This window comes from Monodelphis domestica, chromosome 5 (assembly GCF_027887165.1).
Source record: "Monodelphis domestica isolate mMonDom1 chromosome 5, mMonDom1.pri, whole genome shotgun sequence".
Classification (NCBI taxonomy): Eukaryota; Metazoa; Chordata; class Mammalia; order Didelphimorphia; family Didelphidae; genus Monodelphis; species Monodelphis domestica.
Window position 1 is genome coordinate 30371187 of NC_077231.1, and position 140904 is coordinate 30512090.

Below are 140904 nucleotides of genomic sequence, written 5' to 3' on the forward strand. Positions count from 1 at the left end.
TGTTTCTTAGAGCACAGTAACAGATGGTCACCGAGAGTGGGCAAACATTTATTTAAGCAAAAAGTGAAATGGAGATTGAGGAAAGAATACAGATCAGAGAAGATGATTGAATGTAAAATAGCAAATGAGCTCTTCCATTCTGGAGAAAGCTAAGATCTGAGTTCAGCCACTGGAGATGTCTGCTCTTGGCAATCTGCAGTAACAGCTACTAGGAGTCAAGAAGCATTTTCTTTTTTTGAGTGGGGGAGCCAGCTTTCCCCACTTATATGTGGCACCAGGGAAATCTTCTTTCCAGCACTCAAAGTTTGCCCCTGGTCTCCCATTTGCCACTTGAAGATCCTCTAGTGTCTCTCTGAAGTTTCTTTCTCAGTACATGAGTCAGAAACTCACAGGTCTCTCAGCCAATCAGGAATTTCATCCTATATTTTCATAGCATCAAAAGACTGTCCTTTGGGAAGCTGGCCAATTCTCTCTGCTAATAGAATTTTACATATGTGAGAGCTTAAATGTAAATGGAGAATTGGATAAATAAAGTGACTAAAATATCCATCTTAGCAGCAAAGTGGTACAGTGAATAGAGCACTGGGAAACAAATAGAGAACTGAGTCAAATTTATAAGAATACAAATAATTTCCCAATTGATAAATGGTCAAAGGACATGCATAGGCAATTCTCAGATGTCAAAATTAAAACTAGCCATAGTCATATGAAAAAAAATGCTCCAAATCACTATAGATTAGAGAAATCCAAACTAATATAACTCCAAGATACCACTTTATGCCTATCAAATTGGCTAATATGATCAAATAAGAAAATGATAAATGTTGAAGGAGATGTGCTACACTAGTACATTGTTGGTGGAACTGTGAACTAATTCAACCATTCTGGAGAGCAATCTAGAACCATGCCCAAAGGTCCACAAAACTATATATATGTACCCTTTGACCTAGTAGTACCACTCCTGGGTCTATATTCCAAAGAGATTGGAGATAGGGGAAATGAATGTACTTGCCAAAAAAAAAAATGTTTTTAGCAGCTCTCTTTGGAGAAGCAAAGAACTGGAAAACTGAGTGTCCATCAATTGGGGAATGGCTGAACTAGTTGTGGTTTATGGTTGTAATGGAATACTATTGTGCTATATAAGAAATGATGAACAAGATTGTTGATTGCCTGCACTCTTCTTCTGAGAATGTCTTATTTGTATCATTTGACTTCTTATCCACTGGGGAGTAGTTTTCTTTATTAATGTATTGAGAATAATTCTGTATGTATATTGGTTGTCAAACTTTTACCAGAGATTGCTACTGTAAAAATCTGTTCCCAATTCATGGTTTCTCTTCTAATTCTGGTTACATTAATTTTATTCATGCTTATTGAATTTTTTATAGTCAAAATTTTTCAGTTTAGTCTTCTGTGATCACCTCTGTCTCGTAACCTTTCCCTTGGCCACAGTTGTAAAACATATCTCTTTACTTACTCTTTTACTTGTTTTATGTGACATTTAATATTTATATCCTATGTCTTTTAGGGTGTATGTGACATATATTGGACATCTAATTTCTTCTAGACTGATGAACAGTTTTCATCAAATAGATTATCCTTTATCTGGTAGCTAGTGTCCCTGGGTTTACTAAACACTAGATTTCTTTCCTCTGGTTATTTTTGGATCTAGTCTATTCATTACTCAACTTTCCTATATCTTAACCAATGCCAAATAGTTCTGATGATTATAGTATTGTTGATATCTGATGCTTCTAGGCCCCCTTCATACCAACTTTTTTTTTCATTATTTCCATCAAAATAATGAACAAAGGTGTGTATGTGTGTGTGTGAATCACGTAACTATGTTAACTGGATCCACCACAAATTTGTTACATAACCCCAGCTGGGCATCACGGCTGCTAGACAATCCATTTATACCTCTCTAATTAACTCACTGCTCCACTCACTCACCATATTGGTTCTGCCAAACCTTTTGATTCCTCCCTTCTTCCACTCTCTCTTTGGAAAACCTTGCCTCATAGTTTCCTGAAAAAATCAAGGCCATTCACTAAGAGCTCCTTCTCTTCTCTCCCGCCTTATCTCATATCACCTAGATGCCCTCAACCACTATCTTCCTTCTTTACCCCTGTCTCACATGATAAGGTGACTCTTCTTGCCAAAGCCACGCACAATTGATCCCATTTCATCCCATCTTCTCTGGCAGATTGCCTCATATATCATTCTCATTCTCTCACTTATCTTTCATCTTTCTTTGTATACTGGCTGCTTCCCTATTGCCTATAAACATGCTCATGTATCCTCATCCTGAAAAAAAAATCTTACTTGTTCCATTCATCCCTGCCATCCTCCTATTTCTCTCCTCTCTTGTGGCTCTGCTCCTTAAGAAGGTCATCTACAATAGGTACCTCTTTTCATTCTCTTCTTAACTTTTAATAGTATAACTTCCCACCTTATGATTCAACTGAAACTGCTCTCTCCAAAGTTACCAATAATCTCTCTTTAAAAAAGTCAAGTTATTTTATTTTCATTTCCAAATTCTCTCCCTCCTTCAGGCTCTCCTATCTATCAGGAAGTCAGCCCCAACTGGCTATGGAAAAGAAAGAAAGGAGCTTCAGTTTTTACTCTGGATGCACCAGCTCTCTTCCTAAAAGTGGATAATATGTTTCATCATGAGTCCTTTGGAACTGTGGGTAGTCATTGTATTTATCAGAGTTCTAAGTCTTTCAGAGCTAACAGTGTTATAAAGATAATTGGTTTCATATAGATTGTTCTCCAGGTCCTGCTCTCTTCACTTTGTATCAATTCATACAAGTTGCCCAGGTTTCTCTGAAACTACGCCCTTCATATTTTCTTATAGCACAATACTATTGCATCACATTCGTATACCATAATTTACTCCAGGCAAAGTTGCTTAATTGATGGGCGTCCTCTAAGTTTCCAATTCTTTGCCACCACAAAAAGAACCGCTATAAATATTTTTGTCCATGTGGGTCCTTTTCTTCTTTGATCTCTTTGGGGTATAGATTTATTAGCAGTATTGCTGGGTCAAAGGTTATGTACAATTTAATAGTTTTTCAGATATAATTCCAAATTGCTTTCCATATGATCTGACCATTTAGCTATTGAGCAACCTTCCTCTTTCATGTCTCTCTGTGTAAAGATTTCTTTCCTCCCATCTCAAAGGAAAAGAGAAGCCTTTCATTCTTTTAAAATGGCAGTTCCAGGGGGCAACTGGGTAGCTCAATGTATTGAGAGCCAGGCCTAGAGATGGGAGGTCCTAGGTTCAAATTTGACCTCAGACACTTCCCAGCTGTGTGACCCTGGGCAAGTCACTTGACCCCCATTGCCTAGCCCTTCCCACTCTTCTGCCTTGGAGCCAATACACAGTATTGATTGTAAGATGGAAGGTAAGGGTTTAAAAAAAAAGAAAAAAAGAAAAATCAAGGAACTGCCATTTTGTTATTTTTTTTTAAACCCTTACCTTCTGTCTTGGAGTCAATACTGTGTATTGGCTCCAAGGCAGAAGAGTGGTAAGGGCTAGGTAATAGGGGTCAAGTGACTTGCCCAGGGTCACACAGCTGGGAAGTGTCTGAGACCAGATTTGAACCTAGGACCTCCCATCTCTAGGCCTGGCTCTCAATCCACTGAGCTACCCAGCTGCCCCCCTTGATTTTTCTTATGGACCCCTTTCATTCCTTTCTCCTATGAGACATTGTTTCATAAAATCAGCCTGTTCTCAGATTATACTTCAGTCTGTCCCTCTCTAATTATTTCCCCTGCCTATAGGTGTACACTGAGCTACATCTCACCTTAGCCTCTGCCCATAAACACATCAAAAAAAAATTTTGTTTGTATACTTCTCATTCATGCAATATGAAATTCCTCTCCTTCATTCCCTGGTCAAACTTCTCTAAGGAGTGAAATATACTTAGTTGTCTGTTTCCTCAATACCCAGCTACTCACACTGTACAATCTGCCTACAATATTTCTAAGACTGTTTTCTTAAAGGTTACCAATGAGCTCATTGTTAAACCCAATGACCTTCCCTCCAATATTACCTTCCCAAGCACCTCTTCAGTACTTGACACTCACTAGCTGCCTCTACGCTCCTTTCTCTTCCCTGGGCTGCCATCACACTTTACTGAGCCAAGTCTCTTCCTGTCTCTCTGGGCTTTCCAATGTCTCCTTTATCAGGTAATCTTCTTTTTTACCATCTCCCAAATGTAAATGTTCCCCTATGTCATAGGATTCTAGATTTAGGGTTGTGGTGGAGGGAAAGGACCCAAGTTTGAATCCTACCTATGGAAGGGATGATAGTTGAATGTGTTGCATCTCACTTATATCATGCATGAGGCAAGGGAAGCCCAGAGAGGTCAACTGATTTGTCCAAAGTCCCAGGGCCAGTTGATGACAGGGATAGACCTTCGAGAACATTATTCCTGAAGCTCAGCCCAGTGCCCTTTCTCTAGCACTATACTTAGCAAAGACCTACTCCCATGCCCTCTGAGAACCCGACACCACCCACAAAGAGCCCAACCCAAACTCTCTCGGAGGCCTAGCTAATTTGTACCCACTTCTGGGAAAACCAAATCTTCCCAATTTCCATTTTAGAGTTTTTATTTTATTTTTAATTTTTAAAATCACAAATGTTTTTTTAAATTGAAACAAAACAAGCACTTTGCTATATAAAGGGAAAAAATATTACACAAATGAAATCATAGATCTCCTATATATGTTTAACTTCTTTTTCTTTTTCTCCATGGTTACATGATTCATGTTATCTCCCTCTCGTCTTCCCTCCCCACTCCTGGAATTGTCATAACTTATTTTTCTTCATATGCACATAATAGATCTCATCCACTAGTGTTCCAATCCCTCCCCACCCTCCCTGCATCACAAGGTAGATCATTATGGAGGCCGACATATTCATATAAATGAAGTCTCTTCTGTTTTATCTTTCTGTTCACTTTCTGGAGGCAATTTCTCAGCTTATTCTTCTAGTATTAGTTCTAGGACTATGTAGAAGATTCTCCTGGCTGTACTCATTTCATTGTTCATTATCCTGTATAGTTCTTTTCAGGTTTTAAAAAAATCAGTTGTTTATTGCTTCTTATGGTGCAGTAGTATTTCATCACAACCATATACCGCAATTTGTTCAGCCATTCCCTAATTGATGGGCATCCCCTTGGTTTCCATTTCCTTGCCACCACAAAGAGAGCTGCTCTCAAGGTTTTGGAATCCGTGGGTTCTTTTCCTCTTTCCCTGCTCTCCTTGGGGCAAAGACCTGGCAATGGAAGGGTATATATGTATTCATATGTATAAGTATATATGCGGTTTTAGGACTCTCTGACTACAATTCCAAATTGCTCTCCAGAATGGTCGGGTCAATTTACAGCGCCACCATTTTATACATCTTATAAACAATGGAGTTGGATGAGAAACAAGATTTCCAAGGAGGAGGCTGGGGAAAGAGACCCACTGTTGGGACTCTCTAGATGGAGACTTTTTGCTTTTCCCCTCAGAAACAGTGAAGTCCACTATTTGGACATGCAATCAAAAATGTTTTTGTCCTATTCCCACTTTAAAACTGCTCAAAGGTTTTTCCTGTTGAAAACGTAGCCTATTTCCCCCAGTAAATATCCTTTACTGGAGTATGGATAAGACCTGGGTTCCCTTCAACCTGGTAAGTATTATAAGGATTGGATCAATGAGGGGGATGGATTTGGAAAAGAATACTTAATAGGGCTGGACAATGGGATATTTCCTTGATGGCGTCTGGATTTGATATGTTACATGGATAAAGGAGCAGTCTTGCCATCTACTCCTGGAACTTTTTGTTGCTGAAATATCGCTGGGAGGGGGCAGCTGGGTGGCTCAGTGGATTGAGAATCAAACCTAGAGATGGGAGGTCCTAGGTTCAAATCTGGCCTCAACCACTTCCCAGTTGTGTGACCCTGGGCAAGTCACTTGACCCCCATTGCCTAGCCCTTACCACTCTTCTGCCTTGGAACCAATACACAGTATTGATTTCAAGATGGAAAGTAAGGGTTTTTACAAAAAAAAAATATCGCTGGGTTTGGCATTATAAGGCATGTATTCATAAACTTGGGAAGTAGATAGCAAATCCAGAATTCAAGTAGTGGAAACTTTTTTCAAGTACCTTTTTTATTTGTATATTATCTTCATTTATGAAGATATACCTCTCCCTGCTTCACTATCTGGTGAGCCATCACTTATAATGCAGAATAAAACAGAACAAAGAGAGGGAGAGCTTTTCAGCAAAGTAACCAATGGCAGCAACTGAGTCTGACACTAAGTTGCACGTCCCAGTCTTCTCCCAGGGCTTACACACCTCTCTATAGTGAGAAAAGACGGATGTTCTTTCTCCCACCTCTTCTTGAGGACCATGAATTTATGACTCCCGATTCTCAAAGTCTGTGCCAGAAGAAGACAAGCTCTGTCAGATCTTGCCCATCTGAGAAGGGTCCCAGGACGTATCATGCTATAGCTAAGGTCATCGGATCATGCTGGCTAAAACAGGGGGAACTCCCCTCCAGGATGGGGTCTAAGGCAGCACGTGTTCAGACTACTACTAATCAGTGCAATTGGTAAGTTGCAATCTCATTGGTGGAAGGAACATCCATAACTGCAAAAGTACAGACCACTGATGCATAACTGATATAGGTCTGCACTAAATGCCATACAAGAGGATGATCCCCACCCTCAATGAACTTAGTTCTATCTGTCTCAGTGAAAGGAAGGCTTGTTAAAACTCACATGACAAATTGGCCAATATGACAAGAAAGTAATAAATGTTGGAGGGGATGTGGCAAAATTGGGACACTAATGCATTGCTGGTGGAGCTGTGAACTAATCCCATCTTTCTGGAGGGCAATTTGTAATTATGCCCAAAGGGCTATAAAATAACATATGACCTTTGATCCAGTAATACCACTACTAGGTCTGTATCTCAGAGAAATAAAAAAAAAAGGGGGAAAGGGGAGGGAGCAGCTGGATGGCTCAGTGGATTGAGAACCAGGCCTAGAGAGGGGAGGTCCTAGGTTCAAATCTGGCCTCAGACACATCCCAGCTGTGTGACCCTGGACAAGTCACTTGACCCCCATTACCTAGCCCTTACTACTCTTCTGCCTTGGAGCCAATACACAGTATTGACTCCAAGACGGAAGGTGAGGGTTTAATTAAAAAAGGGGGGGGGGGGGAGACCTGCTTGTACAAAAATGACTCCAAGACGGAAGGTGAGGGTTTAATAAAAAAAGGGGGGGGGAGACCTGCTTGTACAAAAATGACTCCAAGACGGAAGGTGAGGGTTTAATTAAAAAAGGGGTGGGGGGAGACCTGCTTGTACAAAAATATTTATAGCTGCTCCTTTTGTGGTGGCAAAGATTTGGAAATTGAGGGGATATCCGTCCATTGGAGAATGGCTGAGCAAAATGGGATATGTGATGGAGATGGAATACTCTTGTGTTGGTAAAGGAATGATGAACAGGATGATTTCAAAAAGAGTTGGAAAGACCTCCATGAATTGATGCAGTGAAATTAGCAGAACCAGGAAAACACAGTAACAGCAATATTGGAGGATGTCTAATGATCTTTGCTACTCTCAGCAATACAAAGATCCAGGTCAAATCTGAGGGATTTAGGACAAAGAATGCTATCTATCTCTAGAGGAAGAACTGTTGGAGTCTGTTGGATTTTGCACTTGTTTATTTGGGTTTATGAATTGGGGTTCGGGTTTTATAAGATTAATCATTTGCAAAAATGAACAATATGGAAATGTTTTGTGTGATAATACATGTATAACCCAAATCACATCGCCTATGAGCACTGGGAGGAGGAAGGGAGAGCAGGAGATAAGTTTCATCATATAACTTAAGAAAATTTATGTGGATATTTATTATACAGAATTGGTAAAAAAAATTTTTTTTGATATTACATGACAAGGGGCAGCTAGGTGGCTCAGTAGATAAAGAACCGGGTCTGAAGATGGGAAAGCCTGGGTTCAAATCTGACCCAAGACACTTCTAGCTGTGTGACCCTGGACAAGTCACTTAACCCCATTGCCTAGCCTTTCTGTCTTGGAACCAATAAATAGTACTGATTCTAAGGCAGAATCATGATGAGCCAAATAATCTCCTAAGTCATTGTGTGCATAAGGACCCTGTGTGATTCTTAAATTAGATGCTGCAAGACACTGTGGGTTGAGGGGGGCTGTGAAGGTGTCATGGAGGAGGTAATGAATGAAATGGGACCCAAAGGAGGGGTAAGATTTGGATATGGGAAGAGGATTGCCAGTGGGGAAAGGCAGCATGAGCAAAGACTGAGAGCTAGGGATCAGGGATGCTTGAGGGACTGGGAGAAAACCATCAAAGATTATTTTCCTATAAGAGCTTTCTGTACTAAGCAAAGTTGTGAGAGTGAGGAAGGAGCAGACCCTGGAGGATCTTGATTGCCAGACTGAGAAATTGGGATTTTACTCCACTGGTCTTGGGAAATAATTGAAGGAGGGGCTACATTTTCTAGGTGGTTTGGGCATAAAAATGAATGTAGCACAAAATACTAAAGTGAGAGTCTAAAAACCTAGATTTAGGGGAAGGTAGGTGGCTCAGTGGATGGAGATGGGAAATCCTGGGTTCAAATCTGGCCTCAGACACTTCCTGGGCAAGTCACTTAACCCCCATAACCTACCCCTTATGTAAAGATTAAAATTTAGGGGAGATGGGGAGACTGAGGCAGGTAGAAATTAGTTTCTCTCTGCAAGGAGTATTATATTTTTTTAGAGGTTTATTAAAGGTTAAAGATTAAAGAATATACAAGTAAGAAACATGTGCCTAGGCCAGAGGCCTAGACAAAATAACCTCACATCACGCAAGAGACCGCCTGCTCCAAAACGGAAGTCCAAAAAGAGCCAAGAGAGAGAGAGCCCTCAAAAGCCTTTGAATCAGCTTAAATACCTTCTCGATCTCGGCCCAGGTGAGATTACAAGGCATTCTGGGGAAGTGGAGCAAAGGCTCGTGGGGATTTTAGTCCTGTATTCGAGTCTATTTTTTACACTTATCACTCTCCTGTCTTGGTACCTCTACTCAGTATCAATTCAAGACAGAAGGTTGGGGGTTTTATTTTTTAAAAATAAACTAAAATAAAAACAAAAACCTAGGTTCAAAGTCTAGCTCTGTGGGATTACATTAAGAGCTGGTCTCAGTCTCTTTACCTTTCTGGGCACCTATTCCTGGCTGAACCTCTCTAAGTTCCTTTCCAGCTCCAACAGAGAGAGTTTTGAATGTAAGAAGATGGAACTGACAGAAGGAGGATTTGAGAAGCTGAGACATATGATGGATGGGGGACCCCTAAGGAAGGTAATGAGCAGTTCAAATGGGCAAACAGGGCTAAGAAAACCCAAGTGGAGGCTGGAGATTCAGGAGAAGTGGGATGCCAGTAATGTTTTGTTTTTTACAGGTAACAAGGTCCTCTTACTTACCCTGATAGACAAGAAGGAATCTTGGCCTATTATCTAGTGGGGAAAAAAATAAGGGCTCTTTGGTGGAGGAGACATTGGACTTAGGGCTCTTTGGGGGGCCTTCTATAAGAGTGGGGCAGTATAGAAAGTGTTCCTTGGAACCTCGGTCTAAGCCCAAAGTTCTTTAAAAAAAAAAGGAAAAAAATCTGTCCTTCTGTCTTAGAATTAATGCTAAGTATGGGTTCTAAGGCAGAAGAGTGGTAAAGGCTAGGCAATAGGAGTTAAATGACTTGCTCAGGGTCACATAGCTAGGACACGTCTGAGGTCAGATTTGAACCCAGGACCTCCCATCTCTGAGCCTGGCTCTCTCCACTGAGCTACCCAGCTGCCCCCTCATGTCACCTTTTAAAAAAATTAACTTGAGCTGGAGGGGATGTGGCAAAGTGGGACCATTAATTCATTGCTGGTGGAGTTGTGAATGGATCCAACCATTCTGGAGGGCAATTTGGAATTATGCCCAAAGGGCGATAAAAGACTGTCAGCTCTTTGATCTAGCCATAGCACTGCTGGGTTTGTACCCCAAAGAGATAATGGAGAAAAAGACTTGTACAAGAATATTCATAGCTGCGCTCTTTGTGGTGGCCAAAAATTGGAAAACGAGGGGATGCCCATCAATTGGGGAATGGCTGAGCAAATTGTGGTATATGTTGGTGATGGAATACTATTGGGCTAAAAGGAATAATAAAGTGGAGGAGTTCCATGGAGACTGGAACAACCTCCAGGAAGTGATGCAGAGCGAGAGGAGCAGAACCAGGAGAACATTGTACACAGAGACTGATACACTGTGGTACAATCCAATGTAATGGACTTCTCCATTAGTGGCAATGCAGTGATCCTGAACAACCCAGAGGGTTACAGGAGAAAAAACACTACCCACATCCAGAGGAAAAAAATTAACTTGATCCCTTAAAGCCTAAATGGCTTAAGAGGAGAAGTATGAAGCCCTCTCCTTCATCTCCTTACCAATCCATATTCAGTTCTACTGTTGTGGGGGGTGAAGAAGTGCACCCTTGGGTTTGGGAAGGATATCTTTCTGCAAGAATGCAAGACTCCGAAATTTAGCTTAAAAATAAAAAGAGAAATTTATTAATTTAGCAAGTAATGTTGAGAATGGCCAGGAGGATAGTACAGGTGGAACAGCAAGAGGGAAGACTGCTCCTTGGGAAGACAGGAAAGGCTGTCCCCCAGACGACATCAATTCTGGGGGTTTTATACTCTTTACAACAGATGCTGTGTCATGTGGACAGGACTCTAGAGTGGTAAACCCTCAGGCATTTGGTCAGGGGTTTGGTTATCTGACTGGGGTCTGCCTGGAGACATAGAGAATGACCCTCATAAAAGATTCTTTAGTTTTAGGGAATAGACAGATGTCTAAGATACAACCTGATAGAATTGAGATGTAGCCTGAAGGTGCATCTCTCTGACCATCTTAAATCTAAAGGAGGATCAAAGGAGGACAATCTTCTCAGGGTTTTATAGGAGTTATGAGATGTTTTGGGTTAGGAGTCCTGAGGATGTAAGGCAGCAAAGGAATTTCCCTGATTATAGTTTGCCTGAGTTTCTGGGGGTACAATGCCCATGTTACTAGGACTAACTTATTAGAAACATATCTGATTTTATTCTTCTGAGGCTCCAGATCAGCCTTTTGGGAAATTCTCTCCAGCCTCCTCTGCTACAGAAAGCTGGGTCAACTACTCTTTTGAAAGAATACGTTAGCTAACTAACATATCATACCACATAATTAAATATCTATCTACTTTATGCCTGGAACAAAGGCAGAGGTGCCTATCCTCAAGGAACTTACCTGCTAGTTGCTATCTCAGAGAGATAAGGCTGGTTTATTTGCTCAAATTTCTTCAGTACCTCATGATGCAAAACCCTTATCTGTTTTGTTCATTCCAAACTTCCTTTCTTTCTATAGTGCACTTTTTAAAAATTGAAATTAGAATGGGCAAATGAAAGCTAGTTGCTTCATGAGACAGCAAGAAACAATAAAACATAATCAAAAGAATGAGAAAAATAGAAGACAGTGTGAAATATCTCACTGGAAGAACAACTAACTTGAATAATAGATCAAAGAAAAATAATCTATTGGACTGCCTGAAAGCCATAATTGAAAAAAGAGCCTAGACAACATATTTCAAGAAATTTTCAAGGAAAACTAGCCTTATATCCTAGAAAAAGAGGATAAAATAGAAATGAAAAGACTCCACCAATCACCTCCTGAAAGAAAACCCATAATGAAAACTCCCAGGAATATTATAGCCAAATTCCAGCACTCTTAGGTCAAGGAGAATGTTGCAAACAGACAGAAAGAAACAATTCAGATATCAAGGGGTCACAGTCAAGATAGCACAAGATTGGTCAGAGGGTTTAGAATATGATATTCTTTTTTTTTTTTAACCTTTACCTTCCATCTTGGAGTCAATACTGTGTATTGGCTCCAAGGGCTGTAACCACTGTAAGGGCTAGGCAATGGGGGTCAAGTGACTTGCCCAGGGTCACACAGCTGGGAAGTGGCTGAGGCCAGATTTGAACCTAGGACCTCCTGTCTCTAGGCCTAGCTCTCAATCCACTGAGCTACTCAGCTGCCCCCAGAATATGATATTCTTGATGGCAAAAGAGCTCAGATTATAGCCAAATCATCTACCCAGAAAAATAGAGTATAACCCTTTAGGGGGAAAATTTGGATATACAGTAAAATAGAAGACTTTCAAGCATTCCTGATGAAAAGACTATAGTGCAAAAGAAAAATTTACTTTCAAATACAAGACTCAAGTGAAGCATGAAAAGGTAAACAATAAAGAGAAATCATAAGGGATTCAATTAGGTAAAACTGTTTACATTCCTACAAAGGAAGATGATACTAGGAAATATATCTTTATCAAGGCATTTAGAAGGAATGTACACAGACAGAGGGCATGGGTGTGAGTTGACTATGATGGGATGGTTTTAAAAAATAAAATTAGGGATGAGAAAGAAGGATGCACTGGGAGAAGAGGTAAGGTAGAGGTAGAACGGGGCAAATATCTCACATAGAAGAAGCATACAAGAAAGAGCTTTTACAGTGGAGGGGAAGATTGGGGGGGGTCGCAATGCTTGAACCTTACTCTTGTTGAAATTGGCTCAAAGTGGGAATAGCATACATACTCAGGTATAGAAATCTTTCTTGCTCTACAGGGAAATAGGAAGGGTAGATTGGGATAAGCAGAGGTTAGAAAATGACAAAAAATATAGAGGCATGAATAAGCTCTTCAACTGGGAATGAAATAGTATCAGAATTCAAACTAAGCAGAAGGGACCAATCTCACCCACAGAGATCTGCTCTAGCAGCTTCTAGGGCAGCATACTAAAAAAGCAAAGCTACTGACTTGGAGAAACTGGCTTCCCTTAAATGTCCACTACTCTCTTTACGTGTTTCTCTCTGCGTCTCTGAAACTACATGTCTCCAACAATCTCTGGAACCCACTGGAATTCCTTGTGCTGGGATGCAACATCAGGATGCACTCAGTATTATTCTCTGCCAATCTGGATGCACAGCTTCCTCCAAAAATGCAAAATATTCCAGGCTTGACTGTAAGTCCAGTGACAAAACATTTCTGCAAAAAACCCTGGGACCTGATATCACAAATGCACACCCCATTCACAGGAAGAATGCACACAGCTAGGGAAAACATGACAAGAGTCATTTGTTCTGGGAACACATGCAGAAGGTATATCCCATCTTGGGACATGCCTAGCATTTATGACCCTGTGAGAGAAGATATTGCATGGAGGAGGGTCAAAAAGCCAGGGAGAGGGGATGGAACAAGCAGAACACATTGGGCATATATTAGAACAAGGAAGAATATGACTTGACTGGACAAAGGCGTCCTCTCTTTAAGCAACCTCTGAGAAGGTGACCTTTTCCAGGCAGCTCCATTCACCACCACCCCCTGCCCCCATCCCTCTTGAGAAATTGCAACAGGGTGAGAGATGCTGGGGTTCCTGGAAGGTGCCTGAAGCCTGAGGCCTGGCACAATGCCCTATCCTGTGGTTATGACTGGCCCTGCCCCAGTTGTGGCTGGGTGTGGAGAAAGTCACTGGGTGGAGACTGGTTCCTGGAAGGTTGGGCCCCTAGGTTCCTACTGACTACTGGCCAACCTCTCTTCTCATACCCAGGAAGGTTATCGCTCCAACTCTCTTGTCTCATCCTCTACATCCCAGATGCTCTAAACATATAGGCTGGGTTCAACTCAATGGTCCCTTCCCTTGGGGATTTCTGGCTCCAGGGTTTCTACCTACCTCCTAGAACTGGAGTTGTCTCAGAAGCTTCTTGGGGGTATTCTAGGCTTTCTCATGTTGCTGTAGAGCCCTTCAGAAAGAAGTCAACAGAGCCTAGGATCAATAGTAAATAAAAATCTTAGCTATCATAAGCCAAGAACTTCAATATGGAAGTCCTCTGGTTGGGGACCAGTTGGCTTCTCCAAGACTTGAGATCCTAAAAGTTCCAGAATTGATGGCCTTTGACTTCCCTTAGGCTCAAAATGAAGAAGTGAGTTTCTAATTATCCCTACTCTCTTCAACTAGCTAAATAAGTAACCCCTGAGATCATTGTCTGTAGACTTGAAAACTTCCTGGACCCTAAATCCCAGCTTTCTCCTTGCAACACAAGTTGGGATTTGAACCAGAGTGCACCAGCCTGGGCCTCCTATCTTCTGAGTCTCAGGTTTCTCACTTCCAAAGTAAGAGGGCCCTAATGCTTCTCAGAGCCCCAGCTTCCCTTTCCATCAACCTCCCTCAGCCCCTGGGTAACCGCCCTGGCTCTGTGACTTCAGGATAAAGCCCCAGCCCTCCCCTTGTCCCTTGTGGCTGCCTCCCTTTTCCGTCTGTTGAGAGAGGAAGCCAGGGGGGTGTCAGGGCCTGCCCTGCAAGGCCACTGATAAAGGGGCAACCCATGCTCCCACCTCCTGGGGCCACTGTGGTCAGGAAGGCAGGCTGACTCCCTCCAGGGACACCATCCCCCGCCCCACACGCTGCCCCACACTCTGTCCCACACTCTACCCCACACTCTCCGCCCTTCTCGGGAAGCCAGTTGCATAACCAAGGGGGGGATTGGGCAACATTTCTTGTGGTCTGATGGCAGGGTGTGTGTGGTGGTAGCTGGAGAGTGACAGAAGTCATCTCTTAGGGAAAGGACAAAATAAGCTGAGAATAGCCCAAAGGGTCAACTATTAGGACCTAGAGTCTAGTTCTTTTTCTGTCACTAATCCACTGTGTGACCTCGGTCAAGTCATTTCTCTTTTTGACCTCAGGATCCTCTTCTAGATAATACAGGTAGAAAGGTGGCTAGATGACTCAGTGGATAAAGAGTTAGATCTCTGGTGATGGGAGATTCTAGGTTCAAATCTGACTGCAAACTCTTTCTAGCTGTGTGACCCTGGGCAAGTCACTTAACTATCATTACCTAGCCCTTACTGCTCTTCTACCTTGGAACTAATACTTGGGTGTTTCAGTTAAAAAATTTTTTTTTGCAAAAAGGAAATGGAGGTAGAGCTAGATGATCTCTCATTGTATGACTTTAGAGTAGTTTTACTGCCCTTTGCCCATTTTTCCTCAGGGCATCTTTGTCTCTTGGGTCTCCTCTGGGTTCCTTTGTCACCATTGTCACACATCTCCATTTCTTCAAATATTTATTAGGCATTCATTATGTGCAAGGGGCTTCAGGAGACCCAGGGTAAGCATGCAAAATCTTTCATTCAAAGATGAAAAAAAAAATCCCTGCTATCAAGAACTCTGCAGTCCAGGAGGGGTATGAGACATTTCCTCAGTCTCCTCAAATCCAGTCACCTCCTCCTTCACACCATCTCAGGGGCAGATGTAGGGTTCTCTCTCTATCCCCACATGGGACAGTCACACCTGGACCTCTACATAACCCATAAGTGTCCTTCAGGAGAACCTGGCATTCATCTATACAATCCCAGCCTCTTATATTCTACCTCTGCCCATTCCTTACTTCTCCTAAATCTATTTTCCATCTTCATTAACCTCCAAACCCACCACCCCTCGGGATTTTCTCAGGCTATCACCATTGCTCTGACCACTTCCTTTCCTTTCCAATGGGAAGGGCTTCAGTTATAATGAATCATGAAGATATTAAAGATGTATTCAAAATGAGCAAAGTGTTCATGGACCAGACTTATGGATATATTTCTAATATTTTACATGATTGATTTCTGAATCCTTCAATTGGGTGGGCCTTAAATTTTGGGGAACTTAAAAATCAAGTCTCTATTATTATCTGCAGTCTGGAAACTAGCAGACAATTTGTAAAGATCCTTTGTAATGTCAAAGACCTACACTTAACATCTAAATAGGCTGGGGACCAGTGGTCTCCAGGAGAAGCTTTGGTCAAAGTTGGCAAGGACTTTCTAATGAGCATCTTTCTTGGGTACTCACTATACTATTATGTTGATATCCATTTCTTGATTGTGTAATTGGTTATCGATATTATGTTAATACTTCTGTTGTTTAACTTGTTTGATTGACTTCTCAGAGTGCTAAAAGCTGATTCTCTTAGCTGGTCCTCCCACAGGTCAGGGGGAACTGACCCGGGCCTGTATCATTCATCTCTATCACTATTCTTTTGTTGTAGCAACATGGTATGCAAGATGATAATAGAAAGTTAATTAAACAAGCTGTTAGTAATTATTATGTGACACATCCAATTACCTGCTAGAAATCATGTATGTTGAAAAATGACTGTGTGCCAGAAAAGCATGTACTCACTGAACTATATAAAAACACAAACTCTGTGCCAGGGGGAACAGCCTTGTGACACCAGAGTATCAGGTTCTGAGCACTCACTGGGGCTGTCTCCCCAAGGCCTCATTATTTGCCCACGCCATCACACCTAGACAGAAAATGACCCTAGGCTTCCAAAATCCTGGCGCCAGGACAGTGCAGCTGGCTCAGTCTGCTCTCTTGGACTCTCTCTGACTCCTGAGCACTGACCTGCCGACACCAGGCACACTTCTCTCTCTGGTTCTGTGTCTCTGTTTCTTCTATACCTCACTTTCTCTAGTTCTTAATCTTAACCCATTACTTTCTAGCTTTCAGCTTCCCTCCTCAGGTGATTAAACCCACAGGAGAACTATATGTAGGAGCTGGACTATGGCTAGCCAAAGAACTCAATGCTGTCTTCTCCCAAATCCCTTGTCCCTTTGTCCTATCACTGCTCATCCTTTGCCAAATCTCAAGCCTACATCACTCACTCCATCTGCCTTCTCCCTTCCTATGTATACAATGTTGATCAGATCTGGAAGAAATCACCACCGTGCTGACTGGGTACACAGTAAATTCAGGTCATCCACTTTCCATTGGGCCCTCATTTTAGCTAGGCAATTCTTTCATTTCTACCTCTGAAGTGGGGCACTTCATGAAGTGAGTCCGGACACCCCAAAAATTCAATTATTGGAACCATTATTTATTGATTAATAAAGAATCTATCAGCTGGGACAGACTTCCCTAGTGGAAGCTGCAACAGACTGACATTACAGGATAGCTTATATAGGTTACAAGATACAAAGTTATTTCCTTTCATGTACAGGTTCTTATTTTATAAACAAACCTTATCACAAACACAGGTATGTGCGGTCAGTGATGAGTGGACAATCCTCAGGTTATTCCAGGGTTGTTTACTTTCACATGTACCTAATCACTTATCCCTAGTTAGCTGTATGTTACCTTGCATTCCATCCTGACCTCTTTGATATTCCTGAAGTTCCTTTTGATTCCTGACCTTCCTAATTCTCATCCTTAGGCTAATTAGAGTCTAGTTTGTAGCCTGCATAAGCTGCTTGACCTCCTGGGGGTGGTCTGTTTCCTAAAAAATGCAGGAAGGGATTGATCTGCTTTATCTACTTCAATTTTATTAACTTCTCTTATTGGGACTACTTCACCTCATTCCTTCCCCATCTACTCTAGCCAAAAGTTTTTTAAACTTCCTCTTCCTAAAGTCTCCCCCCAAGTCTCCCTTCTCCCTTTCTCTCAGCTGACAACTGAGATTTTTACTGTACTGAGAAAAGTGAGATTAGTAGAGAAGATCTCCCTCTTCTCCCTTTCTCTTAATACTGAACCTTCTTGCTATCACCCCCACCTTCCTCTTCCTTTCTCCTGGTCTGACAATGAGGTGGCCTTTCTCCTTGCCAAGACCAACCACTCTACCTGTATGTTAGCTCCCTTCCACTCTTCTCTTCTCCAGGATATTGCAACATTACTCATCCCCTCTTCTTCTACTCTTCAACCTCTAGCTATCCACTGGTTCCTTCTCTACTACCTTCAAATGTGCTGGTAAACACTTCCACTAGTCCCTGTTATTCTCTCAAGCTGTTGTCCTCTATTGTTGGTGGTGCTCAGTTGTGTCTGACTCTTGGTTGCCCCATGGATATTTGTCCATGGAGTTTTCTTGGCAAAGATACTGAGTAGTTTGCCACTTCCTTCTCCAGAACATCATTTTTTGGTCAGGGATCCAAGAGGCAAATAGAGGTTGTGACTTGTCCAGGGTCACACAGCTAGGAAGTATCCATGGATGGATTTGAACTCTGGTCCTTTGGGCTCCAGTGCTCTATCCAATGGGTCACTTAACTGTCCCATTTTCCCAAGTCCAAGAAAAAGCTAGTTATTACACTCAGTGTCTCCATTTCCTGTCTTCAGTCTTGTGATCTGGCTTCTGATATTATTCAACTGAAACTGCTCTCTCCAAAGTTACCAAGGATGATTCTTAGTTGCCAAATCTAATGGCTGTTCCTCAGTTGTCCTCCTTCTCAACTTCTCTGTAGAATTTTACCCTGCTGACCATTATCTCCTCCCAAATACACTCTTCTCCCTAGCCTTTTATGATACTGCTCCCTCCTGGTTTTCCTCTTCCTTGTCCTTCTCAATCTCCTTTGAATGGTTCGCCACCCATAACATGCCTCTTAACTATGGACTCTCCTCAAGGTCCTGTCCTAGGCCTCCTGCTCCTCTCTCCTGACATTGTTTTTCTTGATGAGGTCATCAGCTCCCATGGATTGACTCATTCTCTCTGTGCTAATGATTTCCAGATGTCTTTATGGAGCCCTAGTCTCTCCCCTGAGCTTCAGTCTAGCATCATGAATTGCTGATTGGATATTTCAAATTCCACGTCCTAGAAACCTCTCTAATCGAATGTCTACACCAGAAGTCCTCTTTCACTCCCGATCCTCTCCTCTTGCACACGGTCCTATTTCTGCCCCAAAGCACCGCCATTCTTCCAGTGTCCCAGCTGCATGAACATATTGTTCTTGGCTTCTCATTCTTCTTCACCCCATAGACCTAATCCAATGACAAATCTTGCCATTCTGCCTCCCCAACCTCTCTCGGGGCTGAACCCTTCTCTAAATTCATGCAGCTACCACCTTAGTTATCGACTCTCACTTAGATGACTAGCAGGCTTCCTCACTGCCCTCCCTGTCTCATGTCTCTCCCCACTTCAGGCTATCTTCTATGCCATTTTCCACAAGTGTAGATCTGGCCAGGTGCCTCCCTTACTCAGTCAACTCCAGTGGCTCCCCATTGACTGTAAATGAATGACAAATTCCTGTGTTTAACTTAAAAAAATGTTTTTAATCCTTATTCTCCATCTTAGAATCAATAGAGAATGCATAGGCATTGCTCCTAAGGCAGAAGAGTGGTAAGATCTGGGCAATGGAAGTTAAGTGACTTGCCCAAAGTGTCTGAGGTCACATTTGAACCCTGGACTTCCCATCTCTAAGTCTGGCTTTCTGTCCACTGTGCTACCCAGCTGCCCCCTCTCTAACCATATATCTATTACTCGACATTCTTTGTATTCTTTACATCCTAGCTCCAAGAATTCGATCCTCAAGTTTTTTTTCTGATCTAGTTGCCTCATTGTGTTTAACTTTGAAAGTCCATCACAACTTGGCTCTACATAACTCATCTTTCCAGTACCATTGGATACTATTTCCCCTCACACACCAGGAAATCCTAACAAACTGGCTTTTTCTCTGATCCTCACATTCAACTCTTCTCTGTGCCAGGAATATAGTCTTTCTCTTCTTTTAAGAAGCAGCTCAGGGGGTAGCTAGATGGCTCAGTGGATTGAAAGCCAGGCCTAGAGATAGGAGGTCCTGGGCTCAAATCTGGCCTCAGACACTTCCCAGCTGTGTGACCCTGGGCAAGTCACTTCACCCCCATTGCCTAACCCTTACAACTCTTCTGCCTTGGAACCAATTGGTTCCAAGACAGAAGGTAAGCGTTTTAAAAAAAGAAGCAGCTCAGTGAGGCATGTAGGTGATTCAGTAAATAGAGAGCCAGGCCTGGAGACAGGAGGTCCTGAGTTCAAATCTGATCTTAAACATTTCCTGTGTGACCCTGGGTAAGTCACTTGACCCCCTTTTGCCTAGACCTTACTTCTCTTCTGCTTTGGAACCAATCTATAGTATTGAATCTATGATGGAAGGTATGGGTTAAAAAAGATGCAGCTCAACTATCTGAGGCAGTCATGGTGGGGAATTAGAAAACCTGGTCTTATTTGGCATTTTAAGTCCATGACTTCTCTGGTAGGAGGTAGGGGGCCCGGTTCACCTTGAGTCTTTCAGGTTTGGGGTTTATCAAGCAATAACACTGTAAATAAACATACCCTGGAAACACACCCTTGAGAACTCTCATCATTGACTAACCATGACCCTGGAGGAACTCTGGGGAAGCATATGCTGCTCAGCTCCTGACAGAGAGGTGATGGACCCAAGGCAAAGGAAGAAACATCTGTTTGGGGACAGCAAATGGGGGGATTTATTTTGTTGGGTTACTTATTTTTTTATATCAAAATACAGGCATCCCTTCCACATCAGGGACATCCCATGGTCTGGAAAATCCACATAAAATTTTCTGGCCCTCTCTTCATACCTGAGAAGTCTGAATTTTTTTTCTTTAGGGGATGTTTACAGTGCCTTGCTGTAAAATCTGGGTGTAGGTCAGTGTTAAGATAGCTCTACGCTTTTAGCCTTTGTGTGTTGTTTGATGACTTTCAGTTCTTTTCACAAACTTTAAAAAAGAAATTGTGTATATTTGTGGTATTCAAAGATAAAATTGTTGATATTGTATAATATTATGCAGACATTTTATGCATTTCTGAGTTTCTAAAGTTTTTCTGTGTGGTCATTTGTGGCTTATGCAAAAAAAACTCAAATTTTCCATTTAATTTCTTATGCAGACTCAGCATATAGTGAACCTATGATGGTGAAAGTTGCGATGTGGAAGGGATATCTATACTTGAATAGATAGCTAAATGAATGAATAAATAGATGAATGAATGAATGAATGAATAATAAAGAGATAGATAGATGATAGATAGATAGACAGACAGACAAACAGATAGATAGATGGATAGATAGGTAGATAGAAAGATGGATAGATAGATAAATAGATAGATAGATGATAGATAGATAGACAGACAGACAAACAGATAGATAGGTAGATAGAAAGATGGATAGATAGATAAATAGATAGATAGATGATAGATAGGTAGATAGATAGAAAGATGGATGGATGGATGGAAAGATAGATAGACAGATAGATAGGTAGGTAGATAGATAGAAAGATGGATGGATGGATAGATAGATAAATAGATAGATAGATAGATGATAGATAGGTAGATAGATAGAAAGATGGATGAATAGATAGATAGATAGATAGGTAGGTAGGTAGATAGATAGAGAGATGATAGATAGGTAGATAGATAGATAAATGGATAGATGGATAGATAGAAAGATGGATGGATGGATGGATAGATAGAGAGATGTATGGATGGATAGATGTATGGATAGATAGATAGGCAGATAGATAGATTGATAGATAGAGATGATAGATAGATAGATAGATAGATAGATAGATAGATAGATAGATAGATAGATAGATAGATAGAAAGATGGATGGATGGATAGATAGATAGATAGATAGATGGATGGATGGATAAATAGAAAGATGGATGGATGGATAGAGAGATAGAGAGATGGATGGATGGATAGATAGAGAGATGATAGATAGATGGATGGATAGATAGATAGATAGAAAGATGGATGGATGGATGGATAGAGAGATAGATAGATGGATAGATAGATAGATACATAGATGATAGATAGGTAGATAGATAGATAGAAAGATGGATGGATGGATAGAGATAGATGGATGGATAGATAGATAGATAGATAGATAGATAGATAGATAGATAGATGATAGATAGGTAGATATATAGATAGATGAAAAGGTTGGGGATGTCTTCCAAGGTCCCTTCTAACCGCAGATATATGCTGCTATGATCCTAGCCCAATCTTGACATAACAGATGTATAAGTCACTGCTAGGTCTTTTACTGACAACTTTTTTAGCTTCACAAGATGTGCCAGTGTTTAAACCAACCTTCCAGGATCCAGAGTCATCTTCATGCTATCAGAGTAGCACTTTAGCAGAGGATAGAACGTTACAGAAATGTTATTATTCGAGCATCCATTCCCCTGATACCCTCCAAAGCCCAAATTATTTGAAAGTCCTTGGAAGGAGGGGGAAGAATAAACTTTTACTTAGTGTCTACTATGTATCCAGGCACTATGCTAAGGATCTTTTTTTTTACAAATATTATTTCATTTGATACTTACAACAACATTGTGAGGTAGGAGCTGTTAGTATTCCATTTGATAGTTGAGGAAACTGAAGCAAACAGAAGCGTGACTTGCCTAGGGTCACACAGCTACTAAGTGTTGGAGGCTGGATCTGAACTGGAATCATACAGACACCATTCAACCATTGATCTCTTTTTGGGAGAGACTTGAACCTGGGCTAAGTCAGATGAAATCTACAGGTCCCAGAATTCCATGGTCAGAGGCTTAGAGTCTTTCTCATCACTATCCCTAGGAGGTTGCAAGTTGAACTCTGATGACAGGACCACACCTTGAAAATGCTAAAAAAGGGCTTGCCTTTTACTGCTAGAAGAAAATTAGTCTGAGCGAGGGATGTCCCCACCCTGCCCAGGGTGGTGGACAAAGACCACTCGGCATCTGTCACAGAGCCCCCACTCCCTCTGGTACTGAATCCACTTATCACCTACATTCCTTGAGTGTAAGCACTTGTAAGGAATGTGTTATAACTTTTTATATATCAGTCTTGGGTTTCCAATTAGACTGGAACTCTCTAGATAGTAAAAATCCTTTTGGGTCTTTTTTAAAAGTATCTTTTGCTTTTACATCACTTAATCTCCAACTATAATTCTCTCTTCCTCCCCACTCAGAAAACCATCCTTTCAAACAAACAAAAAATTTTAAAAGAAAGAGAATAGGGCAACTAAGTGGCTCAGTGGATAGAGTCAGACCTAGAGATGGGAGGTTTTGGGTTCAAATATGACCTCTGACACTTTCCAGCTGTGTGACCCTGGGTAAGTCACTTTGCCCTCATTGCCTAGCCTTTACCACTCTTCTGTCTTGGAACCAATATACAGTACTGATTCTAAGATAGAAGGGAAGGGGGCTGGAAAAAAAAAGAAAGAAATACCCAACTGGGTATCAGCATACATATCTTTCCCAAGTCCTTCCAACACTGACTCTTCCCATTTTTTGTCATCTGCCATTTTACTGGGTGAAATCTCAGATTAATTTGGATTTGCATTTCTCTTGGGGACCCCTGCCTTATTCTCTCTCATTGTACGATCCAAATGGACCTACTTCTCCATCTTCCAACACCATGCCGTTGCTCAGGCTCTCCCCACAGGATATGCTAGGACAGGGCTGGAATGGTCTCCCTCCTCATCTCCACCTTGCCTGATCAATCACCCAGTCACTGGTGCTTCCTTCCCTCATGTCAAAAAATTTTTCTTTCTTTCTGTGGATTCAGACTAGATTTTTTGTGTTATTTATGCACACATTCTTCCCTTTCCCCCAGTGGAATGTACGCTCGTTTTTGTCACATAATATAGTGCCTGGAATATCTGTTATTTATATATAAATATACATAATTATAATTTTATTATATGACATATATTATTACATATAAAAATATAATTATATTTATAATACAGTATATAATAAATCATGTGCAATGGCACATACTAAAATATATAAATATAACAATGTACAATATGCTATATATTCTATAAAATATAATAAATAACATACAATATATCATATAAGCATATGATATATAATAAACAATACACATTATATGATACATATAATAGTATATAAGATATTATATAAAACAGATTATTTATGTATAAATATATAAATAATATTAATTTGTGTAATTATGTATTATATAAAATATATATTTATGTATACATATGTAAATGATAATATTTATTATTATTGAATTGTCTAACTGAATTACATGCCAGTGCATATACCCAACACGTCTACTCAATCAATCAATAGGTGACACAATACATTAAGTGCTGGGTCCGAAGTAAAGAAGACCTGAGTACAAATCCAGCCTCAGACATTAACTAAACTGTGGGTCTCTGGGCAAATCACTTAACCTCCGTTTCCTCAACTATAAAATGGGGATAAAAATAGTATCTCCCCCCAAGATGATGAGAGGCTCCAACAGGATAATATTATACAGCACTTAGTACTATAGAAAGGCTTAGGTTCTTCCTCCCTCCCTTCCTTCCTCCCTTCCTTCCTCCCTCCATCCCTCCCTCCCTCCCTCCCTCCATTCCTTCCTTCCTTCCTTCCTTCCTTCCTTCCTTCCTTCCTTCCTTCCTTCCTTCCTTCCTTCCTTCCTTCCTTCCTTCCTTCCTTCTTTCCTTCCTTCCTTCTTTCCTTCCTTCCTTTCTTCCTTCCTTTCTTCCTTCCTTCCTTCCTTCCTTCTTTCCTTCCTTCCTTTTTTCCAGAATCACTCGTGTTTTATCCAACAGCACTTCATGACTATAAAGTATGATTTTATATCATTTGAAACTTACAAAAGACTTGTAAAGAAAATAGTACAAGTATTATGGTACCAAAGGGAAAGAAATAACCATTTATAAAGCACCTACTATGTGCCAGGCAATATGCTAAGTGCTTTTACAAACATTGTCTCCCCTGATCCTCTCCCAACAACCTTAGGATGTAGGCATTATTGTCAGCGACATTTGCAATTGAGGAAACTGAGGCAGACAGAGTCTGGATGACTTGCCCAGGGTCACTCAATCAGTATAAGTCTGAAGCCAGATTTGAACTCAGGATGTCCTAACCCAGTGCTCTACAGATGAGACAACCGAGGCTAAGTTATTATATGGTGTGGGTTCCCTGAGAAGGAGGACTTTTGCTGTTTTTCCTTTTTTTATTGTTTTAACATTCTTCAAGGCCTGCCCAGGACCTGGCACAGAATAAGCATTTTCTGTCCACTGCGTTGAATGGATTCCCCAGAGCTGTGTAGCTAGGAAGCATCAGAGTTGGCCCTCTGTAGAGCCAGGCCACTGAACTACCCCTCGGTGCCCACTGGCCCATTGGAGCCATGATTCAGGCTTTCTGCAAGCCAGAGAGTCCCACTTCCCTCCATTGCCGCCATTTGCTTGGCGTTCTAATGGGGGGACTTCAGGGGGGGGACTCTGCCATGCCAGGCGAGGCCCTCAGCCTGGTATGCGCTTGGCAGCCCCAACAGGTGTGTGTGTGCCCTGGACGGGCACCCTTTGGGGATGCAGAGAGGCTGTGTGATGAAGGGATGCCCTGGCATTTGGCTCTTCCTTCTTTCATGCAAGAGGGAAGACCTGGGTCCAAATTGCATCTCTCTTACCTGTTCCCCGTGTGATCCTTACTTTATCTGCCCCTCATAAAAGGAGGGGTTTGGTCTAGGCTCTGGCGGCCTCCCCTTTCCCGCTCTTGAGCAAAGTCCATGATTCTATGACTGGACGGCCGTTTAGGCTGTGAATATTTGTTTTATTTTTGTTTGGTCATTTCAGCCATGTCTGACTCCCTTGGCTAAGATACTGGAGTGCTTTGCCATTCTGTTTACAGATGAAGAAACTGAGGCAAATAGGGTGAGTGACTTGCCCAGGGTCACCCAGCTAAGATACTGGAAGGGTTGGCCTTTTCCTTCTCCAGCTCATTTTACAGATGAGGAACAGAGGCATCCAGGGTTAAGTGACATGCTCAGGGTCACTCAGTGTCTGAGGCCAACTTGAACTCAAGCCCCGTGCTCTAGGCATTGCGCCACCTGGCTGCCCCTTATCCACAAGGCTATAATAAAGGAAAATGGGTCCAAGGACTGAACCTAATCAGGGCGTCTGAATGGAGTTCCTGGGATCTAGAGCTGGCAAGGGTCCAAGAAAGCTCCTCCCTTTGGTGCAGAAAGGGCCAGTGTAGGGCCTCGTCCCAGACCATCGGGAGGGCACATGTCTCCCCAATCCAAGCCCCATATTCTTTCCAGTAACGCAAAGCACCCAAGAGCAGCCTGGCTCCTGGCTCCTCTGGCTGCTGCCTGTTGGGAGAGGGACCACAGCTGTGGGGATGGGAGCCGGGGCAGAAAGTCCCTGCCTGGGACAAGAGAACGGAGGGGAGGAAGGCAAAGGCACCCCTTTAAGGCAGGTGACTCACCCTACACACACACACACAGGCACACACAGACATACACACACACACAGGCACACACAGACACACACACACACAGGCACACACACACACAGGCACAGGCACACACACACAGACACACACACACAGGCACACACAGACACACACATAGGCACACACAGACACACACACAGGCACACACAGACATACACACACACACAGGCACACACAGACACACACACAGGCACACACAGACACACACACAGACACAGACAGGCACACACAGACACACACACACAGTCACACACAGTCACACACACACACAGACACAGACAGGCACACACAGACACACACACACAGTCACACACAGGCACACACACACAGGCACACACAGACACAGACAGACACACACACACAGTCACACACAGTCACACACAGACAGGCACACACAGACACACACACACAGTCACACACAGGCACACACACACACAGGCACACACAGACACAGACACAGACAGACACACACACACACAGTCACACACAGTCACACACACAGACAGGCACACACAGACACACACACACAGTCACACACAGGCACACACAGACACACACACAGGCACACACAGACACACACACACACAGGCACACACACACACAGGCACACACACACACAGACAGACACACACACACACAGGCACACACAGACACATAGACACACAGACACAGACAGGCACACACAGACACACACACACAGTCACACACAGTCACACACACACACAGACACAGACAGGCACACACAGACACACACACACAGGCACACACAGACACAGACACAGACAGACACACACACACAGTCACACACAGTCACACACACACAGACAGGCACACACAGACACACACACACAGTCACACACAGGCACACACACACAGTCACACACAGGCACACACAGACACACACACAGGCACACACACACACAGGCACACACACACACAGACAGACACACACACACACAGGCACACACAGACACATAGACACACACACACACACACACTCGGGCCAAGAAAGAGGCCTTTGTCCCAGGCCATTGGAGGCAGGGGGAGGGGAGGAGGCACATCAAAGCCTGGAGGCGCCCGGGCGCCCCCTGCATGGCCCAGAGGGGCCCAGGTGCTCTGGCCCAGCAGGGCAGGCCGGTGGAGCCCGAGGCTGGACGGGTGGGCCCTTGGCATCTCCTCCTCCCCACTTCCATCACTCCCCCAAGAAGCAGGGAGGCCAGAGCCTGGCAGGCCACTTCAGGTGGGGCGCGTCCATGGCCAGAAGGGCAGAAATGGAGCCCCGCTGGCTGCCCACTAAAGGGGAGGGCAGGGAGGTGGAGTAGGAGGTGTGGGCAGAAACCACACAGGGCTCAAGTTTCCTCTGTCAGCCAGAAGGGGCAGGAGGAGAGGAGGGCCCAGGGAGAAGGGGGAGGCTGGGAGGAGGGACAGATCACCCACAGCTTGGGGGCTTTGGAGAGGACGCTCAGCTCCCTCGGGATCCTCTGGCTCAGCGCCCTGAGCCCTTGAACTCAGCTCCTGGCCATGCTGCGAGGAAGGGCTCTCCACCTGTCCTCCCAGTGACCCGGGGGGGTCGGCCCCTCCCTCTACTTCCCAGACCCAGGACCAAGAGAGACCGGGCTCCCCTCTCTGCCTGGACCCTGCCACAGGTAAGGGGGCTCTCGGGGGAAGCGGGCCACAGAGCATTCCAGCTTCCCAGAGATCACACACTTTCTCACTCCAAGCCCGGAGATCAGGCCTTTGGGAAGGCAATCTATGGAGGCTCCATGCCTGGAGACCCTCAGGAGGCAGCGTACACAAACGGAGGCTGTGACTCAAGAAATAGAAATGGGGATGGATTATTGGAGAGATTCTCCAAAAGCACTGGGAGAGGCCTGAGGGGAACGAGGGAGGGAGGAGTCATGGTGCCATCGCTGGAGAACGAGGGACCTCAGCATGGACCACCCATCCATCCATGCATCCATGCATCCATCCATCCATGCATCCATCCATCCATCCATCCATCCATCCATCCATCCATCCATGCATGGCCCCATCACTGCCCCCACCAAGGTACCAGATAGGTTAAATTGGTGCGTTATGGTGGCAGCAGAAATGGGTCCACCCGGGATGCCCGGGTTCCATGCCTCAGTTTATTCTCTGACCTTCTGAAAAGGCAGAGAAAGTAGATTCTGAATGAGAACAGAAGGAGGAAAAGAGAAAGAGGAAAGCTGTTCCTTCCAGATGGAGCCTGGCTTGGGGGAGGGAAGACTCAGGGGGGTCCTGCCGCACCCTTGTCCGTGGGATAGCATTCTCTCCACGTGCCCGGTGTTTCTTCATTTTAGCCAAGCTTTCTTGACCACCACCACCACCACCTCCAGGGAGAAGCTTACCTCTGTCTGTAGCCCGTAGGTGAGCTACAAAACAAAAACAAGAAGCCCTGAATTCAGGGATATTTGGGTTCAAGGGCAGAGCAGAAACCCTGGGAAGCAGGATTTGGGGGTTTTCCCTTCTTTTCCTCATCATCGCTAATTCTCAAGTCTTGATGTTCCCTGTCTAGAGGACTCTAACTCTGGGTTCCTTGTCTTCATGTGGGGCTCTGAGATCTTTCTGTAAATGCTTAGAGACCCCATCAAGAATGTCTAGAGCAAGGGGCATCGAGTGAGGTGGCTCAGGGGATTAAGAGCCAGGCCTAGAGATGGGAGGTCCTGGATTCAGATCTGGCTTTAGATATTTCCTAGCAAGGTGACCCTGGGCAAGTCACGTAACTCCCATTGCCTAGTCCTTACTGCTCTTCTGCCTTGGAACCAATACACAACATTGATCCTAAGAGAGAATCTGGTATGGGTTTTTAATTTGAAATTTTATTTAAAAACAAAAGTCCAGAGCAGAACTGAAAAGAGTGTAGGGGAAGGGGTAGCCTGCGAGGAAAGGCATTTCTGTTCTTGGATATTCCTCTATTCTTCTGGGTTTATTACATTTTCATTTGTGTGGGCTAAGAAAGAGATCATTCAATATGGAGGCCAGAGGATGGAGAAAATAACCTTAGAGCGGAGCTGTGCACAGAATGGAAAAGACTAAGGAGAGCAGATTTCCCTCAGCAGCCCTCGCTCAGGTGAAGGACCCTAAGAAATTAACTCCAGAACGAATTTTACGTCTTTTTCCCAGTTGTCTCCCCACTAAACATTGGCCTTCTCCCCACAATGCTCCACACCTTTCTCCTCAGAGTGATCTTCACCATCCATCTACTCATTCTTCCTCCCCTCTCTCCCAGATCACTGGGTCTGGACCATTCTTTTCCTGCCTAAGGGCCAATGAGGATAAAGATGTTTTTGAGGGAGATGCTCAACCATCACCAGGTCAAGAGGGGGACAGCCTTACCCCTTCCCCACCCCAGCACAAATCCCTTCATTTCCCTTACAGAGATGGGGTACCAACCCAGAGATACATCCCTACTTTCCAGAGGAGTGAGAGAGGCAGGATCTCAGGGAAAGGGGCCCAGGGAGAGGGGAACGTCATAAAATTCTAGATCTTGGGTCTCCAGAGAGAGCTCAAGGCAGGGCACCATCTGCATTTAAAGATGAGGCAATCAAGAGTGCCAGGGTTTCAAGGACTCGCCCAAGGACCTGTAGGTGGACTGCAAGTCTCCATCCTGCTGAGCCCCTGAAGGAGGTGATGGTAGAAGCCCCCCCCCCCCCAGATGAGAGAGGGCAAGAAAGAGGGGGTAAATCTATGAAGGAAGAATCGTCCCCAGCATCCTCCTTTCCCTTTTCCTCCACTCCCCCCCACCCTCCGCCCTTAAAGGGACCCAGGAGCGACTGTTCTTCATTCACATTGCTTTTTCACAATTTCCGGCCAGAACCCAAAGCAGGGGGCCAGAGGTTGGGGGTTCCGGTGTTGAAATGGCATCAAGAACAGAACACAAACACCCCACCCACTTGGCCCCAGGATACATAGGGGTTCATCCCATGACTACACCCAGCCTGGAACCCAAGGAGGGATTTCTCTAGAGAAGGGTTTAAGGACAATGTGGCATGGTGGGAGGAGGCTTAGGGAAGACGATGATGTTGAGGAGTGCTTAGAGAAGAGCAAGGGGGCTAGAGGATCAGGGACAGTGTGGAACACTTGGGTGGGGGGACAACTACGGGACTCAGTGGATTGAGAGCCAGGAGATCCTGGGTTCAAATCTGGCCTCAGGCACTTCCTAGTTGGGGGACCCCTACTGTTCTGCCTTAGAACTGATACTTAGAAGGTAAGGGATTAAAACCAAAACAGAACACTGAATATGGAGTCCCAGGATCAGTTTTCCAGTCCCAGATTTGTGTGAGAGTTTGGGCAAATCTAATCTCTGTAGACATTAGCTTCCTAAGGAGAGGGTGGATGGGATGATCCTAGGGGATCAGGGACAATAGAGGACTGTAAGTAGGGAATCTCAAGTGAAGAAGGCAAGGGCCCGGCCAGTCATTGATAGGCATTTCTTTTAGTAAGATGGCAAAGAATTCTCCTACTTTTATTCCTATCCCTAATGACCCTTAAACATACCCAAGAACCTTTTCTGGCACTCACTGAAGTGGGTTATTGGCTATTCCTAATTAAAGGAGAGAGTCCATGTTAATTAACCATGGTTGATTAGGAATGGCAGCTTCTAACATACTCTGGAGATCATTAAAGCGATGCCTCTATTTCTGTCCTCAGGACCTATTGATTGAGGGTTTCTCCTGGCTAAAGGATGACTCAGAAATGGAGTTTCCCCTCCAGTATTCTTGCTGCCACTAATGGGGGCTCCCACTCTAGAGCATGAAGAGGTCCCTCTCAGTGTCTCCCTCCAAGCCCTCTGGTCCATTTTTCTCTTGCTTCTTATTGCTTGAGCAGACGGAGGACTCCATGAAGGTGATGGGGTGCCATCTTGACTATCCTTCCCTCTCCTTAAATCTTCCTCCTCACCTTCCCCTTGTCTCCCATCCAAGAAACGATGAGGAGAAAAGGGAGGCAGGGCTGGGGAGAAGAGGGCTAAACTGGCACTGTTTTACTTAGAGAAAAGCAGATTGGGGATGGGCATGAGAGGAAGGATCTCCCAGAAGTATTCTTTGACGGTGGGCGGAACTGGAAATAGCACAGGGAAGAGAGGTACGGAGAGTAGATAGTAAAAAGAACTTTTAAATAAGTTCTTAAATACCTGATGATAAAAAAATAAAGGAGGAAAATGAGGGGCAGCTTCTCTTTGCAGAGATCTCAGTTTAAAAAGAGACTTGTTTGTGGGGTAGCTAGGTGGCTCAGTGGATACAGAGTGAGGTGCTGGGTTCAAATTTGACCTCAGATATTTCCTAGTTGTATGACCCTGGGCAAGTCCCTTAATCCCAATTGCCTCTTCTGCCTCCAACTGGATCCTTAGTATCTATTTTAAGACCAAAGGTAAGGGTTTAAAAATAAACAAACAAATAGAAAAGACTTGTTTGTGTGCTGCCTGACCCCTTTGGGGCCACAGGCACAGAGGTTTTGCCTAGAAACCCTATCTTCCTTCCCTACCCTCCTCTGCCCTAGGGCTGATAACCCCTTATCTCCCCCAGCCAGGAGGAGGCGAGGGTGGGGGAACAGGAGAGGGCCAGACTATTATCGAGGGAGGACCAGGCCAGGCTTGGGATGCCCTGGCTGACGGAGCAGTGGTGATGGACTCTTTCCTCTGGACGGGCCCTCTTACATGTCTTGGGAAGAAAGAAAGGTTTCGATCCAGGAAGTGAGAGGCCGAAGGAGGGAGGGAAGAGAACTGGGCGTCCTGGCTCCTTCCTTGAGCCTAGAAGAGGTTTTGGGGGGTGAGGAGCATCGGAGGAGGGAAGGTCTCTCCGGAAACAAAGGATAGGCTCTAAGCAGGCAGACGGTCCTACGATAGGAAGGACTCCTCAGCTCACGGAGCCTGCTGGTCAAGAAGGACGCCGGAGAGTTAGGAGAGGGTGAGAGGCTCCTTCCCGCACAAGCCAGGGGATGGATGGTGCGCTTTGGTGGCTGAGATCCTCACCCTTCTCCCCTCGTCATTTCAGATTGCTCGGGCGACCTTGGCTTGGGGGGAGCCTTTCCTGGCTCGGGGCCTGCTAGGATGCCCCCGTGCCCTCCCCAGCAGAGCAGAAACCGGGCGACGCTGCTCGCGGCCCCCGAGCTGGGAGAGATGGAGCTCACCTGGCAGGAGATCATGTCCATCACGGAGCTGCAGGTGAGGGGGCCGGGCACAAAGGCCAGAAAACGCAGGCACTTAGAAAGGAAGGGGGTGGCTGCCCCCAGGAAGCCTGGATGGGTGATCTGACAGGCTGGGGATGGGGGGAGGCTTGGGCTAGGTAAACAAGGGGGGCGTTATTAAGGGGGAGTGGGGTGAAGGGTGAGAGGAACCCAGGCTCTCTTGCTCCGTCTCCCTCTTTTCTCTCCTCACCTTCTTCCCCATCCTCAATCCCCCTGCCATGCCACTTTATGCCCTGCTTCCTCTCACCTCCTTCTCTGCCCCCCTCTTCCGTCTCCCCTTCCCCCTCTTCTCACCAGGGCCCTCTCCCAGGTAACAGAGTCTGGGGCCTTTGAGGGGTCCCCTCCTCCTGCTGGCCGGACAAAGGGGTATCTGTTGAGCCGAACAATGGGCACTTTGTCCCTGCTGGGCAGGGATCTGGGGTGGCGGCTGGCCATGGGCCGGGGGCAGTACTCCTCGCAGGCTCACTGCATCCCTGCCTGGCCTGGCTGGCAGATGGAAGGGAGCGGGATGGGAGCAGGGGCAGCCTCAGCCCACTCTGTATCCCCAGTTCTTCCCCTTCTGACTCTCCTTAGTTCTCACCCAGCATCCTCCTCTTCCAGATCTCTCCCTCACTCGTCCTTTTTCCCTCCTATATCCCACCCTTCTCTGCGACCCCTTCTGGCCCTCCCCCCCTCGCTCCCCCCCCTCGTCTCCCCAAATTCTAGGTTTCTAAGCCCACGATCTAAGACATCCTGCCTCACTGGCCCATCTCCTAGTTCACCCAAACTGCTGCAGCTCGTGCAGGGGAGGTCCCGGGTTCAAAAGGGTGACCCGGGCAAATCCTAGCCCTTACTGCTCTCCGGCCTTAGGATCAGGACTTAGTATCTGTTCTACAAAAAGAAGAGTTTTCTATAAATAAGCAGCACATTTATTTTTGCAAAGTGCTTTACAAATAGATCCTGATTCACCCTCATGATAACTCTGACAGACAGGTGCTCATATTATCCCCATTTGGCAGATGAGAAAACCGAGGCAAGCAGCGGCTAAGTGACTCGCCCAGGGTCACATGGCAAGTATCTAGGGTCAAATATGAACTCGGATCTTCCTGACTCTAGACCCAGTGCTCAGGGCCCTAGGGTGCCCCCTAGCCACCTTTATTTGCATTTCCGTGTAAAAGCCCTGCTATGCTCGTCCTGAACCCTTTTGGCAGTGAAATGGAGCCTTCTAAGCCCTCCTCAGAATCGTGTTTTTACAGTAAAATAGGAAAGCAATTATGGAATAAAGTTATCCATTTTTAAAAATACAAAAACAAGACCCTGGACCTTGGGTGGAGGGTCTCTGCTTTGGTCAGAACTTAGTGAATAAGGGGCAGCCGGTGGCTCAGGGCTTAGAGGGCCAGGCCTGGAGATGGGAAGTCCTGGGCTCTTTCTTCATTGAAATATGGGAAGGCTCTCGGGCGAGAAGGCACGGGGACAAGGAGAAGGCTTAGAAAAACCGCAGCCATGATTATTGGGTTGGGGAGCCAATTCAGGAAGCATCCTCAGGTTGCCTCGCCACAGCGAGAGCCCAGAGGAGAGGGTAGAAGCACTGTAGGAGCCCAACTTCCCTGGCACTTGGGTGGGAGGAGAGGCAGGGGAGGAGAACCATCTAAGAGAGGCTCGGCACTAAGACAAGGGAGCTGGGTCTTCCGAGGAGGAGAGCGTCTGGGGCTGAAGTGATTCTTCGGAGGGGCAGGAAGGGGCAGGGGACGGAGACGGAGAGGGGTGGAGGGTTTGGAAGTTTGAGTGAAGACAAGGACTAGAGGGAATGGAGTTGAATAGATGATGGATGAGGGTGGGGAATATGGAGGAGGGTGAAGGGATAGGAGAAGGCAGCTCAGACCTAGAAGTGGACTAAGATGGACAAAAGGCTTCTTTCACCGTGAATTGACTGGTCTTTCCTTCCACAGGGCCTTGATATCCCAAATGAGCCACCCTTTGAGTCCCCAGTGCCGTACTCTGGGCCAGCGCCACCCCCTGCTTACGGACCTTGCCCAATTCTCCCCGACACCGGCAGCCACCTCCCCTCCCCTTATGAGGGTCTCTACCAGGACTTCCCCCCTCCCTCAGCCTTGGTTCCCGACTCTCCCTATGCATATGGCGGCCTGGCCCTTCCTGTTTCCAAGCCCATGACCCTCTCGGGACTTCTCAGCGACCCTCTCCCCAAATCCCTGTCCCTGCTGGACATGGGACTGCCTGTGGGACCCATCAAAGCCCAAGAGGATCCTGAATCGGACTCTGGTTTATCCCTCAACTATAGCGATGCAGAATCCCTGGAGATGGAGGGAATGGAGGCAGGGAGGCCGAGAAGAGAGTATGTGGAGATGTTCCCTGTGGAGCAGCCCTACCCACTCATGCCTGCCTCTCTAGTCCATTCCAACTATGCCATGCCGCCTCCTGATCCTCATTTGACTTTTGAGCCCGCCCCGTTGTGCCCTGGAAGAGCCAAGCCCTCGGGGCGAGGGGAGACGGGAAGCAGGGATGAGCGCAGGGCTCTGGCCATGAAGATCCCCTTCCCCACCGAGAAGATCGTCAACTTACCCGTGGATGACTTTAACGAGCTGGTCGCCAGGTATCCACTGAGCGAGAGCCAGCTGGCCCTGGTCAGGGACATCAGGCGGCGGGGCAAGAACAAGGTGGCCGCCCAGAACTGTCGGAAAAGGAAGCTGGAGACCATCGTGCAGTTAGAACGAGAATTGGAGAGGCTGGGCAATGAGCGGGAACGGCTGCTCAGGGCCCGAGGGGAGGCCAACCGGACCCTGGGGGCCATGCGCCAGCAGCTGGCAGAGCTGTACCGAGACGTGTTCCGCAGGCTTCACGACGAGGCTGGCAACGGCTACTCCCCAGAAGAGTACGCCTTGCAACAGGCCACCGACGGGGCCATCTTCCTGGTGCCCAGGGGAGTCAAGCTGGAGTCGTCAGACTGACGGGGGAGAGAAATGAGGAGGGAAAGAAAGGGGAAGGAGTCAGGGATGCGCTTCCTTCTTCCCCTTGCCTGGACTGTCTCCTAATGGTGCTCCTCGGTGGTGAGTGGATGTGCAGGGCTCAGGAAGAAGGGCATCTTTGGGGAAATGAAGCCTGGAGGTGACCCAAGGAACAGGACTCCAGGGGGCCCTGTGGGAAGCCTGCCTCCCTCCTGGGCTCTCCTTTCCCTTCCGTCTCCAAGGACGTATCCTAAGCTTTGACAGATAAAGTATGATACAGAAAACTTGATTTGGTTCTCTTTCACGTGTCCAATTTGGGCCTCCACAGATGTCCCCGAGCTGTTGGGGTAAGGGTGGCGGGACTGGGCAGGGCATGAATGGAGAAGATCCTGGCTAGGTCTTGCTTCTATAGCCCAATAACAGAAGAAAATGGCAGGATCTAGAGCCTCGGAGTCTGGCGGCTGCCTTTTCCAGACGGGAAGTCCTCCGTTGGGGCTCTAGTGGGCACAGGGTACCTTCAATCCCCCACTTTTCAGGGCCATCCCCCAGAGGGCTGGGGGGTGTCTTACAAAGGTCGGAGCAACAGCCTCAGAAGCTAACATGTCCCGTCCTGCTCTTGTCTCTGAAAACCCATCAGTTTGTGTCCGGATGCGATCGCAGGACCTAACTAATAGAGCCTGGACCACGCAGCCTCATCCCTTTAGCGGTCCCTCCCGCTTACTGACAGCTCAGAAGCTATCTGGATGGCCCCCACTCTCCTGGAGGCTCCGGGTCGGGTGTCTGCTTCATTGATTTAAAGGGCTAGTCAGTCACTGGGCACTTGTGACCAGGAGGAGGGGGAATGCCCGGGGGAGGACACCAGTTCCCTGCCTTCAAGACTTGTTCCCTGTTCCACTGTCCATTCATGAACAATGGGAAACAGCATGGCAACTGGTATGCCTTACCATGACCAGGTGCTTCCTGTTCTCATGTGGTCCTCATAAGATGCCTGGAGGGAGGTGCTGTTATCCCCATTTTACTGATGGGGAAACTGAGGCTGACTTTTCCAGGCCGAGCTCTATGGTGCCACCAAGCAGTGGGCCCCTGACAGGGATTCTTAAACTGGGACCCCCCCTCTCCAATTCCACTTTATCTCAACTTAATGGACCCATTGAGACAGGGTCCTGGATGCAAAGCTAAGCACCCATCTGGACCTTTCTCCAAACAAACCCTTTGCTGGGAGATTCCTGGTCCTTTCAAAGCACTGGAGTGCAAATCCTGGAGACACCATCCACACTTCACAGGGGTGCTATTGGTTACCAGAAAGTACTCCTTTGAAGGATGGGGCAGGGAGGGCCAAGAGCTCAGGGAAGACTCCTTGGAAGCTCCACTGGATGGGAACCTCTTAAAAGGATCAGTCAAGTGGCTGTGGGACACATCAAAGCAGTAGGGAGCCTAGCCCGGGCCAGTCAGATGGGGTTTTAGGGAGAACAAGTCTTCCATTTTCTGTCAGTCTTGATTTTGAGCCTGATCCCTCTTGAAGTCTCCCTTCCAGTCTATTAAAAAGTCTCAGGAAAAAAGATGCCAAGAAAACAAGGCACAGGTAACTGCTAAGGCAGTGGGGCTGGAAAGCTAAGTGGTAAAGAAACAGGAGCTACCCTAAGCACATCCCTGGGTCATCACAGTGATGAGCCTCTGGAAAGACTGAGCGACAGATCAGTGGGAAGCCTATGGGGTCCTGAACTTCTCCACGAGCCTGTGTATCACCTCAATCTCTGGGCTTTCTCAGACTGGGGAGCAGAGCAGCAGTGAATAGCAGTAATAGGCCTGGAGTAGGCAAGATCTGGGTTCAAAAGCCACCTCAGACACTTCCTAGGCAAATCACTTCCCCCTCAAATTTACCCAGTCTGTGCTAAAGCAATGAGTGCAGGAACCAGCTAAGGACTTCTCTGTGGCAGGATACAGCAGGGAAGAAGGAAGCTATTCCATGCCTGCCTTAGAGGCCCATTTGATTCCTTTCCCTGATTTCAGTTTACCTCCAGGATGCCCAGAGGTCATTTTATAAGGGAGGGCCAGGGAAGATGCTTGTCTCCTACAGCCAACCGCGCTCCGGGGTCACTCCTAAATCCAGGAAAGTTCCCTAACGGACTGACTGTCAGCATCATTCTCCCCTACCCTGGCACTCAGGTTTTCGTGTTACTGAGGGCAGCGGTCCAGACGGACACTATCCGGGTGACCGTGTAAGATCACTCTCCTCTGCTTAAACATGTCCCACACCCGGGAGGATCAATTGTTCACCATCACAGGACTTTGGTATTTCACTGGCAGTGCCCAGCACAGAAGGGGTATAGCAATATTAGCTAGAATCATATTCAGCTGCAGAGGGGGGAGACATGACGACAGGAGACGGGCAATTCGTTTTAGAAATATTTTACTAAAGCATCAAACAAATGAGTTGTGAGCTGCACAGCAGCCTGAAATCAGAGACAGCTGCATACCAGCTAAATTTACAAGTGGCTTCAATGGCTGGACCTTAAATGATGATCCTGCAAAAAGAAAAGGAGATTCACTCAACAAGCACAAAAGCCCACATCGCCCCGCCAGGGATTCACTTCCTGAAGTTGAGGCTCCGCCCCCACTAGCTGCCTGGTTCTCCCAGTCCCATGAGCAGGACCACATTTTAGTGAACTTACATTTGAAGGAGCCACTTGGATGTGCCAAAGGCCTCTAGTTTCTAGAGGGCTGACCAGTGAGGGACAGCAACTTCCTTCCTGGAAAAGTAAGAAACTCTCAGTATTATCTCCTCCCAAGGGTAAAGCAAATTTCAAAATACACCCCCCACCCCCAGCCACCCCTTAAGGAATGAGTACACCCCCAAGCTAGCCCTTTGCAAAAATTAACAATTTAAAATAAAAATGCTTAAAGGGTAGTCCTAAAGCATTATTGTGAGCCACTGCTGCGAAGGGGAGATGGGAAAGAGGGCCATAGAGGCCCAATACTTTCAAGCATGATTATCAACTAGGATTTAAGATGGTTGAGAGTTCAGGGCAGACTTCTTGGAAGCTGCCCTTGATGGGTATTAATTACATTCCATTTCATGAGTGAAGACACTTGCAAAGGGGGTTTTAAAGACTGATTTGATGAGTACAGCTAGACTGGACTAGTTAATAATCGGCTGGGCTCAACATGATCATTTAGCAATAAACAGAAACAAAAACAAAACAAAAACACAGAAAACAACTATAATTTCAGACAAACTATATGGACAGAAGTAAAATCTGTTCTTACCTACCAGTATAGCAATAAAACCTTTCCTTCTGGCTCTGACTGCTAGTCCTAAGAGTCAGATGTGCCTTACTCTTGTCTGCCTCCTTCCTTCCGATGGGCACTGAAACTTCTCTCCCTCCTAGCTCATGGATCGTGCCGAGGCCTGCCCCTGGCTTATCTCTGTACACTTGACTCCATACCACAAGTGTCTAAGCGAGGAGCCATTCGCGCTATACTTGCTAGCAGTTCCTAGTAGCTGAACATCTCCTGGATCTTTAAAGCCATTGTCACGATTCCTGAGGTATCTGCAAACTCCCTGAACAGTTAAGGTTCCACCTGCCATTGCAAACTCAGCCAATATCAAACCCAAGGGGCTAGAGAACTTTTAAACACAGCATAACCATGCTTCCTCCTCCCGCCCCCTCCCCGGACCCTCCCCTGCCCCCTCATCCCACCCCTCACCCTGCCACCCCCCACCAGGGCTTTCCAAAAATTGGTTAAAAGGGAAGGGTAACAAACCAATGGAATGGAATACACAGACCTAGTAAAGAAAAGCTTCTAGTCTACAGGGTACAAAGTCGCTGGGATAAACAGAACAGAAATGGACTAAATGAGGGAACCAAAAGGTTTTAAGGAATGACTTTGGAATATTGTTTTCTAGGTGAGAGGGCTCAGGCCGGCCCCAACTCAACACTCTAAGCTGTATGGCCCAGTTGGATGAGAACCTGGGTGATGTGTTATACTCAGAAGGAAAACTGCAGTTGAGACAGCCTCAAGGGGCCAGCAAGTTACTCGACTCCGCCCCCTAAAGAATTTGAGGCCCTCCCCCAGGAATTGTCCCCCCCCCCCCCCAGCTAGCTCCATCTATGTCAACTTTTATCACTGCAGTTTTCCTTGAATGATCCTCAAGCCAGTACATTCCCTCTTAATCATGACCATGGCAAGAGCTTTACCCTCAACCTCCCTCCCCCCCATCCTCCAATTGGGGTGCTTCATTCTCTGGGGCATGACATAACCCAGCTGGTTGCTGCTGCTAGTGATCACCTTGAGCTTTGAATACTGGGAATTTAGACCATTTTCTGGGAGTCAATACACACAGGGGTCCTCCCTTCAAAGTTTCCTCTCTAACAAAAATGTTTCCAAATCGTTGCAAAGATCTGGCATTTTGGAGAATAAAGTTTTTGATCAGCTCAACTTAAAAAACAAAACCACAAAAACCCCGTACTTTCTGCCTTAGAAGCAATACTGTACATTGTTTCAAAGACAGAAGAATGTAAGGCTAGGCAATGGGGGTAAGGTGACTTGCCCAGGGTCACACAGCCAGGTGTCTGGAGTATAGACTTGAACCCAGGACCTCTAGTCAAGGCCTGGCTCTGTCTACTGAACCACCTAGCAGTTCCCAACTCATAAATAACCCTGAAGCCTTGTTGGCAAGGTTTTTATTTTTAGGAATCCATAATAGCCAGATTTTGAGATTAGATATTTCTTGCTGGGGGGCCAGAGAAGCTTTGGCACTGTAGCTGCCAGTCTTACCATGGCAAGAAAAAGCACATAATGACTCTAGGCATACACTCAAGATGAGTTGTGATCACTTCAGGAGGGGCCTACCATCACCTTGGGTCTAACTTGACACTACTGCATGCTTTTGGGGGCAGTTTTATGGGGGGCTTCGAGTAGACTAACTTAACACAGCACATTTAAAAAAGACACATTTATTCAGCGTCATGATCAGACTATTACATTTAGCAATCAACAGCATGGGTGCAAAAAAAAATCTACATTAAAACCCTTTGTTGGAATGCTTTACACTTTCCACAGAACAGAAACTAAAATAACCTGTTATACAATTAGTCACAAATACAGTCCTGGTGTTTTTTTTGCCCATACACAAAAAGTATTGTCTAAAACATGTCTTCTTGTAGCAGCTAGGCCCTGCCACCACTGTGCTTGGCTGAGTTCACAAATCTGTTGTAACCTGTAGCTTCCCTGTCACTTCTCTGGCTCTCCTCTCCTGCTAAGCTTTGTTTCCTGTTGAACAATACGAATAAAGTTGTTAATCTAAAACACATATTAAGACTCAAAGCTATAATCCAATAGCAAGTTTTGTTCCCCATAGATTTTGCTGATCTGAATTATTAACATCCACAAATTTACTGTAATTAAAATGTTAACTATGTTGAACACTAACTACATTAGTATTACTGGGTTCATTAATAAATGTAAGCTTAAGTGTGAGGTGAGATGGTTTAATACTTACCTAACAGTAATTAAAATCTTCTGCCACTGCCGTAACTACTGCTACTACTGGAACCGCCATAGCCACCTAGGGACAAGTCTTTCCATCAGTTTTTCAAGGTCGCACTATCACTATTTCCCCCAGGCAAAAAAAAAAAAAAATCCCCATACCAGTATTTTGTTGTGGCTAGGGAGCAGGCTTTGGAATTGCATACACCACCCTTGACAAGTAAGGGTTTTCTTTACCCAGAATTCACCACCAACTGAAATCATCTAATCAACTCCAGGGATTGTAGCCCTAGTAAGTATAAGTGTGCCCAGTACTTTTAAAACAAAACAATTGAGTAGCCCCATCCTCTATGGGGGCCTTAAATTTGATCATGGAACTAGTAGCTGTGCACAAAAGCTTTGATGTATTTAATTCATTCAACTTTAAAACTTAATCGTTGAGAATGGCAGATAAAGTCAACATTCTACCTTGGTTACGTGGTTTGGCAAAATACTGGCCCCCACCATAAGGGCCTGAGCTCCGGCCTCCAAAATTTCCTCCTTTCATGGGACCAAAATTTGAAGACTGATTGTTGTAGTTGCCAAAATCATTGTAGCTTCCACCACCTCCGAAGTTGCTTCCTAGAACAAATAAGAGGGACCTGCTAGTTACTAGATGGCCAACACCAGTTAGCATATCATAGACATCCTCCCACAATTCTGAGTCACTGACGGCCCATTACATGGCCCTTTTGTCCACTCACTTTCCATACTGGATGAGACAGCCTGTTTGGATATACTCCAATCCATTACAATGCCACTGGGTAAGTAAAATATCTCTTCAGGGCTTTGAAAATGATTGATCTGATACATAAAGAATCTGATCAGACTACTACTGCCTATCACACTGCTGGAAAATGTAGTGTCAAAAGGCCCAAAATATAATCAAACACTAAAACTGCTATGGAAGTGACTCAGTAACCTAAGACACCTTCCTGCATTCATCTAGACTTTTAGGCAGGGAGTGAGGCGGCCCAGCTTAAAGCTGAGAGGAGGTAGCTTTTTGAAAACCAGGTTTCATGCAGTGCACTGTTCAATGCTGTTAAGAGCATCAAACCCAAAATAAGATTAAGTAAGATTTTTTTTTTAAACTACAACACTAATCTAGACTACCACACCACAGTCCTTGTTTGGATTCACTTGATACCTACCACTACCACCGCCAAAGCCGCCTCCGCCTCCTCCGTTGTTATAGCTGTCATAGCTGCCACTCCCGCCATAGCCACTGCCCTGGTTTCCATAACCCTGTCCACCACTTCCATAGCCTCTGTTTCCTCCAGAGTAACCAGGGCCGCCTCCTCCATAACCACCTACAGAAGAATACAATTCTTCTCAGTAAGACAAATTTGACAGTCAAAAATCCATGCAAGCTTAAAGGCTCAAGGCCAATATACAGCATGCATGTTATTTTGGGAGAAGCAGGTCAAGCTCAACACATGCAGCACTTAAAAAATAGCAAAAATAATTAAGATAAGCAAAAAACTAGGCCTGTTCTAAAGAGAGGAATACTCCCATTTACCCAATTTTTATCTAAGTTAAGAGCACGCACCATCATTTCCAAATCCATTGTAGCCATCTCCACTTCCACCATATCCACCACCACCACGACTGCCTCCAAAACCACCTGGAAGAAAAAGGGCATTCAGTTGGGAACCAATTGTAAAATCTAAAATTTTTGGCTGTGCTTAATAATCACACAATTTATCACAACCAAACTGTTCTTGATTAACTTCTTCCTTGATAAATAGGTATTAAAAACCAAACCCAACATATCCTAAAACACAGGTTACCATTAACTTGCTTGCCTCTGGTTAAATTGGAGCAAAACACAAATACCAAACAAGCAGCCAAGGTTAGTATCAATTCAGAAATGGCAAACAGAATGGTCACTAGACTGAGATAAAACTACTTGCTCTTGTCCACATAAAGTAGTACACCAAGGGCTTTGGTTCTAACCCTGACAAACTAATAACCTGGTTTGCTAAGTATGTCTTGCCTAGTGTGAAAATACATACCTCTACCACTGAAGTTCCCACCACGGCCAAAGTTATCATTACCACCAAAGCCACCTCCACGGCCACCACCAAAGTTTCCAGAACCACTTCGACCTATACAAAGGAGATCACCATTTTACAACTAGAAACTACACAGGAGACCACCACCACCTATTTAGTGGCTTGGAAAACTTACCTCTCTGACTAGAAGAAGCACTGGCCATTTCTTGCTTTGACAAGGCTTTCCTTACTTCACAGTTGTGGCCATTCACAGTATGGTATTTTTGAACTAGATAAACAAAAGCTCATATTAGTATATCTAGTGACTGGAAATTTAAACAAAGTATATTTGCAAACAAAGCCTGGTTACTTTCAAGGCCACTAAGGATACTCACTGACTATCTTGTCCACAGAATCATGGTCATCAAATGTTACAAAAGCAAAGCCCCTCTTCTTGCCACTGCCTCTGTCAGTCATAATTTCAATCACTTCGATTTTTCCATATTGTTCAAAGTAGTCTCTTAAGTGATGCTCCTCGGTGTCTTCTTTGATGCCCCCCACAAAAATCTTTTTCACAGTTAAGTGGGCGCCTGGCCTTTGAGAGTCCTAGACAAGACCAAAAAATATTGTGGAATGGCGGAAAGCTAACCTACCTCTCCACAGAAAATACCACAGAAAAGGTGGGGGACACGAACCTCCCTGGAAACAGCTCTCTTTGGTTCAACGACTCTGCCATCGACTTTGTGAGGTCTGGCGTTCATTGCTGCATCTACCTCCTCCACTGTGGCATAGGTAACAAAGCCGAAGCCCCTGGACCGCTTGGTATTGGGATCCCTCATCACCTAGGTTGTGAAAAAGGCGGGTAGGAATTAACAAAGGGCGTTTCAGGCCCCAATTCCCACCCCTGTCTCCTCTCACTGGGCCAGCACTTACCACGCAGTCTGTAAGTGTGCCCCATTGCTCGAAATGGCTCCGGAGACTCTCGTCTGTCGTCTCGAAGCTCAGGCCTCCGATGAAGAGCTTCCGCAATTGCTCAGGCTCCTTGGGGGACTGAACAAAGGATTGGGAGGGGGAGGGTCGGTTAGGCAGTTCCCCGGGCACCTCGACTCTAAAGGACACGTGTCCTCTGCCCTCACCCCGGCTCCGATGATCAATTCTGAGATAAAGCAAGCCCCAAGAGTACTGCCCTGGCGGCCAGACCCAGCCTGTCAGACTTGGGTCACTGATGGGGAAGGGGTGAAGAAAAGAAACGCGACGCATGCGCAACAAAGACAGGCAAGGAAGACGGCCGGCTACATAAGCCAACGAATAAAAAATCGTTACCGGGAAATCGAAACCGGCCCCGAACGACTGGGGGGTCAAGCGAGGGCTGACTAAGGGTCTGGACCGATAAAACTAGAGAGCGCCTGAAACCTAGGGAGGGCCGCAAGGGCTGGAAGCTCATGGCGGCCGGGCCTACAAAATGGCGACTCTGAAGGAGGGGGTGGGGGGGTGAAAGGGAGCAGGCCCGAGCAAGAGCGGGCTCAGAAACTCTGTGAAGCTAGTCGTGCTGAAGGCGTATCGAGCTAAGCCCCCGAAGGGGTAACGGAGGGGAAAGCGAGGAATAAGGAAAAAACTCCATGTCAGAGCTGGTCCTCTCTTACCTCTGACTTCGACATGGCGAGAAGAGTGGCAGTCGCTGCAGCGATCCTTCTCCAACGGCGTCGAGGACAGAAAGGAGCTAGCTAACTAGCGTATCTGCCTCCCCACCTCCGGCCCCGCTTTTTAATCCCGCCTCCTCGCGTTCATCATTGGTAGACTCCGCCCCTACTTGGAGATCATTGGACAACTTCAATCATTCTATCTAGCGATTGGTGAGTGGTAGCGTATCTTTGCGTAACGTAATGCGTTGCGTAAATTCCGCCCCAAAGAGGCTGCTGATTGGCTTCTGAGAAGTCCTTTTTTGTTAAAGCATTTGATTGGCTCTTCTGTCAGTCACTCGTGTTTGAATGTACCAAATTTTTTTAAAGGTAATTTTTATTTTTAATTCCCTAAAATATTACATAATATTTAGAGCGAAAAAATACTATTAAGCCTGAAAATTTGAAAAATAAAGAGTGGCTAACAATTACTTTTTAATGCTTCTATTACTCTCAGAGAGCATGCGTGGCGCGACAGCGAATTAACGCAAGCGCAGTAGAAAGACGTGAAGGCTATTTGTAACACGTGTAATGGCGGGGAAGAACGGACCTATGTAATACACCTGCGCAGTGGCGGGAGCCTTGCCCCTTTCTGCGCAGGCGCAGTGGGCGGAGGAAGGGTTCTCCCTCGGATCGCGTGCGCAAGCGCAGCGGCGGATCCGTTTTGGCGGGCGGTTGGCGTTGCGCAGAAGGCGGCGGTGGTTCCTTGTGGTCCGGCCTCTTCGCAGAGGAACGGGGACAAGGTTAGGGTGAGAGAACGCTCTCAGTCCCGGGTAAGTGGAAAACAATCACGTCTACACTTCTAGGTCCTTGGAGCAATTCCAATCGGGCCCGTTATTGTGTGAAATGAATGGACCGCTGGGGTGGGGGGGGCGGAGGAAGAGCGACAAGATCGGTCAACCAATGGGAGAGCAGGGGGCGGGTGTAATTGTCCTGATTGCCTGTCCTCTTTTCCAATGGCTGTAAAGGAGGGAACCCAGTGGACGGATTTGACTGACAAGACTTTAGGCCAATCGAACCTTCGTTTGGTGGTTCCGAGTAACGACATCGGTCCTTGGGCCACAGGAAGGCGGGAGGCGGGTTCTTCTTCCCCTAGCTGGGATGCTCTAAGCAAATTGGAGAGAATTGCTCGGGGAGGTTGGGCTCGCTAGAAAGACAAGGGTTTGAGCCCTATGTAGGAGAGGAGGGTCAGGACTTTCAGACAGATGGACGAAGCGAACAGCCAATAGGAGGTCAAGCCAAAGAAAGCGCGCGGGGAGACGGCCCAATCAATGCACTAGCGGGAGGAGGGTTTAGATTTAGGGTCCTTAGGAAGGATTACCTTTTGGGGGTGGGGATCCCCAGGGGATGACTTGTTTTTCACGGAGGAGTCATGTGGGTTTCCCCAAGCCTCTTTCTCTATCCTACCTGGTGTTTGTAAATCTAAACGATGTTCAGTGCTAGCGTGGGTTTGGCCGTTTTTTCATCCCTTTTTCCATTTTAGGGATTAGTGCAGAGTGATTGGTCAGAGGAAAAGCAAGACCGCATGTTTGTCTGGAACCATTATACCCCATGTACACCCGTCCCCCAAGATCTCACGTTTGTCTGAAGCTTACTTTTAGCCTTCCCCTCTCCCACAAGACCACGTGTTTGTCTTGGTCCTTGCTTTTAACATAACATACACATTTGTCTGGAACTTATTCTTAATACACCCTCACACACTCCTTTCCTTTTGTACTGAAGGGAATCTTAGACCTTTTTCCACCTAGTCCTTTGGTCATGTGAAAGTGCCTAAATTGGAAAAAACTGACCTAGTGGCCTTGGGAAATTCAGAAGCCTTTGGATCACTAGAGTGACTCCTTGAGGAATCCAGGCGATGCCTGCCTGGCTCACATTTTCCTGTTCACCAGTTTTGTGAACAAGGATTCTCAGTAATTATCAGTTGAGTTTAATGAATGAAAGAAACTTCATCAAATGCTTATTGCTTTGTTCCAAACAGGTTCAGTAAAGGTTTTGTACAACGAAAATGAATTTTTTAATAAGACTTAAGTAAACTGAGTAAAAACTCAGAATTTGCTTTCCTGTAAATTTCCATTTTCTCTGGTTTATGCAAAGGATGAAGTATTCTGAGGAGGCTCTGTAATTTCTTCTTTGGTTTAGAGAAGTGCTGAGAAGTTCCTTAAAGTGTCCACAGTTGCCTGGGATGCAGAGAATCACACTGACAGGATATATGTACCTGAGACTAGATCTGAACCCAAGTCTTCCTTAATCGAGCTCTCCCTCCACAATAGCAGGATGTATTTGAAGTGATCTGACCAACCATAATCTCAGTATTTGACCACAGAGATAATATGACATAAATTAGGACAAATCTCTTCATCATTTGGTTTAAAATTGAGGAACAATTTGATTTAATACTACATTTGGTAAGAATCTCTTCTTAATCTTTATCTTTGATGTAAACTGGAGATTAAATGTATGGAGAAAGATTTTGATAGTATTTGAAAATCAGAATAACAATATACAAGCTCATTATTCAAAGATCTAATCAGATCTATGGGTCTCAAATTATCCAAGAAGAATATGTTATAATATTTTTATGTTTCCTGTGCCTGGTTGAATAAAAACAAATTCATCAAAAATTTTTTTTATTGTTACTATCCTATGACCTGTTAATTGTTACACATTTTTATTAAGTTCCCAAATGTTTGAGTACTTAAGATGAGTGTGAATGTGCTTTTCTTCAAGGTGGGATGTATTTATTATTTCTTATATTTTCAACCAGGTTGGACCTCTTACAAGCTGTTTTAATTAAATGGCTTGTTCATACTTTTCTTTTCGAAAGTGGTTCCCAAATCAATCTCGTTCCTTCAGTCACGATTGGACAGCTGATTTACCATCTTTGGGAAAAGGTGTCTACTTTCTCTATGGGGATTCATCTTTGTGGCCTGTTATATAAAATATGTGTAAACATGGCAGCTTAAATGACATTAAATTGAATAAGGACCAGAGAAGTTGAAACAGTTTCACATTCAAGCCCCAGAAATTTTTTTGTTTTACAACTAATCAGCAGTCCTTGCTTTAGTGTATTTTGTTGAGAGTTTTTCACTTGTATTTCTTAGGAAAATCTTTTAACTTGTATCCAACCCTACTTGCCCCTACCCCGGTTTCTTCCTCAGGGGATATTTTTCTGTGGTTTACAAATGGAATTTTTTAAGTTTAATTTGACTTAGAGTCCAAGGTGCTAAGTAAATGATCTGGTAAATATTACCCCATTTACTACCTACCATTACACAAGTGGGGACTTTTTCTTTTCTGTCTAATATTGCTAACCCGGTCAACTTGGAGTTAAAGCAGTGTGGGTACTCTCTGTGCCAAAGAAATTCCCGTTTTCCCATGCCATCCAGTATACAGAGTTTTAGTTTTCTGATTTGGACATTGAAGAATCTAGTTTGAGCTGTGAGCTGGTTAAGATTCTGTTAAGTATACTGAGCATTGAATGACTTAAAAAAGCAAACAAACAAAAGGCCATTTATCTTGAAGATTGTAAAGGAGCAAGGAGAACCTCTGAAATTGGGAAACTGGAGAGCAGGATAATGGTTAAAGCTTGTCTCAGGAAGAAGAAAGAATGAAGGATGACCTGATTTGCCACCCTGTAGGAAAGATGTAGATACTCAGATATGATATTCTGTCAGTAATAGCTTTTGGAAGGAATAAGCATTTATTAAGCACTGTGCCAAGTGCCTTAAATATTTCATTTGATCCTCAAAATAACCCTGTGAGGTAAGTGTTCTCATCCCTGCTTTGTAGTTGAGGATATGGAAAACACAGCTTTAAATGACTTGCCTAAGTTCACAGTTAGTGATTTGAACAAGCCTTCCAGACTCAGTGCTTCATTTATCTCCTGTACCATCTACCTAGAGGTGCCTAGATTATAGTGAGAAATCTGAGAGTGGGTGTTTTAGGCTCATTGATCACTGAATTTCAAACATTAAAGTGTTTTAAAAGTCATAGTGTGGTGGCTAGTAACACCTCATCCCTTTCCCCCCTCCTCCCTTTGTCCTACTACTTGGCCATTTTAAGGACTACTTTTCTTACCACTTAGCTTATCAATAGTTGAGTCAATGTTCTAGCTCTTTTTCTAATGATTAGAGATTTCTGACTTAAGTAACAAGTAAGAGTTAAGAAGTAACAAGAAAGAGTTGTAGCTAGGTTTTCTTGTAACTACTATTTATACATTGTTATTGATGAACTTGGACTCTTGGGCAAGCTCCCCCCTCCCTAGCATAAACTTTGATATCCCCTGGCTACTTGTAAAAGATGAATCTTTCTTGTAATTGTACTAATGGGAAGGAATCCAGGTCGTCCAGAAAAGAGTTGGCTTGTGAGGAGTCCAAGACACAGATTTGTTGGGATTTCTGTGAGCCACTGTAAGGCACATATTCATTTCTGATGACAACTTTACACTTGTGTTGGCAGAACACCCACAGTGACAACTGCCTGTGTTTAGTCTGTCCAGGAGCTCTGCCCGCCAGTATGTTTGAGGGAAAACCTACACTGTTCCTCTCAGCAGCTATGTCAATAATAGGCCATTCTGGATATATCATGTTGAGTCTGCCAAGGGTTTCTTTGGAAAGTTGCCTCAGTTTACCTCTGAGTTAACAGGAGCAATGGATGTTGCCTCCTTGGCTGTCTATAAAAGGTATTTTTAAAAATGGCTGCAGTTCTACATTTTAGTAGTTTAAGACTTTGGGAATACAAAGTATTTGGCTTAATATGTACCAAAGATAAGACTAAAAAAGGCTTGATTCAGGAGAGAAATTCTACATCTAACTTAGGACTTTGGTTTTTGCCTTCCTATTTTCCCCCATTCCCTTTACATCTCCACTTTCCTACAATAATTTTATTTAAAAATAAAACATAAAATCTTATCCGAATCATTTCTTGAGAACCAGAAGGTAAGGTCTATACCCCTCCCTGCAGAGGTCTCTAGCTGAACTCTCTTTGGATAAGTTACTTAACTAAGCTCCCTCTGTACTTTAGTGAGTTCCTTTGTACTAGGATGTAGCCATGGTAAGCTTAATAGCTTATATTTGTGGACCTAGAGTTTGCAAAGCATTCTCTTCATTTTGTGTGAGGTAAGTAGTACCCCTTTTACAGATGAGTGTGTGACTGACAGACAGACAGACAGAGGGAAGAAAGAAGGGGGGGAGGAAAGAGAAAGAACACTATTATAGTCAGTCACTCACTCCCAACTTTTAAATCTAGAGGGCTCTGCCCCCTTCCTCCATCTTTAAAGTTAATGTGATTCAATGAATTAACCAAGTTAATCAGAGTCTTTGTGGAATTAAAAAAAACAATAGCTTTGATTAGTTTAAGGTGGTGTTTCCTATCAGAGCTCTGGGTGTGCCCCTTCCTAATGGATAACTCACTTGCTTATTAGCTGGGTGTTTTAACCTCTTTAAAGAAAGGGCTTTCCAAGTAGGATTTAATGGGCTAGCTCAGCCTTTTCTCTTTCATCCTCAGAGATTTGTTTATTGTAGTTCTTTCTACTGGCCCTAAGTTCTCAAAGTCTGAAATTGTGCCTTAAACTAATGAAGTCCTGGACAAAGTTGGCCTTCTTGGCTTGTATTTACTTTCAGAAGAGAATGGAATGCACTTAGCCAGGGAGTTTGCTCTCACACCTTAGCAGAAGAGCAACAGTAAATGTGGGATATGGGGGAAGGGGGTGCATTTTGCAGCTACTCTAGCTGTTTCCTGACCACTGGGAGTTTTTCAAATCTGGTGTCTTCCTGTTTCCCAGGGATCATCAGCATCTCTGGGGCCAAAGAAAGGAAAGAGTAATCCAGAGCACATGGAACTAAGTTCAATAAAATGAAGCCCTGTCTTCTAAGAGGTCAACTGAGGCTCTGCTGAGAAGCCATAGGTTTCATTCTTTATAGTCCAGCCCCTTGACCTCTGAAAATTAGAGAGCTGTGTAAGATGAGTTGAGGGCTGATTTTCATGATCTTTCACAGTAGCTTATTTAAGAATCTGATAAACCAAAGGAGGAACTAAGTAATAGATAAAGCAAACCCAAGATATAATCTCCAAACCTCATTTTGGTATTTAGTTCTAATTTCTTCTACTGTCATATCTTACCTTGTATTTCTCTGGGGCACAGAATCTAAACCTTTTTGTATGTCATGGACCCCTGTGGCAGTCTTTAAGTTTAGTGACCCTTTCTCAGAATCATTTTTTGCAGCTTAAATTCATACTTGAAGGAAATGCTCATTTTCAGTTAGAAGTCAGTAAGAATAAAAATGCATTAGTTCTTCCGGTCTAAGTTCACACACTTTCTCACCCCACTCTCCAAAATCTCTAGGACCCAGGTTAAGAAGCTTTGACCTAGAGTCATCTGTTATTTTTCATGGAGTGTTACCAAAAACCCAGGCTATATTAGACATGGAGGCAGCAAGATCTGAATTTAGGTCCATCCTCTAGCTTCTCACACTGTGACCAGGGATAAGTCCTTTCACTTCTGAACCAGTTTACTCATTGACCAAATGAAGGGATTAGAAGAGGTGGGTTCCCCTTGGCTCCCTGATCTTCACTGGAAGTAGGGAGATTACAAGCAGTAGCCGTGAGAATAATTAAATCTAATTTTCTTTATTCCTAACCTAGTTAGTATCCTTTTCTCTGTCCGTAGTTGGCTGATTTGGATTTTTGTTTATCCTTAATGTCTTGTGGAGGTGTTAAATGATGGCACCTTGCAATCAGTCAGCAAGCATTCATTAATCAGCCTACTGTGTTCCAGGCTCCTAAGGTTACAAAGACAAAAATGAACTTGTTCCCTGCCCCACAATGAGCTCACTTGGCACTTTGTCCAAGAAGACCCAGTACTCAAGTATGTACATTCAAAAGAAGTCCCTTGTACTTGGGGAAGGGGGTGGAGAGGACTTTTTGATGAAGGTACTACTTTAGCAGTGTTAAAAGACTGAGTATTCCAGGAGGCAAAGGTGTTGGGTAGGAGTGGGGGGGGAGGGGCATTCAGGTCATCCAGTCAAAACACTCTCAACATGCAATTAGTTTCTTGTTCTGAGGAGCCCCAAAGAGTCAGTTTGATGACTGGGGAGTGATGTATATATAAAAAATGGAAAGGAAGATTAAGAACAGGTTTAAAAACTCCAAAAAGAGAAGCTTCTATGCAATCAAGAGGCAGAAAGGGACCATTGGAGTTTAGTAAGAGAAGTGCCTTTGTACTTCTGGAAAATCATTTTGGCAGCTGTCTGGAGGAAGGATAGGAAAGGGCAGGGACCTGAGGTAGGGTGACCCATTAGGTGGCAATTGAAATAATAGTCCAGGCTAGCGGTGAACCCTTATCTTTGGTGGTGACCTAATGAATAGAGAGAAGGTAATGGATACAAGAGATATTGAAGTGGTAGAAATAGCCAGATGTAGCAGTTCATTAGATCTGCGGGATGAGGGAGAATGAAGAGGCAACCCAGAAATGCTCACGTTGCCAAACTAGGTAACTGGAAGAACTGAGGTGCCCTGTACAAAAATTGGGAGGTTTTGGAACTAAGCTGATTAATTTTAGACATATTGTATTTGAAGTATCTAGGGCATTGAATTTGAAGTGCCCACCAGGCAAGCCGTCCAGAATTGTGATGGGAGCTGGGAAGATTTGAAAGTCATCTGCATAGAGATAACCCCATGGGGACTGATGAAATCACCCTTTGAAAGAGATTTAGAGTGGGCACCGGGAGCCTCAAGGAATACAGACTCTAATGGGTGTGGTATGGTCAATGAACCTGCCTTGGGACCTGAAAAATGGTCAGACTAGTAGGAGGAAAACCCCAAAAGGTGGTTGCAAGAACCTAGAAGAGAGAGCAGCCACTAGGAAAAGGGAGTCAGCATACATGAGAAAAATTGGGAAAAGGCGGGGGGGGGGGGGGGGGGGGGGGAGTATGGGGATCATGAGAAGGAAGTAAGCATTTATTAAGTGCCTCCTATGTACCAACTAGCAGCTAGATGGTGCTGTGGATAGAACACGGGCTCTGAGCCTGGAGGAAGACCTCACAACCTCTTGCCGGTAGCTGCTATTGTTATCCCCATTTTACCTTTGGAAAAACTGAGACTTAACAAGTTAAGTGACTTGTCCAGTATCACAGCTAGTAAGTATTTTTGAACTTGGTTTTTCCTAATACAGGCCCAGTGCTTAACTAATTGCCATTAGATTTGGCAGCTAAAGCAAAACAGGTGAATTATGTTAGAAACTCCAGGTTGTGCTAAATGCAAATTCAATTTTTTATTTGTGGCCTACTATATGCCAGACACTAAACTAAGCACTGTAGATACAAAAGGTGGGGTGGGGAGGAGCTTCCATTAAAATGGGAGAGAATGGGAGAGGAGGGAGAAGTCCCAGAGTAGTTCAAATCCACCCTCAGGTCCTTAACTACAAGACCCTGGCCCTGTCACTTAATCCTGTTTGTTTCAATTTTCTCATCTGTAAAATGAGCCAGAGAAGGAAATGACAAACCACTCTAGTATCTCTACCAAGAACTTAACCCCAAAAGACACTGAAAAGAGTGGGACATGGCTGAAAAAAAGACTGAGCAACAACAACAAAGTATTGGGAGTTGAAAAGATTGGGAGGTATTTGAAAGGACATGATATGTGTTTTGGAAGTCCCCAGACTAGAAGGGAAGAATCCGGAGGTCTAAAGGAAGCTTCGACCTTTGACTATGACTTGATTGCTTTAAAGAGGCAGTAGTCCCTTGCTTAGATTTTTTTCCCCCAATATGAAGTACTGAAAGGGGGGAGGGGAGGGGGGGAGAGGCCAGAAAGAATAAATTAGGATTCAGAATAAAACAACTGTTTTTGGCTCAAATAGAATTAATTCCTTGGAATACCCTATTCTGAGATTAGCCATTCCCTTAATCTGCTTGTCTAGTAGTGGCCTTTCTGGGCTATTTTAAATATCAATATATCTGCAGCAAGGAGCATACTTTTATGATGCTGTGGCACAGTAACTCACACTTAAATGTCAATAGAGACACTTGCAAAGACCTGCAAGGTTCAATAAGTTCTGGTGTGGGTTTGTTTCTCCTGTCATCACCCATTATATTTTTTTTACAGCTTTTAAATTGCTACAGAGAGAAATTGGTCTGGATTGTAATGGATGGTTAAGGAGCTGCCAAGGATACCCTTGTATGGGGTAGGGAAAAGTTCAATACTGTTTTGATTCTATTTATCTAAATTGTAGGCTCTGGCTTGAATATAATTCATGTTGCAGATACACCAAAGTGATGGCAAAGCACAAAATTATACTGTACATTGAAGGAATGTTGGCCATTTTTCCAATCCTTGAAGTTCTGCAGTATTTTCAATTGCATCTCCTGTCCTAGTTGGGCTATATCAAATTCCTTTTGCCTAACCAACATTTGCAAAACAGTTGAATTATGTTAGAAACTCCAGGTTGTGGTAAATGCAAATTCAATTTTATATTTGTGGCATTTCAGTCATTGGTTAGTAACATGGAAAATCCCAAGATGTGTGAAGTAGTTGAAGCATAGTTCTTTTTAGGAGTAGAGGGATGAGGATAATTAGCCTGCTGATCTCTTTTATCTCCAAAGCTGCTGATTTCCTAAACTACTTCCTACTTGTAATGTGCTAGGAGAGTAGATACTGAGTCCCGTTGTTTATTATAGAATGATTGATGCTTGAAGAAGGTGTAGGATGCCAATAAGAGGGGTGAGCTCTTGATTTCTAATTTAACACATTGGCTGGCTGCCATACAATGGACTATATCTAAATTGTCAAAGTGCTCTTTTCTGAGTTTCATAGTAAGCTGAACAAAAGTGTCACAGCAAAGCCCTAATAATCACTAATATTTTAAAACCAAAGGGAATTGCATATCCTATTACTGGGAAATGGCAGGTTCCAGAAGCGATCCATCTCACCTTAAAATTGTGAGAGAATATACATTTTTTAGTTTTATTTTTTAAACCCTTACCTCTTCTGTCTTGGAGTCAATACTGTGTAGTGCCTCCAAGGCAGAAGAGTGGTAAGAGCTAGGCAATGGGGGTGAAGTGATTCAGCCAGGGTCACACAGCTGGGAAGTTGTCTGAGGCCAGATTTGAACCTAGGACCTCCTGTCTCTAGACCTGGCTCTCAATCCACTGAGCTACCCAGCTGCTCCCAAGAATATACATTTTTATTTAGTACTCACTGGGCTGTGCCTTTGCATGAATGTAGCCAGTCCAAAGCTGACATTGCTGGAAATCCTAGCCTTCTGCTAGAAAGGTTCCTGTTTCCATATTCCCACAAGCCTCTGCCAACTTGTTGCTTCGTTCTTATGTCTGCCCAACCTGGGGTCATGTTCCATTGCTATTGGGAATTTTTGTCAAATATAATTGACTTGTGAGACCCATGATCCCCTACAATTGTTGAGCTAGAATTCTGATCTGGTAATCGTTGAGTAGCAGTAATTTGGTTGTTTCGTTTTATCAAACCAGGCTTGGGTTTGATACAAACACAGCTAATGTTTGTGGTAGTTTAAAAGGAGGTAAATAAAATCCTCAAAGTAGCCTCCTTTTTCAACTGATTAAAAAAACTAAAATAAGTAAAGTAAAACTGAACTAAAAGGATAATTAGGCCTTGGGTAATTGAATTGCTGCTAGCTGACCATTTTAGCTAGGCTAACTAGGGTTTTTTTCTCTTCATATCACTTCTCTCTGTTAATAAAGTTTGGGTCATCTTTATGTGGCTTGTTAATGATGGGGGTGTTAACTACTACCGTTAATCTTCCTTCTCCAACCCTTTCCTAATCCAGTCTTTTAAACTGACATTTAAATGGCTTTTACCTCCTTGGATTGGGTGCTCCTGAGCTTTTTGGTGGAGGTGGAGTGATTGTTATCAGCCCATTTAACAAAACCTGAGACAGCCAGGACAGCTGTAATGTACAGTATCTCTATGGTATGTTTTTGTTAAAATGCCACACGGCTAATACTTTGGCAATCATAAATCCGGTGGGAGAAAACATCTTTATAGGTGGCATTTTACTTTTATGCCATTCATGTAACATACCCAAAGACCATCAGCACTCGATTCCATAAAGAACCAAGAATAGATATGGAGCAGATTAAAGGACTCTTAAATTTGGGTTGTTTTCATGAGCTCATTTCCCTGTCATGAGGCTGGATAGGAAGGAGTGAAGGACTGGTTATATATTATTAGTGCTGTAGATGATATTTAATCTTCACCCAGATCATTTCCCAATCCTTGTCCAGGCAGGCTCTCTGTCCTCCAGAGCAAGGCCCTGTCCCAGCTTTTTTGTTGTTTCCTTTCTCCCGTGTGTGGTAAGAGATTTTATTTATAACCTTTTCCTGGCATTTAACTTTGGGCTTTTTTCACTAATGATGATGTAGAATAGACCCCGCGTTCTTAGTGGGCAAGGGGAGACTTTATTGAAACCTTTTTTTTTTTTGAAACCTATCAAGACACCATTGTAGTTCATCTTTTATAGTAGTTGGCCTGTCTTCCTCAAAAGAGCTGTCTTTGGCTTGCCTAGTGGTGCAAAGCTTGCTAACAGATGCCTTATTTTAACACTACCGAGCTTCCCTAAAGGCAAGCTTAAGGACATTCACTGTCTGCCATCAGTCATGGAGAGGTAATGAAAACTCCACATGCTCCACATGTGGCCCAAGACAAGCCACAAAGGGATCTGGCATTGGAAGCAGTGACCAAGAAGCAAAAGAATAAAGCGGGATTAGTATAAATACTGGAGATCCAATGTGGGTGGTTCAGTGGCTCCAAGATGGGTCTGTTGTTGAAAGAACCAACCATGAAATTCATTGTCAATTTCCCCCCTCCCCCCACCCCATTTCTTCTATGCCTGATTGATGCGAATTAACCCATATTTTAAAAATTCTTTACCTTTTTGTGTGCTTGGTCCTCTGCCCTCCCCCACCCTTCCAGCCACCCCTTCCCCTTTTCAGAGAATTCACCTGGTGAATGATCTTGCTTGTCAGCAGCTTGGAATGTGAGTTCTGGCTGTGCCTGACTATAAAAGCCCTTTGATATCTTTCTGGTGGTTAGCTCACTGGCAATCTGGCTCAAGAGCTTTCTCCCAGCAGACTCCTGGAAGGAAAAACCCTAGTGTTCCGAGGTCTGTCTGTGTGGCAGATTTACCTCTCTGTTGCTGAACCAAAGCTTTGATAGAACCTGACAGTACCCCAACCTCTCCCATCCCTTGGGGTCCAAGCTGCCGGAAAAGATCTATAGGTGATGCCTTTACCAGAAAGCTCTCCACTAGAGATGGGGTCGGGAGCCGTTTTGCTTGAAAGACTTTCTCCAGAAACATGAGAAGCATCAGGCCCATCCCATGGCAATTTCCACAAGGATAAGGTTGCACTTGGAAGCTTGTCCTCAATTTCTTCCCGCATGGTATCTAGATTCCACCCTAATCACTCCATCATCCTGCCAACACTGTCTCATTTCTCATGCTAGTGAGTCGCCTCCTCCCATGCTCAGTGTGCACCACCAGTCTCACTGCTTTATCTGGTGCAGGCCACGGCCCTTAAATTGTCCATCCAGCTTTGTGTTTCATTTGACCCTAATACACTGGGTCGAGCTGTCTAGGAGAGAATTATGTCCCCTCGGCTGTCTGAGTGCATCTCTCATTTCTCACTGCCGCTCCTGAGCAGATCTGTAACTTCAAGGTTAAGATAAGACACATTCCATCAGAACCATGTCGTCATCCTTGCCAGCTTCTGATCTGTGACTGTCTGGGAGATTTACTGGACAACTGCATGCCATTCTTTACGGCGTATTAGGGTTGGACTCTGACTCTTGGCAAAAACTCAAAGAGTTGGTTTGTCAGCTGCTACAGAACCTGTTTCCCCAAAGGAAAGGTTCACAGCTCCCATGGCCCTGGGGCATTTCTTAAGGGCGCCCTTGGAGGGGTGGAATTAGCAGCCTGTCTCTCCCTCCCAAATTAGGAGAGAGCAGAAAAGAGGTGGAAGCTTTGGGTCCCTGGCAGTTGTTTTTCCCCATCTTGAATGATCCCGCAGAAATTTAGAGCTGCTGACATTTCCCTCCACCTTCTTACTGGCTTTACTACCAGTTGCTATTAGTCACTCTCTTCATCCTGCAGTCGGTCCCCAGAGCAGTTCTGAGTCTCCAGTAGTGATGATGAGTGTTTTTGCCTTTGAGGACTGAACGTACCTGGGCTTGTTCTCTGAAGGCTTATTAGTTCCTGCTGCTCCAAAGAGCAGTGGTTCCCCAGCCTACCCTTGTAACTTTTGTGCTGCCTTTGCGGGCTTAGCTCCGGGGGGGTTACTTTACCCCTCAGCATGTGATATAGTTTAGCAGTTGTGGAATCTAGAAGGTCAGAGATTCCCTGCTGTTGCTGCAACAGAATCCCAGCATACATACCCTTTTCCTTCTCTTCCCTTCCAGCCTCTTGATTTTCATTTAAACCCACTGCCTCTTTGGGAAGAAGTGAGAGAGTTAGTTGGTTCATCTTACAGATAGGAAAACAGGGTTATTGTACTCTGTGTGTCACGTTAATAATTCTTATTTCTGGAGCAGTGCTTTGTTTGCACACATTCTTTAGCTAAACACTATAGAAGAAACATTAGGAAGGTACAGCAAGATTGGTACAGTCCTTTGACTTCTGCTAAGCAGAAACCTCAACAGCGTTTATTCCATGGATTACTTTTGGATACTCAGCTCATCTGATATAAAAATATTGTAATTTTTATATCTTTTCATTTCTCAGATCTCAGAATCACTTTAACATTTTCAATAAGGAACCACCAGCCAGCCCCTCCTTTTTTTCATCTTTGAGTATTTCTATTGTCTATATTCCTTTACATTCCTTCCCTTCTTACTCTGGCTGGACCTTCTCACAGCAAAGCCTGTGAGCCAAAAAACAGATCTTGGGGTTTGCAGAATGGATTCTTTAGGGCCAGGTTTATGGGGTTCCCAATTTGCTGCAGGTTTTCTCTCTCCTCTTTGTCTGTCTCAGTCTTCGTTGTCTCACATCCTTTCCTGATCTTTTAATAATGATTTCAAAAGCACAACTGTGAGATTATTTGGGAAAGTTTTACTTGTTACAATCATATTCAGTAATCTAGGTAACACAATTGCTAGCGCCCTGGGCCAGGAGTCAGAAAGGCCCAGTTCCAGCCTGGCAACGATAAAATGAAGAGAATAAAAGCAACTACCCTCTAGAGTGTTACAACACCTTGGATCAAAGGAGATCACATTTATGGAGTACGGAGTTTAGCACGAAGCCTGGCATCCAGTGGGTCCTCTTCCCCCCCCCCCTCTTTTTTTCCTTCAATCCTTGTTTCTTCACATGGCCAATCAATGCCTTTGAACCAAAGGAAAAGTATTGTCTAAGACTGTTAGGATAGCAGAGGTTTAGAATTTGCTTTTTTTTTTTTTAACCCCTCACTTTCCCTCTTGGAGTCAATACTGTGGATTGGCTCCAAGGCAGAAGAGTGGGAAGAGCTAAGCAATGGGGGTCAAGTGACTTGCCCAGGGTCACACAGCTGGGAAGTGTCTGAGGCCAGATTTGAACCTAGGACCCCCTGTCTCTAGGCCTGGCTCTCCATCCACTGAGTTACCCAGCTGCCCCCTAGAACTTGCTTTTCTTTCTTTCTTCCCAGTTCTGAACTTAGTGTCATAGGGCCCAAGTTCAGTTGTTTTTGTCTTTGTGACCATAGGCAAGTCAGTTAACTTTGTAGCTTCAGGTTCGGCACCTGTAAATTTCAGGAATTGGAATCATTGGCCTCCAAGGCCCCTTCATAGGTCTCTCTTCTGAGGGAGCTGACCATAGAGCATGGGAAGCTTTACTTATAGGGGCCAGATTATCTTCTTTGGCTGGGGCATGGGGGTAGGTGGTCACATTCCTTGGGCCTGTCTTCCTTCCTTCTGGGGGTGCCAGGGGAGGAGAGGACTAGATGAATTGACCAACCCTCCCTCCCCAGCGATCCCTGTGGAGACCCAGAAGGAAGGCACCCCTAGCCCTGAGAGGTCATTTGAGCCTTAGTTTCCTTGCCTGTAAAATGGGGATGAGACCTAGTGCCTGCCTCCTCCCTGCATGCTTGTGATGCCAACTACAAGCCATTTTGGTGGTGTTGATCACCCCTTCGGCCTTCAGAGAAAACTTTGTGTTGGGGTGGGGGAGGAGGGCCAAAGACCTGGAGCAGGCCTGCCCCCACGCCTGGGGCCTCCTCCCAGTTTTCCCTGAAAAGGAAAGTTCAGCCTTTTAACTTTTCCTACGGCCTCTCCCCCTCTAGTGCTGCTGCCAGTTGCCTTGACAACGCCTGTGGCAGCTGCGCAGTGGCGCAGCTGGGTGGGGGTGGGGGAAGCTACCACCCCGCCAGGCCCCAGACCTGGGAGGGGAGGCCCCTCCTCTTAGCCCAGAGGGAAAGAAAGAGCTGGGGAGAGCGGGTAGGTACAGGAGGGTTAGGGCCATCCTTCCTGCCCCTTTGGGGCCTCTCCCTCTTCAAACTGAGCTGAAACAAATGTCAAGCCCTCTTTCCCTGGCGAGGCAGGAGAGGCCCTGGCCACAATGCACTTAAACCCAGGGCTGGCTCTAACCCCAGCGCTCTGACCCAAACTGCCATGCTCCCGGAAATTCCAAGGTGAGTGGGGGGAGCAGGGGGGCCCTGCTGGAACCTGCCATTTCCTGGCTTGGCTCAGCCGAGGTTGGTGGCTGCTTTTATTAGGCATTTTTTATTTCAAATAAACCACAGTTCCCCCAGAGAAGCTGAGGGAGCTTTTCCAGACCAAGGGAGAAGGAATCTGTAAATGCCCTGGCGCCCGACCCCCCCCTTCCTCCTGATCCTCTTCCTTCCCTTCACCCCAACCCCCAATATGCAGAAACCTCTGGAGTTTCTCTGCAGGAACAATGCTGGGGGAGGGGAGGAGTGAGATGGGGAAGGGAGGGCCTGGCCTCCTTGCTGGCTGGATTTTGAAATCCCTTAGTTGTAGTTCCTAACTATAGCCAGAGATTACTTCTTCCTTCTCCTCCTTTATTTGAAATTCCTAAAAGCAGTTTCCACAGCTACCTGCCTCCCCCTCTCCTCCCAGGAACTCATCATAGTGATTGTTATCCTATCCTGAAGCATAACTCTTAAGAGGCAGCCCCTCCACTTTTCTGGAATGATCATCTGGCCAGAAAGGAAATGGTGCTTTTCCCAGGGCACACAAAAGCACCCCTCAAGACGACAGCAAAGCCAAAATGGACTTTTGCCAAGAAAACCGTTTTTCTTACTCTCTTACCCCAGACTGAAGGGACCATTTAACACAATTTAGATAGAAACCCCCAAATGATGATGACGATGACGACGATGACAACCTGGCAGTTCTGTTGAACACCCCTTTGAGTACATATTTCTCAGCTTAACTCAGTTTCTATTTGTGTTCCTCTGGCTTATGAATGGCTTCTCTGTATTTCTAGTTCTTCTGTTGAAGCTTCAGACTGGGGGGCTACTCTTCTCATCTTTCTCCTTGGCTCAAGAGTCAACTTCATTTGGGGAAGAGGAGAGGCATCTCTCCTCAGCTACTGTTGGTAGGGGGTTAGCCTTGGGAATTGCTTGGCTAACCCATCATTTCCTTTAGGTTTCTGTGGGTCTAATATCTAATCATTTCCCTCTGCCTGTTCTCTCATCCTCTATAGAAGTAGGGTTGCCACAAGCAGAATTTTAAAAGGGAGACTTAGGGAGAGCTTCATTTTTGTAGGTTATATCCCTGGGGAAACAAACTCAGATTGCTTAAGAGAGTCCCTAAAGTTGTATTTCTGAAGGGGTACACCATTGTTCTACAATTAAGGGCCTGGTCAAGATAATCAGAGTAGGGGAAAAAACTCCTTTAAACTTGTTTTTTCGTTTTTTAGAATGGCATTTTAAAACATGCAATATGGTTTAAGTTACCCTTGGGCAAACTTTGAGGTGACTTGGTCTGTAGACCATCATTCTTTCAAAATGGAGGCTTTTCATGTCCATTTTAGTTTCTTAGCTTGAATTTAAGCACCAGAATAGGCAAGTGTTCACTTTCTGAATATCAGGCACCAAGGACTGATTAGGCTGGCCTTCTGGGTCTTTGGGAACTCTTAATTTATCATTTTGGAGAAAAGGGTTTTGAGAGTAGTTGACCCATTTATTGATGGCCCTTCTTAGAGCTCATCTCTGACACTATTGCTTTAAAGACATAAGCCTCAATCATTCAGGTTCCCTGGAAGCAGAGATTGACAAAGCTCAAGCCCTCAGCGCGGGTCCTAACCGCCTTGCCCTTCCCATTTGCAGGAACCGGGTGGCCTTAGTCCTTCAGGTGAAACAGCGTGCGCTATGGGAAAGAAAACCAAGAGAACAGCTGATAGTTCTTCGTCAGAGGATGAGGAGGAATACGTCGTGGAGAAGGTGTTAGACAGACGCGTGGTTAAGGGGCAAGTGGAATACCTACTCAAGTGGAAAGGCTTCTCTGAGTAAGTCCCTTTTCTCTCTCCTCTCTTTTCTCTCTCTCTGTCCCTATCTCCCTCCCTCTGCTCTGTCTTTGTCTCTCTGTCTGTCTCTCTTATATATCGAGGTTTCTTATGGTTCTCCTTTCCCCTTCAGATTTCTAAGAATCAGGGAGTGGAGTGAATAAGAGATAGGACTAGGAATCCAAGAATTGACTTTACTGTTTACTTTTTTTTTCTGAAATGATCACTGGTGTTAGATATCATGAACTTTGGGGAGGAAAGATAGCCATAGAAAGCATTTTTCTTGGCTGGGGTTGGGGAGTCAATTCAAGTAGGAAAGTACTTATTTAAGTTTTGATATCCAGGTGATTTGAAAAGGAAATTGAACCAACTCTAGAGAGCTCTTTATAGGTAAAATAGTGGTTCTGGACCTGTTACTTACACCTTAAGGTAAGCTTCAGAGGTCTTCACCAGACATCCCAAGGTGTCTTGGACTTGACACATCTAAAACAAAACTTATCTTCCCACATCACCCTTCCCCTTTATCACTTCTTTTCTGTTGAAAGCATACCATTGTTTCAGCCACCCAGTCATGTTTTAATCTTCCCTCTCCTTTAGTCCTTATGGGCTATCAGTTACCCAATCTTGTCTGTTCTATCTCCACAATACATCTAACATCTGTCACATCTTCTCTGGTCCTATCTATGGTGACTGACTTAGGAAGAGGTTCTCAGACGTCTCTTTCCTTTTTTAGGAGTCTCCTAATTGTTTTCTCTCTCTCTCTCTCTCTCTCTCTCTCTCTCTCTCTCTCTCTCTCTCTCTCTCTCTCTCTCTCTCTCTGTCTGTCTCTCTCTCTCCTCTCTCTTCTCTCTCTCCTCTCTCTCTCTCTCTCTCTCTCTCTGTCTCTCTCGATCTCTTCTCTCTCTTCAATCCATCTTCCTCACTGCTCCAAAATTGGTATTGTTAAAACATAGATCTGACCCTGCTCAAGAAAGTCTGATGGCTTCCCTCTTGCCTTTAGTATCAAATACAGACTTTTCTGTTTTGTCCTCTAAAACCCATCACAGACTGGTTACGGGATATATTTCCAGGCTAATTGTACTCATTTCATTCACTCCCTCTTATGTTCCAGCCCAATGGGGCTACTTGTTATACCATCCCTGGGTCCTAACCTGTCTCGAGCCTCATAGGATCATGGAACTAGGGCTGGAGAAGACCTAATGGCTGTCTCTTAAAATTTCCTCATTTTATAGAAAACCGAAGCTCAGAAATGCTGAGTAGTTTGCCCAAGGTGGCAAGGCAGGATTCAAACCATATCCCTTAATTCCAGTCTCCCCATCCCTCTACATTATCCCTCCTCATCTCTGTCTCTTAGAATTCTTGGATCCTTCAGAGTTTTTTCATAGTGCTCTCTCCTATAGAAAGCCTGCCCCACCCTCCCCAAACAAGTTATTTTGTATTTTATTGTACATGTTCTGTGTTCCTGACACCCACCTATCCCTTGGAGGACAGGGGCCTTTCCCCATTTATCTTTGTGACCCCATCACCTAGTAACCCAATGATAGCACACTATGAATTCCTAAACTCAACTGATTTCTTCTCTTTAAAGGAACCTTGCTTATAAGAGCTCAGGGACTGTTTGTACATTTCTCTTATGCCCATAAAGTGCTCCCACCCACCCCCCCAGTAAACTGAAGCCTCCATTGAGGGAAAGGGGCTGTGATTTTGTTAATTTTGTCTTCCCTAGCCTTCGTATGCTCTTATGTGATCAGTAAATGTTTGACTTAACATACACTTAGAGGAAAAACTGTCCTTGCCCTCAAGGAGTTTTCTTGTTGGAGGTATCAAAAACCACCTCTCTTCTTGTAGGGGAGGTGCCATTCAGACAGAAAAGTAGAACTCTGTGGTAGGTGGAGTCACCTCTTTCTTGACTGAAGTGACCAGAGACCTTGGAGACTGTCCAGAGCAATTGGAGACAACATTTGGGCATAGTCAGAAGAGAGGGGAGCTGTTGAGGCCTATTGGGGAAAGCATTGGTTCTAGAACCAAAAGGAGTTCAAATCTCTGCCTCTGATGTTCAACAAAACACTCAACCTCCTGGGGTCTTAGATCACAGTTTTTTTCATCTGAAAATGGAGGAGTAGAACTAGATGACTTTGAACTTTAAATACTTAATCTTCTGACCTTCACCTTGATGTTGTTCCTTTGACTAGAGAAGATGATCATCCAGGCCTCCCCCCTACCCCCCTTGCTTCTTTATGCTTGACAAATTGCCTTCAGGAATGTGGTTAGAGAAAGGTAACAGCAACCTTGAGGCATTTCCTGACCATTAGCCTCTCCCGAGCCCTACCTGGTGGCCTGGAATTCACGGGTGAATGCACTGCTATAATGATTAAGGACTTGGAGAGGGACCTTCACTGTGGTTCTCCTTCACTTGATGAAGTGTGAACTGATTTGGTGAACCAGAGGGGAAAGCTGGTAGTTCCTAGATCTGAATCTGGACAGCTATAAGACACGTGTTCATTTTAACATGAGAGCAAAGTTACCAGGGGCTCAGTTGTACATATCTGAAAAATCACTCAATTCGCTAATCATTGTTTTAAAAATATTTTTAAACTCTTGGGTGGTATTTTAGGTGACAGATTCAGGTTCTTACAGCCATGGCTGGGAATTAATAGCCAAAGGGCTTCAATGGGAAGACTTGAGCCCTTACCAAATGGGAAGAATTCACTTCAGCAAATATTTATTTACTCAGCATCTGGGGCAGCTAGGTGGTTTAGTGGATAGTTCACCTCCAGACTGAAGATCTTGGGTTCAAATATGGCCTCAGACACGTCCCAGCTGTGTGACCTTGGGCAAGTCACTCAACCCTTGTTGCCTAGCCCTTACTGCTCTTCTGCCTTGGAATGAACACTTAGCATCAACTCTGAGACAGAAGGTAAATTTTTAAAAAATGAAACATATCTATGTCAGGTACTGGGGAAACAGACCCCTAAATGCTTGCCCACCAGGGGCCTACAGAGCCATTCGGAGAGGAAGAGAGTTCTGGAGGCATGGAATGCCAGGAAGGAAGCAGGAGGGTGGACATGAGCTGCTCTGGTAGAGGGGGTGCCCTCTGGCAAAAGCTGCAGGGTGGGAGATCTGGGAGGGGGCAATAGAAGTTCCCTGAAGATTGAGGTAAAGGACTGGGCTACCCCTGTTTGACGTGAGAAACTCCCCACCATTCAGCTCTGCCGTCTTAGAAACACCTAGATTTTGGGAGGGTTGCACAGCCAAAATGAGTGTGAGGCAGGACTAGAATCTAGGGCTTCCCAACTTCTAGCTCTCCACTCCACCACTGGTGTCAGACCCGAAAGAGAATCAGCATTTCATGTGGTTCCAGTGGGGGCGGGGGGAGTCTGGCCGCTTCTGCACCATCACAGGACAGCTCCCTCACTGACATTTTTTCATCCCCCCTAAGACTTTCCTTCCATCTTACTAACAGACAGAAGGACAAGGTCTAGGCCAGTGAGGTTCCGTGACTTGCTCAGGGTCCCATAGCCTGGCTCTATCCTCCGAGCCGCTTAGCTGCCTTGGTGGATTGTTTCATGACTAGAAGGGGTTGGGGGGCTCAGTGACTTGTCTCTGGGGGGTCACATTGGAGCCTGGATTCTCTCAGAGTGTCTCCTTAGGCCAAGGCGGAGGCTTCCTCTATGACTACTCTGGGCTGTGAAGGAACAAAGCGTAGCGAGATGGCATCCTTGCTGCTATGCCCTCCCTGTTCTTTAGTTCTTACCCTGGGCTGCATGACTTATGGGACACATCATACTATGGGAAGGAATGAAACTGTGAACTGGATATTTTGGAGATGTTTCTGGGACTGTGTTAGAAATGAGAGATGCATTCCAAGTCCTGGTGGGTTGGTCTTGAGCCTGCAGAAACACTTTCCTAAAGCTTACAAAATACAGAGACCGTGCAGTCTCAGACTGTTGGGAGCCCCCAAGGAGCCCTACCTGCTCAGGTAGGGCAGTGTTTGATGACAGAAACCTGGTCCTATACAGAGGGGCGCCTTTTCTTGGTTCGTGAAGGTTAGTCTAGTTCCCCTGGTATAGGAGAAACCTGTTTAGGGCTCGCATTGTGGGGGGTGGGGGGCAGGCTAAGAATTCTGCTGCTGAGGAGTAAAGATTGAGTGTTTAGTTCACACTAGGAGAGGCATCCCAAGCAATTCTGAAATGTATTGAAACTAGTGTTCTTTGTTGTTAAGCAATAAGGAGGTGTGCCACAGGGCCGCCCTGGGAGGGCTTCCTAGGGGCATCCCTCTGGCACTTCCCTCGGGAGCTTAGTGGCTGCAGCCCAGCCTGGCTCAATACTTCCTTGGCTCTAGGGGCCACTACAGGGCCTGTGCTGGCTTGAGTCCTACTTTCTTTGCTTGGGCATGAAAGCTTTCTCAAGGCAACATGCTCCTGTGAACCAGGTGTGGGCAGCCAGTGTGGCATACCTTGCCGATCCCCTCAGTGTATCAGACGCTGCTCAGGTGTGTGACCTTTGTTTCTTTGAGACAGACCCCTGCATTTTGTCAAGTCAATGAGACCCTTCTCAGGCATGTGTTCCATTCAACACCAAGTTCTTTGCAGGCCAGTGGGTGGAAAAATCATTGGGCAGAGCATCCAAGCCTTGTTGACAGCACTTACGTAGCACATTGGATTTCCCTGTGTCAGGACTCACTCCCCCGAGGAATGCAGAGCACTTTCAGAAGCATTGACAGTGAAGCCCACCAGGATGGAGAGGGTGGTAGTCCTTTGTCAACTCAACTATTATTAGGGTTTCTGGATGGACATAAGGGGAAATGATGTGAGCCCAGACTTGGTTTCCTTGCTTGCTACAGGCTTGGCAGTCCTGCCCTTTGTCTGAGGAAGCTCTTCTCCAACACTGAGGTAGTTTTCTCACTCTCTTTCTTTCTCCTTCCCTTTTGTCTCAGGGAACATAATACCTGGGAGCCTGAGAAAAACCTGGATTGCCCTGAACTGATCTCAGAGTTTATGAAAAAGTACAAAAAGATGAAGGAAGGTGAAAACAACAAACCCCGGGAGAAGTCAGAAAGCACCAAGAGAAAATCCAGCTTTGCCAACAGTGCTGAAGAAATCAAGTCAAAAAAAAAGAGAGAGGTGAGCTGGCCTTTTCCCCCTTTTCTCTTTGGTATTTGTTTAGGAGGATCTGGTTTTGGTCCTGTTAGCACTCTTTCCAGAATCCTTGACTGAGGGGAAGCCATGGAGGGAACAAAGAGCTTTGAGGGAGGAATCTTGTCTCCCGCTCATGCCCCCTTCTGGCTGAGGGAGACACTGTGCCCCATTTAACCCCGGCTCACTGTTCAACAGTTCTCAGGCTGACTCTTCTTCTGTAGAAGGCAGAATATGGGTTGGTAAATTTTTGATGAAGGGGATAAAGTTTTGGAAATGTCCCAATTTCTGCTCCCCTTCTGGCTTTGCTGCAAAGACGCTGATTATGCTTTGCCCTTTTGGGTTGTAAATTCTTGGATATTGTTTAAGTATTAGGCCAGGACTCATGTTGTAATCATTTCAGCTTCAGCCCTTCTGATTTCATCTGGTTTGTCTGGTAGCTGGCACAAGCTGGTTCGGGGCCTCATACTATAGATAAACATTTTAGGATCTTACAATCTCAGAGCTGGGAGGAAAGCGGAAAAGCCATCCCACCAAATAACTCCACTCTTGGCATGAATCTTTTCTCTGCTGTCCTGCTGCTCACATCCTCCTAGTTAACAGAATAACGTTCTTTGTTCATTTCCCCTAGTCTTGATCTCACCTCCACTAAGAGCTCCCTAGATCTCTACTCTGTTTACTTAACAAGTCTTTGAAGGAAGTCAAGTTTAATGAAAAAAGATCCCTAATTTGGGAACTCTAGAAGAAAGCAGTTGTTTGAAGTCATTTTTTCCTTCTTTTCCATTACTCTTAAGTATGTGACTTTTAATGATACCGCCATTCCTCCTTTCTTCACATTCTCCCCAAATGCTTAGAGAAGAGCAATGCAGGTATCTTTTAAAGATCCACCAGTTTTTAGTCCAAGAAAGTGGTAAACATTTCTAAGGTGTTGTAGTCTTCAGCATTTTTAAGTGATCTGGTAGGAATTTATCTTATAGATGGCCTTTATATAAGGACCAAAGTAATTCTTGGTTCTTGGTAGGAGAGGAAAAGAGATTGACTTTACCCAGAACTTAAATGAATTCGAAGTAAGAGGCTCCACAAATAGGAATGGGCTGTGTATGCTTACTTGTCCCCCTTTACATTTTCCCTGTTTACTACCTTATTTGAAGAGCCATCCATTCCCTATTCTAACAGATTTGGACATCATCATGGCATGTTACTAGGGTAACATTGTGTCTTCCTTCTCTCTGAAGAAAGGGAAATCTGTTGGCAGGCAAAGGTTAGCAGAGAGGGGATTCTCTTAATAATCCATCTTATGCTTGGGTAAAGTCAGAGGAGCAAAAAGTGCCTGGCACTCAGCTTCTTAACAAGCCATTGGTTGGCCACTGCTGTTTTCTCAGCCTAATGTGGCCATACTAAAAGAAATAGCTTGGCCTTGAGCCACTGGCCAGGGCACCAAGTGTTAGCTGGGCCAGATTCAGAGTGGAGCCGACCTTGAAAACAACCCTCAGCCATCCTCTGTCTCTCACCTCTCATCTGGGGGCCCCTGGCAGCATTTTCAGTAGTGCTGGCACATGGCAGGCAGCTGGAATGATCTGTGAGTGTGTGTTTTAAAGGTACTGGAGGGGATTGCATTTCTTTCCTTAAACCACCACAGAAGAAATTTGTTAGTCGGCATTATGCCTGATTTAAGATTACTGCCTGTGTGATGATTTTAGCATTTTCCTCGCCTCAACTCCTTTTTAGCAGCTTGAACATTTTTCTTTCATTTTTTTTCTTCTTCCCTCCCTATGTGGCAAACTGTTTTCAGCCGCCTGCTATGATTTACAGCTCAGTCCCTGTGCCAGCATTCCAGCTGTGAGCAGCTGTGTGCACATCTGGGAACCTTCTCCCCTTCACCCCTGCTCCCCACAAAACAAGAGCTATATTCTAAGAGCCCACATCTCCCCTTGATCCATGGAATTTCCTTCTCAAATGAAGGTTCTATTGGGACCTTCTGAATCCTTTATGCTTTGTCTCTCCCAGAAGAGGGAGAAATTAGTATCAAATTAAAGATTTTATTATGAAAATGAAACACTAGAGATTTTGCTTTTTCAGGTATACTCTTCAAATCTGGTTCCATGTTGCTACTCAATAGGTTAACAATTATAATCCTGTAACCAACTTGAAAATGAGCTTTTAAAAAATTCATGGTCTGTGACTCTCAACCATCAACTTACTAACAGCTAGGTTTGCAACTAGAGCTGGCGGTTGAGAATGTACTGGAAAGAGCATTGCATTTCAGTCAACCCTGGAGAATTAACCGTGATCTCATCCCTCCTACTCCATATACCTCTCCATCCTGGAATGTAGAATAGGACCAGAAGGGGATTGGGGTCAGGTGGACACAGAGACACAGAGAGAATAGAGTGTAATCGGATATAGGTGTCTCTGTGTCTTAGTGTCATAAATCCTGTGCCCATTCTTATAGTAGCACTGTTAAGAGGAGAAATGAATTTTCTCATTGGTCCCTGAGAATTAAGATGGGGCATTGCATTTAATCTGACTTGTTATGTTTTCAAGCAGATTTTTTCATTCAAATTATTAATCATTGGCATATTGTTCTTCTGATTCTGTTTTCTTCATTTATCAATTGAAACAAACCTTAATGTTTCTCTCCTGACTCATTTTCTAAACACAAAGATTATCCTATTTTATCACATTCATATATCCCAGTGAGTTCAGTCATTCCTCAATCGGTATGTCTCTCCAGTTGTTTTTGCCACTCTAAAGGTCTTATTCTGAATACTTTGGTGTATATGGGACGTTCCTTATCATTGATTTCCTTGTGGTTTGGGGGAAGGGGGAGAGAACAAGGTGGATCTTTTCCCAGTAATAAGATCTGTGGATATGAATAGTCTTATGACTTTTCTCCTGTAACTCTTAAGTTGTTTTCCAGGACGGTTGGACTTCACAGTTCTGCCAATGTTGTATTTGGTGGACTGATTTTCAACATTGACTATTTCTATCTTTTCACATCCTCGTCAATGTGATGGGTATAAGACGAAACCTCAGAAGGGTTTAATTTCATATTATTCATTGGGACCATTTTTTTAATATGGTTGTTGACAATTCGCTTTTTAAAAAAATATTTTTAATTGCATTTTTTTTCCTTTTGAAAACTTTGGTCTTTGACCACTTCCCTGTTGAGGAAGGGCATTTCATTCCATAAAGATGAAAGCTCAGAATGAGATGGCTGAAATGTGTGAGGTTTGAATTTGAAGGAATGTGTTTTGCATGATTGCATATATATAACCTGTATTAAATTGCTTGCCATCTCAGGGAGGGGAAAAGGAGAATTTGGAGTTTTGAGGAACAAATGTTGAAAATTGTTTCTGCATTGGTGTGAAAATAAATAAATAAATGAATGAATAAATGAAAGGTACTCCTCATGTAGCAGAGAGTAACCTTAGAGAGCTCATTCATGATATATTTTAAATTTCTTATCAGAGGAATCAAGGGCTATTTGGCACCTCAAACTTTTGAAGGCTGTCCTGCCTTCTTATAAAATGGCCTTATGCATAATCCAATCTCAATGAACCATTGATCCAGACTGCAGTCTCTTACATGTAGTAAATGTTTAATAGAGATCTACTGAATGGAAGTGGAGTGTTGAAGTGATGCAGCAGATAGGGTGCCAGGCCTGGAGTCAGGAAAACCTGAGTTCAGATACGGCCCCAGACACTCGATCCTTGACTCTGGGCAAGTCATTTAACCCTGTTCACCTCAGTTTCCTCATCTGTAAAATGACTTGGAGAAGAAATAACAAACTACTCCATTGTCTTTGCCAAGAAAATCCCAAAAGGGGCCATGAATAGTGTTAACAACAACTGAATGGAATCAAGTGTCTCCTCAGAATTATAGAAATAAAAAGAAGTTAACTTAGGTTGCTCTTGGTAAGTCAGAGAAATAGTAGTATTCTTTCTCCCAAATTGTGATGCCTTCATTTTTTTGTTTGTAGCAGAGCAATGATATTGCCCGAGGCTTTGAGAGAGGACTGGAGCCAGAAAAGATCATCGGGGCAACAGATTCCTGTGGAGATTTAATGTTCCTAATGAAATGGTGAGAGTTTTGGTCTCTGTAGGTCAACCAAGCAAGTGTTTACTAAGTCTCTACTATCACTGTGCCAAAGGCATTGTCCTGTGTTCTGGCAGACAGAAAGTAGTTTTTGTCACCACTTAAATATTCATTTATTTATTTTAAATTTAATTAATTTAGAATGCTTTTCTATGGTTAAATGATTCTTTCCCTCCCCTCCTCCCAACTCCCTCCCATAGCCCACACACATTTCCACTGGATTTTACATGTGTAAAGACCTATTTCTATATTATTCATATTTGCACTAGGGTGATCACTTAGAGTCTACATCCCCAATTATATCCCCATCAAACCATGTGATCAAGGAAATGTCTTTCTTCTGTGTTTCTACTCCCACAGTTCTTTCTCTGGATGTGAATAGCGTTCTTTCTCATAAGTCCCTCCAAATTGTCCTAGATCATTGCATTACTGCTAGTAAAGAAGTCCATTACATTCTATTGTGCCACAGTGTATCCATCTCTGTACAACATTCTCCTGAGTCTGTTCCTTTCGCTCTGCATCAGTTCCTGGAGGCTGTTTCAGTTCACATGGAATTCCTCCACTTTATTATTCTTTTGAGCACAATAGTCTTCTATCACCAACAGATACCGTTCAGCCATTCCCCAATTGAAGGGCATCCCCTCATTTTCCAATTTTTTTTGTCACCACAAAGAGCGCAGCTATGAATATTTTTGTACAAACCAACTTAAATGTATATGCAGTGTAGAGCAGCATTTAGAATTTCTGAACTCAGGAATATTGATCATCTTCAGGATTCTTTTGATGTCCTTAGAGAGTCCCTCAGATTGAATTGCCTTCTTGTCATGATCAGGGCAGTTCTGGTCTAGGAATGTTAAGGAAATCCTCCCGCTTCACTCTCAGGACAAATTCTTCCAGTAAAGCACATGCTACTTACCAGGGTGTCTATTTGTGTCGTATTATATAATTAGTCTTTTTTTGTGGCCAGAGCAAGTCTCTATCATGAGAGCTGGTGTGGCATTGGAGAAGGCAAGGTTTCCTGGGGCCTCCAGCCATTATTAAGGAAGAGATTTTCAGATGAAAAGATGAAAAAGAAAAGAACTGTTTTTGCAATCAGCATTATTAAGGCCAGTACTGTTCATAGTTATCTCATCTGAAAGAGGGAATGGCTCTTAGCCGAAAGTGTGGTACTTCCCCATACCTCTGTTCCAGCTTCGAGTTAAGGTGATTGATGATATGTCCCTCACCGGACACTGCCTTCTTTCTGTTTCGAAGTGCTCTGGGCTCAAGATGAAGTCTGGTCTCTAAGCATTCCAGCTTGAGTACCACGAAGGAAGCTAATTACCTTAAAAGTGGTTTAATCAGTAGGCTTAATATATTATCTGATGGAAGAGCTGGTACTAAATTACCTAGAGGCCTGTGTTTGAAGAGCTTCTATAGTCTATGGAGAGGAATTGGTAGAGACTGTCCCTTCTTATTCAACCACATCTGCTCCCTGTGGTTTTTAAGTCAGATTAACTCATTTTTCTACTTAAAGTCCAAACTTGAGGCCCTGCCCTAAGTAGGCTTTCCTTATGCACAAATGTTTGCATTCTCTAACCTCTTGCTCTCCTGCTTGAATGATTGGTTCATCTGTAAAACTGGGAAGGTGGAACATTTGCTGGCCTTTCAGAAGAATCTCATCACTACAGTACAAGAAAAATATTGAAGCACTATAGCTAGCTCTTGGTTATCCCTGGGAGTAGGCTTATCTAGGCTGATGGAAATTCATCTTTAACCAAAATCTTATTTTTAGCTAATTCTTAGAGAGATTTCCCCCAACTTGCCCCATTTCTGAAAAAGTGTGATATTGACTGAGTTGTGTTTCCATCTCCTTTTGTTTTCTGTGACCCTTCCTCCATCAATGCTAATAGTTTTAATATGACCCTAGGCAGGGCATGACCTGTGAGTTTTTTTATCATGAGATGTTGGCCTTGTGTTTAGAAAATAGAGAACTATGTGATAAGAAAATAAGGACTGTTCAACATGAACAATTTAGGGTTCGGGCCTAATTCTTTGTTTCTAGTTATTAGAGTAAGTCTGTTGTGATGAGGTTGTAAGTATAATAAGCTTGAAATTTCCAGTACTCTTGAACAGCCAGTATTGTCACTTGCAAACATCCCTGAATCCCCCACTCCTACTCCTCTTCCCACTTTGGAGACTAGGTACAATGCAGGACTCATGACATGTCTGGGCTATGTTTTCTTGAGTTTCTGTCTTTTAAATTTGCCTTTCAAAATATTAAGCCTCTGCTTTCCATTTGGCGTTAATAGTCCAGAGAACAAGCGGTTGATACCTTCCTTTCTGAACCACATTTTCTCTGTTTGCAAAATGAGAATTGTCCCTTCTGTCATTTGGAAGCCGCTTGCCATTGTCACAGCCCTTGTTTGGAAGCATTTTCTGTCTGTGTCCTTAAGCTCATTTTCTCTCTCCAGGAAAGACACCGATGAAGCAGACCTGGTCCTCGCAAAGGAAGCCAATGTAAAATGCCCACAGATTGTGATAGCATTTTATGAAGAGAGACTGACGTGGCATGCATATCCTGAGGATGCAGAAAACAAAGAGAAAGAAACAGCCAAGAGCTAAAGCAGGGGTGGCCTCTGCCATTTCTCTTTGTATATAACACATTCACTTCCCCTTTCCCTTCCCTCTCCCTTCCAGCCCCACCACCCTCTACCCTAAACCCATTCATAAAAACGTGCTTATTACTGTGCCCCACACAAGAGATGTTGGTATTGGTTCTCTCATCACATACCTGATGGTCTGATTCATGATGTGTCTGTAGTGAAGACCAGCCATTTACATACATACTGTGTGTAACCCACCCCATTCTCCCTTTGCCCTGACTTCCCGTACCCCTACTCCCACCCCCCTCTTTGCCCAGAAGATGATGTTTAACTTTTTAATCACCCTAGAGTCTTGATCTTTGTCAGGATTAGATTTGAGGGTTTTGTTACAATGATGATCATTTTAGTTATTGGCTTTGGTTTCATTCAGTGTGTTGATGACCAACAGGCTGCAGAATCACATCGAGGTTGGGATAGGATGGGGAATTTGGAGATTTTGCAGGTTATACTTGGCCTGATTTTTTTATACAGCCACTAGCAACTGCCTACCTGCTAGGCTTTCCCCAACCCCCTAGGATACAGTGTGCCCAGTGAGGTCACATAGGCCTTACTCGCTAGCCTCCCAATAGAAACACTTGGGGCCCTGGAAATGGAAAGATTTTTCTTGAAGTACCTCGGACCCCTCAACTCATGTCTTTTAGCAGGCTTTGTTTGTTTCTGCAAAAGAGTCCAAAGTGACAGGATTGTTAACAGTTTGGATTGTTAGCTGTAGTGCATGTGGATGGGGAGAAAATCTAGTTCATTTTTTTATTATTAACGTGCGGTATATATATTGCTCCCTTCTCTTCCTCTTATCTGGTCTGTGTATTTATGTAGGTGTGAGTGACTGCCTGGTGCTGGTGCCAAGATCCTGGATATTCTCTTTTTCATTCTCTCTGTCTCTGTCTCTCTCCCCTTCTCTCTGTCTCTCTCTCCCCCTCCCTCCCTGTCTCCATCACTGCCAATTCTTGTAGCCTCCCAAAGCATTCTTGTTAACCACCAAAGAGGCTTCAAACCATTCCCCCAACATCCTTTGTTCTCCTTACCCAGTCCTAAGGAAACTAGGTCTCTTACACTCAATACTCCACACACCATTATTAAATGAATAAAGGGGAAGCTCTCAGAGAAAAGCCATTGGCTTCTCTATTTTTCCTTTATTTTTTTAATGGGATTTCCTCTTGTTTTCTGGAATGTGGCACTTTTAAGGAACTAGCTGGGCAGAGGTGGCTAGACATTTGCATCTTGACACAACCTCCTGTTGACTTCCCCATCAAAGTAGGATCCCCTTTGGGAGTGTGGTTATATCCTGATCCTACCTTTCTTTCCTTCCTCCCAGCCTAAGAAAGAAGACACTTCCTTTTCTCTTTGTAGATTTAGGGTTTAGCAGATCAAGTCAAGGTGAGAACTTAAGGATCCTGATTACGGTCCTAGTTCCATGGAAATAGAAATAAATGTGAGAATTAGCCTTAATTCTAGGAATCAGCTGGGGGGGGGGGGTGTTAAACATACTCAGCTCTCTGACCAGGAACATTTCTACCATTGTTGACGATTGTTCAGAGTAAGGGGAAATAGATCAATTTCTAATCTGTGGATCTCAGATCATGCACAAATCATGCATTGATTTGTAGTGTTTTTGATCTCAGTTGCCTGTAAGTTAAACTGCTGGTTGGAGTTCTGTGCATTTCTATAAATTATCACAAACACCAGACTGTACCACACTATAGAGAAGACGGTGTTTCTTTCTGTAGCAGTCTGGTAGACTGGAATGATGACACTTGGGTGTTTCCCTATCTGAGGCAGCGGGATTTGGTAAGAACAGGAAATTCTGGGCCTCCAGCAACTGGAGGGTTTTCATCTCTTCTCTCCCCTTGCAGCAACAGAAACAATTCAGGCACAAGAACCATTAAGAGTTGATCATACTTGACCTGGGTGGAAGGCAGGCAGGCAGGCAGGCAGGCAGGGGTGGTTCTGACAAATGATTCCCAGGTCAGACACTGCTCCTCACTTCTTTACCGTGTGTCCTGCTACTTCTCCCTTCTGTTGGATCCCAGTGCCACACTGGATCTTTGTCTGTATTGCTTTCACCCCCAACTCTGTGATAACTGGTTTTTCAGGAATGTAGGGAGGCCATAGCCCTAGGCTAGGTGACTGGCTCCAGCCTCCCTTCCCTCTTTCCCTTTTATAGAAGGAAGAAGGATTGCTGTCAGAGCTTCAGCAGCAGATGTCTGCCCATGCCCACCACCCTAGCATTTTTTTTTTAACAGCAAAGCAGCTGGTGTAGGCTTTCTTGGCCCTAGAGAAAGTAGTTTCAAGTAGGAGCACGTTTTCCTGGAATTCTGTGCCCTTGGAGAAGTTAATATCTGTGGCTTAAATACTTTCATGCCTGGGTCTTAGATGTTAAAAATGTGTTGGACTCTAGTTGTCATTCAAAAGTCATGATCCTTCCTAATAACCAGACTTCTAAGTCTCCCAGTTTCCTCTCAAGCACCCCTCCCCCCCAGCCAAATGGAATAAGTGGAGGGGGATGGAGCAGTCAGTGGACAGGCAGATGGCCCCCATGTTGAGATCTTAAACTGCCCCAGCTGTTAGACTACCAGCAGAAATAGAAGCAGTCTTGAGTTTGAGAGGAGACAATCCTTTGCCCCCTTCTAACCAGAAATCCAGTTCTTGTCTGTCCTAGGAAGTCGCTTGCCTCCTGCTCACTGAGATTCTTGCTCTAGCTTTCAAGACATTCTCAAGGATCTAAATGTACTTGATTGCATTCTGTGTTCCTAGATTATGCCACTAAAGGCATTGCCTCTAGCTTTTGGTTGTCTGCTTGACACCTGGAAATGGTGCTTTGTAGATGGCACTTGAGATGCTGTGACTTGTGTCATCACATTAGAGGTTAGGTGGATATCCTCAGCATTACCACCTGGAGAATGATTCAGTTATCCAAGAAGGGCCTCTGATACAGGAGGCTGGACATTTGTCTCTTGTGACTGGTAGAGGGTTGAGTTGTTGCCACATGTCTATGCTGTTTTATGGAGCCAGGGATAACAAGGTTATTTTGATCCAAATTTTGTCAGCTCTCTTCTAGAGACAATGTTTGCCTTGTGCCATATAAGATGCCATATTACCCATCTTTGTAGTGAATATGCCTGGAGCTGGGGCAGAATCATCTCTAACAGACATGATGTCCTCCAATTGGGTAGATAATCAGCATCACTAAGAAGCCACAAAGGTGACTCTTCTCTCTTCATTTTCTCAGTGGTTTTGGGGTCAGTCTGCTCTGAGTCCTGTCCTATCAAAGCCAAGGGAGGCATCCTCTGATGGGACTGCTGGTGCTCCAGCTTGAGTTAGCATCTTTTTAGGAACTGCTTGGCCTTTCCTCTCAGGTGGGCTTAATTGTGAAACCATGGCTGAATGGTAAGACTGTCTGGTAGTGTAGCCTGCATCTTTTAAGGTTATCCTCCTGCATTCTTAACTTGCAGAATCCTCTCAGCTTCTTTACTGTCCTGCTCTGACAAAACCCACCCTGCAGTCATCTCTTCTTATTAGGCCAAAATCATAAAGACTTGGGTGCACCATAAACACTTGGGCCAGAGGAATCATTCAAACTATTTTCTTGACCCCAAGAAAAAGATGGATTTTGACCACTGGTTTAGAGTAGCTGCAAATTAGGTGGCAGGACTAGTCCCCTCTGAAATGAAAAGTCCTTCTTAATCCCTTACATTTGTGTCTTCATGGAAATCTCTGGGGAAACAAGGATCTATAGTGCTGGGTGGGTAGTGGGTATCTCTAGGTCTGGTAGTAAAAGGGATTAAGGGGAGGGGGGAAGCATTTCTTCATTGTTTTGGGGCTTAGGTTTGGGATTAGAGGAAATGAAAACTATTTTGTCAACCTTGCTGGAGCATTGTCTAGTCTACTTTCCAGGTAATAGGAAGTTTCACGCTGGGTCTGCTCCACCATCATATTGACTTTATAAGGACAGATGAGTGCTGTGGGTTGCTCACTTCTCAGATTACAGGTCTTTCCATTTGTAGCCCTGCCCTAGATTCCTGGTGGTCTGGACTGAAGGCTGCTGGAGTGCATTTGGTATTTCCTTTTACAGGGAGGGAGCCCAAGCTCAGTACCCTTCTCCATTGTTTTTAGAAAAACTTCATTTGATTTCATTTGTTCCTTAAGGTATTTTTGGCCTTATCTCCTCAGAGCCCAACTCATTGAGGTTTTGAGGTGATGAAAGAGTGCCTTATGGATCAGATGGAGTATTCAAGGGTCAGAGAACTCTGGTTTGAGTAGCAAAATAATTGGAATTTACTCACTAACCTTCTGTCAATTGAGTCTGTATGTTGAGGTTTTTAAAAATTTTCTCCACTAGTGGTGATGGATTTGCACTAATCCTTTCATTCTCTTGACTAGTCCTTTGTTACCAGTGGCATATATTTACAAGATGTTGGCTCTGTGTCAGGGTCTATTGCAACCTGTAACCTTGGAATAGAGGGACACTAACTATCCCAATCAGGAATTCAACCTATGATATTGGCCTTTTTGTGAGTAGTGTCTACTTATCAGTTGTGCTTAAGCTGGTCACAGACCATATCTGTGATCTCTTAAAAAAATGAAGGTAACTCAAGGCTAGAAAATGTTTTCATTTTTGGAAGAGAGGACTTAACAGCTTTTTGGTGAAATGGGAGTCCTTCATCTTTGTCCCAGACTGAAGGGGTTCCAGTTGAATCTCCTTGACCAAGGGTCATTCTGGGCAGAGTTAGATTCCATACAGACAGGGATTTTGTCTTACACTTTTGTATGTGTGTCTGTCATAGGACCTAGTATATATAGTGCTTTGTGTGTGACAGATGCTCAGTAACTGCCACATTTACCCAAACCCCATTGTAGCTAATGTTCTGGTTTGTAAAAAGCATTTATTTTATTGAATGGTCAAGTGTGTCCCTTTGGTAGATGATAACAACTTTGATTCCTTGACAAACCTTTTACCAGAGCTACTCGTCACCCTTTTAATAATTCCTTTCCTTAAAAAAATTTTTTTAAGATTGGTTAGAAGGCCTGAAAACAAGAAGGAAAGAGAAATGGGAACATGGATTATTCACAAGTAAGCTGCTCTGCTCCTTGAATGGGTGAAGATTGCAAAATATTTCGTTTCTTTTCTCTTCATCTGAATTTCTTGGGTTTTAATCTACCTCATTTTATCAAAATAAGTTCTTCAGCTTGTGTCATTGCTGCTCTAAATGTCATCAGTGACTGGTTATTTTCCTCACAGTGAACGCGTGTTCTTTTGCCTTTTTTCTCCCATCTTTGTTTTCATGTTGCTTTAGCCCTTCTCCTGGAGCAGTCTTTTCCATCTAACTCTTGCTTTGTGGGAGGCAGCACTCCTAGGGCCTATTTATTGCCTTTAAGGATAGCAAGGGGAAGGCATTTTGAAACAAGGTGTAGAGGAAGGTGAGGGCAATCACTAGAGAAACCTGTGCTCACAGGCAGCCTACACAGAAAGAGCCATTAATTAAGACATTTCAAAGTCAACTGATTGTGGACATTAATGTCACAATAGATCAAAACCTCATTATTGCAGGCTCAGTAAGAACCTTCAGTATTAATCGGAAAATCTAATAGGAAACTATTATTGAGAAATTAGACCAAATTGAATCTGATGAACTTCCCATCTTATTATGCACTGTTTTGGGGTGTGACCCAACAATTCTGATGCAAACCCAAGGAAGTCCAGCTCATGCTGGAGGGGATGTTACTGTCCCAACGGGCTGAGACTAGTCAGTGGGGTCATCCTTGTATCAGACTTTCTCAGCACCCCAATCCAAAAGTGTTCATGTCTAGATCTTACAAGGATTTGTTGATTGACCTTCCTGGAACTGGTGTTTCCCAAATAGCTCCGCTGTGTACAGACCCCAGCTGGACATTGGGGGAATTGAAAGGGACAGAAAGCCGTGATAGTGTGATTCACCCAGTTGGAGTTGTCATGTTAGCAGCCCTTTTTGAGGCTGGCCTTGGTGTTCCAAGTTAGAACCTGTGGACATGATATTTTTACCAGAGATAAGATTTCTCACTCCACCATTCAGAGTTGATCTGAAGAAACACGATTAGCTGCTTTTTGCCTTTTGTCTTTATTGCTAAAAGATTGCTTGAGAAGAAAAGAATGTCTACTTGGGGAGAAATACACTGCCTCGTGAACTAGTGAGGTGCCCATCACGAGAGCTGTTTGAGTTAAAGCTGGTTGACCTCTTGGAATTCTAGGATGTTGTAGACAGATTTCATGTTTTAGACTGAATGACCCCCTCTAAGAAGTTAGGTCAAAGGCCCCAGGTAAATTTGAAAGCAGCTTAGCCCATCACAAGCTTTCATTATGTGCTGTTGCTCTTTAGTTGGTTTGAAAATGCCACCCTAACGTGAGATGAGATGTACAGAAGGAAGGATGTCTCTTCTCTCGGGTAGGGACAGGCCGCGCTGGCCCGTCCGTGCCCTGCTCAGCTTTGTCCAGAGATCCAGCTCCTTGTGGAGAGCACCGCAGTCCAGCTCTTTGCTGTCCCTCTGGTCACCCAATGGTTTCTGACTAGCACCTGTTTCTGATCCTGAAGCCTTTCTCTAGCATCCCAAAGCAGGGACTTGCTCCTCTTCTCTATCCCCAATCCTTGATTCAAGTCAACTTGATCCTATATAATGTTTGGCACTAAGCAAAACACATTGGAGTTGAGTGGGGTAGGGAAATCATTTTTCACCTTATCAACAGGTTCTTTAAATAGCAAAAAAAAGGAAAAAAATATCTGCCAAATCTAGAATATTTGATTTCCTGACAAATATGCACTGCTTTACCAGAGAGTTCTTATGAGCACAGACTAATCTGTTGTGCCCCAGAGCTCCTTACCTGTCCCAAGGTGCTTGGTAGGTGCTCGCTGTCTGTTGTTTGAGAACATCTTTTGTGCAAACGGATGAGTACTTGCACACATTTCTGTCATGTAAACCTTCGGCGTCCAAGACCCACTCTAGGAAGTGGAGTGATTGATTGAGGAGGACATGGCACAGGAGTTGGGTGTGGATGCTGACCCCCCCTCAACTGACTCATAGCGGATGACCTTGGGCAAGTCATTTTTCTCTCACTGCCTCAGTCCCCCCCATCTGCTAAATGGGGGCAATAATACTGACCTACCTCACAGGGGTGTGAGGCATTGCCAATTGCTCAAAAAGTACTTTAGGATCTGTAGGTGGATGCTGGGAGCTGAAGTCTAAGCCTGGCCCAGGCTTTAGTCCTCACTGAACCGTCTCCAAGAGTGGAATAATTTACTTAGCAACCCAGGCCAAATTGTATCTCATCCTCCCCTGCCCCTGCCCCCTACCCCTCCAGTCACCCTTCATCGAAGCTGCTATTTCAGATGTTGACAGTGTTTTCGTAAATGTTGGAGTCTAACCGCCAAGAAATAATTGTGGCATTGTAGTGGGGGTGGGGGAGGCTCTTGCTGTTCTCTTTGTCTTTCCGCAGAGAAGGTAGGGGTGTCTTTCTTCTCTGGATTCTAGTGCCCGTGGGCAGAGCGCAGAGATCCAGGCTGCCCCAGGAGCAGGAATGGCCCCGCCAGGTTTGATTCCATTCTTTCTTGGCTCTCTCCATACATTTACAACTGATCTGATCTTAGGACAGCAATAGCCCTCCTGCCATCTCTATGGAATCCGTTCCTGAGCTTCCTCCTGCGATCTTGTGTGCCTCCCCTTCCTGTTTCCTGTGTAAGGGAAGAATATGTATATTGCCACATTGGAAATAACCATTTTTAGAGTATTGTTACATTGAACACTCCCAGACTAGGGTGTTGATGCTCCTTGACATTTCATCCAAACCGTTCTATTCAGAATCTGTTATCTCTTCCCCTAGCTGGACCTGACATGGTTTTTACTGGTCTGGTTTGGAATGATTTCTCTGGGCCCCACTTTGTTTTCCCAATCATAGGCTTCAGGGCCTCATTTCTTTCTCGGTTTCAGGGGGCTCCAGTCCCCGTCCCCAGCAAGACCCTTTTTTTCCTTCCCTCACCCTCAGCCCTGGACCCATGAAAAAAGCACAAGGTCGTGGCCCCTTGCTGCTGTTACATGTTCCTTTACGGACTTCTCTCCTTGTTCTTCACCCAGCGTCGGAAATGCCAAGCGTGGCTCTTGGGAGGTCTGGATGATAGAGATTGCTCAGCCACCACAGGCCAGGAGTTAGAACTCGGATTTCTGGCCCCGGAGCCTCTCTCGGCCAACCTCACAGCCTGGGAGCCAGGCTGGCCCCAGAGGCCGGAGCGTATCTCTCACCCTGCTTCAAGGTGGCTTTCTGTACCATCCAAAGCAGAATGGATCACAGTTTGGAGCCAGATGTCTGGATGGAAACTGGGAGAGTGAATTTTCAATGGACTTTGTTTTGTTTTGTGGGGGAGTTTGGGGTGTGCTTCCTTGGTTTGATTTTAGCCAAGTCTGGCTGATTTTTTTAAAAAGGAAAATGATGTATGTTACACCTTTTAAATGTAAATGTTTAAAAAATAGGCATTTATGTGTTTCCACAACTGACATCCAATGCAGACCTCATTCTCTCCCCTTCCACCGCCTTCCTCCTTTTCTCCCTCTTTTCATACTCTTGTATTGGTTCTAATAAATGGTTGCTTTTCAAATCTGGATCTTGGGGAATATTTTCAAGACACTGGGCCAAAATTTAGCCTCACGGTTCCCAGAAAATGAATTGGTTTTCTAAAAGGATTCGCTGTTTCTTAGAATGGCCACCACCTGAGGAATGCAGAACCTCAATGCCCAGCTTCTTCCAGATGACAGCCCCGTTAGCAGGTAGACTACTAATCTCTGCCCCAAGGGCTGTGTATGAAGGCTCAGACCAATGCCAGTGTGTACTAGGGACTTCAGAGGAGAGGCAGAAGTTCTGTTGGGAAGAAGGAAGGGTGCACGGAGGAGCTGACATGTAAACTGAGGCTGGGACAGAACCCCCAAAGACTAGAATTAAAGTGATTATCCGTGCCACAGTTGGTAAAGCCACTCTTACTCAGACAAGACACAAAAGGGAGTAAAATGTATCGCACTTGGCCATGGCATATACACGTATCTTTGTGCTGGGTTACATTCTTACTGATTTGGGAAAAGACCAAAATGACTCCCTTCCCTGAGCGCCCATTCGCTGTTGGGGAACATGGCCAAGAATGTACTTGGGGGGATTGGGAAGCCAGCCTCGGAGTGAGCATATGCTACAGATGGTTCAAATGCAGATCATTAAGAATGTGCTGCTCCTGTATTCTGGCGCCTTAAGAGGGGGGCAGGAATTCTTGGGAGAGGGAAGGCGGTGGCGTAGACTTAAGTGTCTACATGGCGGCTGATCCCCATTCACCTGACTTCCCCAAATCTGTGGTCAGTGCCCATTTTCCCCATTCCTCTTGTCTTATCGCCTAGTTATAGTGTCTCCCCAGCCTGGGCTCATAAAGTCTTATGGAGACATCTGTAGGCTGGCTTGCTTTATGGCCTGAGACCTCATAAACATGGGATGGGAGAGCCATTTGGTCCACTTCAGAGTAAGACCTTTCTGGACATTATTCATATTGTGGTTTTTAGCCTGGGAATGCTGTCCTTTTTCTCCTCTGATCTCTCCCATCTATTTCCCTTGGACTCCTTGATGCCCATCTCTGAAGACAGGGCTCCCATTAAAGCCACATTATCTCCGGAAGGATGCCTTAGAACAAGTGGGGGCTTTTGTTTTTGTTCTTAAAACCCTTAACTTGTGTCTTCAGATCAATACTTGTATCCACTGGAAGTCAGTAGTAAAAGCTGGGCAGTTGGGATTGTCACACAGCTAGGAAGTGTGTGAGGTCAGTCAGATTTGAACCTAGACCTCCCAGCTCCCAGACTAGAGCAGATGGTCTTAACCTGAGGTCTAACTTAGTACTTGCTTAACGTTTTGATGATGATTGTTTTCATATAATTGGTTTCCTTTGTAATTCTACATATTTTGTCCAACTAAAAATTCCAGGGGGCAGCAAGGTAGCTCAGGGCATTGAGAGCCAGGCCTAGAGACAGGAGGTTCTAGGTTCAAATCTGACCCCCCTTAGCCCCCATTGCCTAGCTCTTAGCAGTTTTCTGCCTTGGAACCAATACACAGTATTGATTCCAAGACGGAAGGTAAGGGTTAAAAAATAAAAATAAGAACAATTCCAAGAAGGGTTTGGTAGGCTCCAATGCCAGAGGGATCCAGGACAAAAATGTTTAGAACATCCCTACCATCACCACCATCTTAGGGCCTACATTCCTCTCATTTTAAGGATAAGGAAACATCTGATTACATATATCTACCCCTTGACCAAATCAGAACTAAGGCTCAGGACTCCTGGCCATGCATCCAGTCTTTACAATTCAAATATTCAACAAGTATATCATGTCTGCCCTTGCTCAAAGCATTGCATTAGGCACAACACAAAGAAGAAAAGTATTCAAGGATCTAATTGGTCTCTCAGAACCTAGTGAGGGATTATGGCACCCACACAGGTATATAACAGGAGGAAGAATGTGATTAAAGCAAAGGAAAGATCAGAAAAGACTGAGGAAAATGTGAGGATCAAATACTTTGAGCTAGAATGTAGGTGTACAAAGAATGAAGAGTATTGGGAAATGTGGTTCCAAGGGGCCGCAAGGTAGCTCGGTGGATTGAGAGGGACCAGAGCTAGCTGTGTGACCCTAGACAAGTCACAACCCTCATTGCCTAGCGGGAGGCTTTCCTTAACATTCCTAGACCAGAACTGCCCTGGTCAGCAAAGTATTGATTCTAAGGTGGAAGGTAAGAGTTTAAAAAAAAAAGAAAAGAAATATGACTGAAACCAAACTGGAGATGGCCTTCAGGACTAGTCTAAGGAATGTGTATTTTAACCTGGAGATAATAGGGAGTCCCTGATTTTGAGCAGGATGATCCGTGCACGTGAAAGATAAGCTATTCAACCAGAGAGGTACTGGTAGTTGGTTATAATGGTCCAGGGGAGAGCCGATTAGGACCGGACCTTCTGTGGCAGTATGAATGGAGAAGTGGGAATGGGTGTGGGAGCAACCTTAATTGCTCTCTCTCCTATACATCCAATAGAGGCTCACTTTCCCCCTGAGAACAACTGTATGTATTGTTGGACTGTTTCCTTCCAATGAGCTACCCAAAGGGATTGTATAAATAGGGTCCGGGGTTCAAGCTAACCCAGATCCCTTTGAGGCTCCCTCCTGTAAACTTAGGTCTAGAACCCAGGAATCATCTCACCATATGTAAACCCAGTTTGCCTTGCCTTCCATCTTCCCTTTAATTCTATCCCAAAGTCCCTCAGTCCCCTAAAGCCAGCAGGAGAGATGGGCAGCCCAGGGTAACATGGTAGTGATGGCGGTGGGGGTGGAAGCCTGTGCTCTGCTCCATCTCCCTGGAGGAGCTGGTGGGGCTCCAGAGTGGCCAGTCCTAAAATAACGGGAAGGCTCTGTGCCCTCAGGAACAGTCCGGAGAGCTGGGGCTGCTTAGACACGTGGTCGTCAAAGGTGGTGGTGGGTTTGGGGGAGATGCTGTAGCTGGCGAAGAGGTGGGTGTGCCTGGGGATGAGGGCTGCCCTGACCCAAATGGGGCAGTCTTTAGATGTTAAGTGAGAGGGCCTTTCCCCTGCTCTCACTTTTATTTCTACAGCCTCTTGCTTGCCCGTGGCCATTTCTCTCCTTTCTCTTTGGCTGGCTGTTCTGTTCTTTTTTTGTCTCTCTACTTCTGGGTCTCCATTGTTCCCGCCTGTCTCTCTATTTATTACTCATTTCCTCTCTCGGCTTTGGAGCTCCAAATCTCTTCCCTTCCGTTTGTTCCTCCCCCTCATTTCAAAACCAACCCTGTCCTGTTTATCCTCCAACCCTCCTAGTCCTTGATCTTCAAACCCCTCAGCCCTGGGTCCCTTTAAGAGATTCCCTCCACCCCTTCCCACCCAACTCGGGAAACAGGTGCACCTCTCCCAGCATGGAGATGGCGCTCCCTGGGCGAGGAGAGATGATGGAGTCTCCACAGCCTCATCATTCCTAACCAGACAAAACCCAGACTTGCTTAGGAGCCAGAGAGATTGGAAGCAGGGCAAAATGGGGGGCTTGGGGGCCATTGAAATCGGAGCGTTTTCTCCCTCTTTCCTTTTGTTCCCCTCTGCTCCTGGGGTGTGTGTGTGGGGGGGGGGGGGGCTGAGGTATCTGGCACAGATGATGCAGCCTCGGAAATTGCCCCTCCCTTTGCACCAAACCTTGGGTGGAGGAGGGGAGCTGGAGAGGGTTCAGGAGGCCTCCGTCCCCCAGGGGCGCCTGACCTTTTGTTTTCCGAACAGAGCACAGGAGTACTTGGATCTCAGCAGCCGGCCTTCCCGTCCCCCACTCCCAGCTCGCCATCAGCCTTCTTAACATTCCAAGCATGTCGGCACACCATGGAGCTGGGGAAGAAAGGCAATGGGGCTCTGGGGATTCTCTGCTTTGTGGGAAGGGCTGGGGCCACTTTCCTTTCTTTTGTCCCATGACCAAGGGGAACAGAGAAAGATGCTCTTTCTCCTCTCATGCCCTCCCTGGGCTTCCCCTGACCTCTCTCTCAGCTGGAGGGCTGGGGGATACCAGGAGACAGACCAGGCAGCCAGGCAGCCAGGTAGGTAGGTAGGTAGTTGGGGGCTGGGGAGTCCTGAGGAACAGCAGAGCCAATGGCACAGCAAGGAGAAAGGGACAGAACTGGGTGAGGAGACCCTGGGAGTGGGTGGACACCAGAGCATCAGAGACCAGGGCCCAGAGAACGCCACGGGGAGGGGGAAAGGGGCAAGTACCAGAGACCTGGACAGGGGGAGAAGGGCAGTCTTCTTCCTTCCCAGTCTGGGTCAACTGTCCTCCCTAATCCAGCTTCTCCCAACCCCTCCCTTCTAGAAGCAACTTCAGCCCAGTGCCTGGCACATAGTAGGTACTTAATTAGTACACACTAGTTGACTTTTGACATCTCCCAGAAGACAAACACACCCGATGCTGGTGTGGCACATTTTTATTTCTCAAATGAATAATTCACCTTTTAGAAATGTTCATCATAACCCTTGAAGTAATTGATGACATCTGGGAATGTTGTGAAACTCAGGCTTGGGATTCACTGGCCTGTCCATCTGTTCCTAATTTCATCAATTCTTCCTCTGCTTTTGCTTCTCCACTTTCCCCTCAGATGAATTCCCTAAAGCTGCGCACTTAGTCCTTCCTTCCTTCCTTCCTTCCTTCCTCCCTCCCTCCCTCCCTTCCTTCCTTCCTTCCTTCCTTCCTTCCTTCCTTCCTTCCTTCCTTCCTTCCTTCCTTCCTTCCTTCCTTCCTTCCTTCCTTCCTTCCTTCCTCCCTCCCTCCCTCCCTCCCTCCCTCCCTCCCTTCCTTCCTTCCTTCCTTCCTTCCTTCCTTCCTTCCTTCCTTCCTTCCTTCCTTCCTTCCTTCCTTCCTTCCTTCCTTCCTTCCTTCCTTCCTTCCTTCCTTCCTTCCTTCCTTCCTTCCTATCTTCCTCTGGGCCACCCCTTCCCCAGCCTACAACCCAGAGGGTCACCCAGACAAGTAGGCAGGAATGACTTTCAGTTCCTTCAAGGGAGAGAAGTGAGGGATAGATTCTGGGATAATGAGGAAGAACAAGAAATTGACTCTGACTCCCTATATTACTTTCTTTTGTGTCCAGCATAGATTAGGCATCCTCTGGAACTTGGGAATCAGGCCACAGGCTTGGAATTAAAGGAAGGGATTTTGAACCTGGGGTTCATGAACTTGTTTTTCAAAACTATTTGGGTGGGCAGCTAGGTGGTTTGATAGGTAGAGAGCCAGGTCCTGTGTTCATATATGGCCTCAGACACTTCGTAGCTATGTGACCCTATGCAGGTCACCTAACCCAAATTCTCTTATCCCTCTTCTACCTTGAACTGATACTTAGTATTGATTCTAAGACCGAATGTAAAGGTTTGGTTAAAAAAATATATTTGGAGAATGATTTCATTATGATGATTTCCTTTGTAATCCTATGTATTTTATTTTAGGAATTTTAAAACATTATTCTGAGAAGGGGCTCACAGATTTCACCAGACTTCCAAATACATTTAGGACATAAACAAAAAGGTTAGGAATCACCGAGCTAGAGGAAATCTGAAGGAGAGCAGACAGGGCATGCTCTATTTATGGACTGAAGGGAGATCGATAATCGAAAGGAAAGAGGGAAAATTGCCTCCCCTCCTCTTCCTCATCCCCCCCCCCCCAAGCCTTCCCTAAGTAGCAGGAAGGTTAGTTAGGGTTAGGATTAATGCTCATGGAAGAGCCTGAAATTCCACTGTTGCTAGCCTTTACTCCTCAGTTCCATACTAGATAGCTCTAGGACAAGGCTGAGAGTCAAATATGAGTCCACAGAAGAAGTGTTTTATTGGTCTGGTATGAGCATCACCCCAGGCCCCAGGGAAGATGCTTAGGGGGGGGCAACTCCTTTTCTTCTCCCCGGAGGGTGTTCAATTTCAGCTTTCCCTGGAGCCTGAGAAGAGAAGGTACAACCAGCTTGTTTCCAGGCAGGAAATGGTGCAGACAGTGGAGCAGGCTACAGCTCCCTGTAGGGATCTTCCAGGGTCCTGGATCCAATAGCTCAGGAATGGCAGTAGCAATTGAGATGTCTCAAATAGGAAATGATCCAAAAAGCATGGACACATTTGCAATAAAGATATCACAGTGGTCTATTAAAAATTTTTTTTAACAGCAGATTTTTCTGTTGGGTTCAACTAAAAGGTACCATTTTCTTTTCCTTAACATATGCCTGAGAATTGGTAGAAGGTATTTTGAGAGTCTGGGGGGGAACTAAGGAAGCGGACAAGAGAAATCCAGTGTGGAATTAAGTATTTATCATGGATAAACCATAAAGTGGATAACAGAAAGAGGATATTTTGGGGGTACCAGTGCTGACTCACGAAAGAAAACCCAGTCAAAGAGTTAGTTGTGCAAGGGTGTCTTTCAAGGTTTGGACTGCCTTTGGGCTCACGGGGCTAGACAAGGCTGAGTGTAAGCCAAGCCTACCTCTGGGAGAAGAGGAAGAAGTCATTGGCATGATGGAATGATAGGAGCTGATCTCGATTTTGCACCAGGACAGCCACACACAGCAGTACATCAAAGGTCAGGTCTTTTTGAGGAGCCCACCATTCAGTGACTTCCTCTGGAGGTGGACGGTCATTGTCAGAGGAGATGTTAGGCAAATCAAAGACCATGAAGAGGTTAAGAATTGTGGAAGGGTCAGAGGATATGATGGGGTCAAAGGTATATAGAGTTCATGGTAGAAGGATCAGTGTAGAAGGTTAAAAGGGATTTAGTGGATTGAATTTGGGCTGCTTACCATCCTCAGTCTTTGAATGATCCCAGGTACTGGAGTTTCCCTTGCCACCCTCCAACCCTCTAATCTCCAGCACTCGAAGGGCATCTTGGTGTTGCAGGTCCCTCTGGAAACACAGCAGCAACCAGCTTTGGGAGTATGGAGTCGGCTGGTCAGACTGTCAGAGCCTTCCAGTCCCCTTTCCACTGTATCTCCATTCCCAGCTCCCTCTAATAATCTCAGGCTCAGTTTCCTGCATCTGCACCACTACCACCTTCCTGAGCTCCCAGGCCTCCACTCTGCACTGCTATCCCTTCCCAGCCTTCCAGGGTTTTGAGTCTGACCGGAGACAGAAGAGCAGCTTTTCCTTGGAGACCTTCTCAATATGGCTAGAGAGTTCTGGATCAACCAGTCTTAGCAGCTCCTCAGAGATACCTGAAGGGAGAATATCAGTCTAATCCCAGGGACACTCCCCCCAAAGCCTTCATTTAGTCCCCCCCCCCCCCCAGATGCCTTTGATGCTGCACTCATGGTCTATAGACAATGGCAGGATAGTTACTGAAGAAGGACATGGGCATGGGCGAAAGAGAAAACCCAGTCAAAAACCAAGTATCTACACCATCAATACCACCATCTTCGACCAGTTCTGAGACTGCCGTGCAAGAATCAGCAGTACCAGGGACTGTCCCACTGAGCTGGCTCTGCCAGGACATGGGGATGGATGCCTCACCCTGAGGCCTTCCTCCCCTCCCCCAGGGTCTCTCTCTCTCACGGATCTTTCTCTTGATGCCTTCAGCAGTGAAATTCCTCCCTGCCCATTGCATGAAGCCCACAAAGCACCAAAATGCATCAGCCTCCGAGTCCAGAGTCTCCAGGAATCGGCTCACAAAGTCATTCATACCCTGGCAGTAACCCAAGTCTGACAAGAGGAAAGGGAAGAATTTCTTTCAATTGGATTCAATTTAGCAAAATTCATTAAGCATCTACAATATTCAAGGCACTGAGCTGAGGCTGGATAGTTTATGATGTTATTATTATTTTTTAAACCCTTCCATTGGGGCAACTAGGTGACTCTTTGGATTGAGAGCCAGGTCCTGAGACAAGAGGTCCTGAGTTCAAATTTGGCCTCATATAATTCCTAGCTTTGTGACCCTGGGCAAGTCACTTAACCCCACTGCCTAGCCTTCACAACTCTTCTGTCTTGGAACCGATACACAGTATTGATTCTAAGATGGAAGGGAAAGGTTTGAAAAACAAAACAAAACAAAACAAAACATAAGATGAAGCCCCTCTTTCTCAAGGAACTCTCCATCTTTAACTGGGAACTAAGAGGAATATAAAAAGAAATAGCTAAAAGGTAAGGTAAAATGACATCAAAGTACAGAGGAGAAATCCAGGTCAAGGATTGAGAAATCTGAGGAGGAAAAGATCACTTTCAGTTGGGGAAGGTCAAGGAGGGAAAGAGAAGCAGTCAGTTTGGGACATCTAGGGGACGGAGCAGAGACACTTGTTGGGGACTATTGGAGGAGGGGACAGAGGAACCCGGTTTGAGGGGTTAGAGGAGGAATTTGGGATATGAGAAAGGAGAGAAAAGAAGAAAATCAAGTCCTAAGAAAGGAAAGATGAGAGAGGATGCATGCAAGAGGAGAAGGGAAGGGTATATTATCAAGGATGGGATTCAGTGAAGGGGGGCAGTGCAGTCTCTGATAACTTTGACCCTTGAGAAAAAAAAAGAAAGTCCCATCAGGAGGCTCCACCTTGATGAAAGGCAGTGTAGGTGATGAGTATCTCTCGAACTGACAGCAGCTTGACCAAACCTTCCTCCCTATGAAGGAAGAGATGACACTTGGGCACCACAATTACCCATTACCCAATATCCCTTCCCCAAGACTTTGATTTTCCATAAAAACATCAGCCCTAACTCATCCAGAATCTGGTTGGGTTGGCCCAGTTGGGGTTAAGGAATACCAAGCATGGAGGCTTCTTCCCTAACTCATCCAGAATCTGGTTGGGTTGGCCCAGTTGGGGTTAAGGAATACCAAGCATGGAGGCTTCTTCCCTAACTCATCCAGAATCTGGTTGGGTTGGCCCAGTTGGGGTTAAGGAATACCAAGCATGGAGGCTTCTTCCCTAACTCATCCAGAATCTGGTTGGGTTGGCCCAGTTGGGGTTTAGGAATACCAAGCATGGAGGCTTCTTCCCTAACTCATCCAGAATCTGGTTGGGTTGGCCCAGTTGGGGTTAAGGAATACCAAGCATGGAGGCTTCTTCCCTAACTCATCCAGAATCTGGTTGGGTTGGCCCAGTTGGGGTTAAGGAATACCAAGCATGGAGGCTTCTTCCCTAACTCATCCAGAATCTGGTTGGGTTGGCCCAGTTGGGGTTAAGGAATACCAAGCATGGAGGCTTCTTCCCTAACTCATCCAGAATCTGGTTGGGTTGGCCCAGTTGGGGTTAAGGAATACCAAGCATGGAGGCTTCTTCCCTAACTCATCCAGAATCTGGTTGGGTTGGCCCAGTTGGGGTTAAGGAATACCAAGCATGGAGGCTTCTTCCTTTTTCAACACCGAGCCTCAGAATACAGGGGAGTGACTCACATCCTCCCCACATCCTAGGACCTTCATGAAGGAAAGTGAAGTATAGGGGTGAGGGCTTGCGGTAGAGATGGGGGCAGTGGAAGCTAGGGAATTTGTGGGGAGTTGGAAGATCAGGAAATTTGAGGCCCATCCCTGCCTCCAGTACCCTTGGCCTTGGTCTGCTCACTGGAAGTAAGAACGGTGTCGGTCAGTTCTGGGGACATCAGCATCTATGTATTTCTGGGCCTTCCTGAAGAGCTGGTCATTGAAGGGGTGAGACTGAAGTCTGTTCTGGGTAGAGGAAGAGAAAGGGTTTGGGCAAAGCTCTGTTCTTCCCATCTGTGGACCCTCTAGTTCCCAGCTTCCCTTCCCTAGCCCCCATCCATCCACCATCCTTACTGCTACCCCAGATGCTGTGACTTCTCTGCTTTTCAGAAGGGGAATCAGGATGCTTCCTATTCTTTTTATGGAAGGTGACCTTGGGGGAAGGAAGAGAATCCTTTTCCCCCAGCACAGGAAGAACTGAGAGGAGGGCAAAGACCACCTGGCCATTACCACCAGAAGAGAGAGAGACAAAGCCTCTCCATGTCCCTAGCCCTCTGACTTTGGATAGGATGGCATAGGCATGGCTTCTTCCCCATGGTATGGATATATATCCATCCTCAGCCATCCTGCATATGGTGGTGGGAAAGCACTTTTCTAAGGAAACCCACCATTGAATTCATGACTCTTTCCTTCAAGCCCTCACCTCACCTTCAAGCCTTAGAATCAATCAATACTAAGCATCAGTTCAAAGGCAGAAGAGCTCTAAGGACTAGGCAATTGGGGTTAAGTGACTCACCCAGGGTACTACAGCTAGGAAGTATCTGAGGTCAGATTTGAACCCACTGAGCCACCTAGCTGCCTCTGACTCGTGATTCTTTTTGAGTCTCCATTGGACTTCTTTAGAAGGTGGCTCTGCTAGGGATTACTTCTTCCTTTTCCACTGGCTTCCCCTTGCAAGGACTCTGTCCCCATTCACTCCCCACCCCAGTCCGTGTCTGGCATCTCTCTCCCACCTCAGCCAACCTTTCCAGGGGAGATGCGTTCTTTCTTATCTGTGTCTGTAGCACTTCATACTTGTCAATGGCCATGGCAAAGTCCTCTGTGGGAGAAGGGGAGGGAGAAGTAGGGGCCCTTCCAGACCCAGCCTGGCCTGCTCTACCCCCACACCCTTAGGAAAAGGGCCATGGCCCCCCCCAACACCTGATGTGAAGAAAACTTCACTCCCAGGGCCCAGGAAAGATCCCAGAACTGGAGGCGATCACGAGAAGCGGAGTAAACATTTGTGTGGCCGTGTAAGATTCGCAAAGCTCTTTTTATAGACATTATCTCATTTGAACCTCATGACAGCCTGATGAGGTGAGTGTGAGCCCCATTTTACAGCTGAGAAAACTTCGGCTCAGAGATTTGCCTAGAGAAACAGATCTGACAAGAAATTCTAACAGGAAACGGGGCTTCAAACCCACGTTCTTCCTGACTCCAAGGACACCATTCTATCCATCGCGCCATGTTGTTTCCCACAATGGTACAAGTTTCAGTTATCTATCAGGAGCAGCTGGGTGGCTTAGTGGATAGAGAGCCAGACCAGGAGATGGGAGGCCCTGGGTTCAAATCCAGCCTCAGACACTTCTTAGCTGTGTGACTCCAATTGCCTAGCCCTTGCTGCTCTTCCTCCTTGGAGTTGATATCCATTCTTAGACCTTCTCTATCTCAGACCCCTCATTTTACTGATCCAAAATACAAGGTCCAGAGTGGCTAGATCTTATGCTCAAGGGTAAGACAACGGTTAGGCAGCGGTCAGGATTGGAACCCAGACTCTAGGGCTCACCATCCAAAGGCAAGCCTCCTCCGATTCCCAGAAGAGAAGAGGCTGGAAGCCTGGGGCTCCCAAGTCTCCATTTCTCTGTCTGGAAAAGGCAGAGAAGCCCCCCTCCACCCCAACGTGCCCAACTCAGAGGGAGCCACGTCTGTCCCCTCCGGGCCCAGGGAACGAATGCTCACCGTCTGCTGGAACTCGGAGGCGGGTGGCATGAGGGTATCGAGCTCGCCAGGTCCACTTCATGCCATGGTAGTAGGCCTCCAGCTTGGTGTCTAATGCCTTCCTCTCCTCGGCTGTGGAGTTGGGTGGGTACACACCGAACAGGAACTTCCACACCAGCTTCCTCTCTCCAGCCTCTGGGCCTGGCATCGCCAACACACACAGCGTGGTTGGACCCATTCTGGGAGGGCCGGGGGGGGGACCCTTGGGTCTCTAACCCCAGCCCCTAGCACAAAGTCATCTGAATGGCCCCTGGACCCTCTGAAAGCCTAGTAGGTTCTTCCTGGGCGATGAGAGGGCACATTCCCAGTCATCACCACAAGATGGCGGTGGTGGCTCTGCACAGTCCAGCACTGGTACTCACTCCTACATCCCCTGGACATCATACTGGCTCTGGGAGCTGGGAATCTGCTGGCCATTCTAGGAGGCTCCTGGCAAATCCAAGGGAGGCGTCGTAGGGCAGTGGAGAGAGCGCACTGTATGGGAAGACCTGTGTTCTAGCCCTGGCGCTTCAACTAGCTAGCCGTGTGACCTTGGACAAGTCCCTTGGCCTCTTTGGGCCTCGGTTTCCCCAACTGTGCAATGAGAGGGTGGGGACTAGATGATCTCTAAGCTTCTCTCCATCTCTCAGATTCTAGGAATCTGGAAGGCTACTGTAACATTCTGGGGAAGAGTCGATGAGGTTGTAGCTGAAGGAGCGGTGCAGTTGGAGAGAGATTTGGGGAGGACGATAGTGAGGTCCAATGAAAGTGATAAGGGGGAAAGTTAGTCAAGGGGGCTTCTTAGGCTTCCCTGGGAGCCAGGAGTCAAGGGAGGACTTCAGCTGGCCCTCTCTGGGTGTCTTTGCCTCCCAACTGCCAATTTGGGCGATGGTGTGGGCTCTGGGAGACATTTGACCTAGTAGCTGCTTAATAAATACTTAATTTGGTGGGAGTTGGGGGTGGGATGGGGAGGCCAGCTAGGTAGCTAGGTGGATTGGGAGCCAGACTTAGAGATGGGAGGACCTGGGTTCAAATCTGACCGCAAATACTTCCTAGCTGTGTGACCCTGGGTAAGTCACTTAATTCCCATTGCCTAGCCCTGACCACTCTTCTTCTGCCTTGGAGCCAAAAAACAGTATTGATTCTAAGTTGGAGGATAAGGGTTTATAAATAGAATAAAGGAAATAAAGAACTGCTTAGTTGATCCCTGGCATCTGGAGGGGCAAGCTTTCTTACCCCCAAAATTGCTGGGTTTAGACAATGTTGGGGGAAGGAGGGTGCCCTGCTTTCCTACTGACCTTTCTGATAGACCATTCTCCGAAGTCGAGGGATATCTAATCGTCCCACTGAGTCAAAGAGGCTCTCCAGGGAGTCAGGTGTTGAGGGCAAACTCTCCGGATATTTAGGGGGACTCTTCTTCAGGGGGACTGCGTTCTTGAGGACCCTGGTCTTAGGGTGGCTTTTCTGGGGCTCCTTGTTCCTCTTCCAGGAGGGCTTTGATTTTATATCCACCATGATGGTACTCCTGTGTGGAAGGAGCGAGGGGAGCTTATGAAGCTTCCTTGTCCTTCCTCTCTGACCAGCCCTCTACTCACACAAGGCTATGCTAGGTGCAGAGATGGTGCCATGTGGTCTCCCAGCCATTGTGACATGGCGCCATGGCCATAGCCCACGAGGGGGTCACCGCAGATAGATGTAGGGGAGAACTGGATGGTTAGCAAAGACCCACCGCCCAATGTCTGATTCCTCCACAACTCCCTGGGTCCCCCCTAGAGCCCCCCAGAATCTTTGGCCTGTTAGCCAGGTGGGTTTGGGAATTCCTGAAATCAGTCTAAGGGTCCCCTCCCCTTCCTGGAGACCTGACCTTAGGTAGGAGCTCAGCCATGGTAGCAATAGGCCGAGCACTTTTGCGCATGGAGCCAGGCCCAGGATTCTCAGGGTCCTCGGTTTGGCCGATTGGATGAAAACCTCCAGCCACTTCCTGTTGGAGAGATGGAGGCCTGCAGGAAGCACCCTATGACCAGCACCTTCCCCAGCCAGAGACTCACTTCTGGGGGCTGGGGAAGATGGGGGGGTGTCACCCGGAGTAGGGGAAGGAGGCCCTTGTGAGAGGCCCGAGGAAACGAAGAGGACAAGAACATCTTTCAGATGATTTACAGATTAGGGAATGAACCCCATTCTCCTGCTGAAGACCCCAAGGGACCCTGTGGGGCTTAGAGGGCTTTGGAGGAGCCAGGAAGGAGGAGTGATGAGCCGCCTCTCCTCAGCCAAGGGAAGATCCTCACCTAAAAAAATGCAAGCAGTACAGGAAGAGCTGGAGGGCCAGAGATGGCCAGGTCCCTGGGTACATATCCTAGGGGAGCTGGAATAAAAGAACTAGTCCTGGGGCATTGGGGCAGTGGGGCCCCTCCCCCCAAGCCGCTTAGCTCACAGAGGGCATTGTGGGACCTGCTACCCAGGCTCTTTCTGCTTTCAATATTCTCTCCCCACTCTCTCTTGTCTCTCTCCATCTTTCCATCCATCCTTTTCCGGCCTTTCCTTCCCTCCTTCCTTTTTTGGGTGTTCAAGGAGCCCAGCTCTATTTTCCTTACCTACTTTTTGTGTCTGGATGCAGAGACAAGCTCACAAAACTGCCCCCCAATGCCCCGCTGAAAACAATTAAGCACATGGGCTACCTTCCATATTGGTTAGCCAAAAGGAGACACCTTTACTGCACCCTGACGATAGTCTCTCCTCCTGCCCCTGCTCTCTTCCCTTCCCTTCCATCCATGCTTCTCTCTCCTGTCTCCTTGGTCTCTTCTCTTTCTGGTCTTTCCCCACCCTCTCCTCCCCTTCTCTTGCCTCCAACTTTCCCCTTATCTCCCCTCCTCCTCCTCCTCCTCCTCGGCTTCCTGGCCAGACTCTCAGCTCATCTCTGTTCTCAGTTCCGTCTCATCCCAGCCAGCCCTCTGGCCCATTTCGGCTCAGCTGGTTGGCCCTTAGCAATACCCATCTGGTGGGGGCCTTGGGATTCCCAACAGCAGGGAGCCCAGTAAGCTGGCTGCTGCCAGTGGTCAGCAGTTGGCTTGGCTAGACCGAGAGGCTGGCAGAAAAGGAAAATGGCTGGAGCAGCTGGTCTTGGCATGGAAATGGCAATGGGGAGAATGATAGCGGCAGGGAGGTGTGCGGCGCCGTTGACCCTCGGTACCTCAGCTCCCGGCTTCCCCAAGGTAGTTTAAACAGCGGTGTCAGCAGAGCCAGGAGAGACTTGACCCCAGCTGCAGTCACCATGATGGGAGATCCCAATGGGGGCAGACCTTGGGCAGCTCTAGGCTGGCCGCAATCATTAGGGGGACTGTGCTGCCCCCTAGTGGACAGAGGGGGAACCGTAGGATCCTGGGGCAGGGAGAGACCCCCTCCAGCCCCCCCCCCCCAGCCCACTCCTCTAAGCAAACACCGACATAGAAACAGACTAAAAAAAAAATACACAGAAAGCCTGTCCTTGGGAAGATTTGTGTGTAAATGGGTTGTAATGTGATTGGTGATCGGTGAATTCATTCATTCATTTTAAAAAGAGGAAGCTGTGCCCTCTGTGGTCTGCTACCCCTTCAAATCCTGAAATCTCAGCCGAAACTACTGCTGTGCCTGGATCAAGGACATCTGCTCTCCTGCCTAGAGGCAGAGGGATGGACAAAATGGTCTCAGGATGCTGCACAGCCTTGGCCCGAAATCCACTGGTGCCACTCTGATCCCTGTGGTTGGGGGACCTAGAGCTAAGTATGAGGGGGAGGTCCGAGGGCCTTGGGAATGGGGGATCTGGAGGTATGGAGAACGACATCTTAGAAGCATGAGAGGAGGGGGATGTTAGAGCCCCTCATTCTAAAGACGAGGAAACCGAGGCACCAACAAGAAAGTGACTGCCTCGCCTGATTCTGTCCAGGTAAAAAGCAGGAGAGGCGAGCTGCCCACCCAAGTGTGTCTTCTCCACCGCAATGCCAGCTCAATCCTGGCAAAGCCGACATTTGGGCACACGTGTGCATGCATGTATGTGGACGGGTGTAAAAGCTTTTATTAAGACCCATGTGCCCAGATCCCTGCACACCCGAGCCCAGTCCGTGCATCGAGTGTGGGCAAAGATTGATGTGTGCAATCGCCATGTGCTCAGGTGGAGCGGTGTCACAGGGATCCGTGTCTGCAGACTGAGGTGGGTAATACTGCGCCTACAGATGAAGGCATGTGGGGCCTCGTGAGCGGCTCTGCATGGGGCTCCATGACAGCCCATGTGCTGCCCGCGGGCAGATTTATAGCCCAGAGTGAGATGCAGCTGTGTGCAGCTGGCTATGCAAATTTATGCAAATTTACCGTGGTCTGTGCCCAGGCCTGGTAGGGAGCTGGGATGGGGGGGGGGAGGGAGAGGGCATTGCCAGGGTCTCCCTCCTGGCTCCCTTTTCAGGGGAGGATGATCTGGGGTCCCAGGTGGGAAGAGATCATCAAAGCATCTTCCCTCTCCCAAGAGTCTGCCCGGGTGTAACGTGGGGAGACAGTGATAGGCACCTCCTCCCGGGCCTGTCTCCTAGGAGGCTTAGGGAAGGGATGGGCGCCATAATACTTCCCGAATCTTGGCTCCCCAGACTGGAGAGATCCCATTCACTACCACATGGGCAGAGAGGAAATCAGAGACTGTTTTTTCTGTAGGAATCGACCCAGACCCCCTGCCCCATTTCTCCTTCTAGAATGACCCCCTCTTCCAGGAAGCCAAAGGGTCTAGAGGCATTGGAGGGGATCACTTCCAAGAACAAAGCACCTCAGCCCTCTGGACAGCCAATTTCTTCCTCTAGCCTTGGATCAAATGAGACAACGTAGGACCCGCCGCCGCCGCCGCCGCCGCCGCGTAACTGAAAAGGTTACCTCGGTCTGCCCATCCCTCCCTAAGTCGAGCCCCGATCCCGCCTGCTTCCTGGCCATTTCCCCGTCTTCTGTTTCTCTACTGGAAAGAGCATTTACCTAGGCCAATGGACCCAGGTGCTGGGCTCTACTGGCCTGGGAACGAGGGGCGGGGATGGCGCTGCTTTCTCTCTCCTCCCCAACATGGTCGGGGGACAGAGACCCGGCACATCCTTCTGGATTTTACAATTCCAATCCCAATTGGGAGATTCCTCACAATGACCACAAGGGGTCGCCCTTGCGCTGTGAATAGAACGTCTTGGGCAACTGTCTAGACAGAAGAGTTGTGGGGTGACAGACAGACTGTGGGCGGGGGATGTCACATGTGACTTCTCTCCTGTGGACAGAAGGACCCATCCACTCATCCAGTCCATTCCTGTGCCTTCCTATCATCCCTTATCTCCCTACCACCCCCATTCCTCTTTCCATGACCTCTGTTCAGACTGGGGGATATGGACTCCTGAGTCCCCTAAATTCCCAAGTCCCTACTGCCCCAACTTCCATGGACTGAGGAGAGAAATTTAGTTAGGCAAGTAGGTTTGCCTGACCCAGAGGCAGGGGGATGAAAGAAATGAACTTGGAACTGGGTATTATTGGGGAGTCCAAACCCTGAACAACCCTGGAGCACTTGGTCCTAGAGACAGAAGGGAGCCTCTGGGAAAGCAGGGAAGGGACAGGCAGCCAGGATACCTGACAACAGATATCAGCTCTCCGGGACTATTTTACCCCCGCCTATAACTTGGTCTCCCCAATATGATCTGGTGGCTAGAAAGATGGGATTTGGAGATAAAGGACAAAGGGATGGGCTTAAAATCCAGGTACTTCTACTTATCACTTGTGTAGGCAAATTGCCCACTGCTTCCTGTGTCTCAGTTTCCTTATCTATACAAAAAGGTTAGACTAAATGACCTCCAAACACTTCCTGTTCTAAATCCTTTAACTCCCCACCTCCAGAAAGAGGAGGAGGAGGAGATAAAGAAGAGCTCAGGGAAAGGACCTGGAGAATTTATGTGACCTCAGGAAAGTCTGGGCTTCAGGTTCCTCCTCTGTGACAGCAGAATGATAACTCTTACTCTTCCCTCCTTCTGGAAGAGAGGTTGAGAAGAGAACATTGTACACCTTCCAGAGCTTTGGAAATGTGGTATTATCATTGGGAGAAACTGAGGCCAGAAGCTCAGCTGTTTACTGCAAGATACTGAGCCTCTCTGGTCCTCATTCAGCTGGATTATCATATTTATTTTCTGATGATAAAATGATTAGGTTGTGTTCGATATCTCCTAAGGTTACTTAAAGCTCTGAGATCTCTGATTCTTTGAGCCTTGTGGGGAAAGACTGCTGAGACATTTAGAGCTAGAGAAAGGACTTTGGCAGTGAGGACTAGGTCAGGAAAGAGAGAAGCTAAAATAGCCTTCTCTCTGGTCCTTTTCTTCCCTCCCCCCACTGCAGAAGGACCAGCCAATCCAAAAGCAGCCTACTGGGTTACCATAGCAACCTCGGATTAAGCCTTTTCTATGGGGAAAAGGATGAGGAGGCCAGGTGAGGATTTAAGAGAGAAGTGGTGGGTACTGCAGCATCCAAGGGGAAAGGGTTTTGGTGGATTTGAGGAAATGGGATGGGATGACCCTTGGAGGCTGAATTGGCAACTTCCTATAGGAAGAGAGAACATACAGTTGAGGATCTGTCTGCAAGTGATGATGGGGAAAGTAGAATCTCAGGGAAGAAAGGGCCCTGGATGATGTCAGGAGACCAGGGTTCTAGTTAAGGTCATGCCGATGTCTGACTGTGGTTGAGCAAGTGTCTTCCCCACCTCCAGGCCCTAATTTCCTCATCTGTAAAATAAGGCAGCTGGACTGAGTGATTTTTAGAGTAGCATTGGGATCTCAAATTCTCTGACTTTTTAAGAAGTGTGATTTAAGGAAAGAAAGATCTAATATAAGAAGAGAATTTGGGAGAGGAGGATGATAGGTGCTAAGTAGAGGTGGAAACTACAGCAGCAGAATCAGCTGCCCAGGCAGCATGAAGGACATCTTGGATGAGGAGAATTAGAAGGCCAGGGAGATTCCACTCCCTCCATGTGGTCATCAGGGCTTGGGAGCCCTGGCATTCTTCCTAGAGGAAGGGATAGAGTTAGTTACGTCAGCAATCCCAAAGCACCTAAAAATATGGTCCTGAGATGACGTGGGCTGGTAAATCCGAGGAAAGCAAAGGACAGACCAAGAAGAGGAAAGAGAATCTGAGAAGAATGTAGAGAATATGAAATGGGGGTGCAGACAAAAAAGGAGGTCTCCCTAACACTACTAGGGGCATTGAGAGTTTCCATGCTGCCAGAGGTAAAAGCAGATAAATGGCCACAGTGTCAGAGGGCTAGAAGGGACTACTATTAGGTTTATTTCCCTACCTTCATCCCAATGCCTGGGAGCCCCCTTCTCTCTCTCTCTCTCTCTCTCTCTCTCTCTCTCTCTCTCTCTCTCTCTCTCTCTCTCTCTCTCTCTCTCTCTCTCTCTCTCTCTCTCATACACACACACACACAGAAACAGAGACAGAGACAGAGGCAGAGAACATCTTGGAATGGAAAGGGTTCTGATGGATTTGAGGAAATGGGATGACTCAGCTAGCTAACACCCCTTCTTTCCTTGCCCCACTTCCTGCCCCTCTGAGTGCCCTGTTATTTAAGGACACTGATATATGCCCACACACGTAGAGCCATGTTCATCTGCTCTTGTTTTTCCCATCTCCAAGGGGATTGCTCACACCTTCCCCTCTTTGTAGAATGTTCTCCCTCCCCTCTCTCTACTTAAAGAAATCTTACTTACCTTGTTCCTCTGCATCCTTCTCCTACATGAAGCCTTCCTTGATCATCCCTGCCCTGGGGCTCCCTCATTCTTCTGAGCAGATGCTCATTTAGTCATTCACTTTGCAACTAGCATTTCCATTCCTTCCCTCCATTGATTATTGCCAATTTATCCTGCCTATATGAAATAGAGCTTGTTAGCATGTAGTTGCATGCTGTCTCTCCCATTAGGTTATGAGATCCTTAAGAACAGGCACTATCTTCTGCCTTTTTTTTGTATCTCTACTAATTATCAAAGTGCCTGGCACATAGTAGGAGTTTTTTAAATGTTTATTGACTAAAAAAAAATAACATTTATTGATTGACTAAGTTGTGCCCTCCACAAGACTAGGTACACAGTAGGTGTTCAATAAATGTTTGAATTTATATGTATATATGTAATTTATATACACATCCAGACACACAAATACACAATCACATTCTTACACAGTCCCAGTCCCATTTGATCCCCAGATTTAGAACTGGAGCTACTGAGACCACACATGTGTCCTTCCTTATCTTATAGATGGAGAAACTGAGGTAGAGAGGGGATGGCTCAACGTGTGCCTTTATGTGTAAAAGCACTCAGATGCACCCACATACCCAGTCGCACAAGCCCCATTCATTTCTACACTCAGTCCAGAGCATCCAGAATGAATCTCCATTCATTCATTCTTCCCGCCTCTATAGCCAGCAGAGGGCGCTGCCGCCCACACTGCCCTCTGTCTGGCCTTGCTCACCTCGCTCACCGGCCCTCTGCTGGAAATATGCGGTACAGCGGCTGCTGCTGCTCTCCCTTATCCCTCGCCCCTCCCTGCTCCATCCACACTGGTGGAGAGGGGCTGGTTAGTGATTTCAGCGACCCAGAAGAGGACAGCTACGTTTCCATCACCCTCGGGAGCGTGATTTTCTCACAGCATCCCTGGGAGGAAGGAGTTCATTGCAATATTCTCTCCATTTCAGAGAAATGGAGAAAGGAAGCTGAGAATTAGAAGTAAAATGATCTGCCCAAGGTCTCACAGATACTAAGTATCTGAGTCTAGATTTGATCCCAGGTCTCTTGACTCCAAATTGGGGGCCTTTCCCATTGCACAAGACTTTCTGGTGATCTGCTTCATTCCTCTTCTTCAGGAAATGTCCATGGGAACCCAAGCATCCTAGTTTCCACCTGAGATACCTGATCCTTCAATTAGATTTTACTCAATCCTCTGCCCCTCAAAACAGGAGCGGGAGGTCAACTATTATTCAGGGTATTAGTTTTGCTGAACTCTAATTTTTCTCTTTTTAATTTTTTGTTTAAGGATGGCTCTGTGGAAAGAGGAGGGACATATCCAATATGGTGGTCATGTAAAAACAAAAGCTACAGTAGCAATAACATTTTATTTAAAAACGACAGAAGGGGATGGAAGACTCAGTGTCTTACCAAGGCTTTTTCTCCCCTCACTCTCAACCCAGCCTTCCAGGAAAGAAATCTCCTCTGTTCTTAAATGTTGTGTCTTCCTCAGTGGAACTCCCACGGACTTGGGAGCTTCCAAATTACAGTCACCTGGCTCGCCATTAACAACTCTTACAGGTGGTCTAGACCCTGAAGGAATTCCAGCTGACCCTCTCCTGGGGTCAGCGTTATGGAGAGGAAGGGAAGCATTTTTCCCAGTTAGTGCTGCGATTGCTTTTTTTCCTTCCCAGGAGCACAGGAATGGAAAATAGACACACCTGTGGGCACTTACAGGTCCACACAAACAACACACATCTTGGAGACCTCCCATCGTTTGGGGACTGTGAGGGCATAAATCCAGGTGTTCTAATTCTCTACCTGGGAAAGACTGATGATTCTCTCTGGCTGTAACCTCAGGTCAATCACTTCCCCCTCTCTGGGGCTCAGTTTCCTGACCTATAAAATTATCTCCAAAAGAGAATGACATTCTTTAAGAAACTTTGAGGCTCCGACCATCGCAGACTAGGATTCTGGTGCCTCAACTCTGACTCGTGGGCTTTCATTTTGAGGAATTTGGGAATAAAAGTTAGAGAGGAAGGATCCTTTATCTGGGAGCTTCTTTTGTCCCAGACCAGCATCCACACCGCAGAGCTCACACTGGCCTCCCTACCTCTCCCCACTCCAAGCCGCAGGCCTGGGGGCAAAACAAGACATTTGGGAGATGAGTGGGGAGATAGCAATCTCTTGTTGAAAATTGGACCATCCATCACCCACCTCAGGAGCACATCCAAGGATTTCCCCATCCTGGAGCCCTGCTCCACTCCTCTGCTCCCCAGCCCACCTTTGCTCAGAAGCTGCCTTTTTCCTCCCTGGAGGAGGTTCCTGGTCAACTTCCTCCCTCCTCAGTTTCCTCCGTGGCCAGGGGCTTCTCCTCCAGCAGAGCCCCAGGCCACTCTCAGGTCCACCTCCTAACCTTGGTCTCCCCATCTGCCCTCTCCAGCCACCCACCCCCATCCAGAAGGCACATTTCCAAATTAGCCTGAGGACGAGATTTCCAAATTTCTTGTTTCAGGCTGAGAATGAGAAGAAAAATAATGGCTCAGCAAATTAATTAATTATTTTATTAGCCTGAGTAATTATTAATCAGGCCGTTAATCACTACCAAACTGTGCATTTGGAATAGTAATTACCTCCAGGGCTGGGGAGGTTATGGGGTGAGGGGGAAGGGCTTTAGGGGAGTAGAGCGCCCTCTGTGGGCTCCCAGTCCCCTCTGGCAACATCTGGATCTCCTCCTCTCAGAGTGTACTGGGGAGCTCTAGATGGGGGAGACCAAAGCTGGAGAGAGAGAGAGAGAGAGAGAGAGAGAGAGAGAGAGAGAGAGAGAGAGAGAGAGAGAGAGAGAGAGAGAGAGAGAGAGAGAGGAATAGGTCATGGGATTTGTGTAAGAATGAGGTGAGATGACAGAGAGAGGGAAGAGAGACAGACAGAGGGACAGAGAAAGAAATAGAGTCAGAAAGAGAGAGGGAGAGACAGGCACACAGAGACAGACCCAAATAATCCATTCAGTTGATTAAGAAGGTGAGCAAGTATAAACTGAGAAGAATTGATGGAGATAGAGAAACAGATAGAGGGTGACGGAAGAATTGAGGGGCACAGAGGAAGAAGAAAGCCGGGAAGAATGATAAGGAAGGAGGGAGCGAGAGGCTAGAAGTCTCAGGTTATGTGGGTACTCCTGTTTTGTCTTCTACCTCCTAGAGGTAGAAGGTAGAAGGCAGATGAGCAGGAGAATCCCTCGTCTTCCTGCACCATCCTCACCTTCCTGGAGCCCATGTACCTTACCAATCAGCAGATCAATCAATGAAAACAGCCAGTTATTGAGTGCCTACTGTGTGCCAGACACTAAGGAGACATAGTCCAAGGTGAAACAGTCCCTGCCTTCATGGGGTTTACAACCTAGAGGGAAATTCTTCCTATTGCAGTACAGGCTCACTAACTCCTGCCTTTCGGAGGATGGACAGCTGGATCCTAGGCTTGTCTCCCTCAGCCTTCTCTTCTCTGGGTGAGGAGCACCCATTGCTTTATTTGGGGTCCAAGGTGAGTGGAGTCATAAACTATGAACCCAGCATAATTAGGAACCCTCCACTCCCCCGAGAGTCGAGGAGCCGGCGTTTTAGTCCTAGTATTACCAGTTTGGGGGATGGGACATTGGGTGAGTCCTCAGGTTTTCCACCTGAAATGTGGGAGAGTGAGCTCTGTGGCTCCTTCCAGCTGTGACACTCTGAATAGGAGCCGTGGTCGCCTTCCCTCCTTGTTTATAACCGGGATCCCCCTCCTCTCAGACCAGTGGCTGGTCGCCATCAGCCGTGGGTCTCCACTTCCTTTCTCATGGGCTCACCGGTTGGGAGGGGGGCTTCTTGCCCTTCCTGAATAGGCCCTGGGAAAGACAGTTGGGTTGGAGACCCCAGTTCTGAGGTCCTGAGAAGTAGGGAGGAGATGGTTGGGGCGAATGGGGCGCTGGCAAGCCCAAGCTAACGTGGAGAATTCTGGTGGGGGGTTTGCCTTCTAGGAGCACTTCAGGGGCATCCCTGTCACCTCGGGAGTGTGAGGAGGTGCCCAGCCCCTGAGCCACGTTTAGGTGTGGGGGCCAGAGTGGGAAGGGTTTCAGTTCGGGCTTCCTCCAAAGCTCTCCAGGCTTCATTGAGCCCCAGAAGGATGTCTGGCGTTCATTCCTCTAACCTGTTCAGTGTATCCTCTCTGCAGAGCTCCAGGCCAGGGAGTGGAGGGCAGGAGGTCAGGCTCAGGGGCAGCTTCTTACATGACAGAGCCTGTCAAGGAGATAAACAGAAGGACGGGGGCACGGCCCCTTGTTAGGAATTCCTGTTGGCACAGGAAGTTGGTGCCATGGGGAAAGGGGGGGGGGACCAGAAGGGAGATGCTGGAATGGAGAGAGGAGGGACATGCTAATGGATGGCTTCATTGGGAGCCCCCACACTCATGGCACTTGAGGCTCTCCAAACACTTAACTCCTTTGGCCTTGGAAAAAGAAGTGGGGCTGATACCCTTTGGCTGTAATGGTCCTTCTCCTCCAACCTCCCAAAGCACTTTAGTTTGTAATCGCCTCACTGTGCCTAGATTGCCATTTTTTACAATAATTGTTTACATTTCTGCCTGCAGTTTCTCCAAGGCTTTATCTCCCTCATTTGGGAATCTCCTTTCTTATATCATTGGCCACACAGAATAGACCTTTAAAATAGCTGTGACTGGGGGGACGGGGAGTAGCTAAGTAGATGGTACAGTGGAATGAGAGCCCCGGGTTCAAATCTGACCTCAGACCAGTGACCTTGGGCAAGTCACTTAACCCCAGTTATCTAGCACTCTTCTGCCTTGGAACCAATATTCAGTATCGATTCTAACATGAAAGATTGGCTTTTTAAAAAGAGTTATTCTTAAGTGAGCCCTCAGCATCCAAGAGCCTCTCTTGCCCCTTCATCTTGGGGAGTCAGCCCCCCAGTCCCAGTTTCTTAATGGGGCAGACCCAGACCCCTGAATGTGTGATTAAGAGGGTGGGTTCCTTTGGATCAAGGCTGGATAGAGAGAGGCTCTGGGGTTGGGGGGGCAGTAAGGAGAGGCTGTGGTCCCCAGCACCAAGAACTCGATCTTGTCCAGATTCCCCTACTGGTGTGGTTCATCTTCAGCTTGCATCTGCAGTGTTATCTGGAAGACACTTGGGGGGAAACAGCTGGGGCTCTGCCAGGGCTTTATCTCAACTGCAGACAGACTCAATTAACCTCTTCCCACCCTGCAGGAGGGGGAGGCACCGGGGCCCTTCCTGGAGGTCATTGTTTTCATCCTTCTGACTCCTCAGCATGGCCCATCTCTCATCCTGGGAGATCTTGCCCCCCCAATCCTCCAAGCTTACAGAACACCAGCTGGGGGTCTATAGACCTGTGTTTAATGCCTTTGTGCCCCTGAATCTCTGTGTGAACTTAGGCAAGTCATTTACCTTGGTTGAACCTCAGTCTCCTCATCTGTAACCCAAAGGGGCTAGATTTGAAGGTCTCTAAAGTCCCCTCCAGTTCTAACTCCTCCGAGCCCCCCTCCCACTTGGGGAAGAGTCGTTAGTCTACCCCCTATTCCTCCTTCTCAGTCCTGGATCTCCCCTCTTTGGGCTCTAGTCTCTGCCTGTTTCCCAGGCTCCTCCGTTCCACTGGGGGATCTCTAAGCACCCTGATGGCAGGAGCAGAAGACCTGGGTACCACTTCTGACCTTGGTACAGTCTGACTCAACTTTCTTAACTCTCTGAGCCTCAGTTTCCTCGAATGTCACAGGAGGGGGGCGTGCACTGCATCCTCGCTGAGGCTCATCCCAGCTCCAAATGCTATTCACCTAATGAATACCTTTCTCTCCTCTTCTTCCAGAAGGGAAGCTGGGGGACTGCAGGGAACTGGGGCTGCAGTTCCACCTATGGCCAGAAGAGGGCAGCTCAAGCAAGCGCAGGGACTGGAGATGAAGGGGGCGTAGGAGGTGTGGAGTTGTCAGGGCCAGGGAAGGGGCAGCAGGGACTCCAATGGCAGCCTCAGAGGCTCAGGGGATGCTGGGACGGGCCGAGGGCCCAGATCTTGGAGGAGGGGTTCCAGGACGCCGTCATGGAGTCGAATGAGAGAGTTCTCTGCATCCTGGTTCCCCCAGGATGGATGCCTCCAGCTCCACACCCAAGGCAACCCTGGAGCCTTGGGCTCCCCTCAGGGAACATCTCTCCTCTTCTAGGCTGACCAGGATTTCCCCTCCTCCAGCCTGGACAGCATCCTGACTCCCTACCCCAGGGCCAAGGAGTCCAGCCACCCAGCCCCCCTTCCAGGATAATCACAGCCCTGTCTTCCAGACCTATTACCCCGAGGGAGAGGAAACAGCAGAAATCCGGCCTGCCCCACCCCCAGCCCTGGCCCAAATGGGTTCAAAGGAGACAGGGGAGGGGATGCGAGCCAGGGACAAGGCAGTGGAGGGACACCCCCCTCCCCCACGCCAGTGATTTCTGCCTTCCCTGGCCAGGCCAGATGCCATCAAGGGCCAGGAGACAAGGGCCAGAGAATGAGACTGCCATAAAAAGTCAAGGGGCAGCAAAGCTGTAAAACGAGGCTGGCCCCAAGACTGGAATGTAGAGGGATGGAGGGAGGATTATCCAGCCTTCTTGAGGATGAGGAAGGGGGGAGGGAAGAGAAGGGGGGTGTTTCCTGATAGCATCTCTGGGGCCTGGGGTCAAAGGGGAGCTCAGTCACCCTCCCCTTTCCTCTGTCTGTCCCTCTCCATCCCCCCTTCCCTCTCTCTCCCCCTCCTCCCTCCCTCCATCTCTCTTCCTCACCATTATTCCTCTCTGTTCTCCCTCGTCCCTTTTCTTGCTCCCTCTCATATCTCGGACCTTCTTTTTCTCTCTTCTTTTGCTGACATTGCTACATCCCCCCATCCCTCTGCCCTGGTCTTCCCTCTCCCTCTTTCCTTTCCTTATCCCCCACCCCCTGTCTCTCTCCTTCTGTCCTTTCTCAGTCCCTTATTTCAGCTCTGCCTTGAGAATGCCAGCATCTCGAGTCTTTGGGCACCTTCCTCTCTCTCCATTCCTCTCTCTCTCCCCCTTGCGGTGAGAGGGGGGACCAGAGGATTCTGGCAGGGTTTTTAGGGGAGGCGGATTAGGAGAGTCATCCAAGTCATTGAGCTGGACATTGCTCGGTGGGTGGCTCATTCCCCCTCTCACAAGCAGGGGGCAGCAGGCACTTAGGATGGGATTCCAGGGGCAGGGGTGGAGCCTAGGCTGAAGCCTCACGGGGAGAGGCTTTGGGGGACAGAGATGAAGAAGGATGAGATGGGGGCAGTGTGCGAGGGGACATCTGGGGGCGTTAGGGCCTGTGTGTGTGTCGAGATACACTCTCGTATTCATGTGCACCAACCCCATGGGCATGGAGAGGGAGAAAATAACGATGGCAATAATATGAAGTGCTTTAAAGATTTTCATGTTCTATGCATATTATTTCATTTCTTGGAATGTAAGTATCTTTATCATTCCATCTAGCTAGCTAGCTTTCTTTTCTCTTTCTATGTGTATATCTATCTTTTTCTTTCTACCTGTCTGTCTCTCCCCAGTCACCCATCCATCCATCCATCCATTATCTTTCTTCCTTCTTTCCTTCCTTCCCTCCCTCCTTTCATTCCCTCCTTCTTTCTTTCCTTTCTTCCTTTCTCCCTCCCTTCCTTCTTTTCTTCCTTCCTTCCTCCCTCTTTTTCTTCCTTCCTTTCATTCTTTCCTTCTTTCTTTTTCTCTTCTTATCTTTCAGCCCTTGTATGGTTTTGACTTTAGGAGTGTGTTCATTTATTAGAGCCAGAAGTGGGTACACTTGGGACTTTACCCAGGGCCTTGTCAGAAGGTAGCATACTCACATCCTTCCTAGGAGAGATGCTGTCCTAACCTGGGACATATGGCACGACTCTTTCCCTTGCAGGTTCCCCCATGCCCATACCCTGGGTCCTCTTCTGAGGCTCTTTCTCTCCCAGGGCTCACTTCCCATCTAGACTCCCATAAGGCCAAAGACTAAGCTCTTATGGATCTTCAGGCTTCCTCACCTGAGTTCTCTTGGATAGAGCTCCCCCCCCCCAATTGCAAATGACACCCCCTCCAACTTCAGGACAGAAAAAAGGAAAGAAAGATGTTGCCCCCTGTATGTGGGTGGCCAGTCACATTTCTTCTGTGGGGATATAGGATTGTGTGCTAGCACATATAGTTATGAGGCATCAGGGTGGCACTATGGATAGAGCACCAGGCCTGGAGTTGGGAGGACTTGAGTTCAAATCAGACCTCAATCACTTCCTAACTGTGTGACCCTGGACAAATCACTTCTCCTGTTTGCATAGCCTTTCTGTCTTAGAGTTATTCCTAGGGTAGAAGGTTTTATTTAACAGGACAGCCTAGTTAGGGGCAGGTGTGCATGTGTGGGATGGGGACTCATGGACAAGGGTATTATATGTTAGAGCGTGGTTAGAGCACATCCACCTGCATCATTGCCTTCAGAATCCAGGCCTTGTAACAGAAGCTCCCTCTGCCCCCTCCTTGGCCCCCAGGTCCAGAAGAAAACTTCTCTACCTCTTGTCTGCAGGGAGGAGAAGCTCCCAGTTGCCTTCCTTCCCCACAGCTGCTGGGGCATCATTGAGGAACTGCTCCTCACCACTCCTGCCCACTAGCTGAATGGATGGGGCTCACTCCCCCTCGGGGGCACCAGCAGCTCCACTCTGAGAAGCAGGACGTACACCAGAAGAAATCTGGACTCTCCAGGGGCAAGTCTGGTCCCACTTCTGCTGACTAGCTGTGTGACCTTGACAGACCATCTCTCTGAGGTTCCTTTTTCTTATCTGGAAAATTAAGGGGCTGGGTCACCCTTTTATTTTTCTTAAACCTTTATATTCTGGGGTGGAACTGATTGGTTCCAGAAGAGTGGTAAGAGCTAGGCAATCTGGGTTAAGTGACTTGCCTGGGTCACAGGACAAGAAGGTATCTGAGGGCAAATTTGAATCCAGGTCCTCCTATCTCCAGGCCTGGCTGTCTCTCCACTGACCCACCTAGCTGCCCCTCCCTGCTGGCTCATTCTTAAAGTCTGTCTGTCTGTCTGTCTGTCTGTCTGTCTCTCCCTTCTTCTCTTTCTTTCTTTCTTTCTTTCTTTCTTTCTTTCTTTCTTTCTTTCTTCCTTCCTTCCTTCCTTCCTTCCTTCCTTCCTTCCTTTCTTTCTTTCTTTCTTTCTTTCTTTCTTTCTTTCTTTCTTTCTTTCTTTCTTTCTTTCTTTCTTTCTTTCTTTCTTTCTTTCTTTCTTTCTTTCTTTCTTTCTTTCTTTCTTTCTTTCTTTCTTTCTTTCTTTCTTTCTTTCTTTCTTTCCTTTCTTTCTTTCTTTCTTTCTCTCTTTCTCTCTTTCTCTCTCTCTCTCTTCTTCTACATATATTTATATATATTCTCTTCCTCTCTCATTCTTTTTCCTCTCTCTCTCTCTCCCTCCCCAAGAATCATCTGAAATACCAGGTAGTCAAAAATAAAAAGAAAGGAAGAAAAAGGAAAGAGAAGAAAAGAAATACCAAGTAGCCATCTAGGTACCTTGGAGACAGAAGAGCTAGCTGGACACAGAGTCAAGTCACAGAGATATAAGAGAGCTTAGAGATCACTTCCCTCAGTTAAGAGGTGATGAAAGACAAGTCCTTTGGCTTGCAATGTCTAGATTAGGTCACTGATGTAAGGAGAGAGAGCAGTGGAATTGGTGTCAGGAAGACATGGGTTCTAATCTCTTCTTAGATATTGATCACTTGAGCTCTCTCAGCCTCAGTTTCCACATCTGTGAAACAAGAATAATAATAGCACCTCCCTCCTAGGGTTGTTGTAAGGCCCACAGAAGTTAGTTATTCTTATTGCCATCACCTGCCCTAGGTGTCTCATTTCCCAGTCTTCTGTCCTTCATGCAGTCAAACTCTGAAAATGCATTTTGAGGGCCCTGGACAGTCCTTCTAGAGCATTCATTCCAAAAGGGCAAACCCAAGGTGTGTGAAGACATACGTGTTCCTTTGTTCCTTTCCTCCTCCCCTGGGCTCTCTTTTTCTCTCTGACTCACTGGGGCTATCTCTCTCATTAATCTCTGTCCCTCTCTCTGTCATCCCGTCAGGCTTTGTGGGCATCATTTGGGCCGCTGGATCTCGGAGCTGGAAGGGCCCGAGAGGCCATGTGGTCCAAAGCCCAGGTAAAGAGTGGGGGGGGGGACATCCCTATGGAGGGCTCTTTCAAGCCGGGCTTGGAGAGCTTCAATTAAAGAGTGCTGCACCCTGGGGCCATTCATTCCATTTTTGGGCAGCTCTAATTGTTGGGAAATTTCTCCTCCCACCAAGTCCAAATCTGCAACTTCCACCCCACTCTCTGGATCTGCCCTTAAGGGCTCAGAAAAAGATATCTAATCCTTCTTCCTTGTGGCAGCCTTTCAAATACCTGAAGATAGCATCAACTCTTCAGTCTTCTTTCTTCTCCGGGCTAAACATCCCTACTTCCTCCAGCAGCTGCCAGGCTGACTCTCTTTCCTCTAAGTTCTTTCCCTCTCCTCCCTTCTTCTCCCCAATTCCTGTAAGCTACCCAGGAGGCCTTGGGTCTCCCCATTCTGGTCTCCCTGAAGCAGTAGAATCTTAGGTCAGACAATTTCCAAGAAGATTCTGGGAGCTATTGTCTCCAGAAGACAACTGGGCGTCAAGGAGGGGAAGGGATTTTGATCATGGGAACCCAGTCCTTTATCATTGTGGGCCAGGGGATAGATTGCTCTGTAAACTGGGAGGCTGCTGGCACTGACCTCTGTAGGACTCACAATAGGGAAAGGGTTTTAGTTCTCCCTCCCCCATCCAAGATCCTAGGTTGGCCTCTTTCTTGGTGACGAGTTCTACTTGTGTTAAAAGGACTATATTTATGACCTCTGGTCTCTGTTGCCCGACTTTCTTTGGGAAGAGAGATGTCCCAGTCTGACACGATTACTGGAGAGTAGTGGAACCCTGGACACACGACTTCCTCTGACCATATTGAGGATCTCAAAGCACTTTGGATTTATTCCCATTCCCAAGACTTGACCTCTAGTCTAGAAATTGGAGGAGGCCCATATTTCTAGACCAAGACTTAAGATACTCTAGCCCCATTGCTCAACAGTGTAGACCTGATTCAGGCAAGAGACTGCATTGAAATCTCTGGAATTCATGGAATCAAAGGCCATGGGAACTTGGGTGGTGGGATCTACCTCCCTTCCTACCATTATTTGTACCCCAGAATTTTGAATATTTGTTCTCAGGGGCCTTTTCTGGGCCTCAGGATCTTCATCTAAGGAGATCTTGAAGGGCCTTTGCAGCTCTGAATGCTCACTCTGATGCTACTATCTCCAGTTGGGATGACCCAAGAAGGAAGGGGCCTGGACCTGACTCCTAGCTGGAAGAGCAGGCTCCTGAAATGGACATGCTCTCTGGAGGCCACCTTGAAGGCCAGTGTCCCATCTCCATGATCATCTGCATTTGGCGACCAGCTTCTTTGGAGAATGTCTCTCATGTCTCACCTTTTCTCTCCTTCCTTATCTAGGACACTGGGCTCCTTGCCTCTGGCTGAGTCGGGGGCAAAGGCTGGAGGAGGCTTTTGCTGAATGGACTCTTTGCCCTCACTGGTAAGGAAGGAGGTTAGATACCTGGAAGAACTTTTTGACATTTCAGGAGATCCTGTCCTGAAAAGAAGGGTGCAAGGGAGACGACTGGCCCCTGCCTCTCCTTTGTCTTTCTTTTCTCCCTCTCTAGACTGGTGAGACTCTCCCTTCCCAGGATTCCTTCTTAGGATGCTGGGTCCCTTCTCCAACATCTCTGGGTTCCTGATTCGAAAGGCAGAACCAGGGTGAAGTGTGACATTGTCCTCACCCTTTGACCTCCCCACGAACCCAAAAATAGGGGTCAGAGATCATGGACTCCTCAGGGCCAGAGTGACACTGAAGGATGGGCTGGATCACCCCCATCCTGGCCCCGATCCATTGTCCCCTCTCCGGACCAGGGTTTCTCCCTAGCTTCTTATCCCCTAAGGGCTGGGATGGGCCATTCCAAGATGGGGCCAGGGGTGAGAGACTTTACAGTATGTGTGTACAACCAGAGATTTCCTGAAGGGGCTCGTGCACCTACAAAGGAGTACCCGTGTTGGTCTTCTGGGGCTGGCCAAGAGGTGTACCCTAATCTCCATGTGCCTCAGTGTGCATCTGGGGCAGTGTGGGATTGACAATGCCTGTGAGCTTGTGGCTGTGACTTCAGTGTCCCTGGAAACCAGCTGCATGAGCCTTTCTGAAAGACAGAGAAGGGTGAACCCATTATTCCCTCTAGGAGTCAGTCAGTAAACACTTAGTAAGCACCTACTATGTGCCAAAGCTCTGGGGATTCAGAAAGAGGCAAAAGGCAGCCCTTGCCCCACAAAGAACTAACAATCTAACAGGGAAGAGGGAAAACACACACAGAGACACACACACATACACATATAATCAAGAACTAAAGAGAATAAAGATGGCGGTGGTGGTGGTGGTGTATTATGTCCAACTCTTTGGTCCAACCCTGGACCATGGCTACCCAAAGATACTGGAGTGGTGTGTCCATCCTTTTGTCAGGCAATCAGAGGTGCCCAGGGTCACCCAGCTGGGCAGTGTCTATGGTTGGATTTGAACTCGGGTCTTCCTCACTTCAGGCTCAGTGCTTTCAATTACTCTACTGGAAAAATAGGACATAATTAAAAGATGGAAGGTCCTTGAATTGAGGGGGTGGATAGTCTAGGAAGAGGCAGACTTTGTTGATAAAAATCAGTAGGTCTTCTGAGCCAGATTGAAAAGAGTTGTTGTGCCTCAAATAGTGAAAACTTTCAAGAATAGAGGCAAGTGAGTTATTACTGAGCAATTTCTGTGTTGACCTGGATGTGTTACTTCCTCTCAGCCTCCATTTCCTTGTCTGTAAGATGAAAAACTTGAACTCGTATCTCTTAAGGTCTGTCTTGGTCCAATGTTTTGCCTATGTCAACTTCTTTCTCCTCCAGCCCCTGGAAGGATCGATTCCTCAGGGGCTCAGTGGACAGAGCTCTGGGCTTGGCATCAGTAAGACCCGAGTTCCAATCCACTCTCAGACACTAACTCTGTGTCCTTGGGGTAAATATCATTTCACTTCTGACTGCCTCAGTTTCTTCATCTGTAAAGTGGAAATAGTAACACCACCTACCTGTTATGTGGACCAATGAGATAATATTCATAAAGGGCACACATTCACTAAGGCACATAGTAGGCACTACATAAAAGTTTGTTCCTTTCCTTCATGATTCTTCCTTGTTCATTATCTCAGTTGAGCCCCTTTCACCTTTTTACAGAAAGCTATTCTCCCCACTTTCGCCAGGTCCTTGCCCCTCTCCAGGTAGGGTAACAACCTATCTGCCAAGCCCTCCCCCTACCACTGCCAAGCCCTTGCCAATGCCTACCAATGCCCTTCTACTCGAAAACTAATGACTGATGGATGAAGTCAGTTAATGGGTTCTGGCTCCCAGATGCTCTTCCCTTCCCTCCTTCCTCCCAGAATCAGGAAGATCTGAGTTCAAATCCAGTCTCAAATACTTGCTGTGTTACCCTAGACAAGTCATTGCCATCTCTGCCTCATTTTTCTCATGAATAAAATAAAGGGAAAAGCAGCACCTAGTATAGTTGTGAGGATAAAATGAAATACTGTTTGTAAATCCCTTTGCACACTTTTAAGGGAAAGAAGGGCTAAATAGCTGTTTCCAGGTCAGTCTCTAACTTGACTACCTGAATCTCAACTGTGCTTATCCATGTCTGTGCATCCTTACATATATTTATAATATATGTGTGTATATATATATATATTTCAAACATCTAATACCCATATATATTCCAGGGGAGAATCAGGGCAGCAAACAAGCCTCCAGCAGTAAGGAAAACATGGATTCAAGTCCAGCCACTTAATCTCTCCATTCCCTGAGTCAGTAACTCTTTGAGGCTCCAAATTGTATCCTAGTTTTGCTGTAGTTTTTTCCTCCAGGAATTCCTCACAGGGAAAAAAATGCAGATCTGGGTAAGAGAGCCAGACCCATTCATGTGACCTCCCACCATCTTCCAATCAGCATGATGATTTTGGGGGTGAATCCCTGCTCCCCAGCCCCTTTCAGCCCCCTCAGTAAACTTCCCGAGATCAGAGGAGGTGTTATTTTCCATCCAAGATACTCTGGCACAGTGCCTCGCAAAAGTAGACTGTCAGAACCTTAGTATCATCCAGAACGATTCTCTTTGTACTAATAGGGAAACTGAGGTCCACTGACTCGAACAAGGTCACACAGGTGGCAGCATCAAAACCAGCCTCAAACTCTGATTCCAAGTCCAAGGATAAACGGCTTCTACTGGCAACTACATAACCCCGGTTTAGAGAAATTAATTGAATGGATGATGAAAACGAATAGACTTGCCCAAGGTCCCATAGTAAGTGCCTTGTTTCCCCGTGTGAGGGACAGAAATCTGACCTCTCCTCCTTCCTTCCACGATGGAGATCTAACCGGAACATCTCCCTTCTTGGATCCTGGGACCAGCTATGCGCTGGAAGGATTATGGAGGATTATTTTACAGATGGAGAAACTGAGGAACGGGACAATGAAAACCACTGGCTCTGTCTTCATTTTAGCCTTAAAACTCTATCCAAATGCTAGCTGTTGTTATTATTACTATTATTAGTCAGTGCACCCATTCGTCTGCTCCCCCGCCCACACTTGGGGAAGTAACCTAGCTCCTCTCTGCGAACCAAGGCTATTTGCAATTCATTTCTTCCCCCTGAAGTAGCTCCAGGGAAGGCAGAGACATGTCATTCCCACCCGCCGCCACAGGGAGGCTCCCGAACTCATTTTTTCTGCCTTTCCGAAGGATCGATGCAAACACTCCCAGAATCCCCAGCCCTGGCACATCATTGTGCAGTTCATCCCGTCTGTGTTCCTGCGTCTGGGCTGGGCAAAGCCGGCCAACTCTTACGATCGAGGGTAAGTTCCCCGAATTCTGTCAGAGCCCCCCAAGGGGGGAAGACCTTCCCTAGGCTCATCTCCATTTGGAAAGCTTCCTGGTTCTCTGTGGCGCTCTAAGTCCCAGAAACATTGTTATCCTAAATGTTTCCCCCCGGAAACCAAGCCTTGGGGAAATGACTGACCCAGGGACACGCGACTAGAAACTAACCGAGCCGAGTTTCTGAGTCGGGGCTCCAAGTCCAAGACCCCCAGTGCTCTCCCCATTTTACCTCAACGGCTCTACAGAATTATCACCCTGATATTGCAGATGAAGAAAATGCCTGTGAGACGTAGTTCAGAGACTGGCCCATGCTCCCAGAGCTTCCCAGGAATGATCCTAGTTCTTTTAGGGACCAGACCTGCACCCCAACATCCCTGCAATGCTGGAAGCCCTCCCCCTCCCCATTCAAGGTCACCCTATCCTTTCCCCTGCTTCCAGGAGCTGCTTAGTGAAGTCATCGGAAGAGCCCGAGGTTCTGGTGGACCACACAGGAAGGCAGCAGCTTCCAGTGTTTCATCATCTAGTGCTTCAGACTTCTCCCTGGCTGAAAATTGTTCCATCCGGGCAAGATGCTTCCTTCCTGATGTCAGGGAGACTCTGGGACATGGTAGAATTGGAATTCAGGTGGCTCTCTAGGGCTCCTTCCACTCCATCAAATGACCCCTAGCCCTGAAGACTGTCCAAAGCAGAATCCTCATCCAAGGGCTCTTCTTTCCATTCCCACAATTTGCACCCACTGTGATTAGCCCATACAGGGAGTCAATCACCCACTTCCACCATTCCCCTCTGTGGTGTATCCTCAGAATCCTGGAAGGAATGAATAAACACCCTTACTGTCTGTTTTAGAATCCATGCTGTAGTGTGGATTGGCTCCAAGACAGAAGAGTGGTAAGGACTAGGCAGATGGTGTAAGTGACTTGCCCAGGGTCACATATCAAGAAAGTATCTTGGGCTAGATTTGAACCCGGAGCCTCTGGTCTCCAGGCCTGGCTTTCAATTCTCTAAGCCACCTAGCTGCCCCCCCTTGGAGGATAATTTTAAAGTGCCTGCTAAATAGAAGACCCTAGTGATACAAAGAAGCAGTCAATGCCCTCAGGAAACAACATCCTAACAAGACGGATATCTAAGGTCAGATTTGAATTTAGGACCTCTAGGGTATCCATTGAACTACCTACATGCCCCTTATATTTAGTTTTCAGTTGATCTTCACAATGATTCTCTGAGGTAGATGCTATTATTATCAATGTCTGACACATGAGGGAACAGAGGCTGAGAAAGGGTAAAGGACTTGAAGCTCCCTAAGCCAACCCTCCTACTCTACCCACACCGAGGTCACACTACACACTAGTGAACTGAGATTTAACCCCAGGTCTTCTGAACTCTATCTACTACATCTGTGTTGGTGAACCTATAGCTGCTTCCTTCCCCCTCTCCATCATGCCTGAGGACATCACCCACTCCTCTGCTCAACAGTCTGGGGTAAGGGAGGGGGGACTCGAATGCAACATGAGGATTGCAGTTTGGGCACTAGGTCTCTACAAGGTTTGCCATCACTGTACTACATCATCTAGCCACCAAATGAAAGGGAATAATAGGATGAGACCCAGCTTGTGATGAGACAAAAAGGAGTGAACCTCTTATCCTAGAAACAATTAGAGCTTTTTACTCAAAGTAAAAATTCTGTGGTCATATCCGCGTGCTAGGAATATTAGTTTGGCAGCTAGGTTAAGGATGGATTTGTGGAGCAACTAGGTAGCCTGGTGGATAAAGGACCACTCCTGAAATCAGTAGAACCCCGGGTTCAAATCTGGCCTCAGACACTTCCTAGCTGTATGACCCCAGGCAAGTCACTTAACTCCAAATGCCTCTCCCCTGCAGCTCAGTCAATCCTAGAATTGATACTAAGACAGAAGGTAGAGGTTTAAAGAAAAAAAGGAAGGATTCAAGTCAAGAAGACCAAATGAAGTGTATTGGTAGAGCAAGAGAAAATGAAGACCTGTTTCCCCCTAAAACTTTCCATTTTGTCATTCCTCATAGCCCAATAAAAATAACAATACGAAAGGGAAAAAAAAGATTATTGTTGTTCAGTTGTTCCAGTTGTGTCCCACTCTTCCTGAATCCATCAGGAGATTTCTTGGCAAAGATACTGGAATGGTTTGCCATTTCCTTCTCCAGTTCAATTTACAGATGAGGAAGCTGAGGCCAACAAGGTTAAATGACTAGCCCAGGGTCACACAGGGAGCTAGTAAATGTTTGAAGCTAGATTTGGATTTGTAAAAAAGATGAGTCTTCCTGAGTCCGGAATCAGCATTCTGTCATTGCACTGCCTAGCTGTCCTTCTATAGGATATCCAGTGGTAAATGTCTAGTTTGCAGTTGGTGACATGGCACAGGGGTCAAAAGGGAGACTAGGGAGAGATTGCAGCCATCTGAAGAGATGATAACTGGACCCATAATAGCTGATATTGTCACCAAAAGAAATATAAAAAAAATCGAACCAGACTTTAAACTACATGAAGAAGAACATTGTGTGATGAGTCTAGAAAGATAGATTGGGGTGAGCTTGTGAAGGCATGCCAAACACAAGAGTTTCTATCGGATCCTAGAGATGACAGAGAGCTATTGATGTTTATTGAGCAAGGGAGTGACATGGGCCAATGTGAGCTTCAGGAAAATCGCTTTAACAGTTGTGTGGAAGATGGATTGGAAAAGAGGGCCTTGAAGTAGGGAAACCAATGAGGAAGCTATCATGACTGATTGAACAAAGGGTGAAAAGACCTTAAATTAGAGCAGGGATTGTGCTAGTCAAGAGAGATGGAAGAGAAATCATCAACTCTATGGGGTCAGTGTGAGTGAAGAGTTTCAAGGTCTCCATTTGGAACATGGTTGTTTTTACTGGAAGGTTGATGATGCTCTAAGTAGAAATAGGGAAATTGCAAAAAGGAGTGGATTGGGGATGGGGAAGGGGAAGGCACTGAGATGCTTTGAATATATTGAATTGGAGATGCCCATGGGACATCCAATTTGAAGTGTCCATTAGGCGGTTGAAGATGGGGGACTGGAAATCGGAAGAAACGGTAGAACTGGATCTGAGAATCATTTGAAAAGATGATCGTTGACCTTATGGGAGCCGATATTATTACCAAGAGAGAGAATGTAGGGAAGAGTGAAATGTCCAGGCTAGAATTTGAACTCTACCCACAGTTAGAAATGGGATCTGTAAAATGAAGCATCTAGGGACACGGAGAAGAGACAAACCAAAAGAGGGCGGGAGCCCCAATTCCAGAGATGAAGGAGTGTCCTGGAAGGGAGTAGTGGTCAGCAGTGAATATGCTGTAGAGGTCAAGTTGGACCAGAACTGCAAAGGGGTCATAGAGGCAGCCTCATGAGTAGAAATCCTCAGTCACTTTGGAGAGGGCTGTTTCAGTTGAGTGATGAAGGCAGAAGCCAGATTATCGGGGAGGGAGGAGAGAAAGGGGGGGAGGCAATGACTGTAGGCAGCTTTTGCTTATTTGAGTTTGGCTGTGACAGGGAGGACAGATAGAGGACCAGAGCTAGAGGGGATGAAAGGGTCAAGTGAGAGGGTTTTGAGGATTGCGTGGGAGACTTGATTGTGCTTGTAGGAAGCTGGGAAGGAGCCAATAGCGGAGAGATGTTGAAGATTAAAGAAAGAGGGGGATAATTGTGAAGACAAAGATCTGTTTCCAGACAGGAGAAAGGAGGCGATGGAATCAAGGGTTCAAGGGAAAAGGTTGGTAAGGAGAAGGGTTACTTTTTCTTCAGAAACCGGAGTAAAGAAGAGCACAAGCAATGATATTAAGGAATTTGGAGTTATAGAATAGGGAAGAAGAGAATGAGCTCATATTTTCCTAGTCAAAAAGGAGCCTGAGAGGGAGAAGTAGTGTGGGGAGATCATCAGACCTTAGATTTAGAGCTTGGAGAGATCTTAGAGACCACCTAATCCCTCCTCCCATTTTGCAGATGGGGAAACTAAGACCCAAAGAGGTTAACCAGTTTCCCCAATAGGACACAGGGAGTTGTATCAAATATTGGATTTGAATTCCAGGCCCTCTGACTCAATGTCTTGCCATTGTCACCTTCTACCTCTCAGGATGTCACAGCAGCTGAGGAGAAAGGGAAGAATAAAAACAGTAAAGACCCACTTGAGATCAGATCAGACAAACTGACCATAGACCCATTCAATGTCCTTGTATGTACAGCTTTTAGAAATTGAGTGGAAGCTAAAAAAGGGGGGTATCAGAAGTGAAGGGAAATAGGACATGGGGGCAAGGAATTCCAGAGTGCTGAACATTACAGAGTTGAACCAATTGACTTCAGGTCACGACTGGGAAAGGAAACTTTTAAAAATCACCTACTATGTGCAAGGCGTCGAGGTGGCACAGTGAATAGGCACAGACCACCTGAGCTGGTGTTGGGGAGATTCATCTTTCCGAGTCCAAATCTGATCTCAGACTCTAGCTAAAATCACATAGCCCTTTTGCCTCAGTTTCCTCATTCAGAAAATGAACTGGAAAAGAAAATTGCAAACCATTCCAGTGTCTCTGCCTAGAAGAAGACCCCAAATGGGGTCATGAAGAATCAGATACAACGCTTTTTTCCTTATGTTATTTATTTATTTTATTTATTTTTTTGTTCCTTAACAATTTTTATTTAATTAATTCATTTACCCACTGTGTCATCTAGCTGCTAAGGTTGGGAAGAGAAAACTGCAAGTGAAAATGGCAATGATTTGGGAGCTAACTGAGGGGTGAAAGATTGGAAATCATTCCAGTGAAGATGAAAATGGGTTTAAGAAGAATGAGGCACACAAACAATGGAGGTAGGGCCAGCTTGGTGGCTCAGTGGGTAGATCCCAGGTCTGGAGTCAGGAGGCCCTGGGTTCAAATATGGCCTCAGACACTTCCCAGCTCAGTGACCCTGAGCAAGTCATTTAATCCCAGTTGCCTAGCCCTTGCCCTTCTGTCTTAAGAGTAGTTCTTGAGGCAGAAGGTAAGGCAACAGCAAACCAACCAACCAACCAATGCATGGAATAAGAAAAGGATATCTTCACAGAGAAGAATTTCAGAATTGTTGACTATGAAAATACAGCAGCTGTGGGTGATGGTGAGCTCATTCCGCTAAGATTTCTGCCCATTTATACTGTAGATGTCATGTATGTGTGGTTGTTGTTCAGTCTTTTTTAGTCCTATCTGACTCTTTGTGATTCCATTTAGGATTTTGTTAGCAAAGAGGGGTTTGCCTTTTTCTTTCCCAGCTCATTTTTCAGATGAGGAAACTGAGGCAAACAAAGTTAAGTGACTCGTCCTGAATTCAGATCCAGCCTCAGACATTTACTGTTTGGATCTGAATTCAGGAAGATAATTTTCTTAACTCCAGGCCCCCTCACTGCACCATGTTCTCTTCCCTATTAGAATCTGAGCTCCTTGATGGTGAGGAGTATGTTTGGGGATTTTTTTAGTATGTCCAGTGCTTAGCACAATGCCTAGCGCACAGTAGGTGCTTCATAAATGCTTGTTGAGGGAACAGGGAGTGCAGTGTTTGAGGTCCCCCTAGTTGTCAGGGGGAGCATTAGTCTGAAGCAGTGAGGCTTCAAATATAAGTGATAATAAAAACAAAAATGTGAAAGCTTGCAAAATCTTTAAACATATTAACATTTGATTCTCATTACAACTCTGTGAGGGTGTCCCCATTTTACAGAAGAAGAAACCAAGACGGAGAGATTGAGTGACTTACCCAGGGTCACACAGTCCAATGTCTAAGGAGTCAAATTAATTTCTTCCTGACTCCACGTCCAAGGCCTTGGTTACACCTAGCAAAACAAAGCATGTCTTCCCCTCAGGGAGCTTACTAAGGTTCTGATAGAGGAAGACAATACATCTCTGGCAGTGGTGGCCAAGACCTGCCATTTTCAGGAATGGGAGCACCAATGACTGTTTTCCATTATAGAGTTAGGAAGCGAGGGACCTGCAGGAAGAGTTAAACTTGAAGAGGACTGGCTTGGAGATGACCAGGAAATGTGATGGTGGCTTAATTAGAAGCGCATGGTGCCATGGGCAAGAGCATGAGCTCAGAGTGGGAGAAGGAGGTAGAAAATGGATCACAGGGAGCATGTCCGAGGGATGGAGGAAGTCAGGAAGGGAGATTCCTTCTTCCTTCTCCCTGCTACCTTTTCCTTCCTAGCCGTCTCCTAGAGAAATCAAGCCTACTCCAGAACTATTCAAGATTTAACTAGGTAAAATGCCCAAAATGGAGGCTCCACCAATCCTGTTGTTCCCTTCTGGAGTTAGAGAGATGCTGGCACCTTCTAAGAAGATCTGGGTAACACGTTAAAATCTCTTCAAGTCTGTCTGTCTGTCTGTCTCTATCTCCGACTCTGTCCTTCGTCCCTCTCCCTCTCCCCTACCTCTCTCATTCTTCCCCCATCTCATTCTCTCTGTCTCTCTCAAATGAAAGGGTGGAGAACTCAGTCCCTAACACATATGCGATTTAATTTGGTCCTGTCAACAACCTTCTAGGGTAAGTATATCCACATTTTATAGGTGAGGACATTGAATCCCAAAGAGATGAAATGACTTGCTCAGGGTCACTTCACAAAATTAAGCAGTAAGTAGCTGATCCAGGTAGTGTAGTAGATAAAGCAATGGGGTTGGAGTCAGGAAGACTCATCTTCCTAAGTTCAAATCCAGCCTCAGATATTTCTTATCTATGTGACCTTGGAAAAGTCACTTAACCCCTTCTACCTTTGTTTCCTCGTCTGTCAAATGAACTGGAGAAAGAAATGGCAAACCACTCCAGTATCTTTCCCAAGAAAATCCTAAATGAGCTCAGGAAGAGTTAGAGGTGGCTGAAACAGTTAAGCCCAAGAGAGCAGATTGTATCCCCATTTTGCCATGAGGAAACAAAGGCAAACAGAGGTGAGTTGCTCAAGGTCAAGTCACAGCTGGCCAGCATCTGAAGCCAAATTTGAACTCAAGTCTTCCTGACTCCTGGTCCAGCCCTCTATCCTCGGGACCTCCCAGGCTTGAGGCTAAGGTGTTGGCACTGTATTGGATAAGCAATGGGGAGCCATTCCCAGTTCCTAAGCAGGAAGTGCTATGTGCAAAGCCGTTTTTCAAGAAGATAAGCTAAGAGAGAGGGGCCGAGAGCCCATCGCCATAGTCCAGGCGCGAGGTGACGAGGTGATGGCAGCTGCAATGGGGAGAAGAGGAAGGATGATGATGGCACGGAAGAGGAAAACCTCTCCCAGCAAGAGCTGATAATGCTTGGTGATTGCCTAGCTATGAGGAGTGAGGAGAAGGGACGAGTCAAGGATAATTTCAAATGCTCTGGGGTAGGTGATTGGGAAAACGAGAGAGTCATTAAGCAAAGGAGGGGGAAGCCGCTGCTCCTCCATCTGGGGTGGCTCCAGTCTCAGATGCACGAGCTGGATCAGCTGGGCTGCCAAGCAGGCGCTTAGACACCCCCGTTTGAGGCTCCGGGCACCCAAGCCCCCGCCAGAGAAGGAGATTGGGAGGGGAGAAGGCGAGGGAGGGCAGAGAAGCTCCTCTGTGTCCAGGGGAGGGAGAGTGGAGGGCAAACAGGCCATTTCTGCAGCCCCTCCTTCCTCACTAGCCCAATGGACACCCGACAGCCTCTTCTCCCCAGGGATCCCCAGCACCCTGCCCCACCCCAGCTGCCTCCCACCTCCAGAAAGGCAGAGAGGAGCAGAGAGCCCGGGAAAGGGCCAGGTGAAATGGGCAACACTCAAATGAGATGCAAACACCATGAAAATGAATAGGATTTCTTTGGTTCCCTTTTTCTGAGTCCAGAGCTTGGGCCTGTTTTGTCTGGAGCTGCACCACTGTGTGTGTGTGTGTGTGTGTGTGTGTGTGTGTGTGTGTGTGTGTGTGCCCGTGCCCTTCCCCTCCCCCCCAAAGCCCCTTTTCCTCTAATAGACTCTCTTTCGTCATTGGCTAAGTCTGGAATCAGGGGAGGAGAGCGAGCCCCCATCCTGTTCTCCACCTCTCCGGCCAGCCTTCCTTTCTTAGCCAGCCCCTCATAGGAGCTAGAGTGGAGGGAATAGAAGGACCCCCAGCCCCTCATCTGCCCTCAGGGCGGAGGACATCTTTGGATTTCCCTGGGGGGGAGAGGGAGGGTAGAAATGAAGAAAAGTGCCCAGAGAAGCTAACCAAAAGCCAGGGTGGGGTGGGAGTGGGAACACCGAGACAGAGAGGAGACAGACTGATAGGCACCCAGAGACCCAGAGACCCAGAGAAAGAGACAGAAACAGAAGAGAATGAGACGGGAGACAGAGACAGAGACAGAGACAGCTTGGCAGGGAGATACCTTCGCTTGTGTCCACTTTGGGACTTTCTGTGCTCAGTGCCCTGTCTCCTTGACTCCCCAGAGGAGATGGTTCCTTTGTCTAGTCTTTGTCTGTCTCCCTCTTTGTTTGACTTTATTATCCCAATTGTGCCCCTTGTTCTCCCCGGGCCCTGTCTGTCTCCCCGTCTGTCTGTCTGCCGAGGTATCCCTCTTCCATATGTGCCCTGTCTCTGCCCCTGTGGAAGGAAAGCTGCCAGCCAGCCTTTAGCGGGGTCCTTGTGTCCTGGCCTCCTGTCTCTGGGTGGCGGTTTCCCCATCTCCCAAGCAGCTGAGAAGCCTCTGCTCCTCTCTGGGGTGTACCGCACCCTGGGGCTCCAGGGTGAGCACTGTCTGCCCATGGCTGCTAGGGGAGAGGACCAGGTGTTCTGAATGGAGAGGAGAGTCCACTTCTGCTCCCCAGACTTAGCCTCAGCCTCCGGGTCCCCTTTGTCGTAAGGACAAATGAAAGGAATCTGGCGTGAAGCAGCCTGGGGGTGCAGGTGGGCTCTTCAGAAGGACTTCCCCAGAGCCGCCGGGCAGAGATCTCTGACCGAGAGGAGAAGCCTCCTTCTTTCTGTCTCTTATGGCCCATTGGAATTTGTGGAAGAGTATTGGGGGGGGGGGCAGCAGGAATGCCGTCCTACCCCCAGTATATGCAGACCTAGAAAGGCTCTCTAGGGGGAATACGGCAGGGAACTGGGGCGGCTACCGTGGGGGCAGAGGTGGGAATCAGGAGAACCAGGATGGCTGATCTCCCTCTGCTACCTGCCCTTCCCAGCCGCGGGGATACCTGGGTTCCCGGGGAGCTTGAGAGGGCACCACGAGCCTCTCCCAGGCTGGTCCCCCCACCGCCCCCCGCCCCCCGCCCCCGGCAATCCATGAGAGATGGCTGCTGGGGATGGAGTGATGTATGTAATGCAGATAAAATGTCAGCGATTCTAAATGGGGCCGGAGATGCAGCCGTGGGGGGGAGGAGCAGAGGCGGGAGGGAGGGGAGGAGAGAGCAGGGAAGGGAAATGATTTGTAGGTCCTCACCATGGACAGCGGGCAGGGGCGCAGAGCCCCCCCCCACCCCCACCCCCGCCAGCATCCAGGGGAGGGACGGACCTGGGCGCCCAGAGCCCAAATGAGATTTTGAAGAGGGAATCGGGGCGGGAGGAGGCGGCGGGAGGGGGCATCGGGCCCGGAGCTGCTGATGTATAGCGGTTTCATAACTTCCTCAGTATTAAAGGCAGGTTCATGGGGAGGGCAGGCCCATTAATCACGCAGCTGAATGGAGCTGGGATTTGCTGAGAGGCGCGTTGGCTGGCTGCTGCTCCTGCCCGGCTCGGGGATTGGGGTGATGGGGAGTGGGAGGGGAGCGGGTGCGGACACCCCCTTCCCATTCTGCACGGCGGCGGCGGCCTCCGCAGGAACTGCAAATCCTGAGCTTTGGGGCTGGATGGCCCAGCGGGACTGAGCCCGGGAGGCCCTACGGGGCTGGGGGGCTAGGAGGGGCACGGGCTGGGGGGCAGGGTGCTGAAGGGACCCTCGGGGAAGGAGGCAGGGAGCACATAGTAGGGATAGGGCAGGGGCTGGGGCGACCCTGAGGCGAGAGGATTTCTGGGTATGAAACGTGATCCCAGGCAGATATAAATGCGAAAAATGCAAACAAGCCCAAGGTGCTCCTGAGCTCCCCCCCAAAGGGGCTAAGGAAGTTCCAGGACCAGTTCCCACCCGGCCCCACACCTCCCCGGGCCTTCGAAGCCATTTAGCCCAAGCTCTGCTTTTTTCATTCTGAATCAATTATTGGGAGTGAGGGAGAGCAATAAAGAAAGCCATGGCCTCAGAGCAGGCAGAATTAGGTAGGTGTGGGAGCTGGGAAATCCAGGGAGGACCCAGTTCGGAGGGGAGAGCAGGGGGTCTGCCCCCAGGACACTCCCCAGTCATCTCCCCCCGGGGCCCAGGGACTGAGGCTCCACGGCTATCTTTCTGGATTCGTGTCTACCCCAAAGAGGTCACATATAAGGAACCAGGACACTGCAGGGAACAGAGGGAAGTGACAAAGAAAGGATGGTATGAAAGACAGTGAGTCATAGCATCACCCAGCCAGACCTGCTCTGGCTGATCTACTGAGCACCTACTAGGTGCTAGACTGGGTGCTGGGTACCCAAGGAGAGACAGACAAAAGGAAATCTCAATCAGTCTCTCAGGGACTGAAGTCACAGGTCCAGAAACAAAAGGTGGATCCAATGGGTACAATACTGATATTCCCAGGTAACACCGTTCCATTGATGTTGAGAAGTGCAATGGGCATCCACTTCCAGCTGGAGACATCAGTGAAAGCCTCAGGAGATGGTGGCATTTCATAGAATGCCCCCCCCCCCAAACCAGGGGATGGGCTCTGCATGTTTGTTCCTGCCTGTCTGTATCCTGCAATTCATTGCCAGGCACTCAGCTGGAGTTTAATAAATGCTTGTTGGTGGATTGATTTGAACTGAGCTCTGAAGAATGTGTAGAATTTCAGCAGGCAGAGATGTGGGAATGAGAGGAAGGCATTCTGGGCCAAAGGAGGTAGGGATCAGGGTGGAACACAATGGCTAGAGCACCACGCCTAAGAGAACCTGGGCTCAAATCAGGCCCCCAATAGTTCTAGCTGTGTGACCCTGGACAAGTCACTTAACTAAGCTGGAAGGTAATTTTTTTAAATAATAAAAATTTAAAAATGGAATTTAAGACAGAAGTTAAAGGTTTAGAAAAAAGAAATTTAAAATGTTTTGGAAAGACAGAGACATATTTGGCAGGGATGAGAACTCCTGTTTAGATGAAGGAGAATGGTAGAAAGAAGGAAGGAAAGACATCATGGGAATTGGAGGCAGAAGATCCCTTTGAAGCCATCCTGATAGGAGAAGAAGCTCAGTGGCCAGATACCTTGCTCAAAGTCACCCAGGGTGGATCAGAGCTGGCATTTGAACCTGGTTCTAAAGCCACTATTCAAAGACTGTGAAGGACCAGAAAGAAGAGTTCCAGACTCTTTCATAAGCAACTGGAAGCCTTTGAACGCTTCTGAGCCATGGAGGGATGGATTCAGAACTTACAGCAGCAAATGAGCTGGGGGAAGGGGTTGGACTGACCAGAAGACGGTGAAGAATCCTGGAGGCCAGCAGACTGGTTAGAGCAATGTGGTGTAATGAAAAGAATACTGAACTGGGAATCCTGAGGCTTGGGTGTTAGTCCTGGATCTGCCACTAATTTGCTGCGACCTTAAAGGGGTTGGATGGGAGACTTTTTAGTCCCTTCCAGAGGGATCCCATGAGATAGCCATTTAGGGTAGTGGTGATAACAAAGGCCTGTTGGAGTGGTAGTGATGGGAAAGGAAAAGAAGGGGCTGATTGGGGAGAAAGAATGGATGTGACTTAGTGATGGATTGACCATCTTTATAATTTTATTTAATTTTTAATTTCCCCCATTGTTCCATGATTCTTTTTTTAGTTTATTTTTCAGCCCCCAAGGTTCAGGGTTTGTACCTCAGTCTTCCCCTCTGGGGTATGGGGACATTTCATTCTGGCATATTGTTGGTCACTGGCCATTGTTGTGGGGGAAAGCAGAGGATGAATTCAGCGAGGAACATGTTATAATTTCAGTGGTGAAACATTCCGGTGGAGCTCACCAATGAATAGCTGGAGATACTGGTCTGGCACGGTGGGGAGTGGTCAGAGCTAGACACCAGAGTCATCTGCATTGAGTAAATGATGAGAATGTTTCCGATTGTTGAGAGAGGGAAGACAGAAAAGACAGACTGGGGACTAGCTTCTAGATTCTTCTGTTACCACCTCTGTGGTTTGGGCCCAGTCACGTCCCTTCTTGGCCACAGAATGGGGATGGAGATGGAGGCATCCCTCTCCAAGGGCCCTTCCGGCTGGCTCTCCATCCTGAGGGAGAAGCAAAGCCATGAGAATGTCATGGCACAGAATCCAAAGGAGAATTGAGTGCATGGAGGGGGTGCTCTAAAGTTTCAGCGTGGCACAGGGGTCGAGGAGAATGAGGACTGAGAAGAGCCACTGGATTTAGGGAGTAGGAGGTCAGAGAGACAGAGACAGACAAGGAGACATGGGGAGAATGTGACCGTGAGACAGTTGTCTGGCTTAGGAATTTAGAGACAGTCTTTGGTTTCCATCCCAAGAAACCCCAAGGGGGAAGAGACAGGAAATAGAAACATGTGTTTAAACTGGGCACGGGGGTGGTCCTCTGTCTATCCTTGTCTCATAAGGTCTTCTGTTTTGGACATGAGGGGAGGCCAAAGTGAAGTCATTCTCCTTGCTCGTAACATGGCTCTTATGGCATAACCTATGTAGCCCTGGGGGATGCTGGGCAAATGGGGACCCGGCAGCCAAACTTCTAGTCCCTTTCCCACTGAATTGGTCCATGGCCATTTTGGCCATCCCTTACCTTGGGCTGGGTTGGCTTCTCTAGCAACCTCTTCCCAACTGTCCAGACCGTCCAGAAGATGGTCTATCCATCTGCCTGCCTCCCATCTATCCTGCTGGAGTTGGTAGAGATGGCCATCCTCAGCCCTCACTCTGATATCTGTGTGGTCCCCTCAGGATAATTGCTCTGAACAACTCTAACAGCACTCAGACAGATTGTTGAGCAGCCCAGCCCCGACATCTCCCAGTACTGCATCAAGCCAAATGACTTGCCCCCCCCAAGCCTGGGGCTCTGGCAGAATCCGATTATCGGGGAGAGTGCTCTGCTGAGCTGACAGCTCCTCCAATAATTGCTTCCAAACTAAATGATGCAAATCAACTGGTCCAGCCTGCTCTTCTCCCAGTGATCCAGGTGTCCAGGACTGGTAGAAAGGGTGCCCCAGAGGCAGGGGACCTGGAGTACTTTCTTCTTCTGCCCCACCACAAAACCTAAGGCACCCAAGGCTTGACCTGTGGGGGTGGTGGTCAATGCCTGAGATTCTGTTCACAATTATAAGGTTAGTCTCTTTCTGGTTTGTGCCTCAGTCTTTCCCTCTGGGATATGGGGACATTTCATTATGGCATGTGCAGCAGAGAATGCTTATGTCTTACATTATTCAGAGAGAAGGAGAGGAAATTTTTTTTTAAACCCTTACCTTCCATCTTGGAGTCAATACTGTGTATTGGCTCCAAGGCAGAAGAGTGGTAAGGGCTAGGCAATGGGGGTCAAGTGACTTGCCCAAGGTCACACAGCTAGGAAGTGGCTGAGGCCAGATTTGAACCTAGCCCAGGAAATTTTTTTTAAAGAGAGTATAGAAGGTGAAGAAGAAAAGAAAGATAGAGAGAGGGGGAGGGAAAAAGAAAGAAGAGAAAATACAGAGAAAGAGGGAAAAGTAGAATAAGAAAATAGAGAGAGAGGAGAGGAAAGAGAAAGAGAGTGAAAAGAGAAAGAGAATGAGAGAAAAAAGATAGAAGAGTGAGGGAAATTAGAAAAGAAATGAGGAGAGAGAAAGGAGAAAAACTGGGGAAAGAGAAGAGAAAAAATGGAAGAGGAGGAAGAAAGCAGGGGAAAAAGCAAAAAAGAGAATAGAGTGGGACAGAGAAGAGAGACGGGAGGTAATGACAGAGAGGAAAAAAAAGTTTGTTGGAAGAAATTGTCAGAAAGGGTGGAAAGATCCTTGAAAGACTTATGCAGTTGGGGATCATTCCATCTGATCTTATGGGAGGACTGGATGAGAAGGTTATATTCTGAATTGGAATGGAACAAACACAAACTCTCTGAGTTAAGGCTGCCTGAATCTCCAGGCTGTGACTGGCCATATACATAGGGCCTGAGGGTCTTTACCCAAAAGATCAAGAATCATCCTCTCCCTTGACCAGGATCCTATGAAGGTCATACTGTCAAATGCCCTGCCCTGTGTTTACTTTTCCTGGAGAATGTTTTCCTTGCCAGATTTCATCCTCTCCAAATTTCTCCTCGGTGACTCCTTCACCTCATATCTCCAGTCCAGTTTCAGGGATCTTAAAGCATTGTTCTTCTAAAAGGACCCAGAGGGATTATTACACTCCTCTCTCTGCCTCCAGGCTACCTAACCTGAGCATATTTGCCTTTGGATATTTCTAGGGAAGGAGATGCAATGACTTATTTTCCCATCCTAGAGATGTGTTTCAAAGTCTGTGATCGTGTATGGTGTAGACTGGAATTTTTGTAGAATCTAGAGCTTTAAGGAAGTTGTGAGGGAGAGACAGACAGACAGACACAGAGACTGAGAGGGACTGAGAAAGAGACAGAGACAAAGACAGAAAGATAGGGAGACAGAGAGAGGGAGAAAGAAGGAAAGAGAGACAGAGAAGAGAGACAAGAAAAGAGACAGGGAGGGGGAAAGAGGGAGAGAGAGACAGAGGGAGAAAGACACACAGAGAGAAGAGAGACAGAGGGGAGGGAGAGAGGGACAAAGAGGCAGACAAAGGGAGAGAGAGAGAGAGAAGGAGAAAGGGAGAGGGAGAAAGAGGGAAAAGGAAAGAGGGGGAGACAGACAGACAGAGACAGAGAGGAAGAGAGACAGAGGGGAGGAGAACGAGGGAAAAGAGAGAGGAAGAGAGACAGGGGAAGGGGGGGAGGAGGGGAGGAGGATAAAAGGAATAGGAATGAGTAGAGATCTGTCTCTGAATCATATTTTCTCTTCATTAAGTCACACCGCCTTCTGAGAGAGCATTGTCAAATGGGATGACAGCCAGAGGTCCCACCTTGTTACTCTGATCGCTTTCCTTCCTCCGCTATTCCCTCTCCCCAAATCCCTGCAGAGATCATGAGACACGAAGCTGAGGGAGGGACGAGATGACTTCAGAATCGAGTTGGGACGCCGGCACCACGGAGGCAGTGCCTCTCTTGGCCGATAGATGGCGCCCACAGCACAACACAGTCCCGAAGCAGCTCTAGCTGGTGAAAAGCAGCCGGAGAGTTAACCCCATCCTCTCCCCAGCCCAGGGCCGAAGGAGGCTGGCTTGTGTCTGAGGCCGGTGGCTCGGTCCTGGGTGACACGACTCCCCAGACTGTTGCAGAACAGGTCTGGGTCTCATCCTCTCCTGGCTCCTCCCCCACCAGACTCAGCTCATAAATCAGCAGCGGCCCCCAAAGAGACCTCGCGCTGGCTCCGCAGGACAGGGAAAAGCCGATCTTTGGGCGTCTGAAAGGGACGGGAGAGGACCGGGGGATCTGAATGTCTCTGTCTAGCCTGTCTCTGCCTGTCTTTGCTTCTCTTCTCTGCAAATGTCTGCCTCCTGTCTTCTGGCTCCTTCTGGCTGTCTCAGGAGATCTCTAAGCACTTCCCAGCCCCGGCTCCTTCCCTCTCACACCTCTTAGCTTGGGGCGGGGGGGGGGGGGGGGGTGCTTAGAAGGACGTGTGTATGTATGGGGCGACCCTTCCCTCCGTCCCCTTTCCCAACCATCTCTCCCTGAGGGGCAGGGGAGAGGGAGGAGAGGTCCTATTACGGGCGGGCGGCATTAACTTCCAGTTCCACCTCCTCCTTTGTCCAGCTCCAGGATTCCCGTCCCATTCCCCTAATCCCAATCTAGAAAGATGGATTTGGGGGTTGGAGAGGTTTCACCTCATCTGTCCCTCATTAGGGCTACTATGTGACTTCCTGCCCAACTGCTGGTAAAGGGATTATGGGCTGAAAGCAGAGGTATGCTGGATCCGGCTCAAACTTGCTTAAGAGTCAATTGTTAAAACTTTTTGTGGAGAATTTACGATTTGGAAATCAGCAAATGATACCCATCGGGCCTTGATTTATTATTTTATAAATTGCCTAGATTTAAGAAAGGGATGGAGAAAGTATTGATAATGTAGAAAAAACTAAAAATGTGGTACTTTTTTTGGGGGAAAGCTGATTGTTAAACATTTACCCCCAAACTTCTGACTGAAAGACCCTACTTAAAAATTTTTAAAGCAGAGACAGAGCACAGGGGAACCTTAGGACTCACCTACTTTGTTATATACCCAGAGAAGTAGGTTAAGTAGCAAGTTTTGGTGCCTGAGATGGGACGAAAACCAGGACTCCTGACTTTGAATGGTCCTTTGCTCTTTTCACTAATTCCAAAGGTCTGGTGCCTGCCAAGAAATCCAGGGAATGAGCAGGGATGTCTGTGACTGCACAAGGAGGAACTTTACATCATCCTGCCTTGTGGGACAAGATTCTGTCTATGATGACACATGGCAGAGACATACAAACAGAAAAACACACAAGAAAGGGGCAACCCGAGAGAAGGGAGATACCTGACTCTTGTGGCTCCCACGTGGCGATTCCCCTTACCTGGACATTTAAATGTCTGAGCTGTGACCAAAACCATTTGCTCCCCACGCTGGCGAGGACCTCACTTCAGTCCCTCCAGAACAGAGGCAGAGACAAATAGCTATCAGAAGAGAAAGAGACATGCCTAGAGATAAAAGCCCAGAGATATACAGATACACGTGGGAGGCAGAGAAAGGACCAAGCATTTATGAAATCCCTACTAGGTTCCAGTCACTGTGCTAAGAGCTTTACAAAATAGATCTCATTTGGTACATATTCACAGAAACAGAGTAGAGATATAAAAAACTATATTCAGATTTTTTTTTAGTATTTTACTTCCCCTATTACATGTAACAATTTTTAAAACCCAGAAACCCTTACCTTCTGTCTTAGAATCAATACTGTGTCTTGGTTCCAAGGCAGAAGAGGGATAAGGGCTAGGCAGTGGGAGTTAAGTGACTTGCCCAAGGTCACACAGCTAAGAAGTATCCAAAGTGAGAATTGAACTCAGGACTTCTTGCCTCTAGGCCACCTAGCTACCCTCTGGAATAACAATTTTGAAGTATGTTTTCTGAAACCATATGATCCTAAATGTCTCCCTCTCTTGCTTCTCTCCTCACTTTGAGATATTAAGCAATCTGATCTTCTCCAGATAAATATGAAGCTATCTCCTTGGCTAAACCCCCTGCTTTTTGCTCACTAAAGACCAAGTCCAAAATTAGCTTTAATTGGGAGAGCTGTAACTGCCAAGAGAAGTTAAATTTTGCAAGGGCAGGGACTACTTTTTGTCACATTTTTATACCCGCAGTGCCTAGTATTCTGGCTGGGCCATAGAAGGTTCCGAATGCTTTTTGGATCTGGTAGTTGGAAAGAGAGAGAGCCACAGATGTGGAGATCAAGAAAGGTGGGAAGAGATATTAGTGCACACAGAGAGAAAGAAAAATGGAGACACAGAAATGTTTGTGTGGGGAGAATCTGGTGTAAATTACTGCTCAGGAAATAAGGGACTCCAGGAGGTGGATGATTGATTCAGTTTCTGTACACTAGATGGGATGGGGGCCAATTTCTCACTCCTAGTGTCAAAGGGTCACCGCTTGTGTCTCTTCAAAGCACCCCTTGTACCCATTATGCTTGTGGGAGCTGGTTGGTGTGGCCGCTATAGAGGAATGTGTGTGTGTGTGAGGGGGTGGGTATGTGCGTGGCTATGCAACAGCCTCTAGTGCTTAGCACTTCCTTGCTGTTTTCTACCTTATTCTTGTTACTACCTTCACGGTGAATTTTTCCTCATCTTCCCATGTGGATCACTCACTGTCCAGGGCATGTGCAGGGCTCTGGGGGAACTCCAGATAGCATTCCTGCCTGGAGGAGCCCCAGTCTAATGGGGTGGGAGGAAATAGAACCACCCAGATCACGGCAAAGACACGGGTAAGAAATGAAAGGCACCTTGGCTTGACTGGAGAGACCCTTGAATTCGGAGCCTCAGCCATGCTTTCAAATTTGAGTGGTGACATCCTTTTCGATGGGTCTCGATTTCCCCCTATGTAAGATCAGGGGAATGGACTCCACGACCCCTAAGAAAAAGTCTGTCTGAGGGCTAATCAGGGAAGTCTTTATGAAAGAGGAGATTTTCGGCAAAACCCCTGCAAGGAGGGGGTGCAGAGCCCATCGGAGCAGGAGAGTTCAAGTTGGGGAGATTCAGCACACAAAAAGAGTTCAAAGCCAGGCTGGGGTGGATGACCTGCTGGAGGTCTCCGAGGCACCCAGAGAACCCTCAGGAGAACAAAAGTGCTGGGGCTTATCTGGAGGGTAGGGGTAAGCAGGAAGATCTCACATGCAAGGACACCTGGATTCTGTAGTCTCCTAGCGTGTGTGAGGGCTGGGAGGAAGGGGCTTCCTCTGGGGATTTCATGAATATGAACAAGTAAACTACAACCCCCAGCATGCTCTGGGGCTGAGAGTGACTGACGTTTCACGTAGCTGGATAAAGTGTTTCCGGCGGAAGGGGCTAAGGCCGCCAGAAATGTCCTCTTCCTCTGCCCTCCCCCTCACCAGCATTAGGACGGACTACATTACCCATTATCCTCTGCTCAAGGATCCGGAAGTAGCGTGGGAGAACAGAGGCCCGTGGTCGGAGAAGGACTGGAATCTTGGTTGCAGGGCTAGCGAGCAGGGAGAGCAGTGAGTCCCTGTGTTTTAAGAGCCTGGTGCAGACCGGGAGAAGTTGTTGAGAAGGATGAGAGCTAGGAGCTGTATCCCCTGGGTCCTCTGTAGTGGGCAGAGTCCCAGGACAGAGAAGACCAACATATGGAAATGACAGCAGGAGAGATACAAGTTAGACTATGGGAAGTCAAGCTGGTCTGGGGGAAGGAAAGCTGAACTTGGAGACTAGAGATCTGGGTTCTAATTCTGAGCCATCCTGGGTAGGCCACAACCTCCCTGAGCCCTAGGGTCCTCAGTTATCCAAAGAAAATAGTCCTTTGCAAGCCCAAAGATTTGGAAGAGCCTTTCCTCTGGCCAGGGCTGGGGAGTCTGGGATGGTTTTGATTTCAGATTTAAGGAAGACAGATGCTGCCATCGGGGAAGCTTAAGGTATAAATCCACCAAGAGTCAGACTGGTTTTCAGTCCATCTAAATTAATTTATTCACACTCCCTGTGTTCGAGGCCCTGGAGAGGCAGACACACATAAAATGACCCCTCTTCTCCAGAAAGACATACTGAAGAATGGGGTTAGGTAGGTCTATTTACACCCACATATAGGCATATATAAAACATTTACAGGGGAGAAGCTAGGTGGCTCCATGGACAGGGAGCCAAACTAAGTTCAAATCTAGCCTCAGACACTTCCTAGCTGTGTGACCCTGGGTAAGTCATTTGACCCCCATTGCCTAGCCCTTACCCCTCTTCTGCCTTGGAACCAACCAATACCTCCATGAAGACAGCATTGATTGTAAGACAGAAAGCAGGGGTTTAAAAATGAAGGAAATCCTGTCATCAAGAGGTAAAAGTGAGAAGGGCCAGCATGGAAGAGCAGCTAATAGAAAGGAATACAGTGTCATTTGAGGAATTCCAGGAAGACCAGTGTGACTGGACTGCAGAATACACAGATGGGGACGGATGGGGCCAGGTAGTGAAAAGCTCTAAGTGCCAACAGATGAGTTTATATTTGATCCTGAAGGTACTAGGGAGCTACTGGTGTTTATTGAATTGAGGGAGGGGGTGATGTTGGCAATTAATTGGCTTTGTGGAAGATGGATTGGATTAGGGAGGGACCAGGGTCTGAGGAGCCAATTAGGTGGCCTTTTCAGCATTTCAGGTGAGAGGTGATGATGTCCTGAACTATATATACTGATGGCCATAGAAGTAGATAGAAGTGGATATAAAGATGTTTTGTGTGTTGTGCACTTGTTTTCAGTCATGTTCAATTCTTCCTGATCCCATTTGGGATTTTCTTGGCAGAGATACTGGAATATTTTGCCATTTCCTTTTCTGGCCCATTTTATAGAGGAGGAAATTGAGGCAAATAGGATTAAGTGACTTGTCCCAGGTCACACAGGGTGCTCCGTCTTCAGCCAAATTTGAACTTAGGAAGGTGAGTCTTCCAGACATTAGACTCAGTGTTCTATCCACTGTGCTGCTCAGCTGTCCAGATAGGAGAAGACATAAAGAAGGGATGTTAGGGAAGTCAAACTTGCAAAAGCTTGCTTTGTGGGTTGGAGATTTGGTCTGGGATACTTTAAGTGCAGCTCGAAAGCAAGGAAGACCTTTACAGCTTCCTCAGAGCCACAGATCTACTGCTCCTCCTTCTTCCTGGCCCCAGGCTGATATGTCTCTGACTCCCCACCATCTCTGATGCAGCAGGATCATTCAGTGCACTTGGACCTGAGGTCAGGCAGTCTGGACTTGAGGCCCTGCTTGTCTGTGGGGTTAAGTCACTTAAACATTACCTCCTCTTCTGTAAAATGGTAAAAAATCTGAGTAGAGAGTAAAACTATAGGCATTGCTGCCCCATTTAACGTTACTCTTTTTAGCTATACTGTAGTCATCAATGAACTGTGTCTGAATAAATTTCACACAAGAACCTAATTACCACAGACTCTTGGGAGGGCATTTCCTTCATCTGTCTGCCTCGAAGACTGCACTTAACCTACCTGCAATTTCCCTATGAAATGAATGACTGAAAGGCATTTCATACAGGTGGCCTAGTGGATAGAGAGCCAAGCCTGGAGTTGGGAAGATCTAGGTTAAAATCTGGCCTCAGACACTTCCTAGCTGTGAGACCCTGGGCAAGTCACTTAACCCTAGTTGCTTATCCCTTACTGTTCTTCCTCCTTGGAACCAAATACTTACTATCTATTAAAAACCTCCACAAAACATTTAATATACTAAGCATTTACTATGTGTCAAGCACTGTTAAGTCCTGAGGATACAAAAAGAAAAAGAACTCAGTCCCTGTTGACAAGGAGCTCACGCCCTCATTGTAGAAAGGCTCAGCTACAGGGCGGATGGCAAATCCTGGTGGAGCTCAGAAGCAATCTGCCACCATTGGCCAGTGGATCTAACGTCCACAGAGGGAATTCTGGGTTCCCAACCGCAGAGGCAGGGATAGGGGGTCATTGTCTAGTCAGGAGGGGAACATGGGAAGGGAGTTTTAGCAGAAAGGTTGGGTTGGGCTCTAGGGATAGGCTTGGGGAAGGAGGACCCTAATGGACCCCAGGCCTTTCTGGAGGTCCCCAGGTACCCTGCTAGTAGACAGAGTCATAAAACTTGCTCCCTCAGTTGCCCATCATAGGCTGTTGGAAAATGATCTCACACTTCTTGGTGAGGCGACAGTTTAACTTCTGTACCTTCTGTTATAGAGGAAAAAAGTCCATCCTGTTTTCTGGGATAGAGGGTAATGGCCCAATCCCTACCCCCTTCCAAATACCCATTACTGTGAAAGCCTTCCTCTGTCCTCCCAGGTACCAGGGCTCCCAGACTAGCTGTGAATGTGGACATTTTCCAGGTTTCCCCCTTCTTGTCCTTCCATCTTTCAATCAACCAACCAGCAGGCGTCTATTAAACACCTACTGTGTACCAGGCACTAGGAATCACCCCACTATTTGCCATATTTCTGAGGCCTTTCCCCTTCCCTGCCTCCAACTCCAGAATGGGGAGAGATTAGGTGGAATAAATGGAATAATCTCCCTCCTTCTCCTCCTCCTCCTCCTCCTCCTCCGTATTTATGTAACAGTTTTCCACTTTGAACTCTTTCAGAAAATCTGGTGACTCAGTTTCTCTTCACAGCAGCCAGGCTGTGACTTGTGTAAACATACAGAATCCAGCTCATTTGACTCTGCCTCCAGCTCTTGACATCAGATCACACAGTGGAGCTCAGCATCATTAAAAATAATGCCCCTTATCCCTCTCCACCCACTACTCATCCCCAGGGTTTCCATCCTAGGCTTCTGGTGATTGAGAGGAAGGCCCAGTTGTGCTCGGGCATCATTGGAAATCCCAGAGTCAGGGTGACCAATCCCATAATCCTGGAGCTGGGCAGGGGATAAGGGAGGCTGGTCCCCCCCCACCCCCCCCAAGTCCTCCTCGGCCTGCACTTATCCATTTAGTGTGGAGGAACCACCTGGCCAGATCAGTTAAATCTCTCTCTGAAAGTGGCCAGGGGGTGGGCTTGTCTTATGTCTGGGCTGTGATTTCCTCCCCTGCTGATCCCAGCCAGAGCCTGAGAACAAGACAGCAGCTGAGTGAGATGGATCAGGCTGGGCCGACACTGCCGTCCATCAGTCCTAAGCTTCAGCCTCCCGTGGGCACCGAGGAGAGCTTGAGAGGGAGGAAGAGGAGTGCCCTGACTTTGCCCTGGGGAAACTCCCAGTCTCATGGGGAGAGACCAAGAAGGAAGAGCCTAGGATGGGATACAAACAGGGCATGTACACAGCGTGGGGGCAGCCAGAATAGAGTGAATCAGAAAAAGGTATCTAGGGGAAGGAAATACTGGATAGGGGAAGGAAGGAGGGAAGGAAGGAAGGAAGGGAGGGAGGGAGGAAGGAAGGAAGGAAGGAAGGAAAAAAGGAAGGAAGGAGGGAAGGAAGGGAGGGAGGGAGGGAGAAAGGAAGGAAGGGAGGAAAAAAGGAAGGAAAAAAGGAAGGAAGGGAGGAAAAAAGGAAGGAAGGAGGGAAGGAAGGGAGGGAGGGAGGGAGAAAGGAAGGAAGGGAGGAAAAAAGGAAGGAGGGAAGGGAGGGAGGGAGGGAGAAAGGAAGGAAGGGAGGAAAAAAGGAAGGAAGGAGGGAAGGAAGGAAAAAAGGAAGGAAGGGAGAAAGGAAGGAGGGAAGAATGGAAGGGTGGAGCTGGCAAAATCCATTAAAAAATCTTTGTTGAGCATATACTTCATGCAAGACACTGAGGAATGCAAAAAGATGGTCTTTGCCTCCGCAAAGATTAGATGAGAGACATGAAAAAAGAATAGCTTCCAAAGGGGCAGCTGGGTGGCTCACTGGATTGAGAGTCAGGCTTGGAGATGGGAAGTCCTGGGTTCAAATGTGGTCTTAGACACTTCCTAGCTGTGTGGCTCTGGGCAAGTCAGCATTGCTCAGGCCTTGCTGCTCTTTTGCCTTTTTTTTGTTAATACTTAAAATAATTTTATTAAAACAACTATAGCTCAAAACACTCCTGTCACAGTGTATAAAAGTCTTTATATTTTTTCATGCTAGTCATCAGTACAGCATGAGATGAAGTATCAATTCCAAGACAAAAGTTAAGAGTTTAAAAAAATAATAATAGCTTACCTGGTGCTTTTTTTAAAATAACCCTATGAGGGGACAGCTGGGTAGCTCAGTGGATTGAGAGTCAGACCTAGAGATGGGAGGTGCTGGGTTCAAATATGGCCTCAGACACTTCCCAGCTGTGTGACCCTAGGCAAGTCACTTGACCCCCATTGCCTAGCCCTTATCACTCTTCTGCCTTGGAACCCAATATATATAGTATTGACTCCAAGACGGAAGGTAAAAGTTTAAAAAAATAATAAAAAAAAATAACTCTGTGAAGTGGGTCATGAATGTACTGCTGTCCCCATTTTACAGATGAGAAAACTAAGAACTGTCAGAAGGGTGAAATGACTGGTCTAAAGTCACACATCTGAAAAAAAAGTTACCCATCTGATGTTGATAGAACTGTAATTTGAACCCAGACCTCTCAGATTCCAAAGTCTAGCATGATTGTCTATATCTCATCACCTTGAAATAAGAGTCTAAGATACATTTGAAATGCCAAAGAATGGAGCTTAGAGGACGGGGAGGTTACCAAGGGCGGGCCTGCCTCAAGCTCTCCTGGACTAGAACCTGGTTTCTAGGACACGTCCACATATTTCCTAGGATCTAGAATGTAAGGGGCCTCGGGCGGAGGAGGCCACGGCCCGGGAGTGATGGGAACTTTTGTGTCAGCAGGTCTGCTTAGCGTGAGGAAAGAAGCTCTGGGGCTTGGTACGGACGGAGTGGGGACCACAAAGGCAGCTGCCACGGGGAGGTCTTGGATGGTGCTGATGCTGGCGGACGGATAGAGTGGGTGCAGGCCCACCTGGGGGCAGAGGCCGGCCGCCCCAGGAATGTTTCAGGAGGGATTGGGGTCCCCTCTCCCCTGTCAGGTGACACCATAATGGGCAAACCTCAAGCGTCCCTTTGAAGCCCTCAAAGAGCCCCCGCCTGCCGGAGCTGCCCAGTGCTGACTGTCAAGGTCCCCAGGCT

The 140904-nt window shown here is 46.5% G+C and overlaps 4 protein-coding genes and 2 long non-coding RNA genes across 23 annotated transcripts; 3 read left to right on the plus strand and 3 right to left on the minus strand.

The window, feature by feature from the left end:
• Positions 1-27533: 27533 nt before the first annotated feature.
• Positions 27534-35716, plus strand: NFE2 (nuclear factor, erythroid 2). Of its 3 annotated transcripts, none has more exons than XM_056798003.1 (3): positions 27534-27793; positions 32159-32328; positions 34280-35716. In XM_056798003.1, exons 2-3 carry the CDS (start codon positions 32215-32217, stop codon positions 35294-35296), a joined length of 1131 nt encoding a protein of 376 aa, XP_056653981.1. In that variant the 5' UTR covers positions 27534-27793; positions 32159-32214; the 3' UTR covers positions 35297-35716. The 3 variants fall into 3 exon arrangements, with proteins under 3 accessions (XP_056653981.1, XP_056653982.1, XP_056653980.1); XM_056798004.1 differs by lacking the exon at positions 27534-27793 and adding an exon at positions 31615-31857; XM_056798002.1 differs by lacking the exon at positions 27534-27793 and adding an exon at positions 31627-32071.
• Positions 35717-37686: 1970 nt separating this feature from the next.
• HNRNPA1 (heterogeneous nuclear ribonucleoprotein A1) lies at positions 37687-44618 on the minus strand. 4 transcript variants are annotated; one of them, XR_008912018.1, is made up of 12 exons: positions 44460-44618; positions 43750-43866; positions 43512-43658; positions 43212-43422; positions 43013-43105; positions 42838-42930; positions 42372-42446; positions 41974-42132; positions 41252-41404; positions 40797-40862; positions 37966-38043; positions 37687-37818 (listed from the first exon to the last, which is right to left on the minus strand). XR_008912018.1 is itself a non-coding variant. In XM_056798005.1 (11 exons), exons 1-10 carry the CDS (start codon positions 44472-44474, stop codon positions 40807-40809), a joined length of 1119 nt encoding a protein of 372 aa, XP_056653983.1. In that variant the 5' UTR covers positions 44475-44618; the 3' UTR covers positions 40236-40567; positions 40797-40806. The 4 variants fall into 4 exon arrangements, 2 of the variants coding, with proteins under 2 accessions (XP_056653983.1, XP_056653984.1); XR_008912019.1 differs by lacking the exon at positions 41974-42132 and having other exon boundaries at positions 44460-44617; XM_056798005.1 differs by lacking the exons at positions 37687-37818; positions 37966-38043 and adding an exon at positions 40236-40567.
• A 339-nt stretch (positions 44619-44957) lies between these two features.
• CBX5 (chromobox 5) lies at positions 44958-82449 on the plus strand. 6 transcript variants are annotated; one of them, XM_056798010.1, is made up of 6 exons: positions 45129-45268; positions 46635-46900; positions 61778-61956; positions 66890-67076; positions 71071-71171; positions 73640-82449. In XM_056798010.1, the coding sequence occupies exons 3-6, from the start codon at positions 61820-61822 to the stop codon at positions 73788-73790; spliced, it is 576 nt and encodes a 191-aa protein (XP_056653988.1). In that variant the 5' UTR covers positions 45129-45268; positions 46635-46900; positions 61778-61819; the 3' UTR covers positions 73791-82449. The 6 variants fall into 6 exon arrangements, with proteins under 6 accessions (XP_056653986.1, XP_056653990.1, XP_056653988.1 ...); XM_056798008.1 differs by lacking the exon at positions 46635-46900 and having other exon boundaries at positions 44958-45268; XM_056798012.1 differs by lacking the exon at positions 46635-46900 and having other exon boundaries at positions 45085-45268; positions 71074-71171.
• Positions 82450-88196: 5747 nt separating this feature from the next.
• LOC103094457 (TBC1 domain family member 15-like) lies at positions 88197-96210 on the minus strand. Of its 6 annotated transcripts, none has more exons than XM_007506567.3 (12): positions 96070-96209; positions 95649-95765; positions 95083-95309; positions 93767-93946; positions 92782-92867; positions 91911-92014; positions 90905-90972; positions 89920-90066; positions 89492-89582; positions 89172-89296; positions 88859-88994; positions 88197-88325 (listed from the first exon to the last, which is right to left on the minus strand). In XM_007506567.3, exons 1-12 carry the CDS (start codon positions 96132-96134, stop codon positions 88238-88240), a joined length of 1434 nt encoding a protein of 477 aa, XP_007506629.1. In that variant the 5' UTR covers positions 96135-96209; the 3' UTR covers positions 88197-88237. The 6 variants fall into 6 exon arrangements, 5 of the variants coding, with proteins under 5 accessions (XP_007506629.1, XP_007506631.1, XP_007506630.1 ...); XM_007506569.2 differs by having other exon boundaries at positions 95649-95784; positions 96070-96197; XR_008912020.1 differs by lacking the exon at positions 89172-89296 and having other exon boundaries at positions 96070-96210.
• A 14743-nt stretch (positions 96211-110953) lies between these two features.
• On the plus strand, positions 110954-118731 carry LOC130454381 (uncharacterized). The gene is made up of 3 exons (XR_008912021.1): positions 110954-113171; positions 115827-116551; positions 117012-118731. It is a non-coding gene; the product is annotated as an uncharacterized LOC130454381 (long non-coding RNA).
• Positions 118732-128349: 9618 nt separating this feature from the next.
• On the minus strand, positions 128350-140769 carry LOC130454382 (uncharacterized). 3 transcript variants are annotated; one of them, XR_008912022.1, is made up of 6 exons: positions 140465-140769; positions 135247-135438; positions 133195-133294; positions 132866-132992; positions 131629-131821; positions 128350-128847 (listed from the first exon to the last, which is right to left on the minus strand). It is a non-coding gene; the product is annotated as an uncharacterized LOC130454382 (long non-coding RNA). The 3 variants fall into 3 exon arrangements; XR_008912024.1 differs by lacking the exon at positions 133195-133294; XR_008912023.1 differs by lacking the exon at positions 135247-135438 and having other exon boundaries at positions 140465-140768.
• Between the last annotated feature and the right edge of the window lie 135 nt (positions 140770-140904).

Excerpts from the sequence above, each read along its gene's own strand:
- NFE2 (XM_056798003.1), top strand. The coding sequence starts at position 32,215 with ATGCCCCCGTGCCCTCCCCAGCAGAGCAGAAACCGGGCGACGCTGCTC. Across the intron at positions 32,329-34,279 it reads TGTCCATCACGGAGCTGCAG|GGCCTTGATATCCCAAATGA; the intron begins GTGAGGGGGCCG and ends TTCCTTCCACAG.
- HNRNPA1 (XM_056798005.1), bottom strand. Across the intron at positions 43,659-43,749 it reads GCACACTTACAGACTGCGTG|GTGATGAGGGATCCCAATAC; the intron begins GTAAGTGCTGGC and ends TTCACAACCTAG. Across the intron at positions 40,863-41,251 it reads TGCCAAACCACGTAACCAAG|GTGGCTATGGCGGTTCCAGT; the intron begins GTAGAATGTTGA and ends ACTTGTCCCTAG.
- CBX5 (XM_056798008.1), top strand. The coding sequence starts at position 61,820 with ATGGGAAAGAAAACCAAGAGAACAGCTGATAGTTCTTCGTCAGAGGAT. Across the intron at positions 61,957-66,889 it reads AAGTGGAAAGGCTTCTCTGA|GGAACATAATACCTGGGAGC; the intron begins GTAAGTCCCTTT and ends CTTTTGTCTCAG. Across the intron at positions 71,172-73,639 it reads TTAATGTTCCTAATGAAATG|GAAAGACACCGATGAAGCAG; the intron begins GTGAGAGTTTTG and ends TTCTCTCTCCAG.
- LOC103094457 (XM_007506567.3), bottom strand. The coding sequence starts at position 96,134 with ATGTACCCAGGGACCTGGCCATCTCTGGCCCTCCAGCTCTTCCTGTAC. Across the intron at positions 93,947-95,082 it reads GAGAATGGTCTATCAGAAAG|GCCCAGAGGCTGGAGAGAGG; the intron begins GTCAGTAGGAAA and ends TGGCGATGCCAG. Across the intron at positions 90,973-91,910 it reads CGACACCGTTCTTACTTCCA|GGAGGAAGGTTTGGTCAAGC; the intron begins GTGAGCAGACCA and ends CTTCCTTCATAG.